This window comes from Pecten maximus, chromosome 4 (assembly GCF_902652985.1).
Source record: "Pecten maximus chromosome 4, xPecMax1.1, whole genome shotgun sequence".
Lineage (NCBI taxonomy): Eukaryota > Metazoa > Mollusca > Bivalvia > Pectinida > Pectinidae > Pecten > Pecten maximus.
This window is the reverse complement of record NC_047018.1, coordinates 42374785-42507899: the sequence shown is the minus strand read 5'-3', so window position 1 is coordinate 42507899 and position 133115 is coordinate 42374785. Positions and strand designations below refer to the sequence as shown.

Below are 133115 nucleotides of genomic sequence, written 5' to 3'. Positions count from 1 at the left end.
GCTCAATTCGATTACCTTGTATATGAATTATTTGCACGAATATTTTTTAAAGGGACATTTAGACTGTGATGATACTCAAAGATATGGTAACATTTCTTTTTGTTTTTGAACAATAGAAGTTCGAGCAATTGTTGTTTATACGTTCGTGGAAGTTCGACGAACGTTTTATATGATACTGTCGAAGTCCGTCCGGCCGTTCGGCCGTCCGGCCGTCCGCCTGTCTGTCCCTCAACAATTCGTTAAAGGTTTGGTGCAAGTGTCTTCAATGGTCTTCAGTTCAGTCAGAAAATGTGTTATTGCTATTATTTTAAATGACTAATGGGGCGTGACAATGATTGCATATACATGTATTCAATTTGTGAAAATAATTTTTATTTTTTGTTATTGTCTTAAATTTGACATGAATATTGTTGTTGGATCTAACAATGACGGATTTAATTTGTGAAAAGGTTTTCTTTATTTTTTTAATATCCATTTTTTAAAAAGTTGTCGGTTTGGAACTTTTTCCCGACAACTTTGTGTTGGTTTACCTACTTCAGACAGATAATTTGTTATCGCCCGACTTGTAACTTTTAATATCAGACAAACAAAATATCATTGGATAGGGCCAGACAAGTGTATTGTGCATCCATTTGATGTGTTTCTGAGCTGGGTTGACAGAAACGACAGGTTGCCATGCTATCCCTGTTAATACTCACCGAGGAACAATAATATCACAATATCTATTTTTGTTAATTTTTAATTAATGGTGCTATGAATCAAGTTTATAAAAACGGAATGTCACGTGACTGGCGTGACTAAATTTACTCCGGCTTTGGAACTGGCCCCTTTAACGTTATTACTTTAAAACTTTTTATGATATGTGCAGTTGAAAGGTGCACAATTTCACAAAGACACTACCAGATATTCACTTTCTTTTATGCCTTTCTCTCTATCCATTCCTGGCGGGTTTTCTTCTGTATTCTCCCTATTAATATTCAAATGATTTTAGATTATTTTAAGTCAACTAGTGAAATGTTTTATCACGATGGTATATATATCCAAGACGATAACTACCAAGATTTCGATTTTTCTAGAAAATCAAATCTTTGAAGATATCCTTTGGTTGGGGAAAGATGACGAATATATTGCTTTTGATGAAGGTATATTTCAACAGCCAATTTTCAGTAATGAAAGATGATAAGAATTGTTGCGTGTGTGTCGAGCATAACATCGTCAAAAAACGCATCTTAACACTATTTTAGAGTCAAACATATTTGTGTTAGACAAACACGACCATGTGGCTTTCTTTACGCAGCATGTCTAACGTACACGTCTCTATACCATTAAATGTTTCATGTAATATTCCATTACCCTTTGAAGGCTGTTTAACAGAGTGAAGGAACCGCTAAAACGTCCCCGGTGTCTCCCTATCGGAAAGGAATCATTTCACGGGAACGGAAACTCATTGAGATATTGGAGGATTACAATTTGTTATAAATGTATGTATGTCATCATTAGGTACACGTGCACTATAAGATCTGATAATTGTTTCCCATAAGCGACATACTGCCTTGAACACTTTATAACCCCCGCGTCACATCGCTCAACAGAGGCCAAAGGAGCAGCCTTACAATGACGTGCTGTTGGATAGGGGCGTCTCTCTAAAAATATGGACTTTCTGATCTACCACATGGACTCAAAATTGAAGCATGGTCTTTCGAGGAAACATTTTAATTTGTTTTTGTGAGTGCTTTTATTGCGATTCCCTTTGACTTTCAGCTTATGTAAGCAATGTTGACATTTGTATACTTTTGTTATGCATTAATATAGACGTACATGTACTCTGTCGACGTCTGCACTGTATAATATATGAAACATTCTCATATTAAAACATATCTGGCAGAATGTAAACTAGATAGTAACAGTCATTTTGGCGCCTTATAGAACATGTTTTTGTTCTTTGCGTATTTGAGTTCCCATTAGTTATCGATTGCGGCGACGTCATCAATATTTCATCGTAGCCAAACCTGATATATAATAATATATAATTGGATGTCTGGTTTTTTTCAAACTACGTTAAGTGGGACAAATTTTTCAAAACAAAATGTACTCATATGACAGAGCAATGTGGTTTTAACACATTCAGGTATCCTATTACAAAAAGTTATCAATGTGCGTTAACATTTACACGCAACATAAATGAAAATGGTTCCTTTTCAAATTGCCTAGAACTGGGCCAAATTTCGACGCAATCTGATTTCTCTTAGATAATGCCGAACATGTTAAAATTACGTATTTGTTCAAAGTCATGTCAACTCATTGTGGACTTTTTACGTCATCGTTGGGTGGTTGGTGGGTTAGGCTTTCTCCAGGTGTCTACTGTTTAAAGCGTGCCGTATCCCATTGCGTGCGATCGTAGGAGGCGAATAACGTGTTGCTCCCTGTAGGATCGAGTTAACATTTTTTTGCGTCTATTGTTGACGGGACATCGAAGAGACAACAATTGGTCTTCTGCTGCTTCTATTGCAAACACTAAGGATCCTTATCTTATCCTTCCTTCGATGTCTACTTTTGTGTGTTTGTTTCTGTTGGTGTTCTGTAAGAACATTGAGTCAAAAACATTCTGTGATCAATATGATTTGCTTATGTCCAGGCACTACTGAAAGCAGCTCGAACAGCCATAGATCATTCCTCTCAGACATTATGTCGTTGAATAGACCTCGTTAGAGATCAGAGATGGTCTGCTTGACGTCTTCCGTCCTACAGTCGACGCGTGATGCGATCAGGCGAATGTATGGAGACACTTACTGTCATTGTCATGTTTACCGATTGTTAAAACAGCTAGTAAATTTGATATGAAAGGATAGACAATCCGGGTTATATATATATAATTCTCACTAATGGTTCTCCCATTGGTTACGGTCGTCAGCCTTTCGTTCCCTCGGCCATAATTAAATATTCATGAAAATGATAAGTGAATGATTTGCTTATTGAGAAAATGTTATCTGTATTGATGCTGTCTGTGTATACATAGTTGTCAAACGTATCAACAGCATTTCTTACAATCAGCAAATAAAGATACCATGTACTAGTAATTTATCTTAACTACATTCTTAGTTTATACGAAAGTTCATAGTGAGGATGCCGAAACATTTTACCAACACAATAGGTCGGTGTAACACCATATTGGCCGAATCAAAGATTTTTATCTTTTTTTTTTAATGTTAGATATGAAACTTGTTTGCAAAAAGTTGAATTGCATAAGTTCTTGATAACAGTGAATTAACAATGACGCATCAAAATGTTTATGACTTCTTAAACGCAATATTGACTCGGTGTTTCTAAAAATAGAAATATCAGGTCAGTTAATCTAAATATTGTCTTCCGTGTAACCATATTTCAGCCAGTGTGAATTGAGGAAAATCATACCATACCTAATACTGTCATATATGCACATAAGCTCATCATAAGAATGCTTTTATATGTTATAATACTACCCTCTCTATATTTGAATTAATATGTGAAATGTGGATAAGTTAACACGTTTTCTGTTTTTGTTTCTACATAGGATACATGCATGTACAGGTTGATCGACAATTCAATTTTGTTAACGGACTGGAAATTAATTTGAAAACGAGTGTATTAAATCGATAAACATTCACACCACTCGCAATTGGAATGCAACTGATGACGCTATAAATCATTCGAATTTGATTGGTTGCACAACTTATCGCCATTTGATTGGTTTCATAATCTAGCACTTTCCAACATTTCCCGCCAATGTTTGATGTACAAGATAAATCATTCAGGTTTGAGGTCGATCTGACCTATTTATTTACTGTTTGAAAATAGTACATCGTCTCTCGAGGTCCCACCCCATGTTTTAAGACCCCGTCTCGATCCGTTTTTTATTTAGTTTATTATTTGTTAGTAAGAGATAGTCCGGGACATAGTCGATAAAATATCGCTCCGTTTGATTTAATTTACATATAGTGTTTTCAATTTGGGCTGCCCGGAAGAAATATTTTATTCTGTTTCCGGACTTAAAGGACAAAAAATCTATTCATAAAACTGTACAAGTGGAGCATGTCGGCCACCTTACTAGCCCAGGCATGTGGGAATTGCCCTCTAGCCCAGATGTAGGATGTACTCTCTGAGAGTGCGAGAAGTGCATTTAGCAGTTCGAGCCCCATTGCGGCAGACCATTTTCCATTATTCTCACATGTAACAGACTTGGTGCCGTTGGCCACTCCATGCGTCAGCTATAAATGATAAGCAGCTAAGAAACCTTGGTCATGGTTATCATCGAAGGCGAAGACAGTGGATAGTATACGTCACCTCACTGGCTCAATCTGGAGGGAATTTCCTTTAAGCCTTCTGAAAGGGAATCACCTGGTATACATTATCATGACAAATATATGTAGATGGGTATTCTCGAAGCATGTAAATACAATCAAAGAAATATATGTTTTAATTAGTTTCAGTGTATTACAAGTTCCGTATTCATAATCAGTTTCCGGTAGTAGTATGTACACCGGAAATGAAGTCACACCCTTGACTTGAGCTGTTCAACCTTGAGTAGTAAAAACAATAGCATTTAAAAACAACGTTCTTTTATGTTTTGAATAAAACATTTAAAATGAAAATTAGATTGAGAGGGATTTGTGTCTTAGAAGCAGGTGCCATTAAAAAAGTTTCTTGTATAATAATATGTAGTTAGTGCAGTTCTTTGATGTATATCGGCAAGGGAAATTGGATGTGGAGAAATGAACATGTGGTTTGGTTTTATGGGTTTTTAACATAACTAAAATGTCTTAATTTCATATGTGATAAACCATTTTCTTCAACAATAGTTTTTATGAAAACTAATCAAGTAGCACGTGCATGATACAATTAGTATCTCTCAACGTAACGCCTACGCATTACACGGTACCTTTGGGATAACGTGTTGCTGTGACAGACAAACAAATCCAAGGTAATATTTAGTCAATATATCTAAACAAGAGCTTGGCGAATAGATGGATTTTAACCATATGTGTAGCATCCTTGCAATACTGATGTTGGTCCTCGAACTTGTCAATTAAGACGACCACGACGACGGGACACGAATGACCAGTGAAAAAATACCTGAAGAAGAGAAGGAATTTGAAAAAAAAAAATCAGAAAAGTTATAAAAATTTAATATAGCAGTGGGAACGGGACATTTATAAATGATCAATGATTAGAAGTTTTCATCCATTTTGCAGGCTGTTGCTTTATTTCCCAGGATCCACAGTGGTGGACTGGTCGTTGCTTTATCAAAATTATCTGGTAAATGATGACGTCATCAAAATGCAATATGGTCATTGGTTTCAGTTCATATATCATTTCTTCAATTAACGTGCCCTTGTAATACTGACGTCATTTCCGGTTTACTCATTTGATGTTACAACATAAACCTCTTTGACAGACATGATACTCTTCTCGCCTTTGTACGCATCCGACCCGACACACAAACACTAATGGAGATTGAGACCGAGTTAAACGTCAGAACAGATCCTTAATGGACCGAATGTCAACACAAACATCACATCCTGCTGATGTCTCATTATTGGCGATGTAATCTGATACCATTTAACGATAAATAAATGTTTGATAAGATATCCAGATAAACTTACATTGACAAAAAACTACACCGAAATTATAGCGAAATCATAATTACAACCCTAAATCGTTAAACCGGGGGGAAAACAAAAATAGAGATTTGCATGGAAACCCTTGTTCCGGAAGCATAAGCGTCTTCGAACTAGGATGGTGACATCTGAACCATCACGCGTATCAACAAGTATGGAACACGACTGACATTTCCGAATAAGATCAAGGTATCGATCATAGACCATTCCCATGATATTACATACTAGTCAGACTGTTTCATTTTGAATTCGGCGTTGTTTGCTTCTTGTAGATACGTCCCCATTTTCAATACAGATTATCACTTTTTAATAAGCAGAAATGAAATAAAACACTCCTTTTATACTTCAATTTTATTTTATTTGGATTTATTTCGGCCTAGCTTTTGCCAAATTTCACTTTTCTAAATGTTTTACACATTTACCATATCTTCCGGTCATATGAGTCTCTAACGACCTTACAAGGAAGGAACGAGACACCGAGAGTTAGTTACACGTAGAGGCCAAGTAATTATCGAAGCTTGGGAATCCTAGACTCATATTTATCTTTCCTGGAACAGGACAATAGAAAGAAACAAAATTAATATCTATATTGCTGTACCCCCGGCGTCGGCGTCCCACTAAAAGACTTAAAAAAAATTTGGGGTAGGTTTTTGGAAAGCTTGTCCAAAAGTATACACCTCTTTCCCTTCTAATTTGGTTTATACATTCATTAGAGGTCCAGGAGTGATGGTATGGCAAAATCATGCAGAACAAAGGTGATTTTTTCGCATTTTATCATTTTGTGGGCTCAACTTTTTTGAACCGAAAGGAGTGAAGTTATGTGACGTATACTTTCAAAATGGCATGCTTATATATACATAAACAAGGAGTGCATAGCGTGATTGCTTCTGCCGGTGAGCTTCGCAATCATTGCACTTGTCTATTTTACTTTTACTAGAAAACCTGTGCTAGGAACAGTGATGTTTGAAGTCCTGATCCGTTTTGATACATTAACGGCCAATCGTTGATATCGGTGTTCTATATCTCGTCCTTGTCCATTCTGACTCGTGCTATAACATCACCATTGTTTTGGGGTCTAGAGTCCGTGTACTTTGTATAAACCTGTATCTCCGGATACATTGTCTATAACCTACCTTGTAAATGGAGTAAACCATGTTCCTACAACAAACACAACGTATTATGCACCACAAAGAGGCCCCTGTTACCCGCCTGGTTGAAAGAGAACACTAATTATCCGCGTTAAGTCGGCTGAACGTGCATGCATGTTGGTTTCTGGTAAAACTCTCCACATGCCACCATGCAGAAAACATGTGATTATTTGTAAACAAAAAACGTCGGTTGCGAGTCAAATTTTCCGACTTCAACATCGACCATGTTTTCAAAGATCTAACAGCAGTTGTTTCTTTTGTTGACAACATAATATGGTGTGAACATCACAACAGTCTTCTAAAATGGCAAATCCAGACAAAAATATCAATAAACATATCGTTTCTTTAAGATTTTGACCTAAAGTTGTTTCCTTCTTATGTTAAATACCGCTACACGTATGGATAGACAAACAAACAATGTAAAAAGATAATGCCTAAGCTGTCGTCTGCTACCACTGAATGCAATATGTTTTTCTTGAATTACTTAGTTATATAATATCTCTGAATATGACATTACAATATTATATAAAAATTAATTTGAAAGTCTTGTGATTGTGATAGATAGAGTCCAAATAGTGTTAAATCATTAAGAAGCGCCGTAATGTTTCATCTTTTCCTCGCAGTTAAATGTCACGTGAACCTGTATAGGCTTTCACAACATGATAGTTACGATTTGTCAGACATTTTGTACTCTCCTGCGAAATTGGTCATTTTTGTATCTGTTTAATATATGTCGGTGACATTTATAAAATTGGTTTTCTGATCCCATTTCTCTCCACTAGACCTTAAAAGATCTTTTCTCTCCCGCATGCTCTTTCATTTTGACGACCTGTCTTTCATTTTTGTTTTAGTTAGCCCGTTGATAGATTCTTTGCCAGAGTCGAACACCATCCCCATATGACGCGTTGAACAATCAAAGGTCGTGTAGTATGTAGGTTTATAGCGAATCTGTAGCGTAATTTCATCACTTTAAATCCTGAGTTCTTACCGTGTTCATATATTTCTAATTAGCTCCGTGCGAAACAAAGGAAGCATGAATAAGATTAAAATACTTTACTGACGCCAATCATAGATAATTATTTATAATAAGAATTGTATTTCATTGTCAGATTTTATTCGTGATATTGTTTTCTTGATTAAAATCCTAATTAAAACTACATTTCCTCTGTTGTGTGGCATATATGTATTTAATCCTGGTCCGTACGAGGCGATATCAGGGGAGGCAACTCCTCAGACAAGCAGACGACATCCGAACTGTTAAAGCCGTGACTACATTAAGATGAAAAAGAAACTTGTTTTGAATTCTGATTGCCTTTTGTCGTAAAATCATGCGTCTCTCTCTTTATAGTCTTGCTGGTTAGTTCCTCTGTTAACGTAGATATCTTATAATACGCAAACAACAAAGAATACAGCCATAATAACGAAACAATAATTCTATCTCAAATGGAATTAAACGAGGGCAAAATTGAACCAAAATATAGATTTGCATGGAGACTCATGAAAAAAGCACAACTATCTTAACTGAAAAAGTCTCTACTGCAAATGAATGGTGGTTGATGTCAGCTCTTACGCAATACAACGAGCTTATCTTTATTTTCATTGTTAGAAAATTGTACCGTTGTGAATAGGCTATATCAGTCTTTGTTTTATTATTATCTGCTGAAGATTGCTTCTTTTCTCTGCGATGTCTAATTATATAGATATTATGGCGTCAATCTGCTTATTCCTTGATTTGCTTAACCGTTGCAGTACACATTACAATCATGCACGATATTTCATACATGTAGCTTGACTTGAACTTTCATATGTTGATGTATTTTGTTGTTTCTTCGTCTGTATATTATTCTTATATTCATTAATCATACGGCAAAAAAGGAAACAGATCATAACGTGAATATATATGGCAGTCGTTAGTCACACGACAATTATGAAACAGACGATAACATTTATATATACGGCATTCATCAGTCACAGGACAGTACTGAGACAGATCATAATGTAAGTATATAGAATGTCTCGGCTATGTATCTTTGAGCACAATGTCCCTACTGACAGGCCTTCGAGTTCCCCCCGGTATTGGTATTCTAAGTACTCTTGATAACACATCATCGGCAAATACTTCATTGTTTTAGATGTGTTTAATCTACTGTGTATACATATATATGTATATGCCAAATACCATCTACAGTAGACTTTTTGTCATCTTTCATTGAACTATCAAAATAATATATTCTAATATCTAAAATTATAACAAAAGAAGAATAAAATGATAATGCAATACATTCCGTTTCACTTCTCCTTTCTACTTCCGTTTTTCATATATATAATGTTATATATATATATATATATATATATATCAGGCCTACTTTCAACTATAAAGAAAAAAGCATTATATATTAATGAAAAATAATGCTTTGATCTAAATTTGCATGGCGGATTAGGTCGATGAAAGAGAAGACGCTTATTCTTCCGGAACCACTGGTTATATTCTCCTTGTACTTTGTCAGGAGCCTTGATACAGATATTATTTTTGTTTTACATATCCACTGGTTTAATTAATTTTTCGTTTAAATTATGATTTTGGTATTATGTCGGTTTTCTACACAGGGGCGAATGTCATTTAAAGGTCAATAAGTGAGGCAGTGTCAACATAAGGACAAAGAGTTGTTTAGAAAGAGGAGAAACGATAAGATCGTCTCTTAAGATCATGCAATGGAGATATCAGGCACAATTCTTACGCCCTACCTACAGGTGCCTGTGCTTAGGCAGATGATAATTTTCACCATGTACATACAATACGACATGTGGTATAAACTCTTACAAATAGGTCTCTTGTCAGTTTGGTTGTGTGGACTGACGCAGGTAGTGGTATAAAAATAGATAATATACTCTGAAGAAATAACAAGTTGTCCTAACATAAATGTGGACAATCTACTGAAGTATTTCGACATATAACACACGTACATTTCAAATTATCACATTTTTGTCGCTGCCTTAAATACTCTTTTGTGACGTCTTTTCAAAACTTTTACCGTTTTTCCTTTAATTTATTTGTTCTACAAGCGGTATCATGACGACCTATAACGAACATAAGAAAGAATTGAATAAAATAAAAATATGCTCAATGACGGTAATTTGTTAACAGCATATGGAAGAACGTAATTAAAAATGACCAATGCGTAGAAAGGTTTGGTAGAGAATCTTGTCTTTGGCGTAACTTGTCATTTTATTAGTGAGGAAACATTATATTTTAATTCATTTATTCATTTATTTATTTACTCGAATTTATTTTTTATTTATTTTTTGCATTTTACTATTCTTCCCATAAGCGTATATTATTCTGTATAAATTTAATCATTTTCATTTCTGCGATTAGCTCTGTATTACTTACCTTAACACATGACATCTTATTGTTGGTATCGGGTGCTGTTGTGTTGGTCCTCATTTGCACGGCTGTCTACGGACCATCGATATCGTCAGTTTGTGTACAGTACAAGGTCAAGAAATTTGATTATATTTAGTGTATTCTAACAAAATGGATGTGGAAATTGACCTTGACTTCACTGTCTAGTGATTTATTCTGTATCATAATTTGTGTTAGGTTATTCCAAGTCCGTCTTTGGGGAGCATAATGATAAATCCAAACGAAAACCTTTTCTTTTTGTGCTTACTCATAAGGTACAAACACAACTGGGATGTAAATATATTGGGATTGTACGGTGTTTTTAATGTTCATGGCAACATGAACGCAAACCATTTACTTTCATATTGCATGAAGCCTATAAATGCATTTATTATACCTTTACGTTTTTTTCTCTATATAAAAGTAATGTGATAATTTGACTATCAGCCTCGAGAGGATTGCGCATGTGTTTCCAGGACTATCACACCGTGTGACAGTTCGAAAAAACTGTCACACGGCGAACTGTCACACCCCTGCTGTAACGTCGTCAGAACGTTTGAAAGACACAACGACATGCAAGTGCTTAATTGACACAGATTGTTTGTTGTTGCAGACGGTAGCCTAACATTTTGTTTTCTCTCACGAAACTGTCAAACATGGATCCCGTTTTCAAAACGCCACAGACGTAGAGATCGAGTCATTATTAACGGACAGAGATAGCCAAAATACTAAAAGGGTCATACAAACGTCTGTCAAGTTAATGGAGGACTATAAAGCAGATTCTCATACCAGCACAAACATCTGTATAGAGAACAAAACGTAAAGGTATAATAAAACAGTTATAAAATGGGGTAATTCGGGCAATAGTAATTTTGTCAGCCCCTCATCAACAACGGTTGCCCTCGGGCTAAAGCCCTCGTGCAACAGTTGTTGCCTTGGGGCTGACAAAATTACTATCGCCCTCATACCCATTTGATAACTGTATAATATACCAGAAATATTAAATGAGAGAAATGAAGCCGTAATTATTGGCCCTGGTGTTCCGGAAGAAATAGCGTCTTCGATGTTATCGACGATGTATGTCGTACAAAAAACTAACTATTTCGGTATTGGAGTTTCTGTATCGTCAGAACTCCTGATAGTCATGAAATCAATGTCTTCCCATTGTTTAATTCCCAAAGATGCGAGAAGGGAATCGATGACAGCTTAATAAATAAATTCAAAGCGAGAAAAATATGCCTGTATCAATTACAAAACATAACCATTCAGTCCTATGGAACTGTCGTATTGATATTATGACGTAATAATTTACACGGAAGATTTCACATGCCAATCGGTCACGGACTGTTGGTTTTAATAAAAGAAACAGTGCCTTTTGTATCAAAACATAATCTATTTTGTAATAGTAAATGCTTTTAATTTGCCCGTGCTCTTAGGAGATTACGCTAAAATGTACATTTATGAAATGAAGCGTATATTTGTTATTGCCAATACACCTACAATGTGTAGTACTTAATAAAATATGAACGAACCTGCTGTCTATAGCCTTCAACGTGTTTCAACATTGTAAAAATCCTAGCAAGCAAACTATGTTCATTACACTATTCCAACTATTTTCAAAGGTCCCAGCGTTTCCCTTAGCGTTGCACCAAACGTGGTTCCAAGCGCGCGAGGAATGGCTGTACCTTCGGAGCTATGAGAGCGTGCAGCATGTATACAAAAATACCTAGGCAGTGTCTGTTTAGTGAATGGGCGCTTGGAACAATCGTCAACTGGCGCGCGAGCTGAAAGGTTAAAGCAGACGACAGTATTGATGGAGAGCAGACGATGGATTATGTTGGCGGGAGAAATGTGATGGCGGGATTATACTCGATGCCCTCTTCTCGCTGTGGTTTGGATAATTATTTACATTTTGTATCGCCTTAGCCTAATTATGTCTGTAAGCAGTGTTCCTGTCCTCTGGGAGTAAGCTTCTATGACAAAGACTAGAGGTAACTATATTCCTTTGATGATGTGTGCTTACAGGCGGCCTCAGAAGGAAATTAAATGTTTAGTAGAGGAATAATATTTCTACCTCGTGGCCAGTTTTACCTGCGTATAGTCACGTGCGTCTGAACGAACTGGCGCAATATTAACCGCTGATTAATTACAGGTGATACAAACTAATTGGAAATCGACTTAACCGACATATTTACCGGGGAAACCATCAAGGAATTTATACAAAAACTGAAATGTTTAAGTATGACTTTTGAGGGAAAAAATCAATGTTGCCTGATAAAGACATAAAAAACCCTGTGTTGGTCTGAGATTCCCAAAGCAGGCCAGAAGTCAGTGTGTGAAGACTGTTGATGTGTATTGCCTTGAACTAATCGTCGGTCTGCAGTGTTCGTTTTGGACATCGCCTGTCAAACATTACTGACGGCCGATAGGGTTTGCTGGTGATATTGAAGACTTTTTCAACAGTGATTTGGCACATGTATTGGCACTACGTAGCCATATAGATGGAAATAGGATTTCTCTATAAATAGTATCATTATTAAGTATGTATCATATGACTTCAATATACGACCCTAAGTATTCGCGAACTCAAATAGTTTTTAGCAAACAAATGTAATTCCTACCTTCATTGGGAAATTTTAAAATCATAAATGTTCTTTTGATATTTACGAACTTAAATCTGGAAACTTTTTGTGAAAGTGTTTCGATGTGACATCTGAAAAATATATTCTTGTCAGAATTTAGAGATATTGACAGGAGGTCTAACTAGTGAGTAAGCTCCTTCATAAATAGACTTCAATATTCGTGAGTTCATATTTTGGAGAGTTGCACCGTGCTTTTCACGAATCGCAATCTTGAATACAATTTTTGCGCTTGTGTATTATTGCGACAATATTTTTTCATTAACACGATTTTGTGCTATTCACGTGTTACATACTGTGGGATTTATTCGTCCGTGAAACTTTCAATCCATCATGAATTGGTCAAACGACTACAACAGCCTCAACTTCTCGCTGCCATTTTTGGACCTTAATGGTTCCTACTTTATGAGCGAATTCGAGGATACCCTTTTTGAGTATCACAAACCCGAGAAGATAGCTCTCCTTTGTATCTATATCCCCGTGTTTTTCCTGGCCCTAATAGGGAACACGTTTGTGCTGGTCATGGTGTGCATCAACAAACGCTTCAGAAGAAACATCGCAAACTTTCTTTCTGGTCAACCTGGCCATCGCCGACCTGCTGGGTAAGTTTATATACTTATTACTGTATGTATGTATACCTATGTGATTTATTTATAACATAGAGACACAAATAATGGAGGAATATAATTTTATGACTCGTGCTCTCACCGGGCTTCGAACTCACGATTTACGGGAACTAATCGCCTAGCAAGAAACACCTGCAGCTTACACCACTGCATCACATCCACGTTGGTTCAATGGCGCACTGAATGGTCGGCCCGATACTCTGACATGATCATAGTGACAAATGGTATCTTAGATGATATGCTTGTTTGTTTGCTTGGTTTATCGCCCTGTGAACTGTCAAGGTAATTGTGAGTCGGGGTTTACTTGTAGTAGTTGGTGACAACCTAACTTAACAGCATACGAGAGGCCCGTTGCATGCCATCCAAAGAATATAAGGCTAACGTGTCTTGCCCTAGGACACTACCACGACAGCATAGACCGGTCCGTTTCTCAGCTTCCTGAGAAACAAAAACCGATACGAGTAGGGAGAGACGAACCACACACCTCATATCTTCACCTGAGGTTATGTGACCGGCGCTCTAACTGACTGATTAATCGTAGCCCCCTTAGACGGATCGCAATAGATATTCAACACAGTACAACTACGACAGGATACCAAAATTTCCTTGTACTGTATACTGTATCTTCTCTGGACAAATACACTACTTATACTTCTTATGTGGATAAACAACAAATATACACTTCACATCTAAGAATATGTAGGTGAATTGTATATTTGTGTATAAGGACAGCCAAACATAAAATGATAAACTCGATTATCCCGAATGCTCAGGATATCTCGAAGTTTCCCCCATGACCCCCCCCCCCCCCCCCCCCCCACACACACACACACACACACACACACAAACACACACACTGATTTCCAGATAACGTGTGTAAAACACTTTGTATGGATGCATGCCATTTCTTTTCCCTTTAACTTATATATATTATTTGAAATAAATGACTGTTATTGTCGGCAAGTCGTAAAATAATGTAACGTTCCTTTGAGAAGGACTACAAAATCAAACAAACTACAGTGAACTGCGGTCATACTTCCAGCGTGCTGAAACTACGCTTTAAACACACGTACCATGTACTTACTATACATGTATATATATACTACGTGTACCTCAGATACGGCATACAGCTCCCGGAATTATTCGGAAAAATGGATTGAGATTTTATCGGAGACCAGATTTATGAGGTTTGTGGCCAATACCAATAAAGAAAATACATGTTTTCTTGACAAGCGAACCGGGGACTCATAAAGCCTACACAAACGTTTTTCACAATTTCGGAATCAGAATAAGCAATATTCTTATCTTTACATGCCCCGGTATTTGTACGTCATTAAGGCGATGGCTCGATACATACATCTTAATTCAACTAAATCCATTTCGACCTATGGTCCACATCCACTTCCGGTTCGATGTTTTGCTATTAATGGAGTTCTCTTCATCAACGTGTACTTTTTAAGAGCAAAGTAGTCGATAATCTCTTTTTATCACTTTAGCAAGTACATTAACCTACGTACAGCTTAAATGAAACAAAGGAATGGAGCATGTGCACTGATTGGTACGAAACACGTGTTAAGATTGAGGCCACGTACTATGAATATACAGAATCTTGAGGCAGAGTAATATAAATATATGTTGCTTACTGTTTCGTTTTTAAGGGAACAAAGTCACTAGATTATTAAGTTATAGTCGTAATTGCTAAACAATTAAGACGAAGAATGCAGTCACGAGCATTTGTTAGCTAATGTTTATTATAAGAATTAAATGAAAAAAAGGAGTGAAATTCAGATTTAATTGAAATACATTTATATCAGATGTTGCCAGTATACGACAATCACGAAATATGAAAAAAAAATATCAAATTCTGTCGAAAATGTACACCTATATATCAGCTTGCATTTGAACTGTTATCTCAATTTTTCAGGGATCTGCGATATATAAATGTACGTTCCATTGTCGTGCTTGACCAAATAAGGCAGTAATATATTGTGACATGTCTATATACATATTGTATGTTATCGCTGTCGAAGTGCGACATGGAGGCAGTTCCTCCTCTCCGAGGTCTGGGTAACGTACGGCATCACGTGCGTGGACGGAATGGACCTGATAATAACACATTTTCTTACATTATTTACAAGTTACGGTTATTCGTCGTCATGATTTTTTATGTCTAGCCGGACATAATTATCAGTTATTTACATTACTCCTTTCACGACCCATCCTCAAAGAAAAAAATATAGTTAATAATCCCAATCTTCTTCTTACGTTGCGTGTTTACCAAGCATTTCGTCTTCTCCTTTCGTCAGGAGGTATTTGCAGTTATTGACGGCTCATGATGTAGATAATTGATTTGGATGACATGTTTTTGATTATATATCAATATGTTATAACAAGAATTGAAGGGTTGATAAAAACGCTAAGAATGCAGAACTACCAAACTGTTCATGCTTGGAAAGTTAGAACGGAAGTGTTTTAAAAAAGGAAAAAAGTTCAATGAGACTTTTTTTTACGACTAAAGAAGATTAACTTTTAGTGCTGAAGAATGGTAGCAAGAAAGGGTGTTCCGATTGAGGAATGTTGGAAAAGTCAGTTTTTGCATCGGAGGAAGGTTGTCAAGGAAAGGTTTTGAGATCCAGAACATTTGTAAAGGAAAGTTTGTGAGATCGAAGAATGTTGTCAAAGAAAAATTGTGACCGAGAAAGGAGATTTTGTCCGAGCGAGGAAGTTATCAAGGAACATTTGTACGGCTGAGAGATTTAAGCAAGTAAAGCTTGTACGATTGAGCAACGTTTTAAAACATGACGATTTTTACGACCGAGAGAGATTTATAAAAGCCCAATAGATCCCCAGGGACAAATTGAAATTGACGTTTGTTAACCCGAATGGATTCATAATATCTGAATTACGTAACAGCTTAGAATCGCTAATTAAATTTAGCCATTGGTGGGAACGTTAAACACCAAGATAGTTCTATCGTTTCTCTAAAAAGAGCAAACACCAAACTATTTCCGTCAATATCAACACTAGTTTATGCTGGGCATTAAATTGATGTCTCGGGTCTGATCGCTACTTAACTATAACATTGAGCTTTCACTATTATTAAGATTTTATCTCGCATATTAAACATTTCATACACGATATTTGCATGTCATTCAAATGTCGAGAATATCTAAAAACAAAAAAATGCTAAGTATGCGATATAATATGAATATTCTGCTAGCGGGACCTCTGTGCAGGGTGCCTTGAAAATCATGCATTGTGTAAATACAAATATATGATATTAGTCAATCGGGTATCTTCGGGATTTTCCGATAAGCGATATTTGATATTTTGAACTTAACGGAATAGCCCAAATACGTCCGTTTAATTCAACACATTACACAGAACATTTAAATATGTTTCAATTGATTCATAATGAAGGATCAATTTACGTATTAAGCTTCTGCCATGAATGTATTTTCTTTCGAATGAATGTATCATTGGTAATTTGTGAATGTGACCATACGTAAAAATGATTTGAATATGAATTTAAATCAATCTGATTGCTAACAAAAGGATTGGACGCAAGTAAATTCTATTTTTCTTCAAGTAGCGAACTTAAAACTTCGAAACTGGGACATGTACAATTGTTAAGCCCTCCATGGACTTCTAAATTAAAGAGATATCTGTTTACAGCTGCTTTTTGTCGCTATAAAGTAGGCCTAATGATGATACAATATCGGTCCATGCGTGCAGAGCTCAATGAATGAAATTTCTTCTGATAGGCCATTTATAAAGGACATGCATAACACATGTAAACACGTGATAATAGCCGTATCGACAAAACACGGAAAATAAATAATTGTATTCATCATAATTCCCTTGGTTATCTGATATGGATGATGTCCAATTGTCTAACTACTGAGGATTAAATATGTAAATCCCCCACATCATGGCAGTGTAAATGTTTACGACATGCCCGGAATCATTACCAATTCCTTATTTTTACTCGATTAAATCTGTCAAAAGTTGGGATTAAATTTCGTCCAATTTTCCCACATCAGCTTTATTTGCTGGTAATGAATCCACATGATGTATCTAAACAGGTCATGCCATATCTATTGATTAAAATTTAAATTTTGATTTGTTTGTTAAGAATGCCGTGTGTGATAAATTTCTGTTTTTTAGCAGTCACGCAAGAAACATTTATTTGCATTTTAAATCGATACTCAAATAGATATTTCTTTAAAATCTATAGTTTGGTTTGGTGTTTTAAAATGGTAATCAAGTAATCATTGTGTAGTATATATGTTTTGTATCGTGCATAATTCATGCAAGCAAGCGCATGAACGTCACATGGAAATACGCAAGTGTCATAGTCTGAGCGTTTAAGCCTAATCGCTTGTTACGAACTTGGATAAAGGATGTTTACCGTTGTGGGGCTCAATCTCAAGGTTAGTAACCAGTCTCTTGTGTTGAATTCAACTTTGAAAGGAGACGTCGTGTCTGCGTTGGAATTCACGCGCATGGAGTGAGGTGGAAGGATTAGGAGTTTTAACTATGCTCGCTTCCCTCATCCATGACCCTTTAAAGGAATGTAGTCGAGACTTCGCTTCACTCATCCATGACTTTCTAAAGTTATGTCATTGAGTCTTTGCTTCACTCACCCACTGTTCTTTTAAAGGGACGTAATCTAGACATTGCTTCGCCAATCCAAGGCTTTTAAAGGGGCGTAATTGAGACTTTGCTTCATCTATCCACGGCTCTTTGAAGGGACGCAATTGAGACATTTCTTCATCCATCAATGGTTCTTTGAAGGGACGTGATCGAGACTTTGCTTCGGTTATCAACGACTCTTCAAATAGAAGAAATCGAGACTTTGAAGGTCAAAGAGCTACGTATGACTTCAATAATCCGTCTAACAACCAATGAACCGTAGTTTCAAACTCAAGATTCTCAAATTTAACCTTTAGCGTATCGACTTATAAAATGTTCAGTACAATAGTACCAAGAATAAGAAATTGACATTCTTTACGCTAAACATGTTAAACGATGGCAAAATAGGAAATATATAGAAATACCATGTATCCCGGAAGGGTAAGAATTTTTTTTGATTGTTGGTAAATGCAAATAATGTCGCGTTCTCAAAATGAGAATTCGGTCAGTGATGACAAAATGATTAAGCTGTTCCGAACGGATAAAATATCGTGGATTGATATCCGACTAGACTCCAAGTGTAATGCATGTAAATATATACAAATTGAACTGTATCGATATGGCATTCATAGTCGTTATAAATAACATAAAATTGCATGCATACATAAGATATTGCGCTAGCTCTGTACTTAATATCAACTAGGAATATGAAATGAACCATAGCAAATAATTAAGCTGATATTCATTTATTAATTAATTCCATTATTATTAGGTTGGTATTTTTGGACAATTTTATTAATGTTTTAATGATGTCGTAAATTTTAAAGTAATAGATAGCACAGGGCCTATCATGCTGCGAGTTTGTGTTGTATAATGTGTAAAGGGTTTTTGAAATCTACATATTAGCACGTGGTGTTATGAAAATCCAAACCGTCGTCAACAGAAACAATGATTTGGTATCGCCTTCTCGGCGTATTACATATATAATCGATAATACAAAGTTGGCCATGTGATATACAAAGTTATGAAAGAAATAACCAACTTGATAATTTTGTAACAATTGTACAAAGCGTAAAATCAATTGATGTTTATCGCTATTATAAGCCCTGAAATTAGCGCGCAGGGTCTTGATATGGGAGGAAATCGTAGTTTCGTGAAAAGCCCATATGGTCGGGTAGGTGGACCCATGCATACGTTTTCACACCCGATCGAGTGAGTTCGATATCTACTTTTTCATTTTAAACTAATAGTGAGTGTCAAATATTTATTTATATTTTTACATGTTTCGTTTGTCTGTCGTCATTTCGTCTTTTGTCCATGTTCTCACCATTTTTTGCCCTACTGACATTTATAGTGTTGATGGGCCGATTAGAATTTACAACGTACTAACCAACCACTACGTCTTCCGACCACCCTAATACCTCGTGGATTTCCAGATGGAAAGTCTATACCAAACATTTAATGTGAACACATGGTGTTACAGAACACATATAGATTTGTCTTTCTCCAGACTCGATAAAAGCTATCGGCGGAAATTGAGTCTCACAAAGGATTCCGGGTTTTTATGGACATTGGATATTGATCAAGATATCTGATGTTCTCAGCTTATGCGGTTTGTATTTTACAAGTACAATATGATCCTCTAGCTCAACAGACTGGAAGAGAGTGGTTGCCTGTTTCAGAATTTGATCCGGGGTATTGCAGCAGAAATTGCCCTGTGCGGTCACGGGTTCAAATCCCGTAAACCCCGAACCGCTCAGCAAACAGCAGTGCGCGATCATTGGGTTAATAGCCCTAAATGGTATTTATTTACGGGGGGTTTAACGAGGCAGTAAAAATATGTAAATAGTGACCATATTAGAGGTAGATATAGTGGCCTCGACCGTCAGTTCAAACACCAGACGATCCTCGTGCTCACGAGACCGATTTTGTTATGATATCTGCGCTGTCCGTGTTTTACGATGACGGATATATGTAAGACATGCGTGAGTCCAACATACTGCACGCGGAATCGATACAAATAAAGGACTGAGGTCATATAACTGGCCATTTTTGTCAGAACTGATGTAGATAAACATATGTCTGCGGGACAATACGAACCCGGTCTTCTTGTCATTTGTGAGTCTTAAATAAAAGGTATTTCCCTTGACGGTCATTCGCTTAGCAAAATATAAAAAAGCGCCTATATACAGCCCGATCACAGCGGTAAAAGAATTTGTTATACATAGAGTTATTAAGTACTAAGGTCTCGTGTATCAGAAAGGATGGCAAATATTTGGTTTTATGGCAAACCAAAGTGGGAAAAGGTCACTATTGATGGATATCCATAATTCATTTCAAATATCCATAATTCATTTTTTAATATTCATAAATGATTTATGGATATCCATGAATAGTGATTTTTTTTTACACTTTGGCTTGCCATACGTTTTTTGATAATATAGAAGTTTTAGTGATTGTCGACTTCCTTCATTTGCCTATCTTTGTATAATTAAGATGTGATAACTTTTTATCACATAATGGTCTTGTCTTCCAGTTAATTCGCCCATGTAATATTTTTGCATATCTGGGGCGCTTTTCATAAGCAACGCATGACGTCAGAAATAGATTCTGACGTAATTATACAGAGAATGTCTTGGATTGAAAAAAGGCGTACCAGAATGACTTCCGCTGTTAGATTTTGTATCCTCGAATATTTACTTAAAATCTGTCAACATGTAAGTTTTCTTGGTTATGTGATAAAGGATATCTATCTTTATTTTCATTTCTTATGATATTTTATGAAACTCTTCTCCAACTTTAGTTTCTACTCGCCAAGTCACGCAAAATAATAACCTTTTAAGACTTGTTTAATAAGAACGGCTTATATAATTATTACGTGTCTGAATTAAATCTCGACATGTTTTGAAATTTAATCTATAACATACATTATACATACATATAAGTTGCAGTAATATTATTGCATATTAAAAGGCATGAAATGCAAATTACTTAATAAATCATCATGCTTTGAATATTCATATTAATCTTTGAATATTTAAATTCAAATGAAAATATTGATTTTGTTTATATAAATCCGAGCTACGACTTCCTTTTTGTTTCGCTCGTGATTTGATTGTGGCTAGTTATTTAATAAATTATGGAGATGTTTATTATGGGAACAAAGTGCTTTTTCTAAGGTTACCAATACTATAGAAATCACTCATGGCGCCCTATGTTTGAATCATCGTGACGTGTTTTATGAAGCAGTTTGACGAAAACATACTATCTAATAATGTTTTTCCATACTGTCTATAGATAAAAGACAATTTATACACGACAAGATCGTTATATATTGCATGTCACGTTATTTACAACTATGTTATTTAGGAAGTGATCGTCACGCCGAGACGTCACCTGGGCACAGATCGATGGCCGCAAACCAGTCGTGTCCCAGTTACATACATGATATATGTTTTTGTTGTTGTCGTTATTCTGTGACATTTTATGTAGTGAAATATCTATCTGGAACAATTCCTTCTTAGGTGGAATGTGACATCATGCATGAAATTTTCCTGAATTTACTTAGTTTCTGAAAAAGGCGATCTTAACATCAGGACCGTTTCGATTATCCTGAAATCAATACAATAAAAAAAAGATTAAATGTAATTTTTCCATGCGTAACATAGGTATACGGCCTCCTTAATCCGTACATATACTTTTGCGGAGTTAAAGTGTATCACAAATCGTTATTCAACTTCAACAATTGCAAACGCAAAACGATAGGGCATCAGGCAAAGCCTATATCATCAGCCTTCTTCAGATAATTTCGGAATGATACAGTCAATGAAATTATCAAACATGTAAACAGGTGTGACTCCGTGTCCCAGCCACACCAGACAATTATTGTTATATTAATCTAGTATCAGTAATGTGCTGTGATATATCTAAATTGTGATAAAATTCATTCATTGCTGTGGTATATATATTGTGATAAAATTGGGTCATTGCTGTGATATATGTTCTGTGATAAAATTGGGTCATTGCTGTGATATATGTACTGTGATAAAATTCATTTATTGCTTCATCTCATTCATGACATCCATGAAGTAACGTGTTAATATCAAAGTGGGTCATGTTTTGGAATGTATTTTGTAATTGTATTACCATTATATCACCATGTTTGAAATTTACAATCAATCCCTCGTAATATGTACCGTGAGATGCCATAGCGTTTGTGTATTCTAATGCTGCAGTGTATTTAGTTTTCTGTATTTTGTATGTATCATTGTATCTGTATTAACCAGTCCGATATCTACAATGTATTTAGTTTTCTGTATTTTGTATGTATCATTGTATCTTTATTACATTGTCTGATATCTACAATGTATTTAGTTTTCTGTATTTTGTACGTATCATTGTATCTTTATTACCCTGTCTGATATCTACAATGTATTTAGTTTTCTGTATTTTGTACGTATCATTGTATCTTTATTACCCTGTCTGATATCTACAATGTATTTAGTTTTCTGTATTTTGTATGTATCATTGTATCTTTATTACCCTGTCTGATATCTACAATGTATTTAGTTTTCTGTATTTTGTATGTATCATTGTATCTTTATTACCCTGTCTGATATCTACAATGTATTTAGTTTTCTGTATTTTGTATGTATCATTGTATCTTTATTACCCTGTCTGATATCTACAATGTATTTAGTTTTCTGTATTTTGTATGTATCATTGTATCTTTATTACCCTGTCTGATATCTACAATGTATTTAGTTTTCTGTATTTTGTATGTATCATTGTATCTTTATTACCCTGTCTGATATCTACAATGTATTTAGTTTTCTGTATTTTGTATGTATCATTGTATCTTTATTTCCCTGTCTGATATCTACAATGTATTTAGTTTTCTGTATTTTGTATGTATCATTGTATCTTTATTACCCTGTCTGATATCTACAATGTATTTAGTTTTCTGTATTTTGTATGTATCATTGTGTCTTTATAACCCTGTCTGATATCGACGATGTATTTAGTTTTCTGTATTTTGTATGTATCATTGTATGTTTATTTCCCTGTCTGATATCGACGATGTATTTAGTTTTCTGTATTTTGTATGCATCATTGTATCTTTATTACTCTATCTGATATCTACAATGTATTTAGTTTTCTGTATTTTGTATGTATCATTGTATCTTTATTACTCTATCTGATATCTACAATGTATTTAGTTTTCTGTATTTTGTATGCATCATTGTATCTTTATTACCCTGTCTGATATCTACAATGTATTTAGTTTTCTGTATTTTGTATGCATCATTGTATCTTTATTACTCTGTCTGATATCTACAATGTATTTAGTTTTCTGTATTTTGTATGTATCATTGTATCTTTATTACTCTATCTGATATCTACAATGTATTTAGTTTTCTGTATTTTGTATGCATCATTGTATCTTTATTACCCTGTCTGATATCTACAATGTATTTAGTTTTCTGTATTTTGTATGTATCATTGTATCTTTATTACTCTATCTGATATCTACAATGTATTTAGTTTTCTGTATTTTGTATGCATCATTGTATCTTTATTACCGTGTCTGATATCTACAATGTATTTAGTTTTCTGTATTTTGTATGCATCATTGTATCTTTATTACTCTATCTGATATCTACAATGTATTTAGGTTTCTGTATTTTGTATGTATCATTGTATCTTTATTACCCTGTCTGATATCTACAATGTATTCAGTTTTCTGTATTTTGTATCATTGTATCTTCATTACCCTGTCTGATATCTACATGTACATTTTGTATGTTATTGTCTATATTGACCTCTTGTTGCACACTTACGTGTGTCCAGAGAGTAATAACGAATCTTGAATCTTGGATAATCAGCTGCTACCTGAGTATTAATCGTGAAAAAATTCACATGAAATAAATAGTGTTTCGCTGTTTCCTACCCGACAAATACATCCTGACAAATGTTTACATGGTCAAAAAAAAGAGGTCAGAGTTCAAATTGCTGGCTGCATTTATTTCCTAGAGCTGCCTAACGTCATCTGAATGTTTGTTTCTTCTGCAGCATCACGCTATGTGATGCGGGAGATGAAGTTTTAAGATGACACCGATCATATCCATACTAATGTACTTTTCTTGTGTTGTTGATATTTGGTTAATCTACAGCAATTTTTTTAAACATGTGTTTGGAACTGGTAGCACTCCTTATGATTATATACATGTATGTATGTACACCTCGGTATATGCCAGTGGCTGCATGTGTACTGGAGGCAAATTAATTTTCTTTTTGTTGTGGGACCGTGCATCCAACTGTCATTTTTTGACGATATTAATGCAACGCTACCAATACTCTATCACGCACTCTATACAATTTTGTAGCCCATCGAGTTAGTTATTTTCTATTAGACCTTGCAGATCCGTCAATTTGGAGTGGAGTCTCACAATTTTAGCCTTCTTTTACAATGTTCCCAATTTTTAGTTGAAATAACCTTTACTATAACCAATTTATCAGGCGGTGGCTGCATATCATCTAGGAAAAATTCGATTTAAGTAGACTTTCTAAGTCTGCTATTTTCACTGTACGGTATTGTTGTTTTAGTCAATACAAATAAGGTATTATTAACAGATGTATCTACAGTGTAAATGACGATGAAGCATTTAACAACCAAACAAATTGACACGAAAAAGAGCTTTATTTCAGTAACTTGTAAACAACTTGCCAATTACTGCTCTAGAAAATATGGACGGTTATTTATAAATATCATTAAACGTACCTGTATACTCATATGACCTTAATAGACATACAGTATTCCGACCTACACTCGACCTTACTGAAGCGTAGTGATATTTTTACTTACTAAAGCGTAGTAAATTGTCTACTTCACCTCTGCTGTTGGCATGTCACGTGACGTTCGATGACGTGTTAACTTATTGCGTGACAAGAACATGTTATAAACGTCACAAAGCCTTAACCGTGTTCCCAATTTTCAGAAGAGAACGAAGCAGTTGAATTCAATGATCGTCGGGGTATACGTATCTAGTCTCATTTTTAATGCTCGTCCGACGAAATTTTTAAGCCAGGGAAAAAAAATACAAATTACAAATCTGGTACCAGAATGGTCCATCAACCTCCATCAACCTCCATCAACCATAGCAATTGTCATTTTGTCACATTGCATATATCTTGGTTTCAAACACAGACACACACTCCAAATGCGCAGTCCGTATATGTATGCAATAATTATAAGTCCCTTTGGTTTTAAAGTGGAATGTGCCGCAACCTAGAACACTATACAAAGTATCAATATTAAAGAGGAATGTCCCGCTATCTTAAATTTATCTATCAAAGATAAATTTATCTCAGAATATCGAAATTCAAACCATTTATCTCGATATATCAACATTAAGCAGGGGAATATTACATTGTAGTAGTTGATGGTTCCGATAAGTTTTCGCGTGTCATGTACCGCCTGTTGTTTATTGACATCGCGACCCTAGCGCCCTCTAATTCTTTTAGATTAATATTGGTTGATTTGCCTTTTCAATTTGGAGACTGGTCACTTCTTGCATACAAATCACCACCCTATTTCCCCTTTAACTACCCTATCTCAGCTATTCCACAGCTGTTCTGTTTTCACAGCCGCACGACCGTAAGTACAATAAAGTACTATACTTACCATTGAATTAGATTTACATAATAACACTTATGATACCACTCTAGCACGAGATACGCAATAGATAAAGATATACATGTATATAATCCACAGCTAGCGAGACTTTAAGTCTAGGGATGATGATAGACAAGTAATCATTGAGGCTCCACGTGGCGATCACTGTTGTGGAACTCTCCGGCCTTTTTTTAATCACAACGAAAGATAACATCAAGTCCCTTAGGATAATTAACACATCTGTAAATTCTTCATTTCCAAGACTTGCCAGCTTAAGCCGACATTTCCACATAATCTTGAAACGAAAAACTATTCGTCATTTCTGATATATCATACCACTGCTGTTGTTTGTACAATCACAAGTATACGTATGTACGTATTTGTGTATTAATTTTGATATCAATAAAATTAAAAAAAAAAAACGTAGATGGATATTTTGTGATAATGTTAAGCTTTACTGAATACAGGACGGATGTTAATTCCGATAAATAGATTGACAGTGGTCTCCAACCCAAGATTTAAAAAGACAGTGGGTCGGGATCGTTTGTATATCTGTAGAGATGTGTGACCAAAATACGTAATGGTGTTATGTGGGACATCGTGTCCTAATTAGAATTTCCACGCGAGTCCCAGAAGGGACCTCACAAGTCATAGCCAATAATTGGTATACATTACCACGTGCCGCTCCTTGTGCGATGAATTAAAAACCATAATACTTCGGCTCTGACGCGGATTTGGGTTTATTAAGTAAGCAATAAGAATATAATGTAACAATATGCAAATGCATGTACGTGATGAAAAAAAACGAAAAAAGTAAAAGAAATCTAGCGTACATCTGACCTTTCCTGGGGATGCATTTCATCAGCAAGTATAGCCAAAAGTATCCGTCAGATACTTAGCCGTGGTGACAACACAAACAGAATAATTCGATAGAGTGAATGTATGCGGCGTCTGATCAATGTTTTAAAGAAATCGTGTTTTATTCAGTTGGCGCGATTATACACAAGCGTAAAAATGACACAGACAATTCCAAGATACCGAAGCGTGAAAACGAAAATGATAATGAACAGTTAACAGTTTGTAAGTGGAGGAGACACCAAAATGAATACACTAATTCCAGTAATTCTACGAAAAGGTTTCGATTTTCTTGTAGAACGTTAAGAAACTGCAATTTGGACCACTTTCGAAGCGTAAAATGTATGAGCATGAATGGTACCGACATGGCGGCATTTGCATCAGAAATGCATTTAGACATCTTGCGTTGGTAAGAGTCTGCGAATACAACTCCATTAGTTTGGCGGAAGCACTAGACGTTTTCGTTACCATCTCTTTGAAAACATTTAGTAAATTGGACGCCCTTTATTTGTTATTTCGTCGTCTGTGTATCGATTTCACGAAAAAGCTGACGTCACGCATGTATTCTAAACGTCTTCGTTTTGATTCTGGTTGATAACCTTTGAATGACATGGCTATATTCTTGAGGTTTTTGTAGTCACACCATATCTATCATGACTTATTTTTACTCATTTTAAATGTTTATATCAGTCTGGTAAGTGATTTTATCAATATAGTTTACTGTCTACAATCGAAAGCAAAAATGGGATGAAAAAGATAAAATTTCGCATGAAGGAATATTGGCTGTTTCTCTTTCAGTATTTTCCAATGATGGTAATTTTAAATCGTTCATACCATATTTTGTTGTTCATATTCCTTTATGGCGTTTTTTAAGTATAATATTTACCAAACCTTTAATGCGGTAGTTTAAAATGATTTATTTGATGGCATTTAATAAATGCTCAATTTTCGACAACATTGGGTTTTGCATTTTGTTTGTTAGCATAAAGCATAACATACTTCACATTCGCTCTAAATTTGGGCAAGCTAAAGTTAAAAACATGATGGTATAATCCTTTATGAGCTTGTATGATGCATACATCAGGCTATACAAGCGTTGAAATCTTTGTCATTCTGGCGCTTCTTTCCAGCAACTGCAATTTAAATCTGTCGTATATATAAAAAAAACAACCCCCAAAAACATGATGATGATGTTCAGATACGGCAATTCAAATACAGATTATTTATTTATGTGAGGAGGTTTTGAACTTGTATTAATTACTCTTGATGGCCCGGATGGACGAACGCGCGTTGGGTATAACTTAATTACAGGAGAAAAACCCACATGCCCTGCGTACTCGTATCTCTTTCACGTACGTGATCGGAGAATCAAACCCTTGCTATCTTATCGAATGACGATTACTCTAACTATTGCGCCTCGCGATACACATCGTCGGGAACCCACGACCAACGCTCTTCGTTACTCCACGTTAAGAGCGGAATCTTGTGGGTTTCCGACGACGCCCGATACACTGATTTTCACAAATTCTATATTTTAACTCAACTCTACACTAATACTATGGCATCTTTAATGCTTCTGCCTCTGTACGTGTTTAAATATATATTTCACGATTCTATAAGCAGGTTAATGCGAATGTTGACGGTAAGTGGCTCTACGTGCTTATGTAAATTTGATTTTCCTGTGCATTTTGTTTTTATGTCAAATGCATATATCCACTCCCGCGCTTCCGAACTACCAGATAACGTTATTATTATCAAGTGTAGCGTTCTTAACCCTTCGGATCACACATGGAACCTGTGGTGCTTTAGCGAAACAAATGTTCTTCATAGCTGAAATAATTGTAGAGGGCGCTTCCTTCACAGCTAAAATAATTATAGAGGGCGCTTCCTTCACAGCTAAAATGAATGTAGAGGGCGCTTAACTCACAACGCATTAGTATCACAGTGCGGAGAACGAATAATGGATGCCGTGTTTCTTACATGTATATGAGGAGATACTACCTAGAAGTAGGGTTTAGGATTCGATCGCCCTAAATCAACGAGTTTCTACAAAGTGCGTGCCGGAAATCGTATCGCTACATGTCGTAATCCGCGCTGGTTCAGTTAGACATGCGTTTTACATGTACCAGGCGATGTAGGATTACCCTTTATCACGAGGATGCACGATCGAGCTTTTGTATATCGGATAGTTGTTTAACAACTCCGAATGCATTTTATGTATCCATCTTAATAGAAACTGACAACGAAAGAGTGTTATCTATTTCTGTAAACTTTGCATCATTTTACCCTATACTTATGTCTTTTATTTATCACGTGCATTCACGTCGCGTGCGCATTGAAGGTCAATCATAATGCATTTTTGCTTGCGCTTGATTTATTTCATCCTGGGACTATTCTTACGCGTGCTATACTATCTGTAGTTTGTGATTAGTTTAGAAATGAGCCGAGATGTATTGTGATGTATTGTTCTGCCATGTGTACTGTGAGTATATCGAGGTAGGTTCTTGTATATTGCTAATTAAATTTCGGTAACAGCTCAGTAAATCCGCTTTTCGTCTCATTAGACGTGCACGCGAAGTGTCAATTACCGAATTTGCGATCACATAACTGAGATGTTTAAACGCTATGTCGAAAGCTTTCTACCACACCCGAATTTATCTGAAATTAACACACTATAGACTATATGATCGCTTCTCTCTATCGTTTATTTATTGGATGAAGTTAGTTATAAAACAGATTTTACTCCAAAGACAAAAAATCCATGAAGAATCTCCTTAACGAGGTTTTCCATATTTGATAATACACATCCCGAGTTGATGGAACTACTAATTATCTTCTACTTATGCCTGATGGTTAGACGATGCTGTGTCCGAGTATTTTTATTGCTATCGATCTCTGGACCTAACAGGCATGCATCGTTGTCTTCAAGATCGCAAACAACATGCCAGAACTATGTTTGCATAGACAGTAATTACCTGTGCTATCGGCTACAGAAAACTTATTTAGGATTAATTTATATGAGGACTCAGGCGCTGTTGCTAATAGCTTCGTGCGTTGCTTGCAGTACATGGTCAACATCAGGCTCTTGTTGCTGTGAAGTGGCGACGAGAGATATTTCATCAAACGGTGACCATTAATCTTATTGAATTACAGAAATAAAAAGGGTTCCTGTATATACATATATATAAAGAAGCTGAGTAACATCTCTCAAGTAACTAACGCATCTTAACTAAAATCATTGTTAACTAACATCTCTCACTCAAATTTAATGCCCCCTCTCACCTAAGATAAACTTTAACTAACCTCTCTCACCTAAAAAAACTTTAACTAACCTCTCTCACCTAAGATAAACTTTAACTAACCTCTCACCTAAGGTAAAGTTTAACTAACCTCTCACCTAAGGTCAAGGTCAACTAGCCCTTCTCACCTAAGGTCAAGGTTAACTAACCTCTCTCACCTAAGGTCAAGGTTAACTAGCCCCTCTCACTAAGGTCAAGGTTAACTAGCCTTTATCGCCTAAAATCAAGACTAACTAACCACTCTACACACAAGGTCATAGCGGAAATACTGATTGACGTTTTTGAAGTTCGTGTTACCCACAATGATCCCGAATCTTGTTAATTGATGAAAAGGATTAAAGTTCTGCCGCGTCTTCTTGGCTGGTGAAATCCACGTGGCTATATAATTCCGTCCTGCAATACGGCACGCGTCTTAAAGGAATGAACTATAGTTCAACAGTAATTACATATTCTGTATATTGAAACCCGTTTAGTATCGCCAATGTGCAGTATATGAGACATCACAAAACTCGTAAAACACGTAACTAAATGGTATGCAGTATACCACACTAAAATACTTTCCAGTTTTGTATTTATTTGAATTTGTTCCGCGGTGGTACAAGATGGCTTTGGATTTAGTTGATAATATTGTCGAGCGCACTTACGTATCCTTAAACATAGCGAGGACCTCAGATACATTTTATGAAGGGAATGAAGCTCTCATGGTAGTCTGCTGTTGTTGCGTCTCTCCTTCTTGTTTTTCTCCTCTCTTGTGCTGATAGAAATTTGTTATCGCAATTCACGGCTATCTGACACCATGACTCTAATCATATCATTGACTTTTCTACGGCGTACTCTTAACTGTCTTCGCGGCCTCATGTTCGTGTCACGCTTCAAGGTTATTGCACAATAGTATGCATGTTGACATGCATGACAGTTTCCGCGCCGTGTTAATTGATTTTGAATACATCCTTATCACAACACTATTCCACTCTAAAAAAAAAAGCAAAAAAAGCATAAAACTTAAAACGGTATAACGATGGTTTTGCGTGTCTTGTCAAATGATGTCTGAATTGAAATGATCCGTATAAGCATATTACGCCATAAGCCGACTTTATTTTGCTACATTTTGCAGATTTTGTTCTTTGGAAGCTATTGCACGAACAGACCCATGTTGATGTTTCGTCCTTGGACAGACATTTAACCCCAATGCATTGCTCTGGATAGCATGCGACGGACCTTCCCTATATTTCTTAGCGTGGCCCCGCCTCAAACTGACCATGACTGTCCACGAGGCAATTAAACTAGGAAATAAGCAAACAAAAGTCAAAGTAAAGTCCGACCCATGAATATTTGGAAGGGCCCAACTGCAAATCAAATGGAACTGCCCATTGTCTATAGTGATATGCAGACGAGTATACAATTTATATTAATAAAAAAATGGTAAATTTTCTGGAATAAAATCGAGTGGCAAGATACTTGCATTTCGCATGTTTAAATGTATTGTTTCACTTGCCCTACTACGAAGGTTTTCCCCGGGTACTCCAGTTTACTCCCACAATAAGACCCCTCGTGCTATTCCACCATTGCCAACATAATGATTAATGTAAGTTCACATGACTTATTTCGGAATTGTTGTGAAATAAATAAAGATTACATTTAACACAGATTACATTTCATTTGAAATACTTGAAAATGCAGAAAATCCAAATTCTATAGTGTGTACGAAGAACGACAATGTTCCGTCAACGCCTCTAGTTGTACAGCGTTTATTGTAAGTTTAGCGCCGACAGAAAACAAATGAATACATAATTATAAAGATGTCTAAATGAGCAAAATTCAAATTGATGAAGAACGTCGTAGTTACTATTTGAACGATTTCTTTTGATCAGAAACCTTTGTTGTCTTTATTAATCTGTGCGTACGTTACTCACTAAGACCTTGGCCCTATGGTATACCAAAGAGGAATGGAATGCAGATTAGCGTTCATACATACACACAAATCCTATCAGACACCACTTATGATACAAGAGTATTGCATCAATTAATTTGTAGCATCTAATTGAATAAGATCACAGGCTATTCGACATTCCCTGGTAACATTTCCGAATTACAGAAAGTTTAGCTCAGGGAGAGTTTACAAATGCTCGTCTTCACAGAAGTTGATGTCAAAACATGACGGTAATTACGAAAGGATTTACGTCACTCACAATAATAACATCTAGTATGGGTTATTAAAAAATCATATACACCTCATCAAAAGACAATTATTGTAAAAATCTTCAAATATGATAAGAATCATTTATAATCGATAACTTGAGGGTCTAGACACTTATACCGTCATTCAATCGTGGTTTGACAAGGCTCAGATCGACAAGGCATATCGACGCCTTATATGTAGGTCAAGGACGTAGCTATGTATTACCTATACTTACTTCTTATCAACAAGGGAGTCTGATATGGTAAATTACCAACGGAGAAGCCGGGCGCCGAAAATAAACAATAATTACAATACGGTTTACCATTGATCCGGTTAATTTAGAGAAAAGTTGTGTAAACGTTAAGATATGATACTCCAGGGGATAGCCAGTTTTTATTCCAGTCGTGCATACAATGTAGAACAAGTGTTTCTAGTCGAACTCGCTAGCGCCACGTCGTTATCAGACAATGATCTCATGAATGTCTTTAGCAGTTTTCCTTGATTTGGACATGTGCATTGATCATGAAACGCCTTTTAGTTTGTCCGAAATCCAGATCTGGACGGTATCTTGGTCAGTATCTATCAGGACCCTTTTTGTATCGGGCTGCGGTGGCCGATTGGTTAAGGTGTCCCGACACTTTACCACTAGCCATCCACCTCTGGGTTGCGAGTTCGAAACCTACGTGGGGCAGTTGCCAGGTACTGACCGTAGGTTGGTGGTTTCCTCCGGGTACTCCGACTTTCCTCCACCTCCAAAACCTGGCACGTCCTTAAATGACCCTGACTGTTAATAGGACATTAAACAAAATAAACTAAAGCCTTTTTATGTACTGGTCATCTCGATCTCTCTGGACCCATTTGTCTGATATATTTGGAGTAGATACATTGCTGTTATATGCTAAGAGGCTTCTACTTCAAGTGACAGGTAGGGTGTAGGATTAGTAAGAGGCGACTAATTTGGGATCTTATCTTTTTCTCATCTTCATTAACAACTTTCTTTTTCCTAATATCTCCCTTGACACTGTCTCACGTTTGGTTTTCAGTTGAGCGTTCGCCCATTTACGTTTGGTTTTCAGTTGAGCGTTCGCCCGTTTACGTTTGGTTTTCAGTTGAGCGTTCGCCCGTTTACGTTTGGTTTTCAGGTGATCGTTCGCCCGTTTACGTTTGGTTTTCAGTTGAGCGTTCGCCCCTTTTTGTTATGTTTGTTCAGAGTCTATGATAATTGTAGTTGCCATACGCTTTAGAGCTCGGCATTTCTAGGAGTGAGACGACTGGTTCGCCCGTTGTCAGTATAAGGTGATTGAATTGGTTACTGGCTGGGTGTCTTCGTCAGTATTGTTCAGTGAGATTGTACTATAAATTCGGCCTCAGTTCCGCACTATCAGGAGACAGACACAAATATACTTCAGCCTTCCAAAGCACACACCATCACCACAAGCGCGTATGTCGAACATAAATCCGTCATTAAATGACCATAACTGTTGGTAGGACGTTAAACAATACTATAAAAAGGAAGTTACAACTACAATCAGAAGTTGAGAGTTCATTAACGTAATCTGTTATTTTTATGTATCTTTTATATACATATTTTCTCTCTCTATCACTCTGAATACAAAATATTGCAGCTTTGATAATTGGAAGATCAAAAACATGCATATAGTTTTGATCGTTGCTGTTACATGGTGACAACCGTAAATTTTGATCCATAAAAAAAACAGATATAAAAGAGATGCCTCCTCGTGTATAAATTCTAATTCAAAGTAATGTTAAGATTTTAATCGTCGATAAATGTCAATGTGACCCATAGAAACGCGCTGCCCATGTGGCATCCGCACTCGCCGGATTGCGAGATCACGGAGTCACTGTACAGAATGTACTTACATAACAATGCGACAAAAACGAAAGTAATGTATTTGGTTTAATACACATTAATACTAATTCCAATTTCATTCATACATTTCTTGAAATTTGAAGTATAGTACCATAAAGCAATATATCGTTAGAGACAACATTATTTTGGACAGCCTAATGTCACATGAATGCTTGCTTCTTACGATAATCTCGCGTTATACGAAACGACAGGAGAAGCTTCAAAATGATGCTGATCAAAATTGTTCGTAGCCCAATGATTGTAATTTCTTAAATATAAAAAGGTCCAGTGCTGTCTTGGCAGCTGATTTCTGTTTGAACAGAAGCTAATTATGAAAACTCATTTAGATTTAATCGGTCTTAATGTAAAGTAAATGATGTAAATAAACCAGGGATATATCTGTTTGTTATCATTTAATTACTTTTAACTTTGGAACTTTTAAGTAACACATATTTCATTTTTATAAAGACTTCTACGTTATCGTTAAATTCAAAGTTCATGAACAAAAACCCATGAGGATGTGTCATTATGGTGTCCTTGAAGTACTTGCAAGCATTAATTCAGAATGTGATATCATAATTGACTTGCTTGAATAATGACATATGATCTTGCCGTGGATATGTGATTTAATGATACACTTCGTGTCGGTATTTATCACGTTTGCTGATATTTACGGAGGTAATTTACCACACAACGCGATATGCTCCGAACATTGAGGTCTCTCTCATGAACATCAACAGACAGAAGATTAAGTATGGCGATATCGTCACTAAAAAAAAAAAAAATGAAAACACTTCTGGGATTGATAACGAAACTCATTTGTTTCCATCGATAAATTACAATCGGCTTTATTTTCAGATGTCAGTATTTTCCTTCCAGAAGAACACATTTATGGTAATTTACTACCAGTTTTTCTTTTTTTCTTCTGTATTTCGGAAGTCTATATTCTGGACAGCTTCTGCTTTCATATTCACTATTGTTGTTTGAATATTGTCATTAATATAATGACGCGCATATCATAAAAAGACGAATGTATGATTCAATTAAATATCTCTCTTTGCAGTCCGTTCTTTTTCAAAAACAGTTGCAATATAGCAACATGCACAGTAAGCATTTAAATTAATGATCACGTTCTAAATGTCAAATGCTACATCTATGTATATGTGAAATAAAAATCGTTATATTACCGATTTCAGTTCAATGGCACCTGTTAATTCTACCTTTTGAATCAAATAAAAATCTTGATAAGAAGCCGCCCAATCAGTTTACGAGTCTTTAAGACGAAAAGGCCTTCCGTGCTTGAGAGCATTGCAAGCTACACTTAATTAACCAGAGAATCTCCCAAGAGGTGGCAACATTGTCTGTCTTACAATGCACGGCCTCAGGCACAGCGCTAAACCGTTTAAGATATAATTTTTAAGCATCAGGAATCGCAATTAAGTCCCTCAACATGGAGAATTACTTACGATCAATTTAAGGATGAATTGAAGTTATTGCGCCCTTTCTCGTTACAGCCGAGGGCGGATAGGTGAGACGTCTCATTTAATCAGTACACTAATGCTCGTGGTTAGATAATATTTTATTGAACACACCATAAAATTTAAATGATTCCGTTTGACATGAAAAGAGATTGATTTTAATTGGTAATTTTTAAAGGTTAACATTGAAAATATGGATGTTTAAAACATCTGCTTGCTTTTCTTTTTTCAGAAATATTGACTGAAATATCTTTGGCCAGGATAATCTTCGGTTAAAAGGTCGAACATCTTTTACCGAAAAGTGACCGTTAGTCTAAGTCCATACCGTCTTATCTCGCTATCACCGTCCCGTCTGACTCCGTCAAGGTTCCCAATAGTCTTGACCGAATATTGGACGATGTATTGTGCAATTGCGTTTCCCGAACATGCATATGAATTTTAATTATGAACTAATTTCTACCTACTTTTATCACACTGTATAATTTTCGCATGGCTATTTCCCAGGTAGATCCTGGTGGTAATATTTTATCGCTTGGGTCAATATATCTAATCAACGAATTTTTGAGTTGTCTTTTGTTTATTTTTGTATTCCCACTGGAAATGCCAATTGTAGTTGATGGCATTGTGATAGGGATAGCTGTCCACACAGATGACACGATATTCTGTCATTACAGGTATGTGGTGTGCGCCCGTCCCATTCATCACGTGTATGGCGTAATCATAAAGTATCGGACAAGATGCTACACAAACACCATTAACGAAATGAGAAAACGCTAATCGACTTGCTTTGTCGTCGCCAGTATCAAACTGGACAAACATACACGCTCGTTCATGCCAACCATGTTGTATGCAAATTAGCCAAGTCCTATCTCGTGCCAACGTTCCTTTTTGTAAAATTTGCTCATTTTGTATTCATTGAACAGAGCTGGTTTTAGTAGATAGGAATTGAAACTCTAATGGTGTATTGGAATAACACCCATGTACTAGCTACTTGTAAAAATAGCAAAAAATAGTCATCAATTTCACTGTAGATTGAAGTATACATATGCACATGGAAACATGTCACATATAAGACTGTGTTCTGAACATGTGTCTGGATGCCTAGGGAAAGCTCATTCATTTTAGGAAGGAGAAGATTAAGGAGAGACATGCAGAGCCTCGCAAAAATGGGAACGGAATTGTTTTGCTCGTTTCATTAACCCGTGTAAGATTTGTATATTCAGAAGTGGGACGTTTTTAACGCTTTGCTTAGAAAAGAAAACCAAACCATATCGGGCCAGGTCATAAAAAAATGTTTAACTGCAGACCTATAACCATTAGAGCGAGATAGGATATCCGTGGTTGACCAAGACAATAATGGCGGTACAGATTGGCCGAGTTAGTTACAAGGCCCAGATGTCAACTCCCGCGACACCCTATGTAACAGTCATCACAAAATTGATTTCTTCAGTTACATTTTTCTCCATACTTCTATTTCGATCCTTCGTCATCATGCACTGATTAGACTATCGCCCTGACACGATTCGCTAGGGTTGTCGCGACAACTTGGACACGACATTTCTCTTTACTATCGAATCTCGCGAAAGCTTGTCCTGGCTTGGTGAGAGCGTACCGTATAATCTGAGCCAAAGCCTCCCGTTGTGATTTTGTCCAAACGCTCACTTCGTCACCAATGAGTAACCAGCGGTGTTTTTATGTCATTTATTGAATTCTACCTATTACATAGGATATATTTCTTTTCTGTGGCGTGCCAGATTCGTCCGGACTCAAGACTTTATATGTTGCTACACCATTAACCAATGAAAGTATTTGACATATATGCACTAACCCTAACGGCTGACAACGAGACTGTGCCTAAGGTTGATACTTCCTCCTTACTACTAAGTCCGAGTATAGTAATGTATTAGATGGCCTGGATTCTGTATCACGATTTCTGTGGTATTCTAGCGACTTCATACAACTATACAGAGGAGTTGAAAATAAGGACCAAGAAAAGGCAGAAAACAACACCGAACATACATAAACAAAACACATACAGATGATCCCACATAAATTGCAAACAAAACAATATGTATATGAAATGGCCGAATTTGGTTACAGAAAATCTTCTGAAACTCGTTTCTCATGTTTCCATGAAATCGTCGATACTGCCATTTAAATGTATGACGTCACGACGTAATTGCATTCTTTTGTGACTCTCTGAAAAAGCATTACTAAAACAGCACTACCAAATCATTACAAATGTGTTATTATGTATGTGAATAAAGCGATATTAATGAAATTCTTCCACAAAAAATTAATATTTAGAATCGAGTCCCATTTATAACAACTAGCTGTCGTGAAATTCGGTGATCTGCACTCCGCCACCATCATCAGACACAGAGAAAGCTTCACATTGTCTGATTAAGGTGATTGAGTGCACTACATATGCACTTGCAGCTGCTAAATGAAACTCTCTTCATGCGTTCATAACACAATTTATGTTATGTATCCATCTGTATATAGATGTAACGAGGTTGTTATTAGGTGATAGATTGACGTGCCTAAGAAGATTACGTGGCGAAATGTCCTTGTGGAAGGCTGTCCCAACCTTCTGTTGATGGTGTGTAATGATGCCTTCCTGTCATCTGTCGAATTCTAAACATCTTAAGGTGATTGCATTGATTCTGGTAATGGCTATTACGCAAATGCTCTATAATTAAAACATGCAGTTTCCCAGGTCTGATGGTAAAAACACGCCCCCTCTAATGGAGAGGGGGGTAACTCCGACCGGCACACCAGATAATGAGTCTGTTATTTATTGCTGTGAAGAATACTTGCCTAAAGGTAATATAATAAAAAAGGCGATGTTCATAACTTGCAATTTCTATGTCGATTTCATCACCGCCGATTCAAGACAAATAATTGATTGCAATAGAAAATGATATGTTGAGCATCCTTGTAACGGCATAATGACGTCATTCATACGTTACCACGGAGACAACATTTGTCTTCACTCATTTAAGGATAGTGAAGTTAGTGTTTCTTGACAATCGACTTGAACAATTCTTTTGGATGACCGTTCTGGTACATTAGCTTAGGATGATAAATCGAATACAAGCAAAAAATGGATTGATGTATTGATTGTTTTGGTTGTATCCTCGCAACAGGGAAGGTCATATGATGGCGGTGCTCTGTCATTGATGAATGGGCCGTTGAATATTTTTTAAATCAAAACATCAAAGATTGACAAAGTGTTACATGACACTTCATCTCGTCACGTCATCAGGGTAATAAACAAGATGAGAACAATGATACATTGTGACATCTGGTAGGCAATAACAAAATCTAAGCGAAAACTGCCGATTCTCGAAAGTGTTTAATCCCGAGTCATGACGGAGTTGGCCAACATTGTTGGTATTTGGTTTTGTGGAAACCACGAAGTGCTAGGGGATCGTTTTAGATGATTATCGTCACGATATTTATGAAAGTCGTTATCGTTAATGTGAAAAGGAAGATGTAGGGGAAATGAAGACCTTCAAATGATTGCCTCACAAGAGCATTTCTGTCAAATATTTTAAACCTTAATAGTCTTGCTGAGCAGTGCACAGAAAAATGCATCGAGCTTCCCCATAAACATTTTCCCTACAATGAAATTACATAAAGAAAAGGATGATGAAAGCATTCGACAACAACGCTATCAAAACCGCGACCTTGTTTCGAGGAGATAATAACAGTGTTCCTCCATAGTGGTTGATCACGCCACGTTTGCTTCTGCTCTGCAGTACCGATAATAGAACTTGATGAACTGTTTCCTGGAGTCAGCACTTTCTATGGTACTTATTATCTTGTCGACAATGATCCAGTTTACAGAATCTTTTTTATTGACCCACTTAAAGCAATGTTTTCCCCCGAGCAACACTGCATATATATGTTGGGCCAAGTAAAAACCTCACTTGGTATCAAAAGTGGCAGAAAAGTGGCTGTCATATCAAATTGCTTGGTAACCATAAGACTTAACGTCAATACATACTGATGGATTCCTTATATAAGCAGTGTCTAAATATGGTCATCTACGGCAAGAAATAATGGGAATGTCAATTGACCATTCCTCCACTTTGATGGTAATGGTGTCCCATTATTTACATAAGTAGTAAACGGCGGTTGTCGTTATGACCCGCTTTTGTTTCTCCGTAGGAAATAAGATATCGGGGATATTGGAATATACATTACTTCCGTAGATTGTCTTTCACTTAACCCGATTTAATATCTCACGTGATTTATGACGTGATCTTACCCTTTAGTACGCGCTGACCCAGTGCGGTCGACCGTTTTGGCCATATATGTCGCACTGACCTTTCGCTTCATTACCAGTCGGTATCAATTGATTGCCGTTTTGTGACCTACCAGTAGGGTCCTACAGTTATAGTCAGAAATCATTAAATGACAAACTGACCGCTAGCAGCATATGTGCACGTACAATAGATGTTTCATATGACCAGCTCGAATCTTTATACAAATGAACGATCACCTAATTGAACTTAGTCTATTAAATGTTTGACGTATATAAGAGAGATGTTTAATCGATGAATTTCTTTGTTTATCCCCATACATAATGATATTTCTAATTAGACCAATCCTACATCTTGCCCGATTTGTGACGTCCTAATTGAAATGATTGGCAATCTACTTAATATACTCAATATACGAGGGTAAAAATGAAACGCAAGTTTATTTTCGATAGTTATTATTTACATGATTCTTTGATGTGTTCATAGTGTGAGGTTCTCGATTATTTCATCATTATTGAATATATTTTGATGATGTTTGTTGTCCTATCACAAACGGTGTTTGAGTGAATACTGTTAAAACTAGGATACCCTACGCCGTTTCCTGTTCCAAATCAGTAGCATGTGCGCTCACCACTGGCATTAGTCGCTGCTCTTACTCTCCTTAACATCGACCCCATCAAGGTGTTTATTGCCCTTTTATTCCACTCCTTAATAAGGGCCTGCGTGAATTGAGCGACGTTATATGGGACGTTGACGCGCTTCCTAACCCTCCTGACTAGCTCATCCCACAAATGCTCGATTTGGTTAATATCTGGTCTGTGCGGTGTCCAATCAAGAACTGGAACGTTGTTTTGAGCCAGGGAGCCACAACAAACCCTAGCAACACAGGGTCTCGCGTTATCCTGCTGCAACGTAAGGTTATGTTGAAGGATAAGAGGAAGAACGTCTGGTCTCAAGAACTGATCCCGATATCTTTATATTTTACTGCGGTAAGATAACGTACGATAGCAACGAGAGGTGTAAAGCGTAAAGCGAGACTTGTCAGTGAACAACACGCGTCGCCAATGGGCCAAACGAAACTGATTAGGTGCATGTGCAAGCAGCAACTTCATTCGACATTGGCGTCGCCTCTGGCCGACCATGAGTGCCGATAAGTTGACGTACCGTCTCCGTCTAAAATCGGTTACAGAGGTGGGAGAGACGTATGTCTTTACTTTGACGTCGCGACGTAATATGCTGGCGTCCGATCATGGGACAGTCACCAAATCTCTGTGGCTATGAAACGCCCAACTAAACTGGATATTGTCTCGTATAACGTTACACCATATTGCTGGGCTACTTGACGTTGCGAATGCCCCAGCATTATCAGAGCAAAGGCCGTACCCCTATTGACTTTTACTCAAACGCGGTATTTCGCTGTGCAATCGCTTCGAAAACAAATGTTATGTAACTGATCTGTACTTTTCGAATGTTCGATGTGTAAGGATTTACCAGCACATACAATGCATGTTACAAGAGTACCCCGGATGCACGCTTTATTGGAAAATGTGCTGAAATCATGCAGCGTCGAGCGGCTCAAGGTCGACTAAATTTTAACTAAAGAACATTTTCACAGTGCACGGAGTAAGCTCAGTGTGAAATTTAATTAAATCTAGACTACGAATCTAAAAGTTATATAAGAAAAACCAAACTTGTGTATCTTTTTTCCGCTAGTATATCTTTAGGGATAACAGAAAATATTATTTCACCAGCTCGAGGAAAGTATTAAGATGGATGCAGAATCTGAATGCTAGGAGTAAGATGTTATTTAATAATTAAATGTTCTCAATTTTCTCTGTCAAATTCATATTTCGGGATGAATTATTAAAGCGTCAATAACTGAAGATTTCATAAAACGGTTATTTCTTCTTATACATAATAAAACAGGTTTAGGATAAAGCAATACACGACCCTATACCGTAAAATGTTATATAGATATATTAAACGGGTTTTAAAACACAGTTTACCTCGATTGCTGTTGGTAACGAATATTCATGGAGAAAGCCGAATCGAATCACGTGGTTGCGTTTGACGAGTCCGAGCGGTAGCATTTGCTTTCTGGTAGGACCTACCGAACTTAAATGTTTAGGTATTGTAATGGTTTAGGAATTTAGAACTCATGGTTACGGACACTATTTATTTTCGTAATAAAGGGAAAGTATTAGTTTTATGATATTTTGAATATATATAGTACACCTGATACTATTTTCAAATAGTGATTTCCACAGCTATAGTCGCTTTAAATCAGTCTTCATAATTCCTCAGGGACCTTACAATAAAAGTAGGCATACTGCAATTAAATGGAAAATAATTTCAAGGCATTCCGATTGCGTTTTGAACAAAGTTCCTTTTCTATTTGATATACATTGGACTAATGATATAAAGTTAGGCGATTTATCAAATTAACATTTGAAATAATAGCTGACCTTTGAACTCGGGAGTGTATTAGAAAATGCATCGTTTGTTTTTGTGGGTCGTAAATGTTCATTTCGATTTCCAACTACATATCAACTGACGTGATGGGCCACATAAATGTTGTACTTTGTAGTCGGTCACGATGAAAAACGTATATCAAGATAAGAGGACAATGTGGGTCATGCTGTGAACAGAATGTCAATCAATGCGAAAGTTTCTTAGAAAAGCAATATTCATTTAAGGAAAAGTTAATATCAAAATAAATTTCATTTTTTTTTATTTAAGACGGTGGCTACAAAAAGAGAGAAACGTAACGGACGTGTCTGGATTTGATCCTTGTACCTCATTGGAAATATATGTACATGGTAATAAACCAGTGTCTTGTCAACGTATATAAAACCTATCTATCTTTGCTGAATCCCTTATTCTTTTCTTGGAAATAATCTGCTAATTGTATTTTAAAGTTATCGTAAGAGGAGACTAATGTGGACTTCCCTTCGGGCCAGGGCATTAACTTTTGTCTTCTGCTTATACATTGAAAACAACTTTATTTGCTATGCTAAATGCAATTTGTCGGCTCTGTAAAAGCCGTTTCTTTTCACTGTTTTCTGCCTGAGCACCCACATTCGTATGTTAACTGTTAAATAGAACAAAGGACAGTTAAGTGTCCAGATTTGATATTCGAACCCAGGATATTCGACATTTAAGCGGAGCTGTCTCGTGACGACATTAATAGCATTAACGCAATGTCTATCAGCAACATTACTATTTAAACACAATTATAAAATCGCTACCCTGATATCAGATTGCTGAAATGAAGTAGTAAACGTATCTATATCCTTTAAATGCTTGACATTCAAAACGAAATTGAAATGCTTTCAGCTGATTGTATTTTTGAGCTGGTGTGTATATTACTGCATAAGGAAGGTAGATAGAGAACACCTGGTCAGTGTCTTAAAATATAAGCTGTATTTTGGCGAGGGTAAAGAAAGGTAAAAGTGGCGAGGCTTGGCGAGCTAATTTTGTCTTTCTGTCCCGAGCCATGTATTCTTTTTATCCTGCAACAGTTATCAGAAATAATCATTTTAAAGTGAAACGGTATCAACAAAGATCCCAATATGTTCGCCTTTTAAACGTTGTTTCACTTTGAAGTAGGTCAGTCGAATTGACGCACGTGCTAAGATTCCAAAATACATATATATGGTGGGTGTATTCCGACAATGCGGTGGCAGTTGCAGGATAAATATATCTATTTGACTTCTCAAATTGTATGGAATATAAGCCTGACTCAGTCACAATGGGCGCCAATGATAACATTTACTAATGCAATGAAAGCATATTTGACTCTATGTATTTGTACTGATGAATGAGGAATACATTGATCCAAGGGATCCCAACCCTTATAATAATACTCGTTATATGCTGTACTCAAACTGAACTTCTGTATCCAATAATCTATAACGCCACGATGAATCCATGCCAGACTCCAAGAGTATACACAGAACATGGAACGTGTTTCCATTGGAATTCAATAAAAAGCACTGAAGACAACACCAGCCCGCTAAGTATGATGGACTGGTCAAGCGTTTCTGGTCACTCACACCGAGCAATCAAACAGACAAACAGCATGAACCTTGGAGTATTTTGCGATAACTAGTCGTTGTGGCGCCGGAGTGTGTATCATTTTGTTTACTTATAAATCTCATCAGCTCTACATTATCTAACGAAAAAAAAATATATTGCTGTTGATTTTGTTTAAGTTGGCTGGTTTAATACCCACATGCTTTTCCCATTGCTGTGTTGTGATTGTTTTTAAATCTAATGTTATTTTAGTCTGTTTTGTACATGTCTTTCGATCCGGCATGTAAAATGTATTTTACGAGATAAAAAGGTATATATTTGCGTGTAAGGAATGTTAATGACCAGCACCTGTTTTTCCCCCTTCATTGGTAGATTTTGCGGTGATTTAGCATATAAACAGGATTTTAGGAAAAGGATCCAAAGACATACATATACATCCACAGAAATTAAACGATTTGCTAATTCCGCATAACATAAAACTTGCCTTGCATATAGACAAAAGTAGTTTTTTTGTGGATGCAATAATAAGAAATAGAGACTTCCGACTTGCTAAAATCGATGAACGAATGTAAAACAGGTTAAACATTACATGGAGATCCTTGAACAAGCTTCAAGAGAACAGGACCATGTGTTCATGAAGAGTAAGCGTAGGTCATATCCAGGTGTCGTCCCGTTTAACTGGAGTAGTAAAAAAAAGGTCCTAAAGACATATTGATGAGGTTCCATCACGTCTAATTTTGTATTACACAAAGGACATATAATAGTTCCTGATAATAATATGATGTCGGCCGTGAAACTTGAAAATGATGGTCTTCATTAACTTGTGTTTCGTGAAACCCTGAACTTTGCTGTTTTCCTGTCATTAGTCGACCTCGAAAATAAACACAACACGTTTGGATCTATTGCGCAGTATAAACTGCATCCTTTTTATATGACGTATCCTCGAAAGAAAGTCAAGGAATTCAAAAAATTCAATTTACGAGGTTAAATATGCACAAATCAAATATTTCGTGTTGCATTGCACGCTATTACCTTTAGCATTCGAAATTGACAAAAAATGCACTCCGTTGTATCACACATAACTTTTGGAATCGCAGGAGTATACAATAAAAATATCTTTGTTTCTTTAAAAAAATATGTTTGTTTCTTTAAAAAAAATAAGGTTGTTTACTCTAATGGTGTTCGATTGGTTACAAATTAACTTGATTTTTTCGTGTTTTTCGTTATTACTCCCGTTGATTGCTGTAATGGATGCAGTATGCAGAATCTATGCTATGCACGCGATCATGTCCAGGAACGATTTGTCAATATCTCTGCAAGGGTTGGAGAGTAAGGCAAGGTTCGCCGGGACAGATTGGATCTGTCAAATGCTTACGTCATTGCAAATTGATGCTCCCTAAATCTGTCGTTGGCTCTGAGCTCGTAAAGATACCGTGATTGATAAGATATGCTTTAAATTAGATTGTTTTCTTCGTATGGTATTTCCTAAGGTGATGCATGATCGATCGGCTAGAGTATCATTTTAAATTGTTTACATGACGAACAAAAAACAGAATGTGTGCAATGCGTTGATCTATCTCTATGAGAAATACACCAAGATTTTCTATTTGACGGATCGACTGGTTACTGATAACATGTTTATTGTTATTAAAGGAATGTTGCCTTCATATACTTATTTTTTTATACAGCATTGTGATCATAATCAAAATAAAAATTAATTTGATTCTCAATACTGTTTTGTAATTATTTTTTCTTAAGGAAATCATTAGGGAAGGGGAAATCCTTGTAATTTGTAAATAAGAGAAATAAAAAGATATTTAAAGGGGCAAAATAAACTCCAAAAAATCATGAGTTATGTGACAATATTTTCTATCATCCTGGTAAAGAACAGTACATTTCAGCATACAACCTGTGAAGTTATATGGCATTCATATCGGCTATGAATTCAAAGCCAGGATTATTGATTTCGTCATCAATCTGACATTGTTAAGATACACTTCGATACCACTGATCCTGTCTGATTTTATCTAAATAATGAATGTTAATAAATTAATAGTATTTTCTTTTTTCAAGATCAAGATATGTAAAAGTTTTAAAAAAACCAAAACAACCCCGCTAAGGTGAATTTACATTACAAATGATTTAATAATATTAACAATAAACACATTCATAATTCGACAACAAATTCATAATTCGACAAAAATAAATAAATAAATTGAACTCTTTCGAAATATCTAGTATTTGTTCATTTAATATCTTGAAGCCTTAGTTTTATTATAAAATTTATCATTTTCTTTAAATACTGACGATATGCAAATTAGTTGTTTACGCCACGTGTGGTGTTGAATCATGTCTGTGTGATGAATATTTTGTTGTACAATAACAATGGTTATTATTCCACTTTCTCACTGTAATACTAGAGTGTACGGCTGTTGTCGCGTAAAATGATATCAGCATCATGGAATCCCATAATTAACTGCTGTATTTATCCTTAAGGGGCTGTAGACAGACACACCGAGACTCGTTATATTACATATAAACATTCCATCTGTATTAACTGTCTAAATTAACACGTATATATCTATTGCGGTAACAGCGCAAGGACACGTCAGGTTGCAGCGATAAAGCCCGGCGTCGCTTTAAGAGGATATAAGAGTAAAATGCCTGCTAAACAGTAATAATATGAAATTACACAATCATGAAGAATCTGTATTTATTGGATATTGGGGTTTTTTTGGGTGATTGTTAATGATTGTGTAGCAAGTATATGACATATACTCCCATTAGTGGCTGCAAGAAATTCAATAAGCATTAGAAGTCCAAAATTTATTATTTTACAGGGATTGCCTCATTACGATTGAATGTGTTTTCCCATAAATACGTCCGAAGATGTTTGATTATGTGTTTCTTCATGAAGTATGATACACGGAATTCTTCTATTGAGGAGGCAGATATATCATGAAGCACAGTGTTGGCTTTGATATTACATAGGATTTAAGTATAGACATTTACGGGTAGTTTTTTTGATATTATTCAATTTGGCACATTTAATACATTTCTCAACTATTTCACAAATGTCCCAAACATTTAGTTTTTGTTATAATTGAACTTAAATCATGACAAATATATGTTGAATGATAGAATAGTTGCCTATGGTATCGTAGGATCGTACTAATGGCATATACCCCCCCCCCCCCCCCCCCCCCAAAAAAAAAGACATTAAGATGAAATTAACCGTATCATTCATATTTGGTTCTTGTAAGATTCATCCGTGATAGTTTTATGATATTTCAGTAAGATGACACTTTTATTGGTCTTTGCACGGTCCAGTGGTCTGTAGATAAATCTACTACTTGCAACTGTTATGAAATGCAAATCCGCAACGACGGATAAAGTGTACCTCCTATTCACAAAAGCGATCCCATCTGTAAATTCGCCATGTACATAGTATAAGTAATCCAATCAGGATGTGCTGCTGGAATATCATTTCAGTAAGATGGTGCTTCAAAGAGACTCCATCATGTATGGATACCAATTTCCCTAGACAGGAGCTGCTGCAAGGGCGTCAAACGCTTAAAGATATATAGGAATATTTTGAAAAGCGGCCATTTCTGGCTCATTGTGCAATGTTTCACTGTGGGTCGTCATTTAGAAACAAGTCATAAATTTTCATCTCCGAGCCCATCACAGAAATTCACCTAAGCAATCTACCAAAAGTGCGGCGAAGATTTGGCTTAAATCGAGCACTACACAGTGGTATCTCATCAAATTCGTAACACTCGAAATAAACGGAAACGCCAAACGCAGGACGAGGCGGGCATTGACAACAGCGTGTCTGTATCAAGAGAATCATTTCAAAGTGTGTAAGTGTCTATCCACAGACGAATAGGCAGCTCAGACGTCCCTGTCAGTGCAGAAGGGGCACTTATATATTCCGTTTGGCGAATATTTTACCCCAAAAATTGACAACTATTTCAGAAGTTGGTATTTTATTGAGAGATTTATACATGTATCGATTGAGCGGCGTTTTATGTTTTGGTCCGAATTGGTGATATCGATTCGAAAAGTTAGATTTATTGTAGAAATCAATTGAATAGGTTGTGTAGATGACGTCATGCTTGGTGCATCTAATTGAGTTTAGCAATTGGTTTTCATCGATCACCTGTGCATAAAAACAAAAAACAAAAACAAAAAGCGAAAAAAGCGAAAAAGGAGAGAGAAAAAAAAAACAAAACCAAAAAAAACAATAAACAAACAAACAAAATAAAAAATAATTTATAAGACCGCGCACTATGAGTCAAATCCTCAGGAAAGAAAGAAAGAAAGAAGGAAAGAAAGAAAAGAATAAAGAAAGAAAAGAAAAAAGAAAGAAAGACAGAAAAGGAAGAAAGAAAGAATCACTGTATTTGAAATTGTCCGGCCATCTAAGGGAAATAAAAATAAATGTAACTTGTAAGTGTGGTATGAAAGATACAACTGTACGTATCCCTTCTGTCCTCTTCGGGGATTTCATTTGTGGGATTTATTCGGTACCACACAGTAGAGTCACCCTCTCAATAAAAAGGGCGTAACATGCGAGTCTCTTTCGATATTAGGTGGCAATAAGACTTGAGCAGCGCATTGACACTCTTTATCGGGAATTTGCTGCATTCAACATCCAGGACAAACGCCAAATGAGGGACGTTGATAGGAGGATTCGACCTCAATATAAATTCTTCTGTCAAACGGATATCTCTGTGAGGAGACTTTGGCAATCACTCACTTCTTGCAGCCTAACTTTTCCTTTTAGAACAACAGACGCTGCTGTGATAAAATAATGCCACTCTGAGCTAGACCTTGATCCGAGATTTACCTTGAAAGCCCTCCCCTTGCCATAACATAGCTACGTCCGTGGACACTTTTACCGAAAAGACCTTGACGTCTGTCCAATAAAGCAAAAACCAGACATAGCCGAGTACAAGACTCTGCTCATACGTTGCATTGAGAAGTGCGTTCATCCATTGCATTTGCCTGGCATGTCGCCGCGCAATAACCTGTGTGTTATACATGACTTAGGCGGTTTAGACCGAATGCACGCAGTCGATTAGCACCGTCTATGGAGCAGTTGTCAGGAAGCTCATGTCTAGGTGTGGAAATTACAATGCCCTATATCCTACCGGTCCATCGGCACACAACAGCATCCGCCTCGGGAACAATCTGCAAACTTTGTGGCATGGAATCCTTGGACGACATGCAATATTCGAGAGTGGTATTGATTAGCGACATGATATTTTAAGGGGTTACTTACATTACAAATGTAAAGGAATCGCTCCTTTCAACTTTATCAATTTGTACTTACATGTATTATTTATCGTGAATCATCATTGTTTATTTACCTTTTATCTACTATGTTATGGGACGAACTTATCTATGAGCGGTACATAATACTAAAAAGAGCAATTTGTGTGTGTATATATATATTCATAGAATTTACATATATATTTCCAAAAGCAGGTAGTTTTATATTATTATTGCGAAATAATTATTGTAAAAACTAATTATAATGTGTAACCGGTATGTAATCATGCATGGCGATGTAACCATTACTCCTTAAAGAAGTGCCGATCAAGTGTCATCAATTAAGCTTAAACCAAGGTTTCGACAACACCACGACTGTGATTCTGTGATTCATGTTTAAAGCGTAAAACATGAATCACAGAATCACAGTCGTGCTGTTGTCGAAACCTTGGTTTAAGCTTCAAGTCTGATAATTCTGATAGATTTACACACAGGGATTTTGAAACAATCATTTACACTTGGTCCTGGATATCGTGTTTTTGTATCAGACGCGACACTTATTAATTACAATCTACCTTTAATTAACTACCTTACAATGTAATCAGTAAAAGTAAGTATATTTATAGAGTATGACTAAGGAATTCATAGATTGTACATTGATATTTTACCTGGAAGCATTGCACTCATAAACAACAACAAGGCAATAGATGTTATCGCTGGTTCGTCCAATTTTGAAATGGTTGCCGTCACCCTAGGTCAATCTATAGTGTATCTGGCTATCATAGGGATATAATCACGTGGTATCTTGCTGTTAGTTAAGATAATATCAACAACCATGAGTGCGATACAAATTATGAACTTATTGAACTTTTTAGATATTGCTATCAGATATTAATATGCGGCTAGTGACCAATGGAAACTGCTGTTACAATAAAAGCGTTGCGGGATATTATTGGTAATCCTCTTGGAGGAAGCGGCTATATATAGACCGGTATTTATATACAATATATCTTTTATATTGATAACTTCGAATTAGCGAAATATGATGGAATATATACAGATATTCCTATTGAAAGAGATGGATGTATGGAATAAATAATCATTCTGGCATGATTGATATTATTATCAATATAAGAAATAATGGGAAGTGCTTACCCTCTATTTGTTCATCGACCACGAGATTATTAATACATTATAGCCATTGTGACACTATTTTAGAATCTAGGCAGACCGGGTGATTCATTTTAGCAGACGACTGACCGTTCCAGTTAAATGGAACATGTGTGAGTATTAATAAAGTCCGTCATTAACGGTCGGATGTCTTGTCAATCACAGCATGTATCAGACCATATGAATAATCCTGTAGAGAAATGTCACCAGGGCTACAAAGTAATTTATCATTTATTCTCCAGTATAACAATACCGACACAAACATTTTTTTCTGATAATGTATAATGAAATGGAAAATGGCGGAATTCTAAGTTCATCTCAACGACCCTAAGCGTCGACGTTTGGTTAAGAAGGAAGAATGGGTAAAATCCTAGATAAAACTATGAATATCAAAATCTGCATCGTGGACAATATTTCATAAATATTTAGTATATAGTTATATAACTTGTTACAGAGACTGAACCTAACCTGTATTTTGCACTTGATTGACACATTTTTTCAATACTTTATGTATATCTTAATTGTAAATATTTTGGTATGCAATCATGAAGCTTAGTTGGTCAGATTCAAACAAGACGTCTACTGACATTTGGAGCAAAGGTCAAGGTCATCACGTTAAGGGGCCGCGGTTGCCGAGTGGTTAAGGTGTCCCGCCACTTTAACGCTAGCCCTCCACCTCTGGGTTGCGAGTTCGAAACATACGTGGGGCAGTTGCCAGGTACTGACCGTAGGCCGGTGGTTTTCCTCCGGGTACTCCGGCTTTCCTCCACCTCCAAAACCTGGCACGTCCTTAAATGACCCTGGCTGTTAATAGGACGTTAAACAAAAACAAACCAAACCAAAATCATCACGTAAAAAGTGAACATGACGAAACAATGAAGTAATTTTTGTTAGTTATGTTGAATTAAAATGAGAAACTATTTTGAGTTTGTCAAGGCCATTGGGTCTAAGTTCAAGGTTTATGCATTTGTTTTACTTCTTAGACTAAAATCCAAAAATAGCATCTGCTTGAGATCTGACCTACATTTTATGATCTATTGATCCATTGTTTACTCCAATATTGCTACCTTCGTGACCATCAAGGTGTTTGGGATAGATGTGAGATATGTAATATATAATTACACTTTGTCCTGTTCTTTTTTCTTTTCTTTTTTCTTTTGACAAACAACAAAATGTTTTTGCGTAAATTTATTTATACCATATTCTTATTTGAATTTCATTTATTTAGATATATTTATACCAACAAGAAGTAGAGAGCAGAGAATACCGACATATTAATATCAAAACGTAATCGTTCTTTCCTAAAATAGACTGTGAGGTACGAATACTATTTGAATGCTGATCCCAGAAAAATAAAGACAACGGTCAAATAATTACGTTGACGTAAATTTCTGACGCATTAGTGTCAGAAACCTAACACTTTATTCCTGGACAATGAGTTTACATCTGGTGTATGATTCCTTCGGGACTCGAACTAGAACCTATCATTGTCACAAGGAATAAACTGATAATTTTGTCTTTCTTCATCTTCAGTGCCTACGTCATCATGGTCTCCTCATTTACTTTTACCAGTTCTGACTCCTTTGAAGTAACTTTATACATAGTGTTCTGTTAACCACGCATATAGTGCTCCACTACTTCCGGTTTTTGTATTATTTTCGCCGATGAATTTCACGTCTCTACGTACCGTTAGATACTGCCACGAACACGACAAAAACGGCGTTAAAGGCAGCGTGAATGCGAATATATTGGTATAGTGTTTGCCATTTTGTAGTTCAATCTCGCGGGGCAAACATTTCGCGGTTGTCCCGGTCGGAACTAAATCGCAGGTATTAAATTTCGTGTAACACTGACTTGTAATCATTCTGTAAGTAGTTCCTTCGCTGGGTATTTTTGAAAAGTACCATAGCGTTCATATGGCAATGAATACATCAAAAGTATTTTAGAGCGAAAATATCTCACCGTCCATGGAAAATATCTCTCGTAGGCTATGTCATCGGTCAACGAATCGTTGAACCTTTCAAAGATTGCCTCTTCTTCAATGACCATATTCGACAGATGACTCTCTTTTTAATTTGTCACATTTCCTCGGACATTAATCTTATATTGAGACGAGTTTCAAAAAGATGAACAATAATTATTCTGCATCAAAACTCAGCCATATCTGAAAGATAGATCATTTGTTATCTTGGTCGTACAAGCGTTTTACATGCCCTGCTCCGTAGGACAAAAAATTAACGCTAACGCAACCAAGATTTACGGGCGATTGATGATAGTGGCCTGTTTTAGCTTGTGTTTTAATGTTCTATCCTGTGTATGGCTGCCCGAAAGAAATCTGAAAGATAACTCTGTTAATATCAAATGTTCAACAAAGATGTGAGTCTTAAGTAAACATCTTTCCCTGCCATTTTGATTGATGCATATCATAAAATTTCCAATCTCATATCTGACATTTTATAAAAAGTTAAATATTCAATTTTATTATTTTAATTGACCAACAATCTGTACGCCCGGAGACTTGGTATCGATTTTGGAAATGAAATCATGGTGCTGCAGTGGGAGGTAAACTCCAGGTTTGAATTAAAGTCAGGTGGCAATATATGGCTTTGTCAACAATACATGACACTCAAGGTCATGGGACTAGACCAATCGAGCTGTATATTGTGTTAAGGCCTCTCTTAAAATCGATCTAAAATGACCTGAAGCGGGAATGAGATTTTCGCGATTTTGCGTGCCATTGATGAGGTCGCGAACATTTTTTTTGTGAAATAATAAGACACGGGTTATCATTAACCGCGAAATAAACTATTAAGACTGCCATCATATTGTACAGTCATTAGCCGACTCGGAATGCTTGATTTCAATAGGTAGATTGTACAAGTTAATTAAAGCGCTTAAATCAGTTCACATGTTGATAAATGTATAAAAACAACAAAATAAACACTTTGTTATTCGATACAGGGATCAATATTCGCAAAATTTAGATATCCTGTTTTATAGCCAGATTGCGAAATTTTAGTTCGTTTAAATTTAATTGTTTCGTTTCATATGAAAATTGCGAAATCGTGACCCGCGAAAATCTTTCGTCGGTACGGTGCTATGTATCTTCAGTGGGAAATGCATCTTTGAAATATCTGAACGAAGTAATTATTTTACGTTTTGTCCCCACTGTCTGTTATCGGAAGAGGCGACTTATGTGGCACGGAGTTGTCTTCTACTGTGTGACTACAGTAACTATAGCTTAATTCTGACTTGTAGTGTTTTTCACGTGCATGACATTTGAATAATTCTTATGCAGCTTCGTAGATCATGGAAGCGATACAATATATTTGGCTACTCAATTTGTGTCAGTTTTTTTCCCTTCTTTCATTTCATCTTTACTAATGGTATATCTCTTGGCACCATATCTCATATAAACGTCACTGGTTCGAGACCTTTTAACCACAAGCAGAGAAAACGACGAAATCTATTTTTAACATCTCTTAGCATCAGTAAACATAGTATATTGGTTTTGATCGTAGCAAATGTTTTTTTTCTGGAAAAGTGACTAGTTGATAATATGAAAATTAATCATAACTGACATTTGACAGTATCTGCATTCCCGACCTACACGAAACTGCACACAGCATAATTGAATTTGACGTATGGCATCTAATATAATGATAAGCGAATTTAATTTTAACATATTTCTTTGCTGTAAAACTTAGCTCATGTCATAACTTATCAACATACTCGATTAAACCGAATACAAGTTTCTTCTATGTTGTATTATTTGTTTCCTTTCTTAATTTCAAGACTTTTGGCACTAAGCATCACTGCCGAGTCCTAGAAGGAGGAAATTGATTTTTGATGCGTCGGCGTCGGCGGTGTCAGTGTCGATGTCGGCGGCGTCCGCAAAAAAGGTTTCCGTGCGATAACTCAAGTTCCCTTTGGCCGATCAAACTCAAACATCATACAGATCTTCCTTATCACAAGTGCTTTCTTGGGATTTTTTTTTAGGTCAGAAGGTCAACGGTCAGGGTCACTGTTACTAAAAATAGAAAAAAAAAACTGCGATAACTCTTGTAATCACCAAACTTTATACATTAAATACATTTCGATTTTTTGTCGATTTAATGCATATCGGTATTCTGTGTTTGTTATAATAGATGTGGATTTTTTTGTTACAATGTCAGAAAGATAACGAGGGCGGTAATATCTCAATCGGTTAGAGCGCCGGCCACGTAATCTAAGGTGAAAATCTGAGGTGCGTTGTTCGACGCTCCCTACCAATGGCGGATATTGTCGGGAAGCTGGGAAACGGGCCGGTGTGTGCTGTCGTGGTTGTCCTTGGGCAAGAATTTGTACTCTTATTGCTTTGAATGGCATGAGACGGGCATCCCGTACGTTGTTCAGTGAGGTAGTCACATACTACTACAAGGAGACCCTGCCTCAAATTGACCCTGACTGTTCACCAGTCCGATAAACCCAACAAAAAGATAGATTACTTCTTTGGTTTTTGAAAAAGGGTTCCAAGGTGTAGTGATAAAGTTCCCTTATACAAATATGCTGAGAAACAATAGGCAAATTTAATTATGGATAGGTAAACAGCAAACACAATTTCATTGCAATCTAGCCTTTCCCGGTGTATTCATCGGGGTTTAAAGACACACAGTTTATCGTCCAATCAGAACAAAGGACGACACCCTCTGTTCTGATTATAAATCAATGGCTCTGCCTTTGTAATGAGGAGAGTTTTTTGTGTCTGTATTGTCTCTGGCCGATGTTCCCTGTAATATAGTCAACATAACGTTTTCTTTATGTTTTGTAATTATCGAATAAGTACCGCATGTTGATGAGATTGGTAGACCAACAGCGTACCATGCCATTTTGTATCGGAATGTTGCTGTGTCTTGATTAATCAACGCATGTAAGAGGGTTTTCATCATTAAGGATGTTCTGCCAATTACTCTAACAGAATCCATGTTTATAACCTCGTCTGTCCTTTACACATATGTGATGGCGGATCGTTTCATCAAATTTCTCTATAAAAGACTACTTCTCTAGAAGGAATATAGGGATGTTGACACGAATCACTCCAAGGCCGCTGAAACTTTTATCTGCCAGACATTCTGCAATTCAGTAAGGCAATCCAGTTAGTAGAGATAAAGGAATATTAACATAGTTTGGCATACACCATATGCATGTTTGTGTCAAAGAAAAATCTAATCTGCATCGCTGAAAAACATGGCCCCGGAGCCAAACGATAAATAAAATTTGATTTTAAGTGAAGTCCATAAAAGTTTGATAATAAAAAGTGCGGGCCAATAGGAAAAATTGGTCTTATTCAATTCGGATTTGGAAGATGAAGGGGTTGCTTCAATTACAAAAAAACAGCAGATACATTTCGTTTTAAATTCTTTTATTATAAATAGCTTAATATTTATTCAAAGAAAAAAGAAAGAAGAAAAATGAAGAAATAACTCAACTTCTCACAATTTCGTATATTTGTACTGACGACTATTATGGTGAGAGTTTTTTTTCCTAATAGTAGTCTTTAATTAAATTTATTATACTGGCATGAGCAAGATTCGGACTTATGCGAACGTCCATAATTTTGCTTGGAGCATTTAACTTATTTAGGCTCTTTTGTAATGGCACAAAGATATGATATAAGCATATTTATACTTTAGCGAATATCTCCAGTGCGTAATACAATAACATTGTCTTTGGAAGCACAGCCTGGTTTATACTTTTCCCGTCACTCCATTTTAACATAAGGTGACTTTACATGACTAATGCGTACGAGGCTCGTGTAATTAGTAACGTCATTTTCATCTTCGTTTTATTATAAAAGGGTGTCGTATTTGAACTCTGACCTATATCGGTCGTGGATTTGATGAAGGCAGGCATTCCATAACGCTGTAGTTGGTTTCGAATGTTGTTATTTCCGGAGCGGTGCCTTGTTTTACGACAAAATGAACACATTACGACGGCAAACACTCGAAATCAGCATATTTCTAACGCCCAGCAGTACACCTGCTATTTTGACGAGTGTGTTTCCTCGAGGAGAAATTCTAACACACAGTACTATTGACCCAAGTGTCGTGATGTTTATAGAGCAACCGTAATTTAATTTTTAGTGGTACCGTATTTCAACTTTTAGGCTCTATCTGGGTTTATCGCCCCGTAAAAAGTCAAGGTCATTTTAAGACGGGGTCTCCTTGTAGTAGTTGGTGACAACATCCCGTCACATGCTATCCAGAGCAGTTAGGGTAAAGTGGCTTGTCCAGTGACTTAACCACGACGGCACAGACCGGCCCTTTTGGCAGCTTCCCGAAAAACACAAAACACCACAGTAGGGAGCGTCGATCCACGCACCTAAGGGTTTACCTGGGATTACATATGGTCGGTGCTCTAACCGATTGACCTATCGCGGCCCCTTTTAGCCCCTAGGATCTCTGACAAGTTCAAGGAGGTTGGGACATCTAGCTTTCTTCCAATTCACCCTCATAACTATACTGATATGACCCTGGCTGTTGCGAAGAGGACGTTAAACCTCAAATAAAATGCACAGGAGGTCGTCTGCTCAGCGTGGGATAATGGAGTTGATCTCCCGCCAGATAATACAATGGTCATAAAAACCTTTGTAACGACTATCCGGTAATTTTCGGTACTAATTGCACTGTCATATCTAAAATTGACGTACTGACAATGATAGCAAGATATAACAAACAAACTAATTTAGAATAGACCAGTACATCTTTAGCTAAATTTCACGGCATATATAGTAACGAAAATATCACCACGCGCCTGTTTTGAGCGGTTGCACTGATACGGAGAGACGAGTTTTATTTCAAGTCCAAGAAATTGTAAGCACTTAAACGATCCCTTGGGGCGATCCTTGACTGATATATATAAATATTTATGACAAGTTTATCTTTCACCTCTGTTTGTTTATTCTTTATGAGATCTTAATCTTTCTTCAGAAGTGATTTAATATATGTTTTTCTCCAACAATCTCTGAAATATCAATATTTTGGGGCTGGTCTAGACTCAGTCGCTATGGTTTGTAAAGAAGCGGTCAACAACATTATGGCTGCCAGGGATTTTTTTTTTCTTTTTTTTTTGGGGGGGGGGGGGGGGGGGGGGGGGGCATTTCAGTCTTTAACGTCAGTCGCTGGTTGCTGGTTGCCATATTTCCTGTGTGTAAGGAGGAGTGTTTTCCAGTGATGTTTTACTTACCTTCAGACAAATGGAATTTTGCTTTACATGTACGTAAAACCTTAAAACCATAACACAGTCGTTAAAATAATACAAATGTCATGTTTAGCACTGTGGAGATAGCACGGCGTTTTCATCAAACAAAATAATATTATCGTACATGAAGGTTTTTTCATAGCAAAATACTTTTAAGAGTCTTTTAGTATGTACCACAAAGCTCATCAAAATTGTTTTGTAGGAGGACCACACATTTTAGTACATTTTATATGTGACTCTAGGTTCCACCGCGCGGAGTTTCGTGGCTTTTTGGTTTTATCTTGAATCCTGTGAAATTTTAAGTCGACAGTATCTGAGTTGGTCCCCATCTCAGACAGTCTTTGATGATAGGTCTGTAATAACATCGAACATTAAAAAGGCATCCCTCACCCCCCGGGAATTGGCCGTAGTTTTGTAGGATGACAGGATTTTAACGCCGATGATTGATCGACATAACGACTCCGACAACATCTCGGTGTAAGAGAGAGGGGGTGGGTTTGTCGATACGGCTGGCTCAGCTCCATCTATTACGTAACATTGCGACCTTGATGAAATGCTCACGGAGGGGCACTTGTAGCGAAAATGGCTCTGATTGCCTTAACTTTGCAAACTTGCAGTTCAAGTGAAATATCACTCGAAAGTATAATACATGTCCTTTACCATCAATTTTTAAATAACAATATCACGGCGTGGAATACTCGTTATATATGTCAAATATTTGGTCTCTAGTTTCTTGTGAGTGAATCAACATAGCATTGCAAAAATGGAAGCTTGTTTTCAACCCGCTTTGTATTTGTAATATAAAACTATCGCGTGTAAATGATGGAAAAATTAGATATTGTTTGAACTTTTGACGGTTTCTTTTCAAATTTAGATAATTCAGGAAAAAACTGTTGTAGTATGACTTCTTTAAAATGGCTTCAATTGGTTACTGTAAGCATGGTCATCTGGATGATGATGATGATGATACTGATGATGATAATGATGATGTTCTGTCAATAAAAGACCACTGAAAGCAAACTCGCAAAAGAAAATAAACATTTTTTATTCGCGTAAAACAATCGAATAACTAAACGTAATTTTTGTAAGCTGTCTACCGTCCGTTTCGAAGTATCTTATTTTGCTTTATTTCAGTGATCTGAAGAAAACACGTTTATCTATGTGTTGTTCTAAATAATGGGTCTAATCCCAGAAGACAATTGTGTAAACAAAACTGTTTTACTTCTCCCGAGTGATAAATGTGTCTGAGACAAGAATTCGATTTCGGTAATTAAAGATGCACTTTCCCTTTATTTCCTACAACAGGCGATCGCGAGTCTGTTAATTAGCAAGTACTGGCAAGTGTTGGCGTCCTTAACTGTCTCAAAACCGTGTCGTGGGTGTTTTTTTTTAGAAAGATGCGTTCAATCTATCCCAGAGTGCATTGCAACCCCGTGTAATGAATGACTTGTAATGGAAGGCACCGCAATGAAATCCGGGATAGATTCCGATGCTTTTGTATTTTAAGTAGCATTTACGACCAGATATATTGCTGACAAAGTGTTTCACCAACGATAAAATATCCATGTAGTCTGTATCACTCAACTGTCATTTAGTGGTATTGTCACAAATATACAGTCAAACTTCGTTTACTTGAAGCTGTCGGGATCGTTGAAAAACTTTCGAGTTATCCGATTGTTCGAGTAACACGAGTTTCAGGGTTCGGCATGATATCGTATATAGTATTTGATCTAGAGAAATGATTCGGGTCAAACGGGGTCTTCGAATGATCCTTGTTCGAGTTAAAAAAGTTCAACTGTATCTTATACCAAGTAGTCTCAAAGTGGGTCAATATTGTCAATATTTGTGACATTAAATAATAAATTTTAAATTAGCAACCTAACACTACACAGAGTAAAACTCATTTCACTGAACAATTATTCATTTGTATTACTGATGCGACCTTGATAGCTTTCAATCGTGACCCGAGGCTTATTTGTTTATTGTTTTAATATTTAACTCAATTTACCATTGAAATGGGTCAAGTTCATACTCATTTGAAAAAACTATTTTCCATTATACGATTTGCTAGTAAAATTACTCTAGTTTTCTTCTCTATTTTTAAACTGAATCTTTTTAATAATTAACGCGTATGACGCTATGACCCCTATATAGGTCAAGGTCTTTACTAAAGCAAACTCACCCCAGCATTCTTTAGATAAAAAATACTCACTCTTAATTGTCCATGTGTAGTAAATATTTAAACATTCAATACATTTCATATATGTGACTTTGAAAGGATGTAAAAAGCCATTTCCTAAGACTTTTTCATGCCAAACTCATAAATATATGCCTCTTTGTTTTAAAAGAAGAACATCGTGTAACACATTTGACCTCTGCGATCTTCAAACAGGTTTAGATCACCTTTATGAATTGACTTGATGCAGAATCAACCAAGCGTGACATTTTCCCAATGCTATCACCCTATCATTCTGGTTATTCGTTAGAGGGCATTAATAAGTAATTACGATTTGACCTTGCGATTTTCAATTAGGTCAAGTTCATTCATTTGCACAAAATTTATATCTCATTACATACGCACGTTAGTGGCCAAATGCCGTTACCCTACTTGGTTCGATTAACAAAATGTCGTGCACATGCTAGACGACAGACATACAGGCAGACGATGGATGGAGTCGATTCTCTATACCATAAACCATAGCCGTTTGTTCCAGGTGAGTTAAAGCACGCCTCTGCTGTCTGTACCACAAAGCATATCAGAACTGATACGGGAACTGTCCCTGCTGTCTATCATAACACGGAATAGAAACATTGATCTGAAACAAGGACCGAGCTAAATCAGCACGACCAAGCCATCGTTTACAGCATGCCATTTCATTAATGACACCACCGACAATATTTTCATTACAAGAGAAACATGCTTTCTACATGTAATCATAGCGAGATTAAAAACACCACCGGGAAGTTATCACCAAACCAATTACCGCCCTCTACAGCGGAATCACGTTCTAAATGATCCGTAAGACACGGAGATAGCACACATTGTATAGCGGACTTGCTTCCAGTCACCGACCTTCACGCGCAGTCGGCTAATTTCTAATTGGATATATGTGTTGAATAAGGGTTTTACCTGCTGGGGCTATGTTTATGATAATAACAAAACGATAGCCAGAAAAAAAGAAAAAAAAACCCACCATTATCGGACGAGTGTACAGCGAGTGGAAAAAGACTTCCGGGTTTTCGTATGAACTACATTATTAAATTGGTCTTTTGATGTACAGTCTTCTCTGGTCTTCACGTTTGAACGACTATTAGAACAAAAAATGACTATGAATATAATTCTGGCTACGTTGAAAGATAATTTTATAATAGAGCGCTATAATGAGAACTGAACTTTTAGTGATTGACGAATATGTTTGTTTGTTGAATTTGTTGGGGAATTGTCCCTTGAACAGCAAGTGTTATTTTGACGCTGCAGCCCCTCCCTTCCTCCCCCTCCCATCCAAACATTTAGGCAGGATTTCAGTTGGCCGGCCAAAACGACAAAGAGAGAAGGGGGATACAGAGCAGGAACGGTCAAATCAGGATGGAGTAGTTTGGCATCACCAAGGGCAGCATCCGGAGAAAGTAACAATTGGAGGCAAAATAATACCGGACCTTCTGTGCACGTAGGCACGTAGAGGATAAATGTGGTCATGGTCAGTAGTAAATCATTTGGCAAAAGCCTTCCGTATTGTATTTAAAGAAGTATGTATATCTCTCTTTATTATCTCCTACGAAGAAGAGTTCCATATTCGAGGACTATAAAAAGAAAGAAAGCTACTTCTCTAGAAATGTTATTTGATTAAATCTTTACAAAGCTCTGTATTTATCTTGCTTGATACTATTTCGGAAAGTTCCTGTCAATAATTTCAGAATTGTCCAAGCCCGTACAGTGCCACAGTCTACACAGTGGTTTATAATGTATGAACAGAAGAGCTGGTAACCTTGTATTGGTCTATAACGGTAAAATCTAAATTCTGTTCAGAGGATTTTCGATAGTGTAGTGGAATAAAATAAAATGAAAAACCCAGCATGTGTACTTCAATACAATATCATTACCAAAAGTTTGGCAATGCGTTCCAGGTATTTTTTTCTGAAGATTGGTTTGTAATGAAATATATTGAAAGTAATCAAAATATCGTGATCACTATTCTCAAATGAAACAATTTTATGTTCAAATTTCGTGCTTTTGTCGGTCTGAATTTAATGAAATAACACAATATAGCCATCTTGTCCGGTCGAAAAAAAAGGTATAGACGTCCTTCTAATGATCACGTGACAGAACAGGTCACGGTATATAGAGGAAGGAAGACGCGACAATTTACATGATAATGCACAGGGCTTCAGACAGATGGCAAAGAATGTCGAGACGAGTCTTAACTTCTCGTGGACGAACGAGACTTGGGTCGATTTCCATAGGGGAACCTGCAATTATGATGCACGACATTTGCATAATCATTTATCTTGGAGTTTAGGAATGTTCGAATCTACATCAAAAGCACATATACAATATGCAAATTGAAGAACTTTTAGAAATGCATTCAGTGTACTGTTAAATTGGCAATCTTGGTCACAATAGTGTTTGTACAGATTAATACGTAAAACGGCGTCTGGGTGATTAAGACAGCTGAAAAGGTATATTTTCACGTTGTTTAACGTTTTTCTTGAAATCCTTAATGAAACGGTTTTGTAAATTGTTTGAGCAGGTTATTTTAGAATGTAGACAGAAAACAACCAGACTCAGCTCCAGACGTTTTAGAATTTTTTTCTGTACTTTCCGGTTATTTGATTTTCCCGATAGTCGTCTGTGATAGTTCTATATGCTCACAATGCCGTAACTCTGGTGTCTAAGGGAGATAACTCTATATCTTTACAATCAAGACATAAAGCCGGTTTTTTTTACATGATGTGCGTGTTACCTCAATAGAGTAGAATCTCCCGATTGGAAAATGTATCAGATGATTGGAAGTTGCATAGAACTTTATCTGTTGCATAAATATGGTGCATTGACACGATACTCCAACGTAAGCGTCAAACGTATCGCAACAAATCTCTGTCACTGACATGTTTACCTATACAACTTTATGCAGGCACCATAAACAAACGCATGTAGGACAAAGAAGCAGACATTCACCTCTGAAATATTCACCCAGGGGGGTCGGCCGTACCTTTTATAAGAGAATTGTTAAATGTTGCACTGTGTTAATGTTTAAAACTATTCCCTTTTTAAAATCGTTTTTTTAAGAACATAAAATAGAAAAGGAAACGGAAATTAACTAGCTTTAATTCTCCGCACTTCCATTTAATGATCACGTATCCCAAGAGATAAAACGCCGCGGGTACATGTATTTAACAAGGCAAAACTGTGACCTAGGAATTAAATGTCATGTGTTCAATTAACTGCATTATTGATACCTCCCTTTGGCAATACATAATTTGTACTTGCGATTTATTTATTTATTTTTTCTATATCTCCCAACTTCTGTGCTTTGTGGACCGACACAATATAATATATTATATACGGGTGCGGCCAGATATCCCACTTAACAATACATATCCTGTATTCAATAACAACGGTACCTTCATTCTCTATAAACAATTGGGTTCGGTGTACTAACTAGACGAAGAGCAAATTGTATCCGTATGGAGTACAGTAGACTTTCTTTTAATTGTTTACAGAAATAACATTTGGCTGATTAGAACAGTATAACGGTGTTCAAATCTCAAGATAAACCCGTCCGATGTGTACATAATTAGGACACGTTAACACTTGTGACTCTGAACGCACTGATTTGTTACGATCTCGTTGAAAGTGGTAAAATTAATTTGCTATTTTAAGACAACACACACGCTTGCTTATGCACTGAAACCCTAATTAAAAGTGGACGTGATTGCAAACAGCGATTTTTTTTAATGCTTCTATAAAAACTAAATTACTGGTGTACGTTTCAAAATTATTTGCATGCATTTTCTTTGAGCCCTACGGGAGGGAATTGACATTGGTGTCATTTTGAGCTAGGATAAGTCATTGACGTTCTGCGTTGTTAAACCTGCTTTTGAAAAACGCCGATGCAATGATCTTTGAATGTATACAGAAGCATACAAACGGCTGGAACTGAAGCCTTGAAGTTCCTTAAAATCCTCGAAGATAAACAAGGGAGTCTTACCACATGTTAGGTATATAGCATTCTCTTGAAAATTTAATATGTGGTCCGTACATGTATAGATTGACACCCGGAATATATCATGTCTTGAGAAGATGAAAAATACATATTAAAGCAATCTGAGATTTTAAAAGATTAACGCTCAGATACAAAAATATGTTTAAGCTCCTGTCAAAATATAGATTTAGCTCTTCCATAGCAGAATTGCATTCGACAATATGCATTTCACAGTGTATTTTGTGAAAATTTTGCATGTTTTTCTCATTAAATTTATCACTTTGCTTACCTCTTGTATGTCAATATGACATAGTTGGTATCAAAATAACAGTAAATTTATACACTGTTAACTGTTATAATTGATTTTTTAATCTACATTAGCCTGTGGAAATTATTATCCATTTGTTAGGTATCCCTATCACTAAACTTGGTGTTATGCAAGGAGGTCCACTACGACTATCAGTTTATATAATGATTATTCATTTATACGATTATGGTTTATTTTCATGTATCTATATCTAGTAAAAAAGAAAAAAGAAATTGGAGTGGGGGTCGGCGCTAATGTTAAAATATCTGTAGGCGTTGACCCCACCTTTGGTTTTAAAACTGTGATAATTTTCTTATTCTTAGTGTTATAATGAAACAAGAGACGATTGGATATACAGTGAAACCTGTCTAATCCGAAACCTGACTTTTCCGACATCCTGTCAAATACGACACTGTACCGTATTACCATGATGCTAAGTGTAGTTAACAACAAATACCTGACCTGTAGTTATGTATGACCTTAAGTTGACCTCTGTAGAATTTAACATAATAATTATACCAATGTTTAATGTTTACTGTTTTCAGAAAAAGAAACCTAATTGGAGATTACCCACTAATTGAACTTGTGTTAGTACTACTGGTCATTTACAGGCGAGTGAATATAGGCGGAAACAGAATCGGACACGAAGCCTCATACCACCGACTCTTTAACGCCATTGATTGCTATTCTACGAAATCCTCTTTGATGGGACGAAAGGAAATCTCGTTTGATGAGACGAGAGGAGACAGATACAACAAAACAGTCCAAGGAAAACTGGACATCCACGTCTCTGGACACGGTCATTTCCCGACCGGGGCAATTAGCAAGATTGTCTAAGAAATCCCCCTGGTCAGTTTAGAATTCCAAATTATTGACCGGATGTGGTCAAGGCCATTTCATCAGCAATATTGCAACAGTCTAGTTCACCTCTTAAAACCCAATTAGCTAAATAGCATACAATAGCAACGCCGTCCTTCAAATATACCTCACTCCCGATTTATTTCGCAATTTTCTATTTCATTTGAGAATAATAAAACAGTTATAAATACAATTTTGATGAGTCGTTGGCCGTCAAAATTTTCATGAATCTCGTTTCAAATGGAAGCGTATTTTAGACTCATTTTGACGTCCCAATATCTGAAAGCCTTTGACCGGCTAATATTTCATAAATCTTTGAAGTGGATAGGGATTTTAGATTCATTTATGTCCCCATATTTAGACTTGACGTCATGTAGATATGACGTCACAATATCACTCTTCGAAAGTTTCAGCCAATCAGAGCTTTGATTGGTTCTTTTACCGCTATCCATAAAATATATATGATATAGATGGTAAGGCAATACTAAGGTATTTATTCAAGTCTTGGTCATCCCAATATTTCAGTCCAAAATAATTCGATGGTGACAATTAATTTGTGCCATTATCACGGACATGTTCTCCAGAATTAATATTGTTAGTATGGGTGCAAATGGACTTTCGTACGTCACAATCAAAGACTATTTATTTGTGCTTGGATATTAGGTGAGGGAAATAATCACGTGATTCGCCTTTTCGTACAGTTTTTGATTAAGTAGGCGGTATGTCAATTTTCAACTCCAGACAGACTCCATATCCAATGAGATTACCTTACATATGATAGATTATAAACCAAAATGAAAAAAAAAATATAAAAAAAAAATAAAAATACGGAGATTTCATTATATATAGGTAGTAAGTACATCTTAAAAAGGCAAGCATCTTATTTTCCCTAATTCTTATAAATGTGATTGGCACTTGTACATGTATTTCTGTCTTGAAACATAAAAAAAAAAAAAAATTATTTTTTTATAAGAAAATAAAATAAAACTTTGTTAAAAAAGAAAATATTATAAAATCGTATATCTCCGGCCCACATTAACCATTCTTTGTTTCTGCTGTCCTTGCATCAGTTAGCGCCATCTAGGTCAATTCTAGGTCGCATCACTTGATCTGATACCAGTACAACACGTTTGGAACGCTAAATGGATTACGTGTGATAGGGTGTCAGTGATGGTTTACACAGTACAGACAACTGTCTCAGTAATGACATCTACACCACGTGATAACTAGGTCGCGGACACTTCCGGTCCAAACATTACAGGTCCGCACTCGGGTGAGTCAGTACATCACCAATCGATCAAGTGATATGACATCATAACCTGATAACAAAGCATCTAAAGGAGGTTTGTATTACATTGGTATTGACTTTTGTGACTGAAGTAACATATTTTCCAATTCATTACTATTATTATGAAACACTGATAAGAAATGTTTAAGAAAAAAACTACATCTTCATTAAGTATGATGTTTCATGTCTGCACGTGCAGATGAAAGACTGCTCACGACAACGCCACTAGAGCGACACCTTCTCGTCTCATACACAAGTTCAACTTCAAAGCAGCGGCAGATGAAATGGAAGCTACGAGTACGTAAACAAATGGCGTGCGAATGTCTTTCGTCGTTGATTTACATACGTTCTTTTATTCAATATAATGTTGTACGCTAAACAAACATAATCACAGGCTCTTGTGAACCAGAAAAAAAAAATCTTTTGAAATCAAAGACATTTCCCAAAATGAAAGTATAACTGCACCAAATGAATATCTTCAACTTTCACTTTTATCGTAATAACGAGAAGTAAATGTCATATAATGTGTTAGTTCAGTGCAAAATTGAAATATTCCTGTTCGCAATCCCCTGTGATTTATACAACGCATGCTATTTACGTCGGGCCTCTGGCGTCACTGGCTTGACATATAAAACGCCTACTGTGAAATGTATCATTGGGCGACGGGGGTTAGGCCTATTTGTCTGTTTTACAGTTAAATAACCTTTTAGCGATATTTGGTTACCCTGCCAACACCCACACAAGGATACCACATATGGTCCTATACTTTGGCTTCAAGCTGTTAACAAAGTCATAAAGTTAAATCTAAATCCTATAGCATAAATGTATTAGCCATTCCATAAATATATTTAATATAATACAATGTTTGTGTTTGAATCCAAAAAAAGAAATTTCCAAACCCGTTAGTTCTTTATTTAACATATTTTGTTTGTTTGCTTTTTTATTATTTCTCAGCAAGTCGATTGGGTACAAGTTGAACAATTTATTTAAAGCCTTTTCCCCACAATATAACATTGGTGTATATATAAAAAAGGCAAGATGGCATATAATAATTATCTCACACTCTCATACAATCTCACTTACAAATCATGAGAGAGGGGGAGAATTTGTACAGTTTGTATGAGTGGTACTGTTATTGCTAATTAAAAAAAAAAGAAAAAAAAGCAAAGCCAAAAGTCGGCATGACTTTTAGCTTTGCTTTCTTTCTTCTCGGCACGAGTTGGCTAAGAAGACGATTGGACAAGAATATCGAGACTCGATAGCACTGACCAGGAACCTAACGTGCTCGTCACTCTCCGTCTTGGGGTCCCTCGGGGATCTCCCGAGACAGAACGACGCGACCCCTACCGGTGGAAAGGATGAAAAGACGGTAATTGCATAAACAAAGTTCTCTGCATAATTGTCTGTTCCTTCGAATAATACAGACGGTGGTCGAGTTCTAATCGATAATCTTGGCACAATAAATATAAATGAGTAAAATCTACTTGAATTATGAAACGAATAAGGGTTGTCTAGTTGATTTTTGTGTTTTAGTGTTCAATATGCAGGCTATATTTGTGACAGTTTTATTCAAAAAATAATTTATAGTCGGCGCCAAATACTACATGTACATTAGAAATCCTGGCTATTTTGGAATCAAAATCATATAGTTGCGTAAGATAAAATTTAATGCAGCTTTTTAGGGAACAACCAACCAATTGAAAAAATAGACTTTGGAAACACCCCCTGTGTATAGAAAGTTGAGCCAGGGATAAATTGTCTGGCAGCCACTGATTGGTCAGTATGTTATGAAGTAACAAAATAGATATGTAGCCTGAAGGTAACTATCCATAAGAAATGTTGATATAAATTTTGTAAGTCCGATTGATTTTTTTCCCAAAAGTTCATGTAATAATAATTAACAGGTTAACATTTCAGATTTCTGAGAATTTTTACTGCGAAATTCACCCATTTTCAAAATGGCTACCCTAGAAAAAATTTGAGCTGAAGGACCCAACTTTTTTTTGGATTACGTGTTATATGAGACCCTAAACTTTTGTTATAAACCATAATTGTCATATTGAATTCAAGAATTTAAATGATATACTCCAAAACGTTAACACTAAAGTCTATGGAAAAATAATTGGTTGGTCGGTCCCAGCAATAACAAGTAATTTTTTTTGTAGCAATCACACTGCATTATCAAATAACGCGCCCTACACAAATGAAAATCAGGGGACATAACTCGGGATGAGTACAGTTCGGATGTACTCTACCCGCACTCTTCATATCTGATGAAGCATCCGGAAGACGTTATGTATGTATAATCTGGCATCATATTAATTGGGTAATCTTACTGGTGGGGTGATAATGAAAACACGTTTTATAAACGTTTAGATGAGGAGACATGAGTATGTTAAGGTATGGAGGTAAAAGCTACCGGCTTAACTATGTCTTAAACACGTGTTGGAGGAGGTGGGGTCGCCATGTACCGGTATGGGGAGGTATATATATTATATTGTACCTATGGCTGTAAATATATTTACAGCGCTGACGTAAACAGTGCGAAAAAGATTTTGATAACATGGCATTGAGCCATGACTATATTGCACTTTAGGAAGGTGGTTGGCAAGGTGATGTTTTGTGACAGTGCTAATTAGAGTATCAATTAACCCAATCATGATATCAAACCTGCTGCCTGGTAACGACATTAACATGCCACGTATGCTTTGTGAAGAACAGACGCTTTTCGTTAAATATGAGATGTGTATGGAATACAGATATGCCGACCAAAAATAGCCTGCCGGATTTAAAAAAAAAAAAAAAAAAAAAAAAAAAAAAAAAAAATTCCGTAGCATAGTTTGCCCTTCCTTGCAAGCGAAGTAATACTAGGGATTGTAAAAAATAAAATGTAATTTGTTTGCTCCTTTCGGATATCACAGGAAGGTTCTTACTTTGGGCCGCACGAATCTGAAAATACTTGTCTACTCAAAACGGAGTCATTTTTACAGAATGCTAAGCTATATAGCCCGCTAAAACTTAAGTCCCTATACCAACTAGGATATGTCAAAACATAATTAAAAAACGTAACAAGTTATCGGATTACAATTCCCATGGTGATATTTAATTAACCCAAAAATAACTCGAGCAGTAAATTAAATACCAAAGCTGCTTATTAACGAAATACAAAAGTCGCCGTGACGTACATAGTGTTGATAATTAACAGCTCTTAATTAAGTTAACAATTAACCTCCAGGATATATTTCAACAGGAAAAATACTATTAGAATTAGATAAGAACATGTTTAGATTGATTCTGCTCCCTCGCCATCGCATTCTCTCAAACCGCCTTCATATTCTTCGTCGGCATTTTTTAAACTCCGAAACTGTTTCCTACGGGATATTTTAGATAAGCAATTTCCCTGTGTTAAAAACGTTTGTGAGTCTGGAGTCAAGGTGGTTATTAATATGTTAAGCTGTCAGTGACGTTTTATGATTAATATCTTTTTTACAAACTTCAGTAGCATCTTTACACAAGATGCATGTTGCTGCTGTTGCTGAGCCGATATATACATCCAATGCCTCACTGGTTCCCTCGTTCAAGGCAGCGCGTACATATGTATATTCTCATAGCCTCTCCTGAACATTCCTACATTAAAATTCAATTGGTGAACTTGCTAAGCTCGTTATCAAAGGAAAGACACCAAAATACGGATGAAATCGACATGTATGATAAACTATTTGAAAAATGTTGTTTAACAATTCTTATTTTAAATTCCTCGCAGAAGATGGTTAATTTAATTGAACGAATGTAATAATATTATGTGCAGACAAATAAAATGAAAACCAAGTGTTGAAATTTTAACATGCTCATGTCGAAACTAGCAATACGAGAAGGCATTAAATTTCTTTAACATAATTAGATTTAATCGAAACGTGGAATAATGTATATATACAAAATTTTGCTATTTTTATGGCGCTGTCTGGTATAATAAGGTATACATGAAGAGGTTCATCTTCGGAAAATACACCGATTTAGGATAAACAAATATCTGATCACTCCGCAGCAAGGATAACTAATTGTTTTGGCTTGATAAGTTGCATTAGCTTGTGTCAAAGCTCTTTTGGGCTTTTTGTGGACGATGTACCTGTAGTAAAAGACCACTAGTCATGTGATAATTTGAGGGAGATTCACAATGATATTGACATAAATTGAGGAAGTTATGATTTGTTCACTTGAATACATGGCGACGGTTTCGAAGGAGAGAGAAAACGACAGCGAACGAGAGAGAATGTGATGAAGAGGAGAGAGAAAAGGACGACGAGGGAAATATAATACGATGGCGACGGAGAGAATATGATGGCGAGGGAGAGATTATGATGGCGAGGGAGAGCGAATACAACGGCGAGGGATATAATTATGTAATGGGATGGCGAGGGAGAGAATGGGGCGGAAAAGTAGATTGAAAACGAGGGCAATAAAGATATAATATGACGGCAATGTGGAATAGAATACCGCCGAAGACAATATACGTACCAATACGAAAATATTAAAGTATAACTTTGACAGTATTTGAGTGAGCATCCGATATATTCTAAGCAGCTGATGGTAACATACTGTAGTTGTATCGTGCCGGGGTGGCGAGGTAAGCCGGATTTTGACGGGGGAGAATTAATGAACCGTTATATTGCAAAGCGGTAAGGAATTCTTCAGAATGGCTAGGAATCTCGAGAATGATCAATGTTTAGAGAAATCTTAATCTAGGTGCTGGTGTTTCCCACTTCAAGATCGGAACCTCTCGCTGGCCGATTAATCCTGTGTGCAGGGATGAGTTAGGGCGCTGTTGGAATTATATAAACTCCGTTGAAACGAAGCGTTCATACACTTCAAAACGAATGTGTCTTCCATATGAAAGTACAGTAGTTTCGATTTCATTACAGATTATGTAATATATGCTTCCGCTATGAAATATAGGCTTCGGGGTTGGCTCCACAGTGTTACGTCACGTGTTTTAACTGATATTAATTAAGGTTAAAGCCAAGCAATCGACTCCCCATTTCTAGAATGACAAATGGGGCGCCCGTCCGGGGTTATACGTGATGTAATCCCGGATGTGCAGAACGCCGACAATCACACAAGTTTTGCGGAGTTCGGTGTCATTGACCTTATGAACCTGTTGAGCTAGCTATTTTTCAATTGCTCTTCAAATCTGTCGGATAATATCAACAACCGTATAAATCTATGACGTTCTGTGTCATAAAAACCAAACAAAACTGCCAACAGATATCAACAACTCTATAAATGCGTAGCGTTCTGTTTCAGTAACCCTAGAAAATTGTGACATTCTTTGTAAATAACCCTACAAATCTGTGAGTTCTATGTCAAAAACCCTTCAAATCAAAAGTTCTGTTCCAATAACCCTACAAATATGTAGCGTTTATGTTCTGTTTTAATAACTCCACAAATATGTGATGTTCTTTGTCAATAACCCTACATATCTGAAACGCCCTGCGTTAATAACCCTACAAAATTGACGACTTCAACTATGATCATGTCAGGGTATCGGGCAGATGATCACTGCGTCATTGAAACGTATTTTTCAAGAACGCCGATGTGGCGCAGCGGTATAAGCTGCGGGTATTTCTAGCTAGGCGATTGGGTGCCGTAGATCGTGAGATCGAGGTACGGTCAGGGCACGAGTCATAAAGTTGTCTGCCTTCGTCAATTGTGTTACTATGTTATATATACTTTATATACTTGTTTAGTATCTATAGCAATTACTCGACTTGATGCAGATTCAAGAAACAAATCGCACGACCCATCCATGTTCAAGGTCGACGTTTCAGTTATTTAGCACAGAAGGACTTGGCAATAAAAGCACGGGCCTTATATGTATAGGAATTTGTGCAAATTCCTTTGATTAAGTGTTTTTAGCAACATTTTCCCTGTTTTTTTTCTTACAATCGTTCTGCCATCAATTGGGAAGTAGGAGCAGAAATACATGTGTGTCACGTGGCACACGCTGTCAAAGAAAAGTGTTGGTGGGAATGGGAAGAGGTTGTGACGTCATTCACTTTTGACTGACGGGGTAGAGGTTTTACGTAGCTTCTCACGTGAGTAAATCTTTCGAACTGAACACAGAAGGTTTGTTTTTGGATTCATTCGAGACAGGCAGAAAATAATAATTTTAAAAGTATCTGATTTTACAGATGGAAAGCCTAATGTCTTTTCCTTTCTTCCTTCGAAACACCTTAGGTCATGACAAAATGGCCTACGATGCATAATGTTGTTCAAGTATTCGTATGATCATTACGGCGCATGCACCGGCATGAGGTATACAATCTATCAATGGAGTCTATCTACGGTAACTGGCGTCGCGCGTGGCGTGCACGTGTGAATAACGACAACATGCACAGTATATCTGTTGCAAAAAATCTTTAATTGTAACCGGAAGTGTTAGGGAGATGAGTGTTACACAGTCGATAGGGAATTACTGATGGATTCGATAAAGAAAAATCTGACAGAGAAGTTCTGCTGTTTACTGGGTTTGTTGAAGTTTAGCAGAGCTCGTTTACACATACAAGATTGGTTTGGGAGGGGGGAGCTATGAAAATACGTGTGCCTTACAGAAACACCAATGTATCGTTTTTTTGTCTATTGTGTATGGGGACTTTAACATTTATTTCCTTTTGACAAATACCATCTGATTATACAAACTCATCGAAATTTCTCGAGCAGTTTTCAAGAATTTTAAGAATTTGAGACTGGCCCGATTAGTCATGTTTTTTTCTGTGATACTTTAAAGAGATTTTAATTGAATATGCCAACACCAACTGTTGGTTTCCGTTTCTCTTCATCTTGTTTTGGAATCCTGTTGCCTTGTAGTTTGTGTTCCATGTTTATGATCCATCAGGCTTCAATCCAAAAGCTGCAGTTAATCGCTTCCACGCCCATTTCTGTCATCACACTTGAGACATACCTATTTCATGTGTTACGTTTTAAATGATCGCTAATTTTGAGTATATGGTTTTCAAAAGAACGCTATTTCTAGCCTACGGCACAGAGTTATATAGTTATACAAATAAAACTATCAATTACCACAGACATCCCTTCTGGAGAATTTGTGTTTCGCTTTTGTCGAAGTCGCGAAGCAAGACTATGGTGTTGCTTTTCTGGCGGTGACGGCGACGGCTGCGGTGGCGACGTCAACATTTCACTTTAAAATATTTTGCGTTTAGATCTGTTACTCAAGAAGTATGAGTCCAATTTTAACCAAACTTGGTATATAGTTTGATCACATAGTGAACATCTCAACAAAGCCTTCATTTACGGAATATCATCCAAAATGTATGGTTCAGTGATCTGGACATTGATTTATTTTTGAAACTCAGTTCCCCCAAAAAGCATGAATGTTATTTCAACCAAACCTGAATTATAGATGCATTATAGTATGAACATCTCAACACGCCCTACAATTTACATGATTTTTAGGGTGAAAACCTTTGTGAATTTTGGAGTTTGCTTAAAACTTACTATACTGACAAAGTTGGTACTGGGCATATATTACCTGGCTGTAAATATTGTATGTGATGGAACGTATTTGTTTCGCTTTGCGATGATACCATGTTTCAAATGACATGCTTTCTCTAGAACTTATTTTAAAGCATAGACACTAACGTTTTTTTTTTTAATAACACAGAACACCTATTCAACTGTAACGTTACTCGTCAGACCAGGATTGACAGGCTGCAAGCATTGCAACAGGTGTGATGGAGGTATCATTTCCGGTCTGTCATTTCCCATCCCTCTGAGTGTCAACTGTCGCTTATAAATCTTTCTACGGTTGTCAGAAATGAAAGCGTTGTGCATGACCCGTAAGGCAAATGCAATTTAATGTTTTTATTACTTTTTTAATAGCATCAGTTCAAATTAATAGGATTGCTGCAGGAGGTTAGCTATGGCGCTAGAGTTTTCACTTAACGATGATTCCATGGTTTCATTTCACCTATAGCTGTTGGTTGGATTGATATTTGGTTTAAATATTCCTATTTATCACACACGCTCCGCCGAGTGGAAAGTCAGACTGTCGTGATTTGAAATGACAAAGACGGTATCGTTATGACATCCAAGTTGACGTCTTTTATCTGTAAAATAAACAAAATGTGTCATCGCCGTCTGTGGTGGAAAAGCTGCCATGAACCTTGTAATGCTCTTCTTAATTGAAATTTCTTTTTTCTCTCTCTCATTATTTTCAAATATCTTTTTTCACAACTAGATAACTTCTTCAAGCTTGAGACGCTATTTTACCCACGTCAGAATGATAAAACTATAATACACAAACCAACATATTCCGGATATTCACATGCATGACCATAATATATCTGTGTCATATAAACCCACATCTCGGTACGTCAAAGCAAAAAGAATGGTCATAATTTTTTATCAATTTTGACAACAGAAATCAAAACGCCTCATTTCTCCTCATGATACAGTCTCATGCGTATGAATCTATTTTATGTCCGTTATAAAAAGCACGCCATCTGGGAATGTTGGTTCGATTTACCACTTCATGTGACCTATATTTCATCTTTTGATCTTGGAGAAATTTTAAAGGTCGTGTCGTTCTGCTTGATTTAGTACAACGTTATAACACCGTTCAGATGGTGAAATCAATACCTCTACACCGAGTTATCTCCCTTGATCCTTGATAAGACTTTTTGAGGCCGCCATCTTAGGAGGTCCGGACCATGTGATAACGTTTTGTTCGGGATAAATCCTCTTTAATCAAAGTGAGCTTCGCTCACTGGGGAATATTCAAAACCTAGGGCATGACGGCAGAATATATGAAAATAGTAATATGATGCAAACATACCACAAATTGATGTCTGGGAAATAACCCCCCAGTTACCGGTGTCAAAACCCCCATTACAAAAATCTAATTATGAAAACACGTGTTATGACGCCCAACGAAGGTGTGATTAGCTATAGGTTTTGAGTGTGACGTCATCATTACGTCACATGCATTGTGATGTCACCAAAGAAAATCAGTGAATGAAAATGTTGCAATTTAAAAGTATACATTATTCTGATAAAATCCCGTTTTTACAAATGTTTACAAATACAAATATATATATATAGTTTTGTGATAAACAGAATATTATTTTTGTTTCCTTTTTATTTGAGATTTATGCAACTCGCCACGAACTCATCGTTTCACCTCGCCGAGGACGTGGTATAAGGGCAATTCTAAGACTCGTCGCATTAATTGATTTTATTTATTTATAAAGGGACAGCTACTTTTTACATTTTCATGTTTTAACTAAGATTTTAAACCCAGATGCAACAACAACAACAACAACAGCTCTGTAAGTATCGACATTGAATGTGAACTGTATATTACATTGCCGTTTTTAGCTACACACTCGAGGGATTTGAGCTCGATCAATGAGCTATGGACTGAGAACCTTGGGAATACTAGCCCTGTTGGCGGCCCACCTCTCGCCTTCCTGCAACAATTGGAACACAATGTGTAAACTTTATTAGGCGATTGAGAGGCGAGAACCTGTGTTCTTATGGTGTCTGAGAGCATAAACATATGGAAATATGGGAGTAATATGACAGCTTTTAATTGTACATTGGAATATGGTCGCCATCCATCTAGCCTCGCGATGGAGGGGGTGTTCGTTTACCGTAATTCAGTCGACATGGGGGAATAAGTAGGGAACATGGAAACAATATGAAAAAAAAAAACCCAACAAAAAAACCAAAAAAAACCCAAGAAAACCAAACAAAAAGGACTAAAACAAGAAGCATGCTTTGCCAGTGGCCCGTAGTACATATCAAAATAATAGTAAAGAACAATTTGGCAGTGAATTATCTGGAGATCCCAGGTTCGAGTCCAAGCCTGGCCATTGCGTTGATCATCATATACCAACGAGTGGTGGTGTTGGGTCTCGTGGGTGTCTTCTTAGTCGAAGACTCTGTTGATGGAAGGAGTCGGGCGGGGGGGTACTTGACTGGATTGATTGCCAATGGCCAGGTAACTCGGTTGGTAGGTCCCGGGTTCAGAGTGGCTCTAGCTATAGATAATCAACATTGTATGTAAATATGTCTTTTAAAGTCAATTCGCCGACGCTTCCTCGTTATACTCTTTCTCAAACAATCAATAATATTCAAATATCTGCATAGGTTGAAATTTTATGTTATACCGTTGGCGACAATGAGCTTCCTTATATTTGTTAAAACTTAACTCGAGGTGGGGAGCTGTGCGGTCGATTTAAGTCTGGATTACAAATGAATCAAACGTACATATCTAGTAAGATCCAATTTGATGCTACCGGATCTCCAATTAATCCCCGGAATCTACGGGGCGGGGTGACCTAGTTTCAAATGTTTGCCACAATTTCCATCTAATCCTCTTGAACATTACGAAATCGAGGCTATCCCGTCAGGCCAATTACTATTAACTGTTTTATATTTATAACTTCTTAAATCTGGTAAAGCTATTTACCCAGTAACTCTGAAAATTGTTTTAGTTGACGGAAAGGAAATTTGATCAATACTTTGCGAAAGAGTCTGGAACTCGTGATAAGAAATTTGGACACTATTTATTGCGATTTGGTTTATTATAACCTTTTCCTGTGGGAACTGAAGTTCAGTTTTTTAGTTACCGAGCTTCTAAAATGTTACAGTGAACTTTCGTTACTATCAGCTAATAGTTCCCAGCAAAAGCGGTCAATTACCAGAACCAAGAGTAAAATATTCTGGACTATTGCACAGACACCCATGATATACTTGTTTTATTACATAATCACTAAAACACACTTAAAATTACTGAAATCTCGACTTTCCTGTAGGCCTAAAAGTCACCATGACTGCCGTCTGGCAGTGTTGACATCCTAGTGACTAAGACGCTTGAAAGGGTATGTATAAATTCCCAAACGTCACAGGTGTTCAATAATTCGCACGTGACCAAATTTCGAAACGTCACAGGTATTCAATAGTTCGCACGTGACCAAATTCCGAAACGTCACAGGTTTTCACTTGTTCGCACGTGACCAAATTCCGAAACGTCACAGGTGTTCAATAGTTCGCACGTGACCAAATTCCGAAACGGCATAGGTGTAAATAGATCGCAGGTGACCAAATTCCGAAACGTCACAGGTTTTCACTTGTTCGTACGTGACCAAATTCTGAAACGTTACAGGTGTTCAATAGGTCGCACGTGATCGTGCAATAGTCATTTTAGCCGTGTAATTGTTCAAAATATAACTTACGCGTATAGTTAAGGAAAATCAAACATATTATGTAATAAAAAAATCAATATTTAGTTGTTAAATATACTTTCGTCGGTTGAAGGGAATAACCGACGTTAAACCCGTTAAATGAATTAAATAAAAGATAAATATACTTGGAACATTCTAGGAGAATTGTTTTAAATTTAAAAAAAAAAAACATGAATTAAAAAAAATAAGAAAGAAAGAAACCATAAACACAAACAAACAAACAAAAACAAATCTGCTACCAAACGAACAATATAACGTGTTAGATATACAAATGTACGTTTCCTATAAGTTATGTGGAGAATAAATGTTCTGCGTTATTTATGCCGACTCACGAAAAGTCACTAAACGTGAGAGATGTGTACAACGTATGGATAAAACTCAAGTAAACATCCCGTAAATTAGCACAAAACATATGTACCTGATTTTAATGGCTCACGAGACACGATAATCAGTCGATATAAATGTTATTGCTGATAAAGAATCCAATTTAAGAAGATAGATTCCATTTTATTGTCTAAAGTCGCAGCAGATAATTTGGGAGAGCAGTACAAATTCTAAATCAAAATGCTAAAATACAGCTGTTATAGCAGTTTATTTAAATATTATGAAAACATTACACCGACTGAAGTTCATGAATTAGGTAGCACCTGGAGTTATTAACGCTCTAACGTCTACACCACACAGCTGGGAAGGGGCGTAAATCTTCAAAATTGTTTGCCTCGCGGAAGAGTACAGATCGACTGTGATGACCGAGTGATTAGCAAACCGCGTGCTTGATACTCCAGGAATTTTGGGGGCCTTTAACATACGAAATTTCAGCCGTGAACGATTCATTCCTCTGCTCCTTCCTGATAATGTTTATTTCTATTATCATGTATCTATCTATCGTAGTAATGCATTTGCCACATTCTGAAAGATATTTTTTGAACCAGGAATGTCTAAGTAGACAAAATAAGAATAGCGTCCTGACTTATCCTGTCATTTCCTGATTAATACAAGCTATATTGGAGCTTTAAAGCAATTTATTGTATACTTCGGCCAATATTGGGTCCGATATTGAAAAAGGTATGTATTATTCCCTATATATTTATATTTGTTTATAAGAACGCGGTATAAGGGAACAACCAACCAATTGAAAAAATATATTTTTGAAACAGCCCCTGTGTATAGAAAGTTGAGACAAGGATAAAATGTCTGACAACCACTGATTGGCCAGTATGTTATGAAGTGAGAAAATAGATATGTAGCCTGATAGGTAACTATCAATAAGAAATGTTGATATAAATTTCGTAAGTCCGATTGATTTTTTTCCCAAAAGTTCACGTAATAATAATAAACAGGTAAACATTTAAGATTTTTGAGAATTTTTACTGCGAAATTCACTTATTTTCAAAATGGCTTCCCTGGAGAAAATTTGAGCTGAAGGACCCGACTTTCTTTGTATTAGGTGTTATATCAGACCCTAAACTTTTGTTATAAACCATAATTGTCATATTGAATTCAAGAATTTGAATGAAATACTCCAAAACGTTAACACTAAAGTCTATGGGAAAACAATTGGTTGATTGGTCCCTATAAGCTGCGGGTATTTCTGGCTAGCTATTTGGTGCCCTAGATCGTGAGTTCGAGGCCCGGTCTGGGCACGAGTCATAAAGTTGTCGTCTTTCGTCATTTGTGCTACTATATCAAAGTTTTGGCGAGAAAGGAAAAAATATTCAGTCGATCATTTTATGCGTATGCCGTACCTAAGGGATGTTTTATGAATTGCCGTGAATACAGTTTATGTATCATTAATCCCGATTCCATCTAATGATATGCAGATAAGCTGTCAAATGAGGCAATGGAAATTATCCAATACAAAGTGGTATTAATTAATTCAGTAAAATTAATGCTGTATATGAGTTGTTGCACATCATAATTATTTATAATATAAAAAACAACCCCTTTGATGTTGTATGTGAGGAATGTGATTAGTTTCTACATCTATACATGTAATAAAGAAAAATTCCATTGTTTGATATGATTTTACTGTATTCATATACCATACAAGTCTCGTCAGTGAAGTCTGGATTATGAGATAGCCTTTTGAAAAAAAAAAAATGCATTCGGGGATTCAAACTTGCGCCGGGTCTTAAACGTTCGGGACTCTGTTTGAAGCAAACTCGAGGAGTTCCGATTAATCTTTATGCATCGTCGTTTTTAGACTCGATTACCCGTAGTTTTCTACTCTCCGCTAGGCTTCGCTTCGAAAATACAACGTCTTAGTATTCATGAGCGCAGCCTAGCGGAGAGAAATGGTACTAAGGTAGGTAATCCAGTCTACGTCGTTTTGATTCGTGTTGAACAGAAGGGCAATGACCATGCGGCTCAAGATAGATCATGCTTAGTTTTTTTTAACATGATGTAATATGGTATTATGTAAGTTTGTAGTCAAAAGTTGCATATAACCTTAAATACGTTCATTTTTGCTGACGCATCAAAATATTGCAAGCAGAAAATAAATCACGTGGATGTTCTGAAATGGAAAAGCGTATCGTGTTTATTTTACCAGAAAAAGACACTGTCAGCTGTAACCATATTCGACATCCCTTTAAGTCATTTGTTTTTGTTATTTCCTCCTTTCCTATTCCAGATCTTTTTAAAACAAAACAAATGGTTCATACGTTAATAAACATCAATTAATCTGACATAGAGAGGAGCGAAACCTGATTTCTGTTGTATACACTACACTCTCTGTAATTCCAACTATATTCATACCAAATGTAAACTGTATTTATTTTACAAGTGCAAGTTATATCAACTTATATTAATCACGCTTGTTGGCCTGGATGGAAGCGCGTGAGGGGTCTTACTAGTTAAATATTATTGTGTTAAACTAATGAGATGGATAAGCTTACAATATTATGTTGAACACTCTCCGACCATGTAACTGTTATATTGTATACCTATGCATTTCCATGTTGTTATTTTCACTTATGGGCCGATAGGTCCTTGGAATAAATTGAACTTGATTACTGTGGGAGGAAACCGGAGTACCCGGGGAAAAACAAATGTTGTAAACAACTTTGAAAAACCGTCATTGCCAAATATGAGGAAAATACACTAATACAAATTGAAAATAAGCTAGTGCTTTATTTGAGAACATTGGAAACAATGGACAAAGGGATGTCTAAATATAGAACGAGAAACACTTTCCCGTGATTGATGATAAGACGTCATGGCTGTTTTCATTTTCTTGTCATACATAATTTATAAATAGTTGAACAGAATATCAATCATTTTTTTCGGTATTTAGGAAGACGCAACTGTGTATGATCCATTTTCTTCACTTAAACATGAAATTGATGTGTAATGTTTATAGATATATATGTGTTCAGCATATCTCTTCGAACATCGCTGCAATGCAAAACTTCGTTAAATATCGCATTGGCGGGTCGCCGAGGCCAAACTCGAGATGGCCAAATTCAGCGGCCATAGTATCCCCTATCGAATGATTCCGACAATGCACTATACTTTAATAAATGTCCTAATTATGAAATCATCCGTCTATATTGGTAATGTTCACAGACGCTCATAAGATAGCTTGATTTTATCTTAAACGAGCCCAAATATATCTTGAGTAGAGGGAAACGATGGGTCAAAGGGAATATTGGCCATAAAAAACGTTAACAAACTGACAACCCGTCATATACCTTAGAGGAAATTAATAAAACAATTCTTATTCCTGTAAAGTCTTCGAATGTAGCTATTCATGATGATGAATTGCGATATACGCCCGATAAAATCTTATTGTGGCTACTGCCGAGTTGTGCATTCGATATAGCTTGCACTTTATGGCGCTCCGCTAGTTCGCAAATGGCTGCCTTTTGAGGTATACATTGATAAATGGCGCCCGCGGGAAACATATCGGACAATTCGGGAAGACATTTTATGTGGATTTTTTGTATACGTTATATCAATAATAAAAATGATTCATGAAATATTAGTTTTCAATTGCCAACCGTCTATATAGCTTTAAACCTTATGGATGTACATGATTATAGATTTTGTAAAATTGTCGAATATTTTGTACATTTTCACATAAATATCAAAACATCTGGAAGTTCTACTTTGCGAAATTTAATAAGATAACAAATGGATACACTTTAGCTAATATTTATTGCTATCATTTCCTATAAAGTACAGTATAAACCAGATACAATATCATATTGTAAACTGTTCCCATAAGGGACTATGTTTTTTCGATACATAATATTTCCGTCGACATGCAATGATTTTTATCTGAATGGTTGCAGAACACTTATTTATGGTTTTTATAGATAACAGTTTGTTTAAAAAAATTAATTTTTTTTTTATACATTATTGATCTTTACTGTGTCGACATCATCAACAATTTTTCTGGGTGATGACGATTTTTTTTATTCTTTGGTATGTATTCGATCACATCTCTTCGTTTCTTGAAGAATATCTCTAATTGCCAAGCGCCCTTTCTAGACATTTCAAAAGATCTGGGGGAAATACGATTAGAATTGATTTTTGCATTGTCAGTGAATATTCTTTAAATACTTGCAGATATTTTCTGTGAATTGGTATACATGTACATAGGTTGACGGTGATAAAAATTAACCATTGTCACGCCTAACCCTGTACTTAATATTATGTAAAATCTCGAGAGAATCCAAATGCGAGAGGATATCCGGATATCTGTCACTTTAACGCTTGAAAACATAAACATTTCAGGGACCTTGCAACATACCAATGAAGACAACTCTTTTATTTATGTTTATTTGTTTGTTTATTTATTTATTTATATTTCTTTACTCGAATGAGTTTTTTTCAATTAAGTTCTACCTCAAAATAACCTATACTCTTCGTAAATCTAGAATTGGTATATAAACAGAATTTACTCTTGTTTTTTGTGAGTTGTTTAATAAAACAAATGACATTAGACATGAAAAAAACCAGGCTGTAATGTAAAAATGAATGATAACAAACTGTATAAGATTTACCTCTAAATATGACCCACTTTATGGAATCAACTGACCTAGTCGACACATTGTATCCTCTATCAGCTTCATCCTTCCATAACCCTGATGGTACTTATGACATCATCATTCGTTTCATTATGTGAAAAAAACAAGGGTATAACATTTCTGTTTCGATTAAGTGAAGCCCGTCGACTATCTTTGCCGAAATTCCCCATAAATCCCGATTATTCAAATTACTTGCCACTTCCTTTGATTATATTGATGTCACTCTAGAGCTATCTAGGACATATCTTGACACATATTCCGATGGAGTTTGGATCAAATCCCGTCGGAACGTCCTTGTAAGAGCGATCTATTACTGCATACTCGTTACGCACAAGTATTTCTGATTACAAAGCACAGCCGTTTCCGAGACAATTAAAGCATTCATTGTATATTTGGAAAAGAGGCTGTGAAATCTCTGAAGACGTAATTTGTATATGTCTAGATTGAACCCAGTGTCTATATGAGCGTGTGCCTCGCCTCGACGACTTGTAAATTTAGACATTTATGGAACATACATGCTTTAAATTAATTATCATTATATTTTCATATATATTGGAATAATTCTCATTGTATGGCATGCAAAGGTCTGTGTTAAAGCAGATGAAAAGAAAAGAAAGAAACAGAGAAAAAAGAAAGAAAGAAACAGAGAAAGAAAGAAAAGAAAGAACATGAAGGATGTGTGAATTGAGGTGTGGGTTGGTAAATTTTCTTTATTAAGTAATTTAGTACTTTTTAAAGTAATTCACGAACTGGATTTTGATGGATTTCTCGCATTATGTGAAAACTGCATTCTTTTAAAAATACAAATCACAATCTATATTTATAAACATCAGGATTATAAAAAAGACTCATTAGCTCACCGGTTACGAGTAACTGAGAGCTAATGCTGTCACCCCGGCGTCCGCGTCCCACCCCAAAACTTTAAAGTTTTTGGGGTAAGTTTTTGGAAAGCGTGTAAGTCCGAAAGTGTACACTTCATGCCCTTCTTATTTGGTTAAAACATTCATTAGAGGTCTAGGAGTAATTTTGAAGCAAAATCATGCTGAAAAAAATTGTGACTTTTTCGCATTTTATCATTTTGTGAACTTTTTTTGCACCAAAACTCACTTTAAAGATTTGGGGGTAAGTCCAAAAGTATACACCTATCATCCTTCTAATTTGGTTTATACATTCATTAGAGATCCAGGAGTGATGCTGTGGCAATATCATGCAGAACAAATTTGTCATTTTGTTTGGTATTTTACCATTAAGTGGACTTTAAAGATTTTGGGGGTTAGTTTTGGAAAGCGTGTAAGTCCACGCCCTCTTTATTTGGTTTATACATCCATTAGAGGTATAGGAGCGATATTATGTGACATACAATTTCAAAATGACATGCTTATACATACATAAAAAATGAATGCATAGTGTAATTGCTGCCGCCGGTGAGATTTCGCAATCATTGATTGCACTTGTTTTATTTAGCCGTCATTGGAACTTGTTTTTTAAAGGAATCTCAGCCATTATTAAAACATTTTAGTTTTTTTTAATTTCTACAATATCGCAGCAATTTGGATCCCGTACATTGACATTTTGTCCCAGATAGTCCCACATTTGCCAAGATGGGTTCACGTCTGGTGAATCTGACGGTCGTAGGAGTGGTCATATCACTTCCGGTTACAGATAATATTGTATATACATGTACGTAAATGTATAGCCGGGCCTATGTAGATCTAGCATCGTCATCCATTTGTACGTCTCCACGCTATAATACAAATGTTTAAGGCCGAAGTTCGTCAATGCTGATTGGGTGAGGTTTATTATTAGGAGAAAATCAACCAAAGCAGTAACACCGCAGTGACGAGTACTTTTGTAGTCAGAATAAAGCCCAGTCGGAATAGCGTGTTCGGTGATCACCAAATGGGAATCATACTGTCTGACGAACTGAGGCAAAAAAAGCTTACATCGGACCAGTGGTCACATGTCTGATAGAGAGCGGCGAGAAAGCAACCAAGCATTGCTCAATCATCTGTTGACGGTGTCTGCCTTTTGAATGTTGTTGTTTTGCTGTCATCAAAGCCTGTTTTTTAGCCGGTTTTTGTCTTTTCTTTCGGAAGTTTTAGGACGTCTTTCAGTTCCTGACGGCCATATTTCACCTCAAACGATTACATAAGCTCGCGGGTTTTCAGCACTGGTCAAAATTTAATAGCCAATGCTAACATCTGGATCAGTTAATTGTTGTGCACGTGCAATAGCTAATTTAGATACTGAAACAAACTAACAAACAGGATAGCGTGTTACAATAAATACGAAAGTGCGTATAAGTGGGGAAAATAAGGTATTAAATATTTCATACTAAATCTACCTATACAGGGCATGTATTGAGTTTGTCTGTAAGGTCCTATGAGTATATGACGTAATTTATGATTGTCTGTGATGACGTAGTTAGGATCTGCCTGCGATGACGTATTTTAAGTCTATCTGTGATGATATAGTTTGGGTCTTTCTGTGATGACGTAATTTGTGTTTGTCAATGGTGACGTAGTTTGTGTTTCCAATGATGACGTAATTTGTGCTTGTCTATGATGGCATAGCTTATGTCTATCTATGATGACGTAACTTGTATTTATCTGTGATGACGTAATTTGTATCTGCCTGTGATGACGTAATTTGCGTCTGCATGTGGTGACGTACTTTGTGTCTGTGATGACGTAATTTGCGTCTACCTGAGGTGAAGTACTTTAGTGTATGTTTATGATGACGCTATATTGTGTTCGTCTATAGTGACGTAATCTGTGTCTATCATTACGTAATGTTGTACAATATCAAACGTGTTTATTACCCTCGTTTGTTTGAAATATTCAGCTCAAACTCTGTATATATATATATATACATCACGACTTCGAGGAGACATTGATTTCCATCCTTTATCCTTCTAAGACAATCCTCATTTCCGTGTTGCCAATATCACGAGGTCTGCAATCTAGAACACGTTGTATTGCCATAAACAAAACGTACTTCATTTATACGCCTTTAACGCGTCATCAGTTTATGTCATTAGCGACAGTGACGTAGTTAACACAATAAAACATGCACATTTTACGTTCGTTACATCATCAAAATGTTTTACACTACCGGATTCTAATATGTTTCAATCAAGTACTTGATAACTACAAAGCGTTTTGAGACCCCGTAATTTCCGGATTACGCTGACTAGATTGAGAAGTTTTGGTCCGAAAACGAGGCTTTGTAAGAAGAAATTGAACCTTGGGAAATCAACTAAACAAAATAATGAAATCTCAATCGACTATTGTGTGACCATCTATCTGCTTCCGTCTCGTTAATATCCCACGAGGAAAGACAATCGACATCAACTGTCCGTCCAGATCGGTTTTGAATCCATTAGTGTTCTCTCATTTGATTAATTAGTCGTGTAAAGTGTCTGACGCGCTCTTACGCGTAGTGTCAAACTCCTTGTAATTTATATAATTATCTTCACAACTGAATATGTGTATTGTTATCAAGGGAGTTTTATACGGTAAAATGAAACAGGTAATTTACATAACAATTAAAATAATGATTATGATAGGTGCTTTATCATTGTTTAACTCTAAACAACGTTTAAGATGTTGCACCAGCAGGAAGGTAGGTATAGCAGCCTGTATGTGAACCATAAAAGACGTACTATATAGGGGAGGTTGAAAGAACAGTCTAAATGTAAAACAAGTAAGACTTTGTACTGAGGGGAGGTTTATAGAACAGCCAGTATATGTATATCATTTAAGACGTGGTACCGAGGGAGGTCGATTGAACAGTCTAAATGTATTTGATGTAAGACTTTGTACCGAGGGGGGTTCATAGAACAGCCTGTATGTATAACATGTTAGACGTTGTAGCGAGGGAGGTTGATAGCACAGCCTGGACGTATGATGCTTTCTGTATGGTACGGTTTAGCTTTAGTTTCTCGTTTTTTTTTGTTTTTTTTTTTTGTAACTTTGTGGAGTATTCTGAACTAGGTGAGCGCTGAACACACCCTGAATATCTGCTTTTGACCTTGCAATGGGACCAAACAGCTCTAGTCTAATTCCTAACAGGATCTTTATTGTAAATTTCGTTAATGGAGAGATTAGTCAAATATATGCTTGATATAAATGTACAAAGACAAACTGTGGAGACGATTTAGCAGGCCTATTGGGACGTGGTATGCATGTTACATATGTAATTATGTGGATTCTGTAGAAAGGTGGCAGTATTGATTACAAATAACTGGTACAGAACTGTGTGTGACCTTTTCTAAATAATGCGGCAGAGCAAGGGACATTCTAATATACTGAAAAAAACAACTTAATTTTCACAAACATAAAGAAACGACCAATCGACTTAGGTAGGCCATTACTTAGAACTTCTAGACCCGCAAAAGGCGATTTGAATCTATTTAGCCTCAACTCACAAAGCTCTCTAACACTTCGATCCCCATTCTCACGAGTTTTGCAAATGTTATGCAAATTAAGCTACTGTGCATCATGGCTGCACATCATCTATTTACATTTTGCGTTGCAGTTCCCCATTAACAATGCTAATATGGATTGTATTTTCACAAATGTATAAACATTTCAGTCACAAAACAATAAAAATGGCGTCATTTTGGAGCCATGTTGATCTATGTTACGTAAGCGCTTTACACTTCGCCAGAGGTAGTGTAACACACGTCACACGTCGCACGCTCTGTACAAAACACTTAGGTGATTATGATTTTTTCAAGAAAGCAATTCCAGTAAATAAACTACAGTGAAAACTCCTGATAATTGGAAAATGTCTTAGATATGAGTAATTTTCTTAAGAATGCCAAAGTGCAAGACTGTAAACTTTTACTATGGTCCGAATTATACTTATGGCACACTAATGAATATCAATGTTAATTGGTTAAATTTAAACTAAGAAATTAAAAAGTACAATGACAAAAAAAGAAAAAGAAAAGAAAAAAAAAAAAAAAGAATGTAGGTTCGCTAGTGATGCTAGGGGCCAAAATTGTGGTAATTTAAACTCTCCACGAAAAACCAGCTTTAATTCATTTGTCCGTGGCTTAAAAAAAAGTTTTCGTCATTAGCGATATCCCAGGGTTCCTTGCGCGGCAGGAATTTGTAACCATAAATCATAAACAATCTGCAAACGACAAACAATAAACAGTTTCATACATTACGTATTTACATATTGTACTCTAATAATTAGTAAAATGTATATCTTAATAGGTTCCTGTTCTGTTGAGTTGTAATGTACTTATGTGTGTGTTAAAAGTATGCATGTACTTTGCATATCAGATTCAGTATCACCATTACCTACTGTAGTGGGTTATGTCAGGGGCTGCTGCTGCAGCTGGGAGTTATAGCTATGTATCGTCTCGTCTCTACATCACTACCAATCAGACATCTCCACTGATCTTATGAAGTAGGTATACAGCTCGAGTGTTAATGGCAGTGCGACATTGTTCCGAAGGATATGTTCAAACGTCCAACTTAATCGACAAATTCTTGCCGGACCTAACGTGGTTGAACAAAAATGACTAATATCATTTGAAAATAAATCATTGATTGATTAATGTTTTATGTGATGTTGTCATGTAATTGTTACACATAATTTTATTCAATTTATGTATTTACATGCGATTTAAATAATGTATTGCCTCATATATATATATCTATATTATATACAAATATATCATGGATGTCTGTGCAATAGTCCAGAATATTTGACAGTCGATTACAAGTACCTCGTGTCAAAAATTCTGGATTATGCACAGACACCCATGAAACACTTGTTTGATTACAAAGTCACTAAAACACACTTAGAATCACTGAAATCTCGACTTCCCTGTAGCAGAGACGTATATATCACATGATGCATACGTCTCTGTCTGTAGGCCTAGAAGGCGCAATGACTGTCGACTGGCAGTGTTGACATCTGCGTGACTTAGACGCTTTAAAGAGTAGGACTAAATTCCGAAACTTCACGGGGGGTTCAATAGTTCGCACGTGACCGTGCACTAGTTCATTTAAGCTGTGCAATAGTTCAAAATACAGTCGATGCGTATAGTTAAAGAAAATCAAACGCATTGTGTAATAAATTCAAAAAAGATGTATTTACATATATCAGCTTTGATGTTAATAAAAAGATGTAACCTTTTCCCAAACATTAGAAATGGCTGGAGAAGGTATATCAGTAGAAAGCGGATACAATATGCTTTAGTTAAGTATTTTCAATTTGTGCCTTTAACACAGTTACAACGATGTTATACATGTACCTATATTTAATATATCGCATCTTTTTTCCACATATATGTTTGATGATATTAATCACAAAGACCATTTCATCTAAGATTTTCAATGGGTCAGATCACCGAGGTTTATTAGGGTCAGTGTCTATTCGAACTCAGGCTCTGTAGATTGGCATTTTACAATCAGGTTAACGCTGATTGTCTCCAGTAACAGGCCCATAGGGCCGCGGAATCATCTGGATATATTATTGAATTGGTGAACAAACACGTTTATCTATATCGGGGATTATCTATTATCCTTTGATCAAAAGCCACGTGACACGCGACTATGAGATAACGGAAGAAGATGATTGGTGGACCTGGCTAATCATCTTCTATATTTCAATATGGCCAATCCATGTCATAGGAAGTAATATCGGTCACGAATTTTGAGGAATTCCTCCGCCGCTTCCCGGTAAACTGTGTGAAATGGTTTTGTGTATTTAAGCTGTATGTCTGGATCTTTTTATTGGTGCAGAAAAAGAGCAATGTTCAACAGTTGCCGCGGTTTTGTGTCGATAACAGCCACACCCTCAAATGAAAGCCATCTCTCTGAAAAACAAGTGTGCAATTGGAAATATAGCTTTCATGGTGTTTCCGATATCAGTAAACAAATTAGGATCTTATGGTGTTAAGGGATTGTACTGGGGAATTTTCCTATTCTGATTATCATGACTTTTTTCATTATTGTTATTACATTAACAAAATAGCGGTATCTTAGTACATGTATACTCTTAAATGCCCACACAAGACTATTTTGTGCTTCCTCGGTAGAAAGTGTGACAGAGATCGACACAAGCCGCGAGAAATGTAGCAAAGTGTTTGATGAAACTTAACGGAATTCCTTTCTAATGAGATCGACATTAACTTTAGTTTGAATTTGTACAGTTTAAATACAAATCTTTAAAAATTCTCGATTGGTTTGGATTAGTTTATTTTGTTTAACGTCCTATTAACAGCCAGGTTCATTTAAGGACGTGCCAGGTTTGGAGGTGGAGGCAAGCCGGAGTACCCGGAGAAAAACCAACGGCATAGGTCAGTACCAGGCAACTGTCCCACGTAGGTTTCGAACCCGCGACCCAGAAGTGGAGGGCTAGTGATAACGTGTCAGGGCATCTTAAAATTTTTTGACCAATATCACTTCCTACGACGTCGATTGATATTTGAAACTCTTTAAGATTTTTTGATAAAAATGGCCAGTTTGAGACATCAACATGCACAAGTGAATATTAAATTTTGTGCTTCTGGATTGAATATTGAAGTAAAATCAGAAATGACGAAGAAAGCCAATGTCCGAGAAAGGCGGCTTTTCCGAGCCCCGAACTCCCAAATAAACTCCGACACAACCACGAGCTTCTGTTATTCACAGAGTCCTGGGACTTCATAAAATAATGAACGATAGTAGAGGCGACTTATGTGGAGGTCAGACAGAATGGAAGATTCCCTTATTTTCACTTTTTTTTGCACTTTGTTCTCGGTAGATATGTTATGTAGTGGTAATAATATCATGTATCCACCTGATCAAAAGGCTATACATGTACTTGTCTCATATTGACTTTTCACTCATTCTTATCGTCGCTTCCGGTTATTTCATTGTCAGAATAATTTAAACCGGTAATATGTTTTCGATGATATAGCCACTTTAAAGTTGTTCTATCAAAATTTGCACATATCGTCACAAAAGGGTCTCGTCGTTGCGGAGAACGGAATCCTCAAATTAAATGAAAGCAATGAAAAGCATTTTTCCTTGCGCTTCGACTTGCATCACAAAGTCGAGGTTTGTGAGGAAAGCAGTTAATTCAGCTCGTAAGTTTTTATTTATCTGACAAGAAAATGTTACAGTTGCTGTGAAGTTTTCATGTTTAAAATATCCCTAAGGTAATTTCTTAGAAAATATATATAAACTAGTATTCGTTCCGTACGGAACTATTTTGTCATAACGTGATAGTCATATTTTGAGTGGAAGGAAATATCGGAGTACGGAGAAATATTAGCAGTCTTCTGAGAAGAGAAAATTATTCATATTGATGAACGATTTTGAGAGATATGTTTTAGATTGTGACAGTCACCCAGCGTTTGACATAGATCAACAGGTATTACTGAATACCATGCAACAGTTTATATGCATCATGTGAAATATACATCGCTTGAAAAAAAAAAGTGCGACCTTGATCATGAAACAAGATTCCACATTGTATATGGTAAAGAATGTCAAACTGGGTTTTGTAGCCAAATTACATTTATCTTGTATATTTATATCACCAATGATTGTTCGTGACAAGTATCGTGATAAATTGACGCAAGCACGTATATTCATATTTCGTTTACCGTGCCAAAAGTAGCAGAAACATTTTAAGGGCATAATATCTTGTATTTCAAAAGGAGGGGATCATGTTCTTGAAATATTGAGGTAGAATCTAGCTGTATGATTTTGGTTTTTTTTTTTTGAATCGTGTCGTTAATTTTTTTCTTTTCATTTTTCTCTCTATCTCGCCTCATTTTTCCTGCATTATCACGTACATTTCCAATACATAAAGAAATGCGGTTCTTGACCGACTTTTAAGAAAGTTCAACTTGAAACCTGAATATGTCAATATTGGTGAATGAATTTGTCAAAAGTAATTATACTGATACATTTCGAAAAGATAAACCATGTAAAATTCAGAAGATACCCTTATTTGGCGATTTACTGGTGGAAATAAAAAAAAACAACATTACATAAAAACATTAATCTTAAAAACCGACAATGCTTGCATGACAAATATATTGGTAACCTCCACAGTTGTCTCCCTTACATGTGCTATTGACAAAGCTTTGATTGCGGAGCGCAGCCCTGGTGGAGAGAAGCGAACTAAGGGGGGGGGGGGGGGGGGGGGATCAGTCTGTTTTTCATTTACTACATTGCAGTTGCCTCTTCTTCACAACGCGATGCTATCTCTAAAATTGCTAGTTTATTGATAGAATTACGTCATTAGAAATAATAACAATCATTGCACATGGTATCTAGAGTAAGATTAATTTATTGAAAACATTTTCAATAAATCGCGAAATGAGAGATTTCTTGCTTTTACGAAAAATTAAATAGATGCGACTACAGCATAATTACATCCTTCCCAGGTTTGCAAAAATGAGTTTTTTTCTATTTTTTTTTTCTTTTTCATCAACTTGTATGTGTACATTTGAAAGAGAATGAATGGAAAGACAACTCTGGGCGGAGATTGATCTGGTGAAACACATTAACCATACTCGTATTGACTGCGCGTGTTACACCACATAATCCTATCAACAGGCCGCGGTGGCCGAGTGGTTAAGTTGTCCCGACACTTTATCACAAGCCTCTGGGTTGCGAGTTTGAAACCTACGTGGGGCAGTTGCCAGGTACTGACCGTAGGTCGGTGGTTATTCTCCGGGTACTCCGGCTTTCCTACACCTCCAAAACCTGGCACTTCCTTAAATGACCCTGGCTGTTAATAGGACGTTAAACAAAATAAACCAAACCAAACCAAACCTATCAACAGCTATGGTCGATTAAGGAAGGCGCCCTTTGTATGCAATACGCATGCGTGTTTAGAGTGTGTGTTTTGAGTGTGTGTTTTGAGTGCGTGTTTTGAGTGTGTGTTTTGAGTGTGTGTTTTGGGTTGCAGCGTTATGTTGTTTGAACATCCTTGTGATGGCGCTGAACGGAATCCGATTTTATAGTGCTATCTCACTGAAGCATACTACCCAAGACACCCAACAGGACCACGCCTGGTCACTGACAACGGGCGAACCAGTCGTCCCACTCTCAAAATGATGAGCGTTTATAAGCAGTGATTCAGTTATATATTGAGGCAGATGTTTCCATGACAACACGGTATCAAAGGAATTACCTAATTTTCCTTAGGAAAGTAAAACTTCTTTGGATGGTAATAGGCACGGCAATATAACGAGATATTGTAATAAAAATCCATTTTAGTGTAATATTTGGTTGTTAACGGTACGTGTACGTGTTACTGGGAAATCAGACAGTTCGGTAGTTAGTTTAATTATATCTCTGTTCACGCATGTCGTAAATAACGAATTATATTAACTAACGGCTGCTATAAGGAATATGCACCATGTAACCGATTGATTCACGCCTCTCATCGCTGCTCTTCGTTTATGATTTATTAGGTTAAGTGGTAATAACGCTGGAGTCAGCTAGGTTACTTTTTGAGCTTCCTGTTAAAAGTACTTGTGTCGCGTATTAGGAGGTAATTGTTTAACGTTGAGATGAAACGAACCAAACTTTTTCTTTAGATTTGGAAGTAAACCTGGTTAAGCCAAGAAAGAAATACAACTTTAATAGGAACTTTTATCATACAAAGCCGGTAATTTTATCATTTGGGCTTATTATAAGTATAATGTCAAGAAAAATGGGATTTTTAATTTGTCCTAGATTGCTAATGAAATAAACCTCACAAACTGGAGTTTACAATTTACATTCATTAACTGTAAAATCTACATTGCAACACTCATATCACATTGACTGGAGCTGTAGTACTTTTGACATGGTACCACTTTATTTTTGTGTCTAGATGTTGTAACGAAATTGATATCCGGTTGTTTAGCTTAGTTAAGTTTAAACAGATTCCATTGTCAATATACAGCATAATGATTGGGTACAATAATAAAGTTACTTGAACATTATAAGACGCCCGTTCCTTATAATATAGTTAAAACTATTCATAAATCATAAGATGGCTAAATAGTGATGATTATGTAAATACGATTATAACCGGATGAGAAAAGGGGAGAGATAGAAAGTGAAAGTGGGAGAGATCATTGTATTCAAATGTACCAAAAGGAAAACAATAGATGATTGTTATAAGGAGGTTGAAAACTTCTTACATCTCAAGTCGTACATCATTTAATTAGTAAACAAATTAACACACCGACACGCATTTTATACGTATACATTTGAAGCTACTTGCTCAAATAGATACACGCAACCACACACATATATATCATCATTTGTGTATATGTCGGACAATGAGGTAGATCTCTTCCGTTGTGGGTGTCTGATCATCATATTTATGACCATTATCTTTCTTATGGCGGTTGAAATCGTGTCATGTTGATCTAAAATGATTGTTTGCAACAATACATTTCTAAGCCTGTTGTTGGATAGAAAATGTTATATAAAACAAAAGTGCAGTTCCCCACGCAATGATGATAAACTCCACGCAATGATGTTAGTCCCCACGCAATGATGATAAACTCCACGCAATGATGTTAGTCCCCACGCAATGATGTTAGTCCCCACGCAATGATAATAAACCCCACGCAATGATGTTAGTCCCCACGCTATGATGTTAGTCCCCACGCAATGATGTTAGTCCCCACGCAATGATGATAATTCCCACGCAATAATGTTAGTCCCCACGCAATGATGTTAGTCCCAACACAATGATGTTAGTCCCCACGCAATGATAATAAACCCCACGCAATGATGTTAGTCCCAACGCAATGATGTTAGTCCCCACGCAATGATGATAATTCCCACGCAATGATGTTAGTCCCCACGCAATGATAATAAACCCCACGCAATGATGTTAGTCCCCACGCAATGATGTTAGTCCCCACGCAATGATGTTAGTCCCAACACAATGATGTTAGTCCCCACGCAATGATGTTAGTCCCCACGCAATGATGATAAACCCCACGCAATGATGATAAACCCCACGCAATGATGTTAGTCCCCACGCAATGATGTTAGTCCCCACGTAATGATCCCCACACAATGATGTTAGTCCCAACGCAATGATGTTAGTCCCCACGCAATGATGTTAGTCCCCACGCAATGATGTTAGTCCCAACACAATGATGTTAATCCCCACGAAATGATGTTAGTCCCCTCGCTATGATGTTAATCCCCACGCAATGATGTTAGTCCCCACGCAATGATGATAATCCCCACGCAATGATGTTAGTCCCCACGCAATGATGATAAACCCCACGCAATGATGTTAGTCCCACGCAATGATGTTAGTCCCCACGCAATGATGATAATCCCCACGCAATGATGTTAGTCCCCACGCAATGATGATAAACCCCACGCAATGATGATAAACCCCACGCAATGATGTTAGTCCCCACGCAATGATGTTAGTCCCCACGCAATGATGATAATCCCCACGCAATGATGTTAGTCCCCACGCAATGATGATAAACCCCACGCAATGATGTTAGTCCCACGCAATGATGTTAGTCCCCACGCAATGATGATAATCCCCACGCAATGATGTTAGTCCCCACGCAATGATGATAAACCCCACGCAATGATGTTAGTCCCACGCAATGATGTTAGTCCCCACGCAATGATGATAATCCCCACGCAATGATGTTAGTCCCCACGCAATGATGATAATCCCCACGCAATGATGTTAGTCCCCACGCAATGATGATAAACCCCACGCAATGATGTTAGTCCCACGCAATGATGTTAGTCCCCACGCAATGATGATAATCCCCACGCAATGATGTTAGTCCCCACGCAATGATGATAAACCCCACGCAATGATGTTAGTCCCACGCAATGATGTTAGTCCCCACGCAATGATGATAATCCCCACGCAATGATGTTAGTCCCCACGCAATGATGATAAACCCCACGCAATGATGATAAACCCCACGCAATGATGTTAGTCCCCACGCAATGATGTTAGTCCCCACACAATGATGTTAGTCCCAACGCAATGATGTTAGTCCCCACGCAATGATGTTAGTCCCCACGCAATGATGTTAGTCCCCACGTAATGATCCCCACGCAATGATGTTAGTCGCAACGCAATGATGTTAGTCCCCACACAATGATGTTAGTCCCCACGCAATGATGTTAGTCCCCATGCAATGATGTTTATCGCTATGCAAACAAATATCCTTGAAGAATTGATAACTACCGTTATGGAGGTGATGAAATATTACATTAATTTCTCAAACCGATGATTTAGATATTTTTGTCGAGTTGTTGACAAATAAATTGAAATCCTAAGGGGGGCATTAGATTCTCTATTTCTCCTCTAACACACACTGTGGAGGCGGGGGTGGGCTGGATGTGTCTAGTATTACAACGGAACTGACTCTCCATGTCTGTGCATGATAGATTTATAAGATACTGTCAAGCCGGTCAAGTGGATTTTTGGCGTAGTGTTGAGATCAAAACGCATAAATCTGAAATATCAACACGTTAAACTCAAGTTGAAATTCCCAGCGGCGTTGTCATCAATTTAATCTTCTAAGCGGTTTTTGCTGCCAAGTAATGTAAAACTACATGATTGAAGGCGTATATTTACGGCTGATGAAATCAAACAGGATGTATTTGTCATGCAATTCCAGTCGATCAGCAGATCAGGAGATTGCAGAAGGCATAAACGATATTTAAACTTTTAAGCTGGTCTTCAAGAGGATATTAGACTCCATTCTTTGATTTTCATATCGTGACGTTGGCTTAAGAGCCCTCTAGAATTGTCTTGTCTGTCACTTTGTTTACGACCGCATTGCTATTTCACCGTTAGATAGATAAATAAATAAATAAAAACATAAATAAATAAATGAATAAATAAATAAATAAATAAATAAATAAAAAGATAAATAATCTAATGGTGTCGAAAACACCGTGTACTAAGTGATAAACAAAGTAAATATATAAAAAGATTTTATCTCGAACATTTAGATTGTTATTGTTATTTATATAAACAACTGGGCAGTTTTCATACTAAAGAAACAAATTGTACAAGTTCGATTTTCAACTCTTTCAGTACCGTTGTTGACTATAGTCGACATAAAAAATATGCTCTCTCTTCCCCACTGTCGACTATAGTCGACAGGCTAAGTTGACGTTATCAAAGTGTTGATTTGTTGAAAACATCTCCCGACATATACAATAAACCAATGCAATGACATATAAAATGCGTTCAACAATTCCGAAACAAACATTTTGGTTGATAAATTTTATTTCGTTTGAAAGAGTTAAACTTGTTTGTTTGCTATGAAGTTCCTGATAAGGTCATTTCAACCGTCGTCACAGCGCGAGCAGGCAGTTGTTATGGTAACGTTCGCGTGATGCATTTAATTAAGACATTTTTGTTGTAAAAAGTTACTGTCTAAAGTTGAAGAATGGTTAATTTAACGTTTTGGTTTCACTTATTTGAATTAATAACAAAATTTATTTGACAGTGTACATCTGATAACAAAAAGAAACAAAAATTCTTCAACGCAGTAAGTTGATGAAATATACAAAATGTATTTTGGTCCGATAAATTTTACAATTTTGTTTTTAATTACCTTCTAAAGTTAAGACAATATTGAACTCATACACCACTTAAGTCAAATCAACACAAAGAACCACCATATCATTAAAAAAGAAAAAAGAAAGCAAAACAAGGGAAACAGTTTTTCGAGTCTACAAATGTATCTATAAATTCTTCATTGCTTACATGAATATCTAACTAGAGCGCTTAGCAGTGCTAGATACACATCGTTTCTGGCTTCATTGCAAGTAATTCATAAATACCGTGTGGTAATCTTTTTTTTTTTTTTTAAGATATGATTTGACTTCAGATGAGATACGGTAATGAATGTTATGAATATGACAGGATGCAATCTGTTCAGTCAAGGGAGGTAATTGATCCAAACAGGGGGCGTAATATACATATATATTAGCCAAGGCAATCAATTCATCAGGGGAGATAATTCTATCAGGGGAGATAATTCATCAACGTATAGGATTTAAAAAAAATATCATCAGGGGAACCAAATCTTAACCAAGGGAGTTAATTTATGAAATAAAGATTGTTAATAAATTTCATCAGGAGGGATAATGAATTCAACCAGAGGAGATAATTTATCCATTCAGGATGTAAGCATTTCATCAAGAGGAGTAATTAGATAGATATAATCAAAGCAATAGCTGGAAAATAGTTTTGAGAGTATTTTGTCTGTAATGTGATATATAATGGAAACATAGCGATCTACGGTACTTATTAGTCAGGATGTGTATTGCCTGACCCAATATATTAACAAACAAAAGTACAGCATTGAGATAAATCATAACTCCGCTCACTCAGAGAAAACATTAGCTATCGTAAGATCTGTTCATTTTTACAAATCAAAGCTTTAATTAATTCAGTAACTTCGCATAACGGCATTCGCTGTTAATGTGTTGTAGTGTTTACGTAATTATTAAATGTAAAATAACTCTATTCTACCGCAAAGGAACGCGGTGCTAATGTCGTGTGAGGCCATAACGCGAAATGAACCTTTGTGGTAATTTTCAGATGTTTTTTTTTAAAAGCGTACTTTAAGATCTGTACCTCCATCAGTCTGCTTAAACGTATCGGGTTCGTTAGGCATCTTAATACACTTCATATCCTATAATGGGTTTTCGTGCCGTGACACCAAAAAACTATCAATTTTGACTCTCCGGCATGACAGATTCTGGCTCGCATATGTTAAAACGATGTTATAATGAGGGGAAAAGCATCTTTTGTATCTAAATCTGATTCCATGACAGACGATGTATATTTGTTTTGCATATGGTTCTACATACTCGTACCGTTTCAAAGCGTTTCGCTGACGTAACGACGTAGTTGTTAAGTTAACTGAGAGAGTACATCGCTTCATCAAAGTCAAGCGTCCTCGAGACGTCGATAACTTATTGGTTTTAGATAAAGAGTTTTGTTTTTCGGTAGATAAGAGATTGCAATTGGCTTCATTAGAACGTCTTCAATATCATCAAAGCTATTTAGCACTTTGAATTAGAAGTGACTTTTTGCGTACTTAGGGGTATAATGGGGAAGAATATGATATTGTATATCTAATTTAGCGCACGTAAATGAATGAATAGATAAAGTCATATCTTAAAAACGTATTAATTTCGCTTATTTGAAGTCCAGTGCTAGTCAGTGAATTTAAAAAGTTAATTTAATAAAATTAACAAAAAGGCGAATTTCTTAAGCTTATTTGAATTGATATATATACAAGTTGATTCAGTTTATTTGAGTGTAAATACAAAAAAGCCTGTTTAATATTCAATTAAATATCAATTTAAATACGCGCACCTACAGGCGAATTGAAAAAAAAAATATTGCAAGCATACTTTAAAGTGAAATGAAAAGAATCTCTTAATAAGAATATTTGAGGGTGACTTAAAAACAGGCATAACAGATGATTCAGCCATCTTGTGGTTTGAAAAGAACATTTGATGCCTGATGGTAAAATGAAAAGTCAGATTCTATTTTAAAGAAAGTGAAGCATGTGTGTCGAGCCTCCTATATCGGAGCTGCTGAAAACAAGATAAAGATTTGAGATAAATGATATTTTATGGCTAATTAAAGTCGTTAACGAAAGGTCAATTTATCGATCTCCTTATACTGTCACTACTTGCCCACTGTAAAACGAGTGAATTCTGGCAATGTATCGGGATGAATGATAATTAAGGTGATCAGAAAAGAGGATCACAAGTTATATTGGTCGTAAAAGAAAGGCCAATTTATCGAGAGACAATATATCGTAAATTGAGAATCCTTATACTGCCACTATTTGCCCACTATGAAATGAATAGATTTTTGCATTAATATCGGGAGGGGAAGGGGAGGTGGAGAACTAGATAGGAAAATCATAAAGAGGATTACCGAGTATGTTGGTCATAAACGAAAGGTCAATCTACCGAGGGACGCTATATCGAAACTTTCTCTTAAAATGTTGATTAAGTGTACCTAGCAATACGATACCAACACCGATCGACTTTACTCGAAATCGTTATAACACTGCGGTTGTTATTACGTGTAAGATATTAAATTATTTTTCGTGTGATGTAAAATAAATCAAAGGCGTGCACAATTTGATGTCAGTTGAGTAATCCTTGACAAGCTTATACGCCATGGGAGTTATTTAAATTTCTGAACAATTTTATTAGAGAGAAAGTTTTTAAGAAAACTTCATGTTTGTCCAGCCTTAATCAAACTGAACGTCATTATTGCCAAAAGGATTTTTTTCTGTCGTAATTGTCGAGTTCATGTGAGGTTTCTCGAAATGATGGGGAAACTTAACCGGTTCTGCTGATGCCGTTTACGATTCATGGACAACTATATATCTGTTGCTTCTATATCAAGCATGACAAAAAAAAAATAAAGAAAAAAATGATAAAAAAAACCTACAAACAATTAAAAATAATCAACAACAAAAACAAAAAACAAAAAAACACACAAATAAAATAAAATAAAGATTAAAAATGAACGTTTGTAGTAATGCCTTTAATACTGCTTTGTACAGTGGTTATGATAACCAATAAAATCTATCTAATGGTTTCCATGACCTTGACACCATATTCTGAAAAAACAATCTGATCTTGTTAAAGCGAAGACAATAAATCAGATGTTTCTGCCTTAGATGTGTTCGAGATTGTGACTGTGTCACGTTTAGCCTCTTTATGGCTGGATCTTGGTTGATGACGATAAATTGATGTTTTGGCATTCCGAGGTGTTCCGAGTGCCGCGAATGCATTATCCTTTATTATAGAAATGACAACCAGGGCACGGAGTGACATAATTGGCCCTTAAGCATGGATTTCGGATTTATGATTACTTCAACCTCACGTGCATTAACCATGGCTTATCAAAACGGAAGTGAAACTACGATAGCAAATCCATTTGTGAGTCCTTTGGGGTGAAACGGAAGTGAGGCGATTGGAAAGATAGTTCAATATATGAAGAAAAGAACGAAAAAAGGAGAAAGACAAAGTGACAACAATAATCACACATAAATAGCTAGCTATGTTAAATGCATTGCTGAATTATTGTATTTTGCTGGTTTTGTTATAAAGCTTAAGGTTTTAATGCTGTGCTACGCAATACGTATACAAAATCGTGAATTCATTTCAACATATCAACTTTATACGATGAAATGAATCTCCAAAATTAGAATGAACTGACCTGCAGACACCATACATCTGTGCCATGGCCGGAATTACAAATAAGATTTTACTGGATTAATATTCAAGCGTTCCAATGAGAGAGACATGAACATTACGTGACCTTTCACTCGTTACAAACCTTTCTCGGACGTCTAAATGCCAAAGTCGTCCCAAGATACACATGATTTAGTTTTGACGTACGTAGCCCATGGCTGTCTGCCGGTCGAATTGTTGTGCGGTACCCAAATAGATCACCCTTTGGATCGTCACATTATAAAGCTGTACGCATCGCAACATTCATACGTTAGGGAATTTATTTTAATTTGTAAGGCTCGTAAAATTGTATTGGTCTTTATGTATGTGCAAACACCTAAATATACACTATAACTTGAACCTTGAGATTGCATTCTTCCAACTTCGAAACTTTATCACTAACTCTCTCAATAATTTCCGATAAATTCTATCTTACAGTCACATGTCGGGTGATAAAATGGTAATTCAAACGGCTGATCTAATTTTCGGAGCTGAGGAATTCGCAGGCAACAAAACGCGCAGAAAGAATTTCTCTATTCTAATCTTGCTAAAACACTCACTTGAATGTTGTTCCAAAAAACTACACAAATTCGGATGATGTACAGCATATATGTTTAAACAATTCCAAAGTTATTTATTTATCTTTCGTTTGAATTGAAATACATCGCACGTATGTATAGCCTGTCTGCACTCTACATTATTTAAGCAATGAATGTTTTAGTAAATTGGTTTGTTTTCATTTTACCAGCATTTCTATCGCAGAGAAACTGAATAAGCCCGGATAGAGATTATGCAACTTTTTCAACATCAGTTACATGTATACGCATTTGAATACTATAACACTATTTGCTAAGCATTTCCCTCTTGCATTGTTATTTTGAGTGCATTGCTATTTTGAGGTGGTAAATTTATTTTATCGCGTTATTTCCCTCACCGAACGTCAATTTCTGAAGTTCTTAGAACAGCAAAATAAAAATGATGACGTAACAATAGTAATTACATGAGCACGTGGCGTTGTAGTCTCGCACCACATTGTTTTCTCTTTATATTGTAACTGCGTCCCAAGATACATACTTTAAACAAAATTGATTCATACAAAGTTAAATCGGTCGCTGCTGTGTCTTTCTCTTCTTTGTTTTCCTCTATCGGTGTCTCGGTGTCTCTTTGACACCCGTCCTCATATCACCCTGGCTGTTGGTGTCTCTTTGACATCCGTCCTCGTATGACCCTGGCTGTTGGTGTCTCCCTGACACCCGTCCTCATATGACCCTGGCTATTGGTGTCTCCCTGACACTCGTCCTCGTATGACCCTGGCTGTTGGTATCTCTCTGACACCCGTCCTCGTATGACCCTGGCTGTTGGTGTCTCCCTGACACTCGTCCTCGTATGACCCTGGCTGTTGGTGTCTCTCTGACACTCGTCCTCGTATGACCCTGGCTGCTGCGAGGACGTTAGACCCCTCAAAACAAAACAAAGTTAGATAATCATTTCATTTTCTATACGCCAAGATGAAAGACGATCACTATTGGGAGACAAATCGTGCTATTTCCTCGCCGTTCTATATAAATCAAACACCCCTTATACATTTACATACATTGTATAATTATTTATATAAATCACAGACGTGTACAGGAACAGCCCAGTCTTTCTTATTGCAAAATACCGGAGGAAAGACCCGAGGTGTTCCGAACAGTACATTTATGATATAATTTGCTTTGCGATAAACCGGGTCCTGGTTTCATCACAGTTCCTATGCTTTATGAAATTACTTAACAGAATTTAAGATAAAAATACCTACAAAACCCTCCATAAATTCTGAAGCGGTTACTATGGGGAATTTTTAGTTAAGGAATTTTATATATCTGAAACTGGCCACAGGCAATGGTACATTTTTTTGGCCTGTTGTCAATGGTGTCAGACTTTGTTAGTGATAACGTCTGTCGTAAAAGTGCATATTGTAATTATGTTTGTTTGTTTGTTTACAGTGACGGTGTTCTGTATACCCCTCACCACAGCACAACATGTCTATAGCCCGTGGATTTACGGCGAATTTCTATGCAAAGCTATTGGATTTATGCAAGGTGAGTGTTTAGATTTTATTTTTTTCCAAAATGTATTTTTGCCTCGTCGTGAAATTGACATTACAAGATATATACTATACAATAAGGGCCGCGGTAGCCGAGTGGTTAAGGTGTCCCGACACTTTATCACTAGCCGTCCACATATGGGTTTCAACCCATGTGGGACAGTTGCCTGGTACTGATCGTAGGTCGGTTGCTTTTCTCCGGGTACTCCGGCTTTCCTCACCGCCAAAAAACAGGCACTGGCTGTTAATAGGACATTAAACAATATAAACTTAATAAACAAATACTATAAAATAATCATTTTTTTATCATAAAATACATCCGTTTTAGGTCTTCTCTGAAGGTACCGCGCAAGAATCTACTCGCAACCCCCATTGCATGATTCGTAAAAGACGACTCACCTTGCGACCCTATCGTTTAATCCTCTTTCCAACAATTTCCCTTCCTAATATCGTCCTTGACACCTCACATTCGGCCTTAATTTGGGCGTTCGTCCTCGTGAAAGGTAATGTGTCAGGTCCCTATGCTATGACAAACCAATCTTGCTCTGAGCGACCGTGGGCATATGTGGCATTTCAGTGTGCTTGCACTATAACCGCGTCCGTCACTAGCGCAATAATCCGTGGGCGCCGCTCTTATGTGACCTAATTGACCTTATTGTGTTACATATAAGGATACAATACCAAACCTAACCACACTGTTTAGGGACCAGTAATTGATTTTTACTGCGGTAGACAATGAAAAGAAGAAAGCTAGACTGAACAGTACAATATTCCTTATTGTTCTCCGGTTTGAGAATTTGGTGTATTGGAACCAAAGACAAATATTATAGATATTACATGAATTCAAAGTAGCAGAACTTTGAAGCATATTTAGTGTACGATGAAAGCATACACCGACCGAAGAGAAACACATCGAGAGGTATGGTAAAATATCTGGAAAGATCATGATTGGCTTGGCTACTAAGGACGTTCTTATGTATCCACTTCGAACTGCAATACTCAAGAGCCGCGTGCGTTTCTTGCGCTTTTGTGTCCCCTATATAATCCAAGGAAAGCGAACCAAGACAAGGAAAAAGATGGTCTTTGAAACATTTGAATATTTGGAATGGTTGACATTTATCAAAAGTAGCTAAAGCCGTATCATGAACTGATCAATATAAATGTATTATTTTCAGATTTTTTTTTTCATAGATTGCATGATTTGAAAGACAATGTCCGAAACAGGATGCGAATATTTAGATGACAGATTAACACAATCTCAGATATGGACTCAATCTAGCTTAACACAATTAACTAGGACGTCCTGACATTTATGAGTAAATAAATTGTGTTATTGAAGTTCCTATTCAACAGTGTCTGCGTCATTTCGACGGATGTCCCTTTCTTGACTTCCGGTACCAATTTGGCTCCATATTATCGGACAAAATCGACTTTGAGCTGTCTGTTGTTGTGTTCAGTAAGGTCAACTGACCACACAGCCGAAACCGGAATAGGAAGTAAGAGTGCTTTCCTGTTTAGAATCTACCTTCATATCTATAACTGGATGTATCGTCTGGGTTTACCAAAATTAGCATGAAATTCATTTGGATAGCTCCTGTATTACTCGAAGGTTCAATGCGTGAGGAATAATGCGACCAAAGGCAATCCGAATGTTCCTTAGTGTGATAAAAGATACAAATCATTACATAGCCTATGAGTTAGTCTGGATGAAACTTGATGATAACCCTTGTGACCTTTCTCCTGACAATAGAAGGTCACGTGTCTGTCTCGTGTATCTGGGTTTCCGTCAGATGGCTGTTTTGGTAGAAAGATATCTTCTTAATTATTTCGCCAAACGCTATAGCCAGAAATAAATCAATTGGGTTCACGCTAAATAGGTCATTGTAAAATGTCCTACTGTAAATAGAAATTTCCGGATGAAAAATCAGCACTAAGAGGTTAATGCGGTACAGCAATTTATTGGATGAAAAATAGATAAGTAAATAAAAAATAAAATAAAATAAAAATAAAAATAAATAAATAATAAAAGAAAATGTTGGTGAGTTTGGGGCTAACTCCAATTTGATAATTTTAGAAAGGGTCAGCCTCATAGAAGGAGGAGTCATTGTAGTTAAGACCCACTTCACTTCGAAAGATGCTTATTATTGTCCAAATTCCTTCTCAGACATAAAAAAATGTTATTGATATCAAATTCATTATATACACTGATTAAATCGTGACAAACAAGAAGGAAGACATCCCGGCGTCTGTATCGGACTCCCCGTAAAGGATCATCTTATCAAGACCTACACCAATCTAACGTCAATAAATTACGTCACAAAATGTCGTCATCCGCGAGATATAATCCCACTCGACTTCCGGTGCGCAGTCGTCATAATCAGAGGGTACATATATAGCTACAACACAGACTGTTTACGATAACAATCATGTGACGGGAAATTGAGTACGGAGATAGATGGTGTCTACCAAAAATAAATTCGGTAGCTATGAATTATGTACGTAGTTTTTGTACATAATTTATGTTCCACGAAATAGGAAAAAAAAAAAAAAAAAAACTCGTGGAGACGGGGCGAGGAAATAGATTAGTGAAATTAATCGTAAATATTCAATTCAACATACATGTATTTGAAAATGATTATCTTGTGTAAAAATCATTCAAACATGTAATTATTTTTAATATGTAAAATTGATGTCTGTTTGTCCGTCTGGCTGTAGATAAAAATCCTGATAACTCCTAAGCTTGTGAACCAGTTTCAATGAATGTTAGGGACAATGTGCAAATATGCATGCATGTTCTTTTGTGAAGTTTTATTGTTGTCATGGTAACCGGGTCCACATACACATTTTTTGTGCAATGGCTCACAGCTAATCAGTCCTAAAATTATTTTTATTCAAACTTGGTCAAGTGGTATATAGGGATTTGGAGGGATGGCAAAAACAATGGTACTATTTCCCAAATCAATAGACGTCATTTGGTTGCTATGGTAACCAAAAAAAGCCCTACGATGAGACGGATCTTGCGGAGGCGTAAATACCGGAGAGAAACAGAAGAATGTCTCGGTGTAGATTAAGTAACGTCGTATTTCATTGGTGGATTAGGTCGCGTTTCCATGTATATAGTCCCGACGGTAAATATGAAATTAATGTTTACTACATTTCTATTGACGCGGGAGAATGTATAACAAGGTATTAGTACGGACCTTAATTAAATTCGTTTCAAACAATTTCCAATTTTCGTTTATGGTTCAGGTTTATAAAAATACAGGGTGATAATTTCTGTAATTAAGATTACATAAATTTGTGGCCTTTAATTGTTTTTTCTTAAGTGTCGTCGAACCCTTTAAAACAATGACGTGTCAGCGTATACATTAACATGGGAGACTAAAGACAAAAGTACCAATATTTATGGTTAATGAGTCGTCTGCTTCCCGGATAACGATAACAGTCATGGTATGAACAAGTATTTTGGTCAATAAGACTTGCCGTTCGGAAACGCTATCATCATCAAATAATGGCGGTCTTTCTTTCCTTAATTATACAGGATAATAAATGTTCAAGAACGGATGTCTTAATCTACCTGTGTATGCAGATATATATGTTCTCTAACTTGTCTTAGATGACGTCACAACAGGCCACGGACAAGTCATTTCGCATCCTCTGCTGTCATCCACGATTTTATACATTTATATATACATCTTATTCATGCTCGTGCGTTTATATGTATTATATAAATTGTCAAGCACAATGGCAATTATGTATATCAAATGAATTAATTAATAAATGGATCATTGCCTCTTCTCCCTTGTTGAATTTTGTTATAGATAGCATAATTAATCACAGACAGTCAGTTTATCCTAGACCAGAGTCGCTGAGAACAGCACAGTTGCATTACTATCGATCTATATATATTAGTGTTACCGATTATCATCTGTACAAAAAAAAACCCAGCAAAATGTTAAAAAAATTAAACCGTAACTCTAATTCAATTGAAACCCTGAACGATTGCAGAATATGAAAGTTTAATAAACTTAAAAGAGGAAGAGAAGGCAATAGGAAATATCCTGCAGGAAATTGTGCATAAAGTTCATAAAAGAAACATAGCATGTAAAGTAGGTCATCTTCAGATAATGGCACGTTCATAAAGTAAGAACCATGGTAATGTCAATGGAAACCATGGGGATATTGCACATCGAAATGAAAATGCTCAAAGAACTTCATCAAACTGCATCCCTCCAAACACTGTGCTGATTTTTTTTTCTCAAGATAATTGCAATACTAGGAGCAAATCCTAGACTATCGAATTAACTGCGAAATACTATCATTGGAAAAGCGGAAACCACGCCGCCGTGAACATCGAAATTATCGAAACATCTATAGCAATAACTGTCGTTTACACTGACAAATATCCCTGTCACATGTCCGGTGAAAATCCGTCATCTTAAGAGGAAACGGATATGGAGATATAATAAAGATATTGCAGGCGAAACAATCTGAGTGACATCGCTATAGAGTAATGAAGTATGAAGTAAAATACCTTAAAAAAAGTAAATAAAAACAATGTCTTTTATCCTTCTATGATTGTTATGTATAAATAGTTTAATTAATAAAAACGACATCATACTAATGGTATGGATCTTGATCACAATGGCATTTTTGTGGATCCAATTATTTGCACACAGATTTTTCTAGTCTGCCGCGAGCGAAAATGTTGGCTGTTTACTGTTGAAGTTTGGAAAACCAAGCGCGATAGATCTGTCTTTCTTAGCTCCGGGGTACGATTTGTGGTGTTCGTGCAGACATCAACATCGTCTAGTCTGGAGTATTACATCATATTCTAGTTTGATTTCCATAAAGATTCGAGACATCTTCAAAACTTTCTGCATTGTAAGGGTGATTTGAAGATGAAAGAAAATCAATGTCTCGATCATGCTTGAGCACTGAAGCCAGTAGTCGTATGTATGAAAGCGTTTAGGCTTACCAGTATTCCCTTTCTGATTTTGACATCATAGATCTTGTCTTTTACGCTATGGAGACGACTGACTTTTTTTAAGATGATTTAAAATCGAGTGTTTGATCAATACCAGATATACGGCGATGCTGGTTAGTTTAAATGACATTTTTTTGCTACGTTTGAAATCCACACTAGAAAGTCTTAGTTATCGATTGGGCTAAATATTAAGTTGTCCTTGCTTGGCTAAAGTAAGCTATTGGATGATACCCATTTCACCTTTTAAATTAAAACCTTGATTTATATATTAAATAAATAATTATGGATTTAAAAAGATTTATTTGAATTAAAAATCATCAAAGAATGTTTTATATTTATATAAATCTGATGTATTTTCATTCAGAAAAAGTGAATCATAACTAATTATTTGAAAAAAAAGTAAGCTCTGTTTCATAAATAAAAGATAAGCAATGGAAGCGATTCATAACAATTCGACTGATCCCGTGACCACACGAATCACTCGTCAAATCTCGGCAGATTCCGTACCTACATCAAAGAGGGTACTGCAATCAGCCGAGGTTAGCTGATTGTGCATAACGCATGTGAATATCTGAAATCGAAACGTAAAACATTAGAATAGATGCAGACAGATCAATTCCGGCTATGCAAAGAACGCATATTCCTAAAAACAATAAATGTTTCACGAAAACATGTTTTACGGATTACCGTCTGTGATGGCGTAATTCCGCCTGATAACGATCATCTGTCGGCGGTAAGGTGGATACGGCGGCTGGATGGTAGACGATAGTTATGTAATATTACGTAAGATTATATCATACATAGTGTACTTTCTTACCAATCGGATTAGAATAAGAACCGCACAGAATGTCACCCGTCGTCTACGATGCTGTTAAAGGTTGATATAAATCGATTTTTTCAACGATTTTTTTGTCTGTGGTTGTAATTCAAAAAGGTATAGTTTCATTTCTCAGGAGACAAAATTTACGCCTATGTCATTTGGACGTGTTTGGCATTACTTGGGTTCTAGCGTCATCATTGATGTCTTTTAATGCGTCCTATAACCTTGTCATGTCTGATGTCTTGGACTTTTCCGGAGCTACACGAGATATTTCTAGAAAACAACATGAAAAAAAAAAAAAAAAGCAGACAAGGAAAAGGATACTGGCGTAATGGTAGATATAGAACTAAGGTTTGAAAACCACACGAAGAGCAACCAAATTTTACCAGGAATGAGCGACCTATCATATACAAGATATTATTTTCGCGGCTCTAAACATTGCGCTTTATCATAAATACATGTACGCTAGTGTTACATTTCCTCATCAGAATATCTTTTAGCAAATGTTGTCGGTAACCTGCAAAATTTTGTTATTGACGCTAAACCGTTAACGTCTTTATCTAGTGCATACTTATCATATCACCATACCACCATTGAATACATTGCCCAATGTCAAAATACATTTCGCGCTGTTCTATAATGATAGAAACACATGGTGTATGTTACTATTGGTGTATAATTGGACAAGTTAAGAACATGAATTTTTACATCATTATCTGTGATTTTCTTATTTTTTGTGTTATGTTTTTGTTTATTTTGTCGTCCATCCAAAATTTTATAGACGTTTGCTGTTGTCTGGAACGTTTTGCCTTAAGACATCCACAACATAAACAATCTTAAAGTACGCACAGAACACGTGTTATACATATCATATAATCATTTAGCTTATAGAGTGATCTATAACAGCCGCAATTAATGTGATTTAATGGTTCAGCCAAAGGTTGTACTGCTGCTTAAACACATTACCGACCCCCAATAACTCACCAGGCTATTAAACCCAAGACGGCCGCACGATTTATTCGAGGTAGTTTGACCCAGTGTTATGTTCAGCTGAAAAGTATTGACCTAGTCTTCGTTAATACGGACCTTTCTCTCAAGCTAAAGTAGGTGAATAAATGAAGAAAAAATCTGGCATTTCAAACCATTAAAATCTGTCCTTGTTCCATCTGCTTTTGGAAGACAAGAATGGATTATTGAAAAGTTGTACATGTATACGCATGCGCATTTGATGAAGAGGTAACCTAACGATATATTTCTTTACTTGTGCCACGAAGTGTTCTTCTTACTGTTAAATAATTACCGAAATAACGCTATCGTACTCCTTTTATTTAGGGAACGACTTTAAAAGAGATGATATTTTGTGCTCAATGTGCCGTTTTCGGCTCTCAAAAACATTTCAAGTGATAACATCATCGCTCGCCAAGGGTAACGACCCATGGCCACGTACTTGAAGAGGTGTGGACGGATCGTAACCATTGGTTAACGGCGAAGAGTGATAATTGATCATTCCCTCTCTTTACTTTGGTTTCTTTTTCAGTCCCCACTATTGTTTGTTGAAAGATAATACCCCATCACATACATTCTAACATATTATTCCAATGTTTTATATCTTCCTATTTCTACGTCCCATTATAGCTAACTACCGCTAATATTTTTTTTTTAAATTTCTTCATATTTCTATTGTTTTTTCCCCAATTGCGACTGACGGATTAATGCTCACCTGTTTAACGTCGGTCGATGGTGTACGCTAGGATATACCATCACTTATCTATACGACTATCTGTTATTTACTGGTGCTAACAACACATTATCAGCACGATCAGTGTATCCGTTTACATCAAGGCCTTGTCCTGAAGGTTTACTCAGCGTGATTGAAGTGTACAGGGACAAATCACCGGAATCCAATTTGTCTGATTACTGCATACAACCTGAACTATCATGGACTGGAACAACAAAACAACCGCCGGGATAGCGTCGCAACTATTCTTTAATAATAACCCCCAGATCACCAAGACGCTTGTTATGACGAAACTAAAATACGACACGCCATCACCAAAGGCGTTTATTAAGTCCGGATGGTTGCGATTTAATGGTCTAGGAAGCATGATTGGTATGTGCAATATACAATGTTAAAATCCTTGATATGCAATTCTCATTTTATTTGTTTCATATAGAATATAATCACGCCCTGCATACTAATAACATGTACAATAATTATACCAAAGAAGAAAATTTGATTGTGGTGTTATTATGCAAGAAACATCACAATTTACGTTCTCGTATTTGAAACGAACGGGCCAAGCGTATAATCAAAACGTACCAGAGCTTAGAATTAAAGGATGTAGCAATAATGATTTGATGTAAATAAAGCACGTAATAATAGTGTAATGACCACACGTAGGAATATACATAAATTTGTATCACGAGACAACAGCGAGATATGGTTTATACTGTACTTTTCGTTCTCCGTGTTCACTAGCAGTGAGGAAATCAAATAATACACTGTCGAGGTCATGCGGTACAGAAAACAGCTCTAGTCATAAGTGTGGTTTGTTTGCTGGGTTTATCGCCCCGTGGACAGCCAGGGTCATTTCGAGGCGGAATCTCCTGGTAGTAGTTGGTGACTACCTCACTGAACAACATACGGGAAGCAAATCGCATGCCATCCAAAGCAATTAGGATAAAGTGTTTCTTGCCCAAGGACATAACTACCGTATAGACTGGCCCGCTTCTTAGCCTCCCGAGAAACACAAACCGACACTGGTAGGGAGCGTCGAACCACACACCCCAGCTTTTCACTACAGATTATGTGGCCGGTGCTCTAACCGACTGAGCTATCCCGGCCTCCGTGTGTAGAGCTTGCAACAGATTATATTTCAATAAATTAATTAATCAATGGGTGTTTTAACAGGTGTTAGGAAGGAGGCCATAGTAGGTGTTAGACGGAGGCCACGGTAGGTGTTAGAATGGTCATGGTAGGTGTAAGGATGGTCCTGGTAGGTGTAAGGAAGGGCCATGGTAGATATTAGAAAGGAGGCCATGGTAGGTGTTAGAAAGGAGGCCACGGTAGGTGATAGAAGGCGGTCATGGTAGGTGTTAGAAAGGAGACCATGGTAGGTGTTAGAAAGGAGGTCATGGTAGGTGATAGAAGGCGGTCATGGTAGGTGTTAGAAAGGAGGCCATGGTAGGTGTTAGAAAGGAGGCCACGGTAGGTGTTAGAAAGGAGGCCATGGTAGGTGTTAGAAAGGAGGCCACGGTAGGTGATAGAAGGCGGTCATGGTAAGTGTTAGAAAGGAGGCCATGGTAGGTGTTAGAAGGAGGCCATAGTAGGTGTATGGAAGGAGGCAATGGTAGGTGTTAGAAAGGAGGTCATGGTAGGTGTTGGAATAGTCATGGTAGGTGTTGGAATAGTCATGGCAGATATTAGAAAGGATGCCATGGTAGGTGATAGAAGGCGGTCATGGTAGGTGTTAGAAAGGAGGCCATGGTAGGTGTTGGAATAGTCATGGTAGGTGTTGGAATAGTCATGGCAGATATTAGAAAGGATGCCATGGTAGGTGATAGAAGGCGGTCATGGTAGGTGTTAGAAAGGAGGCCATGGTAGGTGTAAGGAAGGAGGTCATGGTAGGTGTAAGGAAGGAGGTCATGGTAGGTGTTAGAAAGGATGCCATGGTAGGTGATAGAAGAAGGTCATGGTAGATGTTGGAAAGGAGGCCATGGTAGGTGTTAGAAAGGAGGCAATGGTAGGTGTTAGAAGGAGGCCATGGTAGGTGTTAGAAAGGAGACCATGGTAGGTGATAGAAGGCGGTCATGGTAGGTGTTAGAAAGGAGGCAATGGTAGGTGTTAGAAAGGAGGCCATGGTAGGTGTTAGAAAGGAGGCAATGGTAGGTGTTAGAAGGAGGCCATGGTAGGTGTTACAAAGGAGACCTTAGTAGGTGATAGAAAGGAGGCCATGGTAGGTGTTAGAAAGGAGACCATGGTAGGTGTTAGAAAGGAGGTCATGGTAGGTGATAGAAGGCGGTCATGGTAGGTGTTAGAAAGGAGGCCATGGTAGGTGTTAGAAAGGAGGTCATGGTAGGTGATAGAAGGCGGTCATGGTAGGTGTTAGAAAGGAGACCATGGTAGGTGTTAGAAAGGAGGCCATGGTAGGTGATAGAAGGCGGTCATGGTAGGTGTTAGAAAGGAGGCCATGGTAGATGTTAGAAAGGATGCCATGGTAGGTGATAGAAGAAGGTCATGGTAGATGTTAGAAAGGAGGCCATGGTAGGTGTTAGAAAGGAGGCAATGGTAGGTGTTAGAAGGAGGCCATGGTAGGTGTTAGAAAGGAGACTATGGTAGGTGATAGAAGGCGGTCATGGTAGGTGTTAGAAAGGAGGCAATGGTAGGTGTTAGAAAGGAGGCCATGGTAGGTGTTAGAAAGGAGGCAATGGTAGGTGTTAGAAGGAGGCCATGGTAGGTGTTACAAAGGAGACCTTAGTAGGTGATAGAAAGGAGGCCATGGTAGGTGTTAGAAAGGAGACCATGGTAGGTGTTAGAAAGGAGGTCATGGTAGGTGATAGAAGGCGGTCATGGTAGGTGTTAGAAAGGAGGCCATGGTAGGTGTTAGAAAGGAGGTCATGGTAGGTGATAGAAGGCGGTCATGGTAGGTGTTAGAAAGGAGACCATGGTAGGTGTTAGAAAGGAGGCCATGGTAGGTGATAGAAGGCGGTCATGGTAGGTGTTAGAAAGGAGGCCATGGTAGGTGTTAGAAAGGAGGCCATGGTAGGTGTTAGAAGGAGGCCATGGTAGGTGTTAGAAAGGAGACCATGGTAGGTGATAGAAGGCGGTCATGGTAAGTGTTGGAAAGGAGACCATGGTAGGTGATAGAAGGCGGTCATGGTATGTGTTAAGAAGGAGGTCATGGTAGGTATTAGAGAGAAGGCCATGGTACATTTTGTAGTTGTTCGAAAGGAGGCCATGGTAAGTGTTAGAAAGGAGGCAATGGTAGGTGTTAGAAGGATGCCATGGTAGGTGTTAGAAAGGAGGCAATGGTAGGTGTTAGAAGGATGCCATGGTAGGTGTTAGAAAGTAGACCATGGCAGGTGTTAGGAAGGAGGCCATGGTAGGTGTTAGAAAGGAGGTCATGGTAGGTGTTAGGAGGTCATGGTAGGTGTTAGGAAGGAGGCCATGGTAGGTGTTAGGAAGGAGGCCATGGTAGGTGTTAGAAAGGAGGCTACGTTAGGTGTTAATAGGGAGGTTATGGTAGGTGTTAGAAAGGAGGTCAATATAGGTGATAGAAGGCGGCCATGGTAGGTGTTAGAATGGTCATGTTAGGTGTAAGGAAGGGGCCACGTTAGGTATTAGGAAGGCGGCCATGGTAGGTGTTAGAAAGGTCATGTTAGGTGTAAGGAAGGGGCCACGGTAGGTATTAGGAAGGAGGCCACGGTAGGTGTTAGAATTGTCATAGTAGGTGTTAGAAGGAGACCACGGTAGGACAAAGTAAAGAAAAAGAGAAATGAAGAAAATAGTACAGTTCTCAAAGAAATGTCCATTTGTGCATGGGTAGAGGTGCCATGTTTCTTGTGAATATTTTTTGTACACTAAGATCTCTTGTAGATTCCGTGATATTATCCAGGGACTGGTATCCTCCTACAGTGATGGTATAACCGAGATCAAAGCGGAACATATACACCATATAAAAGATAAACCTAACATTGGTGATCGTATGTAGACATTAATCGAAGCGGATGTCCTCATACTTGGCATTAAGTCAAGGTCATCCTCTTAGACTTTGGTATTCTCTGATAACGTTACAGTGTGTATTTTTCGTCGATAGCATTATTTTGTAAAAGATCAATCACCAGGAGACCTATTTACGGATTTAACATTTCGCCAATATGAATCCCAAAGATGATTGCTTGAAAAAATGCTTAACATGTAGGAGAAGTTATTTAAACACTAAAGTGAAATTTGGGAAAATATTAATACCAGCGTAATTATTTCCCTGTCATGCTTTCCGGAAATACGACCTTTTATAGCTATAGCTATATTAGTGCCATGTCAAAAACACATTTGTTTATATATTTTTCAAAATATTTGTTTTTTTCTTTCAGGTATGTATGTGGAAGCCAGTGTCTTGACCATTGTCTGCATGAGTGTAGAAAGATATCTTGCCATCAGACATCCGATGCGCATGCGCACACTATGCGATCCTCGGCGCGTGAAACAAGTTATTCTAGTCACGTGGGTTGTGGCTATCATCACCATGTGTCCACTTGCCATGTACAAAAAATTGGAAAAACACAACGTAATGTTCATGGAGCTATCGTATTGTGTAGAAACATGGCCGTCACAGCGAGCCAAACATGGATACGAGTTATTTCTCTTTTTTATTGTTTACATAATCCCAGGTTTCCTCGTTGTCGGATTATACACTGTGATTGGTTTTAGCCTATGGAAACAGGATAACACGTTACAACGCGCAAACTCGATGGTGAATAATGAAGCAAGGATCATGGGAGGTCGACGGAAACTGGCCCGGATGATGATTGTTATCTCGATTCTGTTTGCTGTGTGCTGGCTGCCTTATTTCATTATCAATCTGTGCATTCTCTTTTCAAGTGATTCATCCATTCCCATGAGTCTCTATCCTTATGCCTTGCTGCTTGCGCATGCACACAGTGCACAGAATCCAATGTTGTATTTCTTCATGCATAGAGGTTTCCATGACTTCGTATGGCGTCTCATTCGCTGCCAATGTCAACAGTTACGTAACAGTCGACAGGTAAGAGTTATAAGTCCACCTCGTCAACACTGCATGATTTGATTCTGCTTGAAACAAGCATTTCTATTGGCTAAGGCCGAAAATTATGCTATGATCCTGCAATATGAAAATTACGTCATTTTGTAACTTTATTTTTGATTGGCCAGATGTGCTGCGTAGTAATTTCTCTGATGATAGAGCTCCATTAAAGAAAGTGAATATTAAAAAACATTGTAATTGGTTTGTCTTTTTTTTATCTTTATGGATCTTTATACAACCAAAAACTGTTACAAATGTAAAGTATTATCCCAATTTACCTTTGCCAGAATTCTCCATTTTGCATCAAAGACTATTACCAAAACGTTTACGTCATCGGTTATGTCACGTGACTTTATTTTTATTAAAAGTTATTCAATTTCTCTTGCAGGTATCTGTTACTTCAAATCATTCAACTGAAAAGACTATGATGACGTCAATTTGTAACGGTAACAAATATTCATATAGAGGAACTGTGCGTGGAAAACAAGTCTGACGGAGTATTAAGGAGAATGATTGTACTCGGTACTTAGGAAATTGATGCTAAATATTGTCACAGTATATCAAAAGTATCGTAAAATAAAGATTACCATAAAACGCTGCCTCACGCTACTGTATCAAGGTGGCTTATTGCAAGAATAAGAAAACTTCCATATTATAACCAAACGCAAATGCAACGCGTGTTTGAAAAGATAATTCCCTGAATTAACGCAAAATTAGTATTCCGTGAGTATGTAGCGAGTTACAGCAATCCTTTAATTGGGTTCTTCAGAATGTTTCTGTTACGTGGGGGACTTGAAAAGGCGGGGCAACGATTCGTAGTTGCTGATTGACGTTTGAAGAAAATGGTTGAAAGTGATTGGACTGGCTTCCTGGTGCCTCAGACGTTGATTGACTGATATTAATGTTAATTTGTTATTGGGCTGTGATATGTTTAATCAGGAAGCTTAAAATCAATGTTTACGCGCAATGTACAATCGTTGAGCTTTTCCTGATTTTGACGAAATAACATGACCGCTGTGTGTGCAAGTGTGCAAGGTATACATATGAAATGGATATTAAAACTCATTATTTTGATGTTAAAAGCGTCCGCCTCGTGTTGCTATGAAACAAATGAAATAAAACAATGCTCATTTTGAAAAAAAAAATCTATATATTTGTCAGACTTAAACTAATCAATCAAAAGAAAATTCTGCTTTACATTATCCTTTGGTCATTTTTCACTGTTTTTAACGTTAGTTTGAATATATAGATAAAAATAGCAAATTTCATAAAATTCTCTATAATGTTAATTTCGAGAAATGCTTACTGTGTTGACAAGTAATAGGTGAGGACGAAAATTCTGACGAAATACACTGATTGAAATTATCACGTGATGGTTATTATAGTATGACAAGATAAATGGTCAGAAGGGTACCTTGACAAACGGAATGACTAGATATTTAAACAGAAATAAAATATATCAAACGTTTCTGTGTCTTATGGAATTTCTTTTATTTCGTTCAACAATCATATATATTAAGGTGTTTACGTGTTCTTATTTACTTTGTGTCCTGTGATTCTTCACGACCAGAAACAACTCTTTGGAATATTCCACGACGACCTTTAGAGATCATTAATGATATATAATGTTACCTTGAATATTTTCCCTCGCTGCTGGACGACCTGCGTGAACATTGTTTGTTTCTGAAATTATGACTCGGAAATATAAAAATAAATCAGTAATCATAATGCCTATTATGTGACACCACGTGTTTCTTATTCTGTGTCATCGTCTCCAGATGTGAACATTCTGTATTTTTAGCCCACCATCATCAGATGGTGGGCTATTCAAATCGCCCTGCGTCCGTGGTCCGTCGTCCGTCCGTCCCTCCGTCCGTCCGTCCCTCCATCCGTCCGTCCCTCCGTCCGTAAACAATTCTTGTTATCGCTATTTCTCAGAAAGTACTGAAGGGATCTTTCTCAAATTTCATATGTAGGTTCCCCTTGGTGCCTAGTTATGCATATTGCGTTTTGAGACCAATCTGAAAACAACATGGCCGACAGGCAGCCATCTTGGATTTTCACAATTGAAGTTTGTTATCGCTATTTCTGAGAAAGTACTGAAGGGATCTTTCTCAAATTTCATATGAAGGTTCCCCTTGGTGCCTAGTTATGCATATTGCGTTTTGAGACCAATCTGAAAACAACATGGCCGACAGGCAGCCATCTTGGATTTTGACAATTGAAGTTTGTTATCGCTATTTCTGAGAAAGTACTGAAGGGATCTTTCTCAAATTTCATATGAAGGTTCCCCTTGGTGCCTAGTTATGCATATTGCGTTTTGAGACCAATCTGAAAACAACATGGCCGACAGGCAGCCATCTTGGATTTTGACAATTGAAGTTTGTTATCACTATTTCTGAGAAAGTGCTGAAGGGATCTTTCTCAAATTTCATATGAAGGTTCCCCTTGGTGCCTAGTTATGCATATTGCGATTTGAGACCAATCAGAAAACAACATGGCCGACAGGCAGCCATCTTGGATTTTGACAATTGAAGATTGTTATCGCTATTTCTGAGAAAGTACTGAAGGGATCTTTCTCAAATTTCATATGAAGGTTCCCCTTGGTGCATAGTTATACTTATTGCGTTTTGAGACCAATCGGAAAACAACATGGCCGACAGGCAGCCATCTTGGATTTTGACAATTGAAGTTTGTTATCGCTATTTCTGACAAAGTACTTAAGGGATCTTTCTCAAATTTCATATGTAGGTTCCCCTTGGTGCCTAGTTATGCATATTGCGATTTGAGACCAATTGGAAAACAACATGGCCGACAGGCAGCCATCTTGGATTTTGACAATTGAAGTTTGTTATCACAATTTCTGAGAATGTACTGAATGGATCTTTCTGAAATTTCATATGTAGGTTTCCCTTGGTGCCTAGTTATGCATATTGCGTTTTGAGACCAATCTGAAAACAACATGGCCGACAGGCAGCCATCTTGGATTTTGACAATTGAAGTTTGTTATCACTATTTCTGAGAAAGCGCTGAAGGGATCTTTCTCAAATTTCATATGAAGGTTCCACTTGGTGCCTAGTTATGCATATTGTGTTTTGAGACCAATCCAAAAACAACATGGCCGACAGGCAGCCATCTTGGATTTTGACAATTGAAGTTTGTTATCACTATTTCTGAGAAAGTACTGAAGGGATCTTTCTCAAATTTCATATGTAAGTTTCCCTTGGTGCCTAGTTATGCATATTGCATTTTGAGACCAATCTGAAAATAACATGGCCGACAGCCAGCCATCTTGGATTTTGACAATTGAAGTTTGTTATCGCTATTTCTGAGAAAGTACTGAAGGGATCTTTCTCAAATTTCATATGGAGGTTCCCCTTAGTGCCTCGTTATGCTTATTGCATTTTGAGATCAATTGGAAAACAATATGGCCGACAGACCGCCATCTTGGATTTTGACAATTGAAGTTTGTTATCTCTATTTCTCAAAGTACTGAATGGATCTTTCACAAATTTCATAAGTAGGTTCCCCTTGGTCCCTTGTATTGCATTTTTGGACCAGTCTGTCCTGAAAACAACCTGGCAAACAAACAGCCATTATCGTTAAATCTCAAATTTCTTATATAGCTAGGATTCCCTTGTTTGAAAAGTACTGGAGGGATGTCTCAATTTGCACAAATTAGTAAAATGAAGGGAAAAGTAGAGAAAAGATCAATCTGACATGGAACCTATGAAGATCATTCAATGGTGGGCGCCAAGATCCCTCTGGGATCTCTTGTTTTAGGAACAAATTGGCATTCATTGAAAGTTTGAAGTCATTTTAGCTTGATATCATTAGTGATATTAAACCCAGTGTCCTTCACTTAAATAATTAGTGTTACACATCCCATGTAGGCTCAAGTTTTGGATGACTCATCATTACCAGTAACGCCATATATGATTTTGTAGGCAGACGTTTCAACGCAAGACTAGACAGGTTTGGAGATTTCATACCAAATCTCTCCTCTTTTCTTCTTCTTATTATTATTATTGACTTTTAATTAAAATTTCGGTCAAAGGAAAATTATTTGGACATACGTGTTTGAACATGTATCTAAATTTGTCAATACAGAGATTCATATCAAAAAAGCTCCTCGAGCTATTAAGTTTCATAATTAAAATATTGATAAAAATGCCGATAAAATAGAATTTTTATTTTGCAGCTCGTTATTATCAGATATTTCTGGTTGCGTAAATAAAATCCAACGAAAATATGACAAAAATCCAAAATAAAATAATGAATGATGCATAATACCACGTTTAAAAAAATTAATTAATTCAATAAATTTCTCAAACAGAGCTAAATCTAAATTTTACATGACAATTTGGAAGAATGGCTGCGATGTGAAATCAACACTCCCTGTGACTCAATCTGCTGGTGGAAGGCTTCATTGCAATTCAATTCTTTACGATAGAGTTGGGATACATCATGATCACGTTTCTGAATAACTAGATCCAGAAATGGTTTCAGCATGTCATTAGGCAACGAAGCATGTTTAACGTTTTACTGAGAGGCTGATGGATGTTATATTGAGCATTCTGTGAAAGGTTTCTGTTTGAATGACACGTATTTCTCGTCCTGTCATGATGGTGCTTCAAATTTATCTTTATCTTTGCAGTTCACTTGTAATCAATTTTGTGTCTGAGTAGATTTGCAATTTAGAGATGTCCTCTCAATGACTTCCTTTTTATTCAAAACATTGAGCTTTCAGAGCAGACATTGATAAAATACGGGTCTGAAGTCATGGAATAACATAATTTCTTCCCTTTAAGTGTGTCACATTCAGTACAGGGAGCGCTCATCCTTTTCGAACGTCTGGCTACTTATTTGGATTAAATTGTCTTTCCCTTCGTTTTGGCGTCTCCTTGATTTATTTTCTTTCATCATTTATTGTTTCGAATCTTAGTATGGTGTATGGTGAACGTTGCCACTACTGTATATTTTTATTCTATGTTATCGTATACGGACTTACCTGCTTCGTTACACCGTTTTCTTATTCCATAAGTTATAATTTCCTTTTTAAGGTACATGTAATGTTGGTTTATTGCCCCCTAGCAGCAATACTTGATATTCTGAACATCACTAACGAGTCCTAGTAGGACGAAGCAGCTGTATGGTGCAGTCTTACTCATTTCGGCTATGCTGTATCTAAATCTCAATTAATTAAGAAAGTTGCTAATATCATGTGTGTCTTTTGTGCAATCCTTTGAAATAGCGGTGAACAATTATGATCCTCTAGATTATCAGTAACACGAAGGTGTCGCCAACTTATCTAATTGTCTAATAAGCTTACACGAGCATATATATTAGCCAACTCAAATTAATAAAATCGAAAGAGTCCTACAGAATGTCACAAATCATTCACAGCTGTTCTTTATGAATGAATTCAGATGCACATTTGATATGTTATTACATACTACCCTGTTATCAAGAGGGGCCATATCACCCACATAAATGAGAGATGCTATCAAGTTATGATTGGTTGAATGTTCCCATTGTTTCACTAGTGACATCATCTTGGTGTCACATGTATTGTGACGTCAGACGTTAGATTTTTATGAAATGCTGTTTTCACTGTTTGATGATAAAATATATATTCCGCTCCTAATACAACTCGCCAAGAATTATGAGATATTGATGACTTTGTCAAGCATAATTTAAGAAAAATTGAATTACGCTAGAACGCAGTCATCAACTGCAATATTCAAATAGTACATAATATTTCTGAAGTTGTTTTAGCATGCATGTTTTATAGATAAAATGACAGCCTACAACATGAACCAATGCATTCTCAATGAATTGATGTCCTTAATTTCGATTATGTCTTTTAGCTATCCACAGGATTTGCATTTAAATAATTCATTTTTATTTTCAAAATTCAAAGAATATGTATAAGACGTGTGCATCAATTTATCCTTAAACAATACCATGACGACAACGACACAAAAAAGCCTTCACATAAGAGATTATGGATGTGTTAACACAATAGCAAAAATCAAAACACATAATTATAAATAGTAGAAAACTAGACGCTAGAAGAATGTTTCCAGCGCCATGTGTGGCCCCATGATGCTTAGCGTTTATCGCCAAACTTAGGCTTCAGATTCAGCCAATAGGTGTAATAACATGCATGCGTGTGATGATTGTCGTCAGTGAACGAATGATTCAGTGACTTCGCACGCACACACGCACACACGCACGCACGCAATCGTTAATGAAACAATCAGATGTCGTGGAAGCTAATGCGATGTCATCTGTACCGTATTTATAAATAATTCACATAATTTTGTCAAGCTGTTACCATTAATTGACGTTATTAATGATTTATATGTTTCCGTGTCTTTAAAACGGCCTTTATATCATGTGACAGGTTTTAATTGTACATAGTGATATGGTCGCATTCTTGCATCGCGCTAGGGGAGATTTCCCTTTAGCTCAGTCGGTAGAGCGGCGGGCCAGTAGGCCGCGGGTCGCTGGTTCGATCCGCGATGGAGGCACACTACTCTCTTTCCTGTTTCACATGATTATGTCATAATAAGTTCGACAACAGCAATGAAATTAACAATGAAAATGACGATGACGGATAAATTGCCAATTTCACTTCTACAGCAGAAGCACAGATCTTCCACCAAAGACAGCAGTTACTTGTAAGATGTATCCAATGGTGTCCATAATTTATTTCGGTAATGTTACTTACAAACTATTGATGTTTTCCTATTTAGAATGGCGCTTGTAATAATTTTGCGACAACTACATTTCTTGAAACAAATTTGTATACAGTCTCATGACTACAATTAGGTTTACTAACGACAAATAGACAAATGCAACACAGAATGCGAATATAGATGTTAAAACCGCAGCAGGTTAAAATGACAGTATGCTATGATCAATACAACGGTTATGCAATAATGATATCATTATCGAATGTATGTTCCCAAAAGGAATTCAGAAAGGAGGTGGTGCATGGCGGCCCACGGCCGAATTTTATTTTATGCATGATATTATGATAGACTTTCACCAAATACATGTCATTTTAGACACTAAAGCGAAAATTGGCAAATGATGTATACGCAGCGCCACCTAACATGATTTTTGTAAAAAATGTGTACCCTCCCTTTTAAATTCAATATATTTCTCGTACAAAAGTACTTGAGAAATTTCATATTGCATTGATAGTCTCATGTGATGTTATATTTTATAAAAACATGTGTGTTTAGTATGAATTTGTATAATAGAAAGTGTAATTACAGCTTTTTTAACAAAATTATCAGTAAAAATTTACCTTCTTGAAATTTTCTTTTATTTGTTAAGTAGATAAAATGTAATAATCGTTGGAGTACTATCAAATTTTGCTTTTAAAAAACATGTTTGCATATTAATCTCAATACACAACCAAAACAAATCATCAAAAATTACTGGATAACAACAGAATTTTTGCATACAAAGAAAGGTCATGAAGTAAATTGTATTAAAAAACCAAGGGTTAAAAAGGAGCACCCTGTCTGACACAAGCAGTAAAGTCTGATTGCGTTGTTATTTTTGTTGGATTATTCTATAACAATAACATATACATTGTGTTACATACATGTACATGTACATACTGCAATAAGCAAATATAATCTTTGGATTCAATATTCAATATTCTAGTCTAGATAAAGAGAAACCCCTTTCTGGTTATTATTGTACTTGTCCTGCTGGTCAAAGAACGGTTGGTATGTGTGCGCATACGGCAAGTGTGCTTTTTTATTTAGGAACTAGCAATCAGAACAAAAAGCCATTACAACAACGGAATTGTATGTCAATGATCATGTAAATTTCATAATAGACTGCACGAAGCTACATGGTGTGGTTACAATCATAATTAGATAAACCCACAACATGATCAGTAAAACGTTGGTCATAAAATAATGTTTAATCGAACGTTTTGATGTACCTTTTGTAGCATTTGCCTCTATTTTTCAGTACTTTCGGTACTTTGATATGTTGTCCAAAATTTGGGGTGTATGCATTTAACATAATAAAATCTTGGCATATCCAGTAATTCACAAAATAAATTTGTTTCATTAAATGTTTATGAATATCCATAGATTATTTCTAACCGGAAATTTTGATAGTACTCCATTAATAACTTTGTGGTATTAGACTTTAAAAGTTAAAAACAATGATTTTCACAAAGAAGACATCAAATTAGGCTGAAATTTAATTTTAGTGTCACGGAGCGTGATGATTCATATACAAAATTAAACCTTAAACCAATGGGGTGAATTTGTTTCACAAATAGGAAATAAAAATGTGTTCTATAATAATTAGTGGTCAAAACATTAGCTTCTTATGCAGTTTGATGGGGAAATAATGAAATCACCAGAAAAAGAATATATACATTGAGGAATGGAAATTAATTCCTCCCACATAATCGGGGATATTATGCTTTTGACAAAAATATGTTTCCGGGAAAAAAATCGCCGTGGGCCGATTTAGCCCTCCTATGCACCACCTCCTTTGCTATTGTGGAATTTTATTTCAAAGGAACGTATTCGGTGAAAAGAATGGTAGTTTTTAAAAGTAATAAAAATGTGCATACAAACTGCTTAACACAATCCCTTATCTAGTTTACTGGTATAATGTTGGAAATATGTATACTTTCTCATGGGACTATTGAATAACCAAAGTACACCATTTCTAAAGACTAACGATTAACTATTAGGCAACGCTATACCTTGCACACACATTGCATACCATAGATAAAGAAGTGTCAAGACAAAGGCTGACCTCTGTACATATGGACGAACACAAGGGACAAGTGATCACCTTTCCGAACTAACGAGCGACCATTCTGGTCTATCCGACATTCTTTGTAGATTCTAGATATAATGTCTAGACTTATATGGGACTAACACACAAGCGTTACCAAACTATATCTTATGGCAAAGACATTAACTCTAGGATTACCTGGACAGTGAGATCAGTCCATGTAATTTTTCAGTATACCTTTCGGGTGTAAATAATCAACCATGCGGGTGCCAGTATTCTTTATAGAATTATTATACAGATGTCTGGCCTAAATAGGCTCTCTTCGCGAGGAAAACCCAATTTATATACGAGAACAATATCAAGTTTAGTCTTCAGTCGCAAATCACACGAAATCTTATCTCTTTTAGGGCAGAACAATGATACTGGTCTGAGCAATGCTTCATACAGACAATAAATGTATCGTTAAATCTTTTGTGGTGTTATGCATTTCAACAAAACATTAAACAGTAGTATTCATAGTAAATTTATGCGATCGTCGCTACATCGGCTTCGGTTAATGGAGTTTTATTTTGTTTGTAAAAAAATTCGGCTTTCATCATTGTTTTTGCTCGGAAATAAAACTACGGAGTTTCGACATTAAAATAAATCCAAAAAGAGTAATCATGCGAAGATTACCACTTTCAGATTTTGTCGTTGACTTTTTTTTCTCAGAAGACAATCAACATGTATAATAAAAGATCTTCATCAAAAGCGCAGGCCTCAAAGGGGACAATTTTCCACAGTTTCACAAATGGGACATTCATATACTAGTGTACTGAATTACTAAAGATTATGGACCCTTTGATATTGGTAAGTCGATTCTATACGAGTTGCTGGTTGATTTTAATCGCTGCAGTAATATGACAGAGGGAATACATCACCTCTTAAGCACTACTCCAAGTAGGTTTGGTTATAAACACTTCACACGATTAAGATGTGAACACAAGAGACCTTGCGAAGCAGCTTATAACTTCAAACTATTGAATATCATCACTTTGACAGACAATCTATATAACGTGATTGCTCAAGAAACATTTCCAACAGATTTGTGAAGATTCGCCCATGCCTATCTATATCTGATGACATGCGTGTTTTATGCGTCTGCATCCGCGCTAGGTCAGTGGTAATGTTCTATCTTATACGCGTTGATGTTGAGTGTTGATGAAGTGCGGAGATATATCAAAAGAACATACAAGTTTCATACTGGTAAATCTGTCCAAAATACAAATATGGGATTAGATTATCGATCTGCCCTGTTGTGTTTTAGACACCATGTCGTCCTCTATGTAGATGCAGATATTGTAGATCGGTTTCATGTTATTTGCAAGACAATGTGTTGATTTTCTTCTGTCGGCAGTCTTTTGACAAATATTGACGAATTAAATCACACTCTGACTGTCTTTAGATTTGAGATACGTTTCTGCGTTTTGGATCCCTGTTGAGTTCTGTAAATCTATATAAATGCCAAACAAGTTCAAATGTTTCATCGGAAAATACCCAGGAAACCTCGCTATCTATTTAGCAATTCAATCTATTGCACGAAAAACAGCTTTGACTGTCTGTATCAATTCTACTGGCCGGTTGCTTTAGCTGACGTTTGTTTTCAAATCTCTGATTGGTCAAACGTTACCCTGAAATCATTTTCTGATATCATTTTAAGTAAAACACGTTCACTATCACGTAACAGCTTATAGCAAATAATTTGGTGATAATACCGCTAATAAACCGGTCAAGAAATCTCATAACAATTATGTCCCGACATACGGTATTCGGGTCACCTCTTCCTAAGGCCAATGCAATGTAAGTAAGTTCGTTCAAAACAACACTTGCTTCTATTTATGAATCCATCTTCTTGTGTAATCATGTCTTTTGACATTTGTTCAGAAGATTTGGTCGCACACGAATGGCCTAACTGTTAAAAGATTTTCATTTATTGACTCTTTTTTATCATTTAAGAGTCGTTTCGCGATAATTATGTCGTCTTATGACGTCCACCTGTCAAACTCTTCCGACAAACATGTACAATGTTTGTGACACAAGTTCATCTGTAACGTCACTAACATTGTCATTTAATTGATTAACCTTAGTCGCTAAACGAAATGATTCAGACATATTTTCACTGACAAATATTTGTGATTTTATTTAACAACTGCCATCTTAGTCAGATGTAGGCATGCTTCTTCATTGTAGGAAATCAATCACTGCAAAACCAATGCATATAAATACAGTCGAATTTCTTCTCGAAGTCAGTTTCATGTAGGTCATGTAAACCATTCGCCATTTCCTTATATATTTGAGGAACCGAGTATGTTCTATAACGAATTTTACTGAAATTTTGTTTCTAGGTAAACAGGGTCTTAGAGTTATCAAAGATCGAGATAAGGAATTTGACTGTGCACGTTCATGATAAGTAAAATAAAGACGTATCTTCCATATTTATTATGTTATTACTGCTTTTACCAAGAAGGATAAGCGAGAATACATATACATAATTAAAATTCAATATAAAACGAATGGAACCATGAACGAAATAAAGATTTAAGTATCAGGCGAATAGCACGAGTGTTCCGGAAGATAAAGCGTCATCTGCTTTATCGACGATATCCACCAGGCAAATCGAGGTAAAATTAAGGTTATTTTACGTCCAAAAGACAGAACGGCGACATATATTAATATCATTGCCGCCACTGAACTAAACCGACGCACTGCCATATCCGTCATAGTGACGATCAGAGTCGGTAAAGTAAAAATACAAAACGTACGAAATTGATCATGATGAACACCATAATCATTTTCAGTGGTCTTTATAAACCAATGTACTATTAAAGGACATGATAAGTGTGTCCCATTGACTCTTGGTGGTATTTTATTTTCCATCAATCTCGACTGGCTTTTAATTTTCAAATCGGGCACGGAGTTGCTTCCTCTGTGACGGTGTAAATCGACGTTTCTTCATTGCTAACGAGCAAACATTATTTCCAGAACCTATTTTAAGAGCTGGAAATAACTAGACGCCATCACCCTTTCATATCAATGAGTTTTAATGAGTTACTCTGATTCACTTCGGCAATATGAAAAAACAGATTAAATCAAACCAGCAGAAAGTGAACTGTATTGATTCTATCATACTGTTCCGAGGAGTTGGATGCACACTCTAGTGCAGTGGCTCGATGACACAACATGAAAATTTGGAATACTGATCAAATTACCTTTAGCTTCCTCAGATTAAACATTTTGAAGAGGAATACATTTGGAATCCTTACAAAAGTAATACACAAAGAATTAACAAATGAAGTGCATTTTTGATCTCTAACGATATAAAAATTGAAGGAGATATTTTATCGATAATAGATCACAAAAACGCATATGAAAATATATGGAATGAGGAATATTGAATTATTTTTTCTCGAATCAAATTAAACCGACCTTTCAGTTTCGTCAATATTCCTTAGCTTTATGAAATTCATAAGGATCTTACATAGGGCTTATGAATTTTAAGGAATGTTCTCTTAACTAAGATTCCCCCTTAAATCTGATACCACTTTCTTAGAGCCTATTGGGGGACATTAGTAAAACCGGCAACAGGCACATGGTTTTGTAGTTACCCGTGCAAGCATGAATAACTTAGACATTGCAATCTAAAGCATCATATCAGGAAGAAAGGGGCTAAAATACCCAGTTTATAACTACACGCTGAGATATACATGGGAAACGGCCGAGCTGGCTTAAATAAAACTACCACTATCACCATCCTGACTATAAAACCTGCTCCAAAATGTCCACCGCGCTCCATTCTCACAAATTGATGTTATTTTGATGAGATTCTTACAAAAAACAAAAATACGCAGTATAGCAGTATTTCTCAACCGGAACCATAAAGCGGAGTATAAAAGTCGGAGCCAGTTTGTCAAAATGTCCGGATTATGGGTCTCTAGACGTTTGCATCGTATCAGTTGTCAAGTGCAGTATGAGTGTTTTACGTGACTGTTGCGGTCGAGTGATTACAGTGATAAGGACATATGAAACAGCATTCAACTTGCAGCAATTGCTTTAGACAAAAGTAATGGTGTATGATGCAGTTTATTACATTTTTGGATTTACTATCTTGTGTGGCATTATTACAAGCCCTGTGGTCTAACAGAAAGGCAAATTTCCATAGTGCTTTATGATATTTTTCATATCAAGGAATTTTCAGTCCGTGTAATGTATAGATTTTAAATGGTTTTCTTTTTTACATTGATATATCGATCACCCCAACTATACCTTTCTATATCCTGAGAAAGGTACTGATTTCTTCCCTATGCGAAAAAAAACTATCTCAAAATCAATATAATGACTATGAAATATGATAAAAAAGTATATGTATACGCATGCAACTGGACATTGAGAATAGGACCAGGTGATCCGGAAGAGTAAGCATATAATGTCTCATCAACAACATTCACCTTGCCAATCTAAGTCAAGTCCAGTCCAGGTAATACCACATTCCTAAAATGAGGGCTTAGTTAATACATCATCAGTAAACCGCTTCATGCAATGTGCTGTTACAGTTGAAATTTTAAAACAAAAGTATCTCAGGGAAATTAAAATCGGAAAGAAGTTATATAGCAACAGGGCACACTCAGAAATATAACAACCACACATTGATTACAAATAGACGACGTCACTATATGTACTGAAATCAAGTCATGAATGACCACGCTAATCATCGAGTATTGCCGTACCGTATTGGATAATCCAATAAGTGCGGGCATGCAAATCAACCAACCATTCGCAAAGAGGTTATCTGTTAAACATATCATTTTAAGCATTTATTAAAATATGGTCCGTTGTCTAGTCTATTTTTTTTTTGTAATTTTTTTTTTTTTTTTTTTGTAAATTTCAAGTTTATAACAATGCAAATATATCATACATAAACAATATAACTCTCACACATTTTCATTCATTCATAATAAATTTCAGAATTGATTGTGATTGTGTCAAATTGACCTACTGTTAATTAAATTTCAATTACATATATGAGATTAGTGGTGGTAGTAGGGGAAGGGGGTGAGATTGGGAAATAAAGATTCTAAAGTTGTGCCAAAAAGTTCAAGGGAGTTAACAAAGTATGCATTTAAAAATATAAGTTTTTAAAATAATTTAAAGTTATGTTGTTTTATTTTGGAAAAACTGATTATAAGGTTTAAGAATCATTAATTAAATTTTCCCATTTTTTCCATTCAATATTCACCTTTATCAACCGCAACATATATCTGAGTATAATATGTATCTTTGATACCATTCTTGAGAGCAGCTATTGACAATGATGTTTGTAAACATCTCACTTGGTAGATATAATGTTTTATAATCAAAATTATGGTATTATCTACCTTACTACTGATACTACTTTGACTAAATAAACCAAAAATGAAGGTTTCCTTATTATAACCAAATGGGATAAACAATGCATCAAGAAGGAACTAAAAATTTTGCAAAAATTCTTGTACTTTCTCACTTTTCCATCGCGTATGAATTATTGTCGCTGTCTCAGACTTACATTGAACACAAATAGCACTATCTGTAAGATCATAAGATCAACGTTAAATAGATAAGAGTAGTCTATGAAATGCATCACCTATGAAATAGGCTATACAAAATGTATAAGAAAGCCTTATAAGAGTGGTTTTTTTTTTTTTTTTTGTTTTTTTGTAAATGGACGTCAAAATGCAAACTTCGGCACAGCGTTAAAACAAAGAATTCACCCCAAAAATAACAAAGTAAGGGTTGGTTCCTTCCACACGTTTAAAGGGAAAACCACTTATATTGTACAATATGACTCAAGAGGATCCGTGATTCACAAATGTGCACTTTCGAGACAGCGTCAATTCAGTATGGGTAGGTCAGTAACCAATAGATAGATATGTATCCTGCGGTTATTGAAGTAGAAACGACAGGCAGAAAATTAGCTACAATCATGGTATTATGGTAATGCATTCACCTTTTTATGTATTTGGTAGATAATATTGCTTTTTAAACACCTTGAATGATCATTGCATCTCTAAAATGTCACAACAAACATTTGAATAATGTGGCAACAAAAGCTATTCAGGATTGTCAATGACCATGAGAAGTCCTATAACTGTAAAGTATGGAGACGATATATAGAATCTAATGACCAACAAAACACTCAGTCCCCCTTCGAGGGACGTCGGCATATTCTCTTCAAAATCTTTGTCTCCGTCGGGTAATTGACTGGGATCATTTTTGCTTTACAATTTCCATTTAAAGCTCAAAACGATCACATGTTTAGGCCTGAATCATTCTATAAAATGGCTTGTTAGCTTCCCCTGGTATAATACCAATGTTATGCTTATATACAATCTCTAGAGTAAGCCAACAATACCCGAAGCTGCCGTGAATGTGTGTCCTGTAACATCAACAGACGTGGATATGTCTATTAGTCTAGAGACAGAACAAATCCGCGTTAAATAGACAATTTGAGAATGTCGAGGTAGGAGACAGTGACAGTTTTTTAAAAGTGAAAACCACGTCTAACAACGCAAACAAAAGAATTTCATTAGTTTGAGAGTGTTATAGATCTAAAATACCATACAGTGTTTAAAGTACATATCAATGCTTTAAATGTGTCATATTTTCCCCAGAACTGCAATTATATGCAACAAATTGGTCTGAAACTATGAAACTACAGTGAAAGCTGTGCGATTTGTTGTTAGTAGATCAAGTTACTTATATAATCTGTCCAAACTCTCACACAGAAAAGTTAAAGGAAGTCTGCTTCAATTTGTTTTTTCTGATTGATTTTCCTCATCACCTCTCGATTTGGCATGCACAATAGAATGTCATTAATCATACATTTTCAGCATGTCTTTTTCCTAAATATTCTTTTAAGTGAAAATGGAAAGGGTCACGGCTTCAGATTTTCTCTTCTGCTTACGGGACATCTGCGAAATACACATTGACACGCTTTCATTTTTTCATAAGCGGGGACGTTAATCGTTTGTCTCCCGCCAACTCTTGTTTTCTCTGTTTTACTCCCTGGGCGCCGATTGTAAGTCGATTGCCTTAATAATATGAGACGGGATGGGTTGTTATTCTATCATGATTCGGTTATGACATTTGATGGGATGAGTCTCGAGTTCTACGTTATGAGTGGATATAGTCTTCAAATTTCCATTGTTGCGAAGACCTAGAATAAGCGCAATCGCGAACACAAAGGGCAGAAACTTGGTGTACGTGAGTGGATGTCTAACGGATTGAACTGATTCTTCCTTATCACTGAGAGAAACCAAATTTTAAAACATGAGCGAGAAACGTAGGCGTCACAAGCCACTATCTATTTGTGACTTTTAAAGTATGCAAAAGGGAAAAAAATGATTGATAGTTATTTGGTATCTTTGTTGCTTCGGTCAATCCATGTATAGATAGCATCTTATGTGATTTTCTTAATGTATATTTGAATGATCTGATCAAAACAAAATAAAATTCACATCAGTCAATATTATGTGAGTTGAAATATTTTGAATTGGTCTCGATCATTTCTATAAGGATGTACAGTCATTGTACATCACACCAAGTCAGAAATTGCAACTTTCAGTTATATTTCTCTCGTGAGCTCGCTCAAAACTGATTATGACGACTACTCTGCAAAGCTTTGCGCTTTAGCTATTTCATCACAGAACAGGAAATTGCATTAGTTTCTCTTTATGGACAAAATCACTGGGCATACCAAGTCAATATCCATATCATATTTCAAACTGTAAACGGAGAGAAAATCCCCTTGCTTGATGATAAAATGTTGCACTTTCAGCATTTGACATTTGTGTTTATTCAAAATCCTCCAAATGATTCTCAGGGGAGTTTCTTTGACATGTCTGTTGCAGTTAGGCTTTCAATGAAATATTTTATTTGCATGAGAAATTGGAGAAGATAAAAAAAAAAGCGTCATTTCGTTGAGATCAAGCAGTTGGAATGGAAAGGATTAAATACATTTTCCCATTCATGTACCACCAATCTGTTCAGTATAAAATATCGCTCCATTACATGAAGAACTCGCATACTCGTTGAATATCAACATTGACTTGATTAGTTAATTGATGAAAATATATACTTTGTATATGCACTTGTATATTAACAATGCTTACAAAATACAATATAATATCTTTAAGTCCACCCACCACTAATCCGGATGTCCTGCTATGCATTAATCTGATTTTCACAGCAATAGTTCATCTGGATTAACTATAATGCGATCGGCGTTATCTAGTATTCATTCACTGTCCCCTCACAACTCTTTCGGCTATTCCATTAATTGGTCATTAAAAGTAAACTCATTAAAAATCATTAAAACCAATCAAGCATGATCCGATAAAAACTAAAGCATTTACCAACAACCTAGCAATTACTAATCAGACTTTTCCATTAAATGATTGGCTGATATATCAAAACAGGCCCCGGTTTCATCAACGTACCTCAACTTTAGGAAGTTCCTTGATTGATAATTTTCCATAGAAAAGCATTTCAGAACTTAATGGGGAAACCTACTTCAAATTCTGCTGTGATTTCCTATGGATCTTTTTAAGTTAAGGAGTTCCCTTAAGTTAAAGAATATTGATTAAACTTGCCCCAAACATCTTGTCTGATCACGAAAATTATGTTATCGAGGCACATATTAACAAGAATGTATACAATCCAAATAAAATATGACCACCAAATAAATCTAACAGTCTATGCTTATTCTCAATACCATTAATATCTGGTTAAAATGAAACAACAAGACATATCAACGAACATCAAACACATCGGATAAAGTAATTGATTAGCTACAAAAAGGATGATCTAGAATTCAGCATCGAAAGATGTTTTTATTTAGTTCAAGTTCAATCAAATAGATACACCCACGTGCATTGATGACCGAACGGCATTTTTTTGACGGATGAATAATAAATACT

At 36.5% G+C, this 133115-nt stretch overlaps 1 protein-coding gene across 2 annotated transcripts; it reads left to right on the top strand.

Moving 5' to 3' along the window:
- The first annotated feature begins 11943 nt into the window (after positions 1-11943).
- On the top strand, positions 11944-116803 carry LOC117326140 (gastrin/cholecystokinin type B receptor-like). 2 transcript variants are annotated; one of them, XM_033882772.1, is made up of 4 exons: positions 11944-13446; positions 102646-102741; positions 114647-115317; positions 115724-116803. In XM_033882772.1, exons 2-4 carry the CDS (start codon positions 102735-102737, stop codon positions 115826-115828), a joined length of 783 nt encoding a protein of 260 aa, XP_033738663.1. In that variant the 5' UTR covers positions 11944-13446; positions 102646-102734; the 3' UTR covers positions 115829-116803. The 2 variants fall into 2 exon arrangements, with proteins under 2 accessions (XP_033738663.1, XP_033738664.1); XM_033882773.1 differs by lacking the exon at positions 11944-13446 and adding an exon at positions 65839-66164.
- The last annotated feature ends 16312 nt before the right edge of the window (positions 116804-133115 follow it).

Coding starts and splice junctions, on each gene's coding strand:
- LOC117326140 (XM_033882772.1), top strand. Junction 115,318..115,723: donor AGTTACGTAACAGTCGACAG/GTAAGAGTTATA, acceptor TTTCTCTTGCAG/GTATCTGTTACTTCAAATCA.